General features: G+C 38.7%; 6 protein-coding genes, 2 long non-coding RNA genes and 1 pseudogene across 10 annotated transcripts; 8 read left to right on the forward strand and 1 right to left on the reverse strand.

The window, feature by feature from the left end:
* Positions 1–11,991: 11,991 nt before the first annotated feature.
* LOC129438029 (ephrin type-A receptor 4-A) lies at positions 11,992–23,563 on the forward strand. The gene is made up of 15 exons (XM_055196540.2): positions 11,992–12,698; positions 12,788–12,849; positions 13,148–13,760; positions 13,927–14,082; positions 14,527–14,859; positions 16,218–16,359; positions 16,695–16,813; positions 18,764–18,871; positions 18,980–19,060; positions 19,572–19,664; positions 20,304–20,425; positions 20,793–20,902; positions 21,058–21,217; positions 22,319–22,452; positions 22,754–23,563. The coding sequence occupies exons 1-15, from the start codon at positions 12,599–12,601 to the stop codon at positions 23,073–23,075; spliced, it is 2,655 nt and encodes an 884-aa protein (XP_055052515.2). The 5' UTR covers positions 11,992–12,598; the 3' UTR covers positions 23,076–23,563.
* Positions 23,564–23,755: 192 nt separating this feature from the next.
* rab1ba (zRAB1B, member RAS oncogene family a) lies at positions 23,756–33,943 on the forward strand. Its single transcript, XM_055197005.2, has 6 exons — positions 23,756–24,076; positions 27,729–27,801; positions 27,952–28,047; positions 30,348–30,443; positions 30,778–30,909; positions 31,446–33,943. Exons 1-6 carry the CDS (start codon positions 24,063–24,065, stop codon positions 31,638–31,640), a joined length of 606 nt encoding a protein of 201 aa, XP_055052980.1. The 5' UTR covers positions 23,756–24,062; the 3' UTR covers positions 31,641–33,943.
* A 3,042-nt stretch (positions 33,944–36,985) lies between these two features.
* Positions 36,986–51,903, reverse strand: peli3 (pellino E3 ubiquitin protein ligase family member 3). 2 transcript variants are annotated; one of them, XM_055196772.2, is made up of 7 exons: positions 51,774–51,903; positions 44,942–45,135; positions 42,973–43,102; positions 42,141–42,242; positions 40,824–41,039; positions 39,079–39,267; positions 36,986–37,754 (listed from the first exon to the last, which is right to left on the reverse strand). In XM_055196772.2, the coding sequence occupies exons 2-7, from the start codon at positions 45,112–45,114 to the stop codon at positions 37,137–37,139; spliced, it is 1,428 nt and encodes a 475-aa protein (XP_055052747.2). In that variant the 5' UTR covers positions 45,115–45,135; positions 51,774–51,903; the 3' UTR covers positions 36,986–37,136. The 2 variants fall into 2 exon arrangements, with proteins under 2 accessions (XP_055052747.2, XP_055052739.2); XM_055196764.2 differs by lacking the exon at positions 51,774–51,903 and adding an exon at positions 50,304–50,615.
* On the forward strand, positions 49,667–62,080 carry rce1a (Ras converting CAAX endopeptidase 1a). Of its 2 annotated transcripts, none has more exons than XM_055196890.2 (8): positions 49,667–50,008; positions 54,177–54,279; positions 54,499–54,582; positions 54,764–54,842; positions 55,049–55,216; positions 56,629–56,700; positions 56,793–56,855; positions 58,464–62,080. In XM_055196890.2, exons 1-8 carry the CDS (start codon positions 49,998–50,000, stop codon positions 58,688–58,690), a joined length of 807 nt encoding a protein of 268 aa, XP_055052865.2. In that variant the 5' UTR covers positions 49,667–49,997; the 3' UTR covers positions 58,691–62,080. The 2 variants fall into 2 exon arrangements, with proteins under 2 accessions (XP_055052865.2, XP_055052857.2); XM_055196882.2 differs by lacking the exon at positions 49,667–50,008 and adding an exon at positions 51,005–51,867.
* A 9,321-nt stretch (positions 62,081–71,401) lies between these two features.
* Positions 71,402–72,466, forward strand: LOC129453563 (uncharacterized). The gene is made up of 3 exons (XR_012360371.1): positions 71,402–71,669; positions 71,739–71,804; positions 71,872–72,466. It is a non-coding gene; the product is annotated as an uncharacterized lncRNA (long non-coding RNA).
* A 61-nt stretch (positions 72,467–72,527) lies between these two features.
* LOC141353322 (uncharacterized) lies at positions 72,528–74,911 on the forward strand. Its single transcript, XR_012360370.1, has 3 exons — positions 72,528–74,003; positions 74,073–74,138; positions 74,205–74,911. It is a non-coding gene; the product is annotated as an uncharacterized lncRNA (long non-coding RNA).
* A 41,004-nt stretch (positions 74,912–115,915) lies between these two features.
* LOC141352817 (uncharacterized) lies at positions 115,916–122,349 on the forward strand (annotated as a pseudogene).
* Positions 122,350–122,352: 3 nt separating this feature from the next.
* LOC141353324 (uncharacterized) lies at positions 122,353–125,890 on the forward strand. Its single transcript, XM_073859829.1, has one exon. It carries the CDS (start codon positions 122,586–122,588, stop codon positions 125,880–125,882), a length of 3,297 nt encoding a protein of 1,098 aa, XP_073715930.1. The 5' UTR covers positions 122,353–122,585; the 3' UTR covers positions 125,883–125,890.
* A 265-nt stretch (positions 125,891–126,155) lies between these two features.
* Positions 126,156–129,623, forward strand: LOC141353323 (uncharacterized). Its single transcript, XM_073859828.1, has one exon. The coding sequence runs from the start codon at positions 126,156–126,158 to the stop codon at positions 129,519–129,521; it is 3,366 nt and encodes a 1,121-aa protein (XP_073715929.1). The 3' UTR covers positions 129,522–129,623.
* The last annotated feature ends 14,556 nt before the right edge of the window (positions 129,624–144,179 follow it).

Below are 144,179 nucleotides of genomic sequence, written 5' to 3' on the forward strand. Positions count from 1 at the left end.
TGCAGAACTCCAGGGTCCATCCTCTTAATTTTATGTCTGTCTGTTTGGGCTGTGCACATATGGGTAAGTGGTTATTTTCAGAATCATCATCTAATTTAAAGAGCTATTATATGACACACTGATGTTTTAAAACTTTTCTATTGCTCAGAAGTTCACAATGCATTTGGCAACATTTAAATGATGGTGTGATTACTCAACACCTTATGTATTGTTGGTTTATATACTGAGACTATTTCTGGTGCACTTATGTATTGTTGTTCTTGTGTTGCTCTTAATGCTACCTCATTTGTAAGTCGCTTTGGACAAAAGCATCTGCAAAATTATTAAATGTATAAACAATTACTTATTTCCCACCATCAATCTTCAAGTAAAAAAAGCTTTGTATAGAGTTGTCTATCAACATTAAAAATTGAGGTGCTCTAAACCACATCATTTCCATTGCTTGATAGATAAAATGTGTAGGTAAAATATGTGATCAATTAGAATGGATGATTGATTTGTTTTTAACAACACAAGACAGGCAGAACAAAATATCTTGTTTCTAGAAACTAAACAGTTTTCCTATAAATAATACAAGGATCAGCAGCTATGGATGTTTTTTATTCTCTGAGCAAATACATTTTATGTTGTCTTGAATGTTCACCAAGTAGACTTTTTAATAAATAGTGTGTGTGTGAAAATAAAGAAACCAATGAATTCCTCAATGTTTATTGAAAAAATTAAAGTAAATAGACTCACTGTACTTAACATCATTACATCACAGTAGGATATAACATCAATTAAAACAGTTAAATTGACAATAATTTGGTTGCAAAACAGTTTTAACAGTATTCAGTATTAATATCCAAAAAAGAGCAAAAAAGCAAGTGAAAGGAGGAGCAATAAAAGGGTCCAGGAAACAATGGTTTGTTTAAAACACAAAAGAAAAACAAGTTACACAGAGAAAATAATAGTGCTTCTTATTGTATCAGGTCCCCAAGAAGATGCCGAAGCACTAACAAGTGTCCCCATCCGCCACCCACTCCAATGGCCACTTCTTTTATCTGTAACACAAAAAGAAAAAATGCAATTACATGTTTGGTTGGGCAAATAAACTGTAGACACATTAAAGGAGAACACCACAGTTTTTCAATATTTACTATGTTCTTACCTCAACTTAGATGAATACATACATATCTTTTTTCAACGCGTGCACTTAATCTTTGTACAACGCTTCTTGAATGTGTTAGCATTTAGCCTCGCCCCATTCATTCCTTAGGATCCAAACAGGGTTCAATTTAGGAGCCACCAAACACTTCCATGGTTTCCACACTCTCCATGTTTTGTTTTGTGCCACCATACTTACTCGTGTAACTACTCATGTAAGAGTCTTTAAATATGGAAAACATGGAAGTGTTTGGTGGCTTCTAAATTCATCCCTGTTTGGATCCTAAGGAATGAATGGCGCTAGGCTAAATGCTAAAGCATTCAAGAAGCACTGTACAAAGGTTAAGTGCACGCATTGAAAAAAGATATGTATTCATTTATCTAAGTTACATAGTAAATATTGAAAATGGTGGTGTTTTCCTTTAAGACACACATTAAAACTTCAGCTGTTTTCCTAAAGCTGTGTTTTGGTGGGGTTTTATTAAATCACAGTAGGATATGCAAGTCAACAATGCAAAAGAAAGCCTTCATTGTTCTTTTACATCAATTTTGTGTTAAAGCATTACTTGACTTGCATTTTGTTCTGGTAACTCCAAAGAGAGGAATGTGAAGTTCACATTTAACTTTAAGACAACATATGTGATAAATGAATCACAATGTTAACATTGTTTATGTCTCAATTTGGTGTTTTTAACAATTAAAGACAAGCCATGTGCAAATTCATTATTCAACAACTTTGTCTTTAATTATATGGAGAAAATATTCCGCGGTCTAATTCCCCGTAGTTTAAAATCACCTGCGTTTCCAACGTCACAAACATAATATAACCAATCACATCAACACAGTTGAACGTGTGCATCAGTAGTATGTATGCATGTATGTATGCGTGTATGTATGCGTGTGTGTGTGTGTGTATGCGTGTGTGTGCGTGTGTGTGCGTGTCTGTGTGTGTGTGTGTATGTATGTGTATATATAGTCTAAGCTCAGCAGTTATGCGTCTAGACAGTGGTCACCAATCCTGGTCCTTCAGGTGTGTTTGATTAGGGTTGGAGCTAAAATCTGCAGAGACACCGTCCCTTCAGGACCAGGATTGGTGACCACTGGTCTTAGACCATATACATGTGTAGGACAGGTGGACAAGTTTTGGTTTTGGAGCTGGACCATAAAACAATAAAAACCACATTCTGTGTCTATTTTTGAGAGACCTGTTGTCTCTCTCCACAGGGGTCACGGATACACAGGAACTGATCTGTATTTCACCCCCTCTCTCTTCTCCTTTAAGGGTTTGGTTACTGGAAATATACTAAACACATGTAACATTGAGTATATCATATGTTGTGATGCTACAAAGGTTTCATCTTCATGTTTGGTGTTGTTTTAAAGATCATGGTGCGATGGTTAAAAAGGTCTAATTTCTATAATGTTAAGAGAAAGTATATCAAAGTTTAAAACTTAAGACATAATCTGTACTCCTGTGATGGGTGTCAACTCATGAGGAGATCTAGATTACAGATGGTAAACAGTCCCATTTGGTGCTCCTCTTCAGGTCACGAGAACCGACCAACCAAATCCTGATTTGAGATGTACTATTCTTTGTCTCATTCTGTGTATATAAGGTGGCTTGGCAAGAGACTCTGGGAAGTATTCTTTAGCAAGAATCTTCCCCACACTTTGGGTGTGTGTATTCAGACATTATGGAAGTATTCTATAGTAAGAAACTTCCCCACACTTTGTGTGTGTGTATTCAAACATTATGGGAGAAATCTTTAACAGAATCTTCTTACACCATTTTGGGTATATTATATTCATGATGGAAGTACTCTGTAGCCAGAGTGTCTATTGCCAGGTATGACTTTGTAACTTTTGCAACTGTTGATCATTTTAATTAATTGGAATTGAATCAAATTCTGTATGATATTGTTTAATTTATGTTTGAAGCTGAAACCTGCCTGGTATAATAAATTGTTACATTTGATTCATCTGAATTCTTCAGGAATTGTATTGATTTATTTTAATTCTTTCAGAAATTATTATTTCCAGTAGATTAGAAGGAGTCTGATATTACCGCAAAATAAGTATGTCATGATATGTACACACTGGTGTTTTGATGTTGGATGGAGCAGGTAGCACATTCACCAGGACTCTCAGATTTATGTCTATCACCTGCCTTAGCAAGTTGCATGATCGTGACTAAAGTAACTATTTTTATGATCGGAGCAAGCATGGGGCGGCCAGACATAAAAATATTAGTTTACCCGGCAACCTCTGACTAAGATCAGAACTGGCAATTTTGTGTCCGTGAGATGTACGCAAACGGCCGGCGTATATCCTGTGCGATATCGGGTCCCTAATGAACGAATAATTAAGACTATGGGAATATATAAATAATCAAACATCTAAATTATGGTCAACAGATAATTGGAATAATGCACTAAATTCTTAGTATATTAAATTGGAGTCAGATTATAATTTAAACACAGAGATCAAAGAAATTAATTTAATCATGATATGGAATTATTCTTCTAGAAGCGCTGAGGAAGGAACGAACACGAGTCCCCTTCACCCACTCCACTTGCATCCGTCGTTGGGCTTGTGGGTGGCACCTTACACATGTAAGTAGATGCTACATACAGATGTTTTAGCTGTGCAACTGAGTAGATTAGCATATTCATAGATCTGCGCATACAATGTGACAAGCAAAACTTTTTTATATTATTATATTATATTATTTTTTTTTATTATGATGTTCAAAGATGCATTTTAACTGATACAATTCTTGACTAGAATGAGACTTTAAAGAAAAGCACATGAGCAAGGTAACAGGGAAATCTATATAAATACCTAGAGACAAGGAAAGCTCATTTTGCAATGATGCCAAAATCTTAAATTTTGTCTCGACCTTATCTTCTACAAGGAGTTTAATGGGTTGACAAATCCTCAGAACTATGACTTCACGCAGGCCATTTAGTTTGGGCATACTACCTTAATTTCATTATTTGCCTAAATTGTTTTGCATGTTAATTGTGGACAGTAGGTGTTAGTGGCAATTAGATATACTGACAACAGATTAAAATTAACAGTGAACATGCCACTTCTCATTGGCATGACTGAGACGTTGTACATACCAAAGTTTGCACGGCTCCCACTCCACCTGCTTCCATTTCTGGCCCTAAAAAACAGTGGGACTTTTTTAGTTTCAAATATTTACTGTGTTTACCAATAAGTTTAAGACCATTACATCAATAACAAAACTATATCATCCCTTTTCAACTGGAACATTATATAACCCGTGTATTGTTTGAGTTGTATTACATTTAACCTTAATAACTCTGGATTTGGCAACCCTCTTCACAGGGTAAAAATCCCTGTCACTCCCTGTCACATTGTGTGGGCATTCAGAATTTCTGAATAATACATTTTAGAAAATGGAATGGGAGTAATAGTCTGCATTTTTTTTTATATACACTCCTTAAATCAAATCCGTACTTTCCCATAGAGTGCAAGAACCACCATGTACAACAGTTTCCACACTGCAGATAAGTACTGTTCATTAATTCACAACAGACTGTAATAAACTACATACTAGTGCTGCACAATTAATCGCATGTGATTGTAATGTGCATCTCGTCAGTAAATCTCGTCCTTGTTTAGTAGTAAATGGCCATCAGCTGCTTTCAGATGGAGCGCATTTACTACACAGAGCCGTAGTTCACTGACAAGAGGGGAAATATTGCATTAATAATCGCACGCGATTCATCCTACTACATAAATATCCCCTCCTGAATTTAAAGGCCATTGCTGATTCATCTAGTTAGATTGTGATCTTTTTCCCCATCAACCAATTCAAATTTAGCTTAAAAGTCATTTAACTGTCCGTTGTCAACACACCTTTCCTTTGATCTGGCCGCACTGTAGTCAGAGCTGGAAAGCCTTCTTTCACACCATCTGTTGACAACAGAGAAACATTTAAAATGTAGAAATTATTATGTAAATTAGTCCAGTTTATAATAAAAACGTATTTTCATAAAGGCTGCACACGGTGAGCACTGGACGCAAAAGGTCTTGTACAGTCAGTAAGAAATAACGCCATCACAGTAAAGTAATCACAACAAAAAATAGCCTATTATTCCACAGCTTTATAATCTCAAATAGACAGTTTATACTTGCATGGACACATGCACGTGACTGGGCAACTGGCCAATGAAACATGATCATTAGCAGTTCCAAGTGGGCTCTAAGTCTAACGCAACTAAGCCACACAGTCAACAGAAAGTATGCAGTTTTTCTTTATGATATTATGCAATGAAATATTGTGATAAAGGTACAGAGTCAATATATATTGCACCCCTAATTGGAGCCCACCAAAACGATGTCTTAGATATAGGCAAACACAGGCATGATTTAAGTTATGACAACAGCATTTCATGGAATTTGCCAAACACACACAAAACTGTTATTTGATTGATGGTACCTCTCGTCAAAATTCATGAAATGCTGTTTTCATTACTTAAAGTGGTGGCCAAAATGATTAGAACACCTGACAGATTATTAAACCCACATGGGCTATGAGATAACATTACCGATAAAGTTCTGAGTAAATATATTGACACTATGCCAGAGAGATGTGCTGCTGTAATTGCTGCAAAAGGTGAACATACCAAATAATAAAGTTAAAAGTGGATAAAAACAGTACGACTCACCTCATCTGATATTTGTTGTGCTCAAAGCAACCATTGTTATGAAAAGTAATCATGTTTTGGAAAAAAAAAAAAAATCAATATTTCAGATCTGTCAGGTGTTCGAATAATTTTGACCACCACTGTATATAAATATCAATTTCTGCAACTCCTATTCCAAATGCTTTGAATGCAGGGATCCCAGGACTCTTAATTTGATTACAGTTTCACATGACACAAAGTAAGAGTATGTTTTTTTTATAAAGCTTAGAATTTATTTTCAATGCACTTCATAAAGCTCCTTTTTTGCTTACCTTTTCCAAGAGAAACTGGGGAGGCTCTTGGGGGTCCATCTGGGTAATGGGTTTCTTTTCCCAGATTGCTGCAGTGGGGTTGCATGGTGTCCTGAGGGTCCTAAAAGGGATACTGGCTGTCAAATTGGGGACTTTGGTGGTGCAATAAGGGCTGCTGGTGGTCCAGTTGGAGCTGCTCTGGTATGAGGCAGGGCCACTGGTACCTGGAGATCAGGTTGGGCCATTTGTGGTCCAGTTGGGGATTCAACTCGGGCTGATGAGGTTTTATTGACTTGTTCTGCAACACCTTGTGAGGTCCCGCCTACATTTTCGAAATACAGAATTATTTAGAAAACACTGATCAACCGTTTTAACAATTTTATAGACCAAACACCTAAACAATTATTTTAAGAGAAAAACGACAATTAAAATAATCATAATAAATTGCAGCCACAGTAGTAACATGTAGACCTTACAAATGTAAAAAGTGCTTATTGTTCTACCAAACAGTAATAATTTAAAATAGAAATGTGATGGATGTTTGATAGTCTGGATGTTGACCAATTGTGCCACTTGTTCTACTGGTATACTGAAATTGTATAACAACAATATTTACTATTTACAGTGTCTACCAATTCAATGTGATAGTTAATGTTATAAACAAATGATAAAATATATGCAATTGTAAAATTACTCTGATAGGACCAGTGTTATCACCTTTAGGGGTGGTTTCCTGGTCAGAGTTGATACTAGTCCCAAAGTAAAATGCATGTTTGAGCGTTTTAATTAGAAAAACACCTTGTGCTGACATATCTTAACATACATCAGTGCAATGTTTGGTCTCTAGATGCAGACACTGGTTCCTTGATTAGTAGTAAATCACCATCACCTGCTTTCAGATGGAGCAACATTTACCACACAAAGCGAAGTACACTGACAAGCTACGCAATATTGCATTTATCATCGTTGACAAATTGCCTGTGACAATGAACTGGATATTGCCTAGCTTTTCAGAGAAACACAGCTTAGTGTAGTAAATGCTGCTCCATCTGAAAACAGGTGATGGTGATTTACTGCTAATCAAAGAACTGACTTCACTGATGAGATGTGCAGGACAATTTCATGCAATTTATCCTGCAGCCCTATTTGCAAGCATTTGTAGAATAAAATGTCAACCCTTTAATCCACATTAGAGTTCAAGCTTAGTTCAAGCTTAGTTTAATATCGTCTGTCGTCCTGTGTCTGGACTGGATCATCTGGTGTGTGCATTTAATTTTATTTTAGATTAAACTGACAACCAAGCAGATGGAGTTATTAATGTTATTTTATTGATACTTAAACATGATCAGCTACATAAAGCTAGCTAGCTTTTAACCTCTCCCAACACTTGAGAGCAGTTGTAGCTGCAGTGATAGCTGCCCACTGTTCAGTGTGTGTGTGTTTACTACTCACTAAGATGGGTTAAAAGAATAGTTCACACTGTCATCATTTACTCACTCATTATTTTAAACCTATATGAGTATCTTTAGTCCTTTGAATGCTAAAGATGATAATTTGATGAGCAAGGATGGCAAGGATGCAGTTGACAGTACTCAGTGACTTTCATAGTATTTGTTTTAACTACTATGGAAGTCAATGAGCAACATCATCATACATTATCAAAATATCTTTTGTATTCAATAGACAAAGGGAATTCATGCTGGTTTAGAACAATGTCAGAATGAGAAAATAATGACAATGTTAATTATTTGGGTGAACTATCCCTTTAAATTGCATGGGTCACTTTCGAGCATGCATTCAACACGTGGTGTGTGTGTGTGTGACACATTTGTCAAAAGTCAGTTGTAAACTAAAAGCATCAATCACAAGCTGAGTACTACATTAGTTGAGAGAAGGCGCCACATTTTTACCTGTAATTTTTAATACATAAAAAAATAATCTTACCTTGAATAGGTTCTTTAATCTTTCCAAGCATGTAATGGATGTCTCAGTCAAGTGCAAACGGGGTGTCAGAACCTCAGACCCCCAAGCATTTGGTTTTCTTCCAGGCCTTGACAAATACAAAACATAACAAACACGCAAAATAACATATATATGTTGTATGTATGTATGTATGTATATAAAACAATAATCGCAATTTCATACCAGCATATCTTCATCATGCACCCAGCTCTCCCGCTTCTGATCAAATTTCTTCAGTTCTTTTTTACCCGAAGCTTATGTGGCTGCTCTACCTTGCATGTGTTGCAGGTTTTGCAAGCTACATTTAGTTGTGTATGGCAGACCACACACTTTCTAGTTGTTGACCCCTGGCCTGGCATTTCTAATAAAGATAAGAGTAAACGGGAGAGAGTGAAAGAGACTTTGAGAAGTACAAAGCAGGGCAAGATTAAAAAAATTAAAAAGCAATACTTACTTGAGGAGAGTGAGTGAGTGAGTTGATTATTGAAGTGGCTCTTAAAAGAGCCGTTGGTTTTCTAAGAAAAAGTATAAACTGTGGGTGATGTTAAGAGGGAAGGGTGGTGGGTACTGACCGGACCTGAGAAAAGAAAACAAAAACATGATTAATTCTCTTACAGCAAAGTCTCCTATAGGTTTGTCATATTATATATGCAGAACTGTAAACAAAAAGGTAACAGTTATGCTACCTATAAATAAAGCATAAACTGCATAAATGAACAGTTGATCTGATGAGAAATAAATGAAATAATTATCTTGGTACTTGAAGCTTGGTTAGATATGGTTACTGTAGTCAAACTTTTACACACTTTCTTCTGACAGATTTATTAACAACAATTACAGAACATAACACAATCAATTTTAATCCATTCTAACGATCAATTGACATAAATGTAACTGCACAAACTAGCCTTATTATATAAATAATATTAAATAATTAAATAAATCTATTCTGCTCACCAAGGCTGCATTTATTTGATATAAAAACACTTATAATGTGAAATATTATTGTAATCTGAATGTAATAATGTGAAATATTATTGTAATCTGAATGTAAGTGCTGCTGACGGTGTCAGCAGCGATCGCTCTCTGTGATCGATTGGTTCCGTCTTGTATGTTTAGATGAGCAGATTTACAATGAACACAATTATTCACTTAAATCGGTTATTTTTTCATTTAGAGCTTATTTCACGAACTGCATTCCGCGCGAAATTAATAAAACTACTGGTTTAAAAACGCTAGAACAACTGTTTAGCAACATAATATAATGCAGTCACTGCAGCATTCTGTGATTAATACATTAGCTGATTATCAAACAGTCATCCAATAATGTTTCTGACCTTAGTAACGTAAAAACCACTATAGATAACTCCATAGTCCACACACGCAAATTAAATGTTATGCTGCACCAACTTTAGGATTTCTTAAATGACCGCACCTGAACAAACAACTATGTCCTAAATATGAGCCAATTGGATTCTGACCAAACGCGTGCACTGACTTGTCTGTTGCCTTTGCGGTGATATTATATTGCTGAGGTTGCAACAAAGACTTAACATAAACACAGGATTTACTCAATTTTAGTAACATTAATCACCAAATTTCCAAGAAAGCCTTACCCATGGAACTCCAGAGAACGCAATATCACTGCGTCGCTTCTCTTGTTGAAGTTGTTGGCAATAAGAAATTATCGCCCCCTATTGGTTATCATCCTCATAAATGCGTGTCATTTTCACGCCTGGAGGAGGCAAAGCGTGACATTGACACGCATCCTCTAGTGGACCAGCGTGTCTATTACACGCTTTAGCGTGATACTGGGTTGGATTTTATCATGGTTGCAACATTGAGGGCAACAGTGAGTTTGAGATGTGAAAGTTAATTTTAGGATGCACAGTATTTTTTCTTCTGCTGTTTTAAGTTTAGATGACTGCACATTTAAACTTCCATTTATTTTATCTCTAGGTTTTGATAAAAAATTAAGATAAACTATATATGCTAAAATAAGTGTGGCTGTATGAGATTTTATCATGGCTGCAACATTGAGGGCAACACTGTGTTTATGGTGTTTCAATTGCCACCAAAATTGCCCTCAAAAAGGGCATTTCAAGTAGTCTATGACTAATGGAAAAAAGTGTGCTTGACAGCAATGCTTGCCTTATAAAAACAAAAAGTTCTATTTAAATTTATAAAGGTACACAATGCAAAACAAAAACACTTTATTGATTGTAAAGAAAAAAACTTGGAACCTTTTCACAAGAGGTTCTTTGCGGTGGAAAGTGTTCTAAAAAGGTGAAATGGTTCTTTAAAGAACCTTTGACTGAATGATTCTTTAGGAAAACAAAATGGTTCTTCTATGGCATCACTAAATAACCTTTGTAGCACCTTTATTTTTAACAGTGTACTGATCATTTTATTTAAGTGTTGATGAACCTGGGCTTTTACCATTTTTATGGTATTAAGCCAGGGGTGGGCATTCCTGGAGGGCCACTGTGCTGCAAAGTTTAGCTCCAACCCTAATCAAACACACCTGAATGTCATTTCCAAGTCATATGCTGCGTCCGAAACCGCCTACTTCATACTATATAGTACGCGAAAAGCAGTAGGCGAGACAAGTAGTATGTCTGAATACATAGTATTCGAAAAACAGTATGCGAAAACTACCCGGATGACCTACTACTTCCGGTTACATTTTGTAGTGTGCATACGATGGATGCTTCACTATCCCATGATGCCCCGGGAGAGGAGTTATCCAACGAAGAAGAAGAGGCATGCGGCTGTTTTCGCGCTGAAATGACATGACGTGATGACGACGTATGTCACGTGATGCAGCAACATGGCGGATGTATAGTACGTCCGAATCTCATACTACCAGGATTCATACTATACAGTACGTACTGTTTTAACGGCAAGTAAGTAGGTACATCTAATTCAGTACCTACTATACAGTATGGGGTTTCGGACGCAGCCATACTGAAGCATTTGATTGGGATTTTCGGGTGTGTTTGATTGGGGTTGGAGCTAAATTTTGCAGGACAGTGGCCCTCCAGGGCCAGTAATGGTCACCCCTGTATTAAGCAATAGCCATTGATAAATGATGACAGTATGTCAAACATTATGACAAAAATACTTATTTTGCATTCGCAGAAGTTGCCCTTTATCATCTGTACTTTTTGTGTGTAATAATGACTCAAGATTCTTTAGCCGTGGGATTTAAATACACTTTCCACTGAATGTGAATTGTCAGCATAAATCTATTTCTCTAAAGCTATATATATAAATCCACCCCATCTACAAAATATCTAAGCAAAACAGTTATCGAGAAGCTTAATCAGCAACCTTGTGATTGAAGAAGCAAAAGCAGAACAGAACCAGCGTCTTTCCTTGTTGTTGCACAGCAGTAGCAGCCACAGTGAATTCTTCGCTTTTAGAAATAATTATCACATTATTTGCTACTAAAAATATAATAAAAGCATAATTAATTTTCCTCAGAACATATCAAATCTAAACAAAAGTTTTAAAATAGTATTTAAAGCCTTTAAAGGACACTCAAATTAGCTAATAAGAGCAAATGATGTGGTGAAGACCTTGATAAGAACAGGATTCATTTAATATATTTCCTGTAGACTTTGGAGCGATTGGGAAATATTACAGTAATGTTTGCTTGCTGTTCTTTTTTTAAGAAAAAGCACACGGTCATTAAATGCATAACTTGACATTTCTTGGAGGCGGAGAGACAAGACTGGTAATTGTCAATAGTTAGTATTTTGTTCAGAAGTCCTTCTATTGTTCAGAAGTGGGATTCGTTTTAGTTTAGATTTGATAATACCTACTTATCATTTGGGCTAATTTTCACATAAACCGAAACTCTTGTCATTTAGCCTATTTAGTGAGGGCAATATAACATTTGAGTGATCTACAAACTATTTAATGGTAAATCGACTCAGTTAAGGTCCGGTTTAAAAGACCGTGTCAAGGACTTGGAAAGGGGAGGACTCAGAGTGTCACAAAATGAGACGGAACAAAGATAATGCCTCCTCAGAATGGCAGCCAGGGAACAGGAAAATAAACTAGGGTAGCCTATCTCAGGGGAAACAGAAGGCACCAGACAGGGCGTTAGTACAGTAACTGCATGGAGGAGGTCTAGGAACGCGGAGCTGACACAACTTGGGGCCAGTAAGACAGCTCAGGAAAATTACGATAAACATCCAGAGGCAGGGGAAGAGGGAGAACTGGTGGAGCAAAAACAAACACAAAGAGGGAAAAAACAACTTAAATGGTGGGAGCCCAAAAACCCCACTGCAAAAAGAAATAAATCTACTGACTGAAAATCTGCAGAACCAAAAGGGGAAAAATTAGGGAAGTAAAAATCTAACACTTAAAAAAAAAACGGAACCCTGACAGAACAAGTCCTTCGTAACTCATCAACAAGCTGGGTTTGATCTGAATCTGAAATTTGATCGTCTATTTGAAGGCTATGACAACAAATTCCATTATTTTTAATGTGAATAATTGAAGAAGACTGAAATGAGGAAAATACTTCTTTTAAACTTTTTGATTAATATAAATTATTGTTTACTTTGGAGTTTTTCAGCTTTTTTATCCGCAGAATTAACCCCAATCAGAGGTAATGCAGAGATTTTATATCAACATGTGTCATAAAGGAATGTGATAAAAATAATGTGGGACAATAAAATATTTTGGGGGTTTTTTCAGAGGTGATCTTTGATTCAACAAAACAGACCAGTTTAAAGTGGACATCCTCGCCATCAAAAGCTGTAAGTTATTTTGGGTGTGAGTTACTTGCAAAATAATATGAAAAATGTAGTTCTAAATATAATTCTGCATGTAACATAAGCTGTAAAAAATTTGCTGTAATTATGCAGCTGGTTTCATGTTCATTTAACTTTGAACAAACTGTTGCAGTAAATAACATAAATGTAAAATCTACAGTAAGTTACTGGCAGCTAGTTGCCAGTAATACCCAGTACTGTAATTTCTACAGAAATCTTTTACAGTGATATATTGTTACAGTTTCATACAACAATGATTGCTATCTTTTTTATTCAATGTAAGTGGCGAGAAACAAACATGAGGCTTGGAAAGGAGAATCCACACTTAGTTTACCAGGCTTGTAACCCCACATCCAGTAAGAGTCCCCAAACATTATGGACCAATTGGATCTCCAAACAATATGCTCATGAGCTTCTACTGGATGTTGTTTTTACACAAGAAGACCAGAAACCTCTTTCTATTTACATGAAAGAATCGAACCAAGATCAGAATCAACACTTTAGAGGAACACAAGAAGCTGTTCACAAGATCACAGCCCAGCATCCATTTCCTATTGGAGATATTCCTAAGGATGAGAATTTGCATCATGCACAAAGTCTTCCTTTGGGAAAAATCTCTCAAGATGGCTTTTATCTTGGGTTTTCTTACAGTGGTGATTGCATCTTCATTGCTTCTATCGAGGTGTTCTTCATGAAATGTTCAGGATTTGTGTGGAACCAAATGGAATTTAAGGAAACACCAGCAGGATCAGGTTTGAAAAGTGGAACATGCATAAAAAATACTGTAAAACTTTCTACCCCAATGATAGAATGTCAATCAAATGGAACATGGGGTCCACCACGGGGATTATGTACCTGTGATGCAGGATATCAGGCAGAAGGAAACAGCTGTAAAGGTAATGTTCAGGAATTTACTGTATGTTCAATCTTACTATAACAACTGTATATTATTTTTGGTGTGCCACTGGCAACTAAGCAACCTCACATGAAGTGTCATAAAGTATTTCAAATTGCAGCTGTCCATCTGTTTGCTTACAATTACAATAATTGATTGTTGTTTAGCTTGTAGGATGGGAACCTATAAGCCGGTAAACCACAGTGGTGGATGTGAGGCTTGTCCCCGCAGAAGTCAAACAGACAGAGAGGGTGCATTTCAGTGTGACTGTGAGCAGGGATATGCACGTCTACAGACCGACCCTCCCCAGCTGGGATGCACAAGTGTGTAGAAGTAACTCTATAATTTCTGCATTTGTTATCTAACGTACCTCTCTGACATCATAAACTGACAATGTTGACTTAAAGTACCAGCAATTCAAATAATGAGTTGTATTTTTACTGACATACTGCCAAATTATGCAAGCACTGACCCAAAAGTATATTTAGAAAAATCCGTGTCACAGCATCACTGTAACTGGTCTTGCTCTAACCCGCCCCAAATGGGACTCAAACCGGCAATTGGTTCACTATGGGAATTGGGGCTCTAACAGGGAGGCTAATGGCCATGGTCCTAGTGTCTGTCGCTAGAGGACTATAATATGTATGCCGCTATATACTGTAAATGATTTCTTTAATTTCTAACACTAGTCTTGTGTCTTACATTGTAGGCTTCAGAGAATTGTATTTCAATCCTCTGTATGTCCTGTACATATACACTTTCTCTAGAATCTCCTTCATCGCCGGTCAACCTAACCTCACAGCATTTGGGCGACACTGTTGTGATTCTACATTGGGGCCAGCCTGTAGATCTGGGTGGAAGAACAGAGGTGGAATATGACGTGCTCTGTAAACAGAGCCGAAATTCATCAATGGGTCAGTGGGATCCATGTGAGAACACTACACTGTTTCTCCCTTCATCCTCCAGACTGAAAATAAAGACTGTTAATATAACTGGACTTCATCCAGAGCTGGATTATCATTTTTCTGTCAGAGCACACAATGCTATATCGGCCGAACTTGCGTCTGATGATTCCATACAGTCGATTTCCATCTCCAGAAGTGAGTGTTATGCTTCTGCTTACCAACAGAGTTACATAAAGTTTGTGTGTTCAAATGCATGGTAAAATAAAGAATGCATGATGCGTTTTTTTTTGTACAAAACACTTAGGGGCTGTTTTCCGGACAGGGATTAGACTAGACTTAAACACTTTTAAGAGCTCTCCAAACTGAAAACAACTTGCACTGACATATCTTAAAATACATCAGTGCCCTTTGTTTTACCTCAAAATGCACACAGGTAATGTTTTTAATAAGGCATGTTTGTTAAATCTAGTTATATTTCCTAATTAAACTAAGGCCTAGTCTTGGATTAAGCTAATCCTGGTCCGGGAAACCGCCCCTTAAAGGTGCAGTGTGTAAATTTTTGCTGCATCTAGTTGTGAGGTTGCGAATTGTAACCAATATCTCAGTCCACTGCTATTTTGAAATGCATAGAGAAGCTACAGTAGCTGCTACTGGACAAACATGTCATCTTCGGAGACAACTTAGTAAAAATGGTTGTCCGTTAAGGGCTTCTGTAGAAAAATGGTGGCACAAAATGGCGACTTCCATGTAAGGGGACCCTCAGTATGAAAATAAAATGTCTCATTCTAAGATAATACAAACATAACAGTTTATTATGAAAGGTGTTTATACAGCTCTGATAATATAGTTTTGTATATTATTTTGTATTTCTGTCAAGAGATCCTTCTAAAAATGACACACTGCACCTTTAAAGGAATATATAATTTCCACTGACATGAAAGTAAGTAAATTATTATAGAGTTTTTTTTTTTTTGGGTCAATTGTCCTTTTACCCACACTGTCAGAAAAAAGTACACAAGCTGTACTTTTTTTTCTTGTTGGAGTAGTACCCGGAAATTTTGTTTTGTACCTTTACAGGTATAGGCTACTAAATAATACCATGTTGTACATTTTGGGAACGGTACTGTACGGATGTGTTGTGTACCTTTAAAATACAGTTAACTGTTTTGTACACCTAAAATCTAACTGGTAAAATATGTTTACATTAAGGTACACAATTTGTCCTTAGGGGTCAATATTTCACCCCAAAAGTAAAAATATTTCAGTGTGTTGCATACCCATAAAGGTACAATCTTTGAGGGTACCATCAAGTGATAGAAAATTTACATTTTTCTGACAGCGCAGGTTGCTCCAGGGTTATAGTCTCTGTAATAAACGTATAGTGGTAGTTCATGTGGAATTGTATTAGGTAAATGATCATTACAAAAACATTATGGTGGTCAATCTGGAACAGCTAGGTTTAAATAGACCAATACAAACAGCAATACCAAATGCAACAATCATATATTATTCACATACATGGCTGCGTGCGTTTGCGTGCGTGTGTGTTACAGGGAGATCTCCTGATCCTGAAATCCATCCCAAACAGATTCTCTCTACTGGTCTAATTGCTCTTGTGGTGTGTGGTGTTCTGTTTCTGCTCATTATCATAACTGCTGTATTCATCACTGTAAGGTGCCGACACAGTAAACACAGGTAAACATTAGAAACCTCTAATGTTTAAACAGTCATGCTTCTTACCTGGAAATGGTTTTTCATTCTAGTCCCTTTAATATTAAATATTTATAAAAGCAGTGGGTGATCCAGGTCTTTACTTTGCATGAAAGTACAGGAAAGCATTGTATCTTATTTTAATTGGATCAAAAAAGTTCTTTAAAATTGTAAGACTATTTTGAAAGGTTTTGATTCACATTATGTTGATTAGTGTACAATAAAAATGTAATTAATTTATTAAAAATGATAAATGATGGAAAGAAAAATGTCATAAAATAATATAACATTTTCTGTGCTCTGTTTAATTATGTGTTCAGAAACATGTCGAGTGACTATCAGGAGATGGAGCTCATGTCCCACACTAGTGCGATTACATATCGTCGTGAAGACCACATAGATCATAGAGAACACATAGATCTGTTTGATCAAGTCAATAGTAAGTCTGTCTCAATCTATAATGTCCAAAGTCTAAACTTTGAGCATTAACTGCTTAAAATAAGTAATATTGTATAATATTAAGATTAGACAGACTCAGGGGCGCTGCTAAGGATTTTGGGCCCCATGAAAAGAATCTTGACAGGGCCCCCAACACAGCTGAAACTTTTTTCATATTAATTTACATAAAATCATGCGCTTTTATGGCATTTTGACTGCCAATGGGAGGAGAAAAAATTTACTTGAATTAAGTGTTTAAGAAAAAAGAAATCTTATTTCACAATTTTTTTCTCAGCCCATTGGCAGATCATTTTGCTCGTTTTAAGGACAATTTCACTTAAATTGTATATTAATTTGTCTTAACTAGACTCATTTACTTAGATCATTTTGCTCATCAAGAAAAAGCATCTTAATTTAAGAATTTTTAGATATTTCTACTGAAAACAAGACAAAAATACTAAGTAAGAAAGTCATTTTTTGCAGTGTTGAATGTTTAACTAAAACTGTGTATTGTTATTTTTTCCAGCGTTTTCTTGACCTTACATGGTGAGAAAATTGAGTTTCCTTATCATGCACTTTTAACACTAGAGCGGCCACCAGTAGTCATTTTAACCGCAACATTTAAACGTATGCATTGCAAAAAATGATTTTCAAGAAAAAAATTCTTAGTATTTTTTTCTTGTTTTCAGTAAAAATATCTAAAAATTCTTAAATTAAGATGCTTTTTCTTGATGAGCAAAACGACCCAAGAAAATAAGTCTAGTTTTTAGACCAAAAATATTACATTTAAGGGATTTTGTGCATAAAACAAGCAAAAAAGTCTGCCAATGGGATAAGCAAATTTTTCTTGAATTTAGTGTTTAAGAAAAATTTTCAAGATTTTTTGCTTACTCCATTGGCAGATTTTTTGCTTGTTTTATGCACAAAATCCCTTAAATGTTATATTTTTGGTCTAAAAACTAGAGTTATTTTCTTGGGTCGTTTTGCTCATCATGAAAAAGCATCTTTATTTAAGAAATTTTAGATATTTTTACTGAAAACAAGACAAAAATACTAAGAATTTTTTCTTGAAAATTATTTTTTGCAGTGTGGTAATTATCTTTAACACTAGAACAAACAAGGCGTCATTTTGACCGTTTGAAATTTGCATAGTCAATAACTTTGCCTAAATAAATCACGTGCATAAATAAACGTGCTTACTTGTCGAAAAATGCTACCGTAGAGACCTGGGGCCTCGTGTACAAAGCATGCACGTTAGCACAGAAAAGTGCCGTAGGCTACGATCATTGTCACGGACGGGCGGTCCACTAAGAATTTAGGCCAAATTACAAACCCACCTTGGTAACATAATGTCGACCCTTTGCCTCTTTCACTTCTTATTTTTTTCTCTTTCCGTTTTTGACTTCCAGATTTTTTAGGCATTTTCACTTCCTGGTCAATCAAGTTGATATTCTGCCGGCACTATAAGTGAAGTCAAGCTGTGTTGCCTGGATTATACAATTTGGGCGGACTGAACCATTTTATGACAATTGAGAGGGGGGAAAGGGGCCCACAGACGTTTGTGTTTCCTAAACAAATACATTTTTTGATCCCAGGAAACAGCAAATAGAATAATTTAAAGTTAATAATTTTTACTATTAAATATTTTTTAGCACCACAATTTTGGGGGCTTCTCTGGGCTCTTACTCGTGGGCACCGAGAATCGTCATTGTTTACCCCCCCCCCCCTTTACAGCACCCCTGGACAGACTAAACTAAATTAAACAATTAACAGACTTCTGACAAACAACAAATCTTCACTTATACAAAACTAACTCTAGACAAGACTTAAAATAGCAAATCATCTTCTTGACAGAGGCCTTGCAACAGGGCCATTTTTAAAATTTTTGACAGATTTTATTTTATAACTAAAATGTTTTGTACCATAATTTTATTGTTTCTATTTCTAACAGGCTCAATTCAGATGTTGGAGGGAGTGCTGAGTGCTGAACTACTGTGCAGGATTAAGGATGTGCTTGTGGATTGTACAAAATTAACAATGGGCAAAGAACTGGGGAAAGGTACAAATATTCAGACAAATGCAAATAATGCTGTTCACTATGTTAGACTGTAAAGTTATGTCAAGTAAATATAAAAAACAGTAATTGTTTATAATTTTTTATTTGCAGGAGAATTTGGGGCCGTCTATGAGGGCATTTTTTCACCTCAAACTGGACAAGCTATCAAAGTGGCAGTGAAAACCATGAAAGGTGCGTGTGTGTGTGTGTGTGTGTGTGTGTGTGTGTGTGTGTGTGTGTGTGTGTGTACCTGGTAATTATCACGTTGTGGGGACCAGTTGTCCCCACAAAGATAGGAATACCAGTATTTTGAGGTCCCCATGAGGAAACAAGCTTATAAATCAAACAGAATGATGTTTCTTGAAAATCTGAATTAGCAAAACATTTTCTGTGATGGTTGGGTTTAGGGTTTGGGTGAGGGGAAGGGAATAGAATATACAGTTTTTACAGTATAAAAATCATTACGTATATGGAGTGTCCCCACAAAACATGGACACCAGAATGTGTCTGCGTGCGTGTGTGTTTGTCTAAAGAGAAAATATCAAGTGAAAGTGAGCCACAAGTTGGTAATAATAAACTGTAAAGTATGATCTTAGAATTACTGACTCTGAATTAGGAACTGCTTATTGCACAGTAACTAAAACAATAAATAGTCAAGGACCTTATAAAATACAGTATGTTTTTTTTTCTTGTTCTGTTGTAGTTGGAATCCACAATCAAGAGGATCTGGAGTCATTTCTCAAGGAGGCAGAAATAATGCAACATTTTGATCACGACAATGTAGTTAAATTGCATGGTATGACTATTTCGAATGTAATAATTAAAATCTAAGCTAAAATATCACATTTATATTTAGTTAGTGGGGACAATTTTAAAATCAATTTAAACATTCAAGTGGCATTTGCCCCATCAAATAGGAATCTGTGTCAGAGGACAAAGTGTGAGGTTCCCTTGATGCTTCTTTAAAATTTTAGTACAATTTTTACAAATTTTTTATAGTAAAAAAAATGGCCCCAAGCAGTCACTGGGGCAATACCATTTGAAAAGGTCCTAATATACAATGTCCTCCATATGTATTGGGACGATAAAGGCAAAATAGCTCTTTTTTTCTGTGGAGTCAAGAAATGTCTAAACACTAAGATGTCAATATGAGACAAAAGTACAGAATGTCAAATTTTATTTTTTACTTTTTTACATATGCAATTTAACAACTCAACATAACAACACATTTGGATTTGATCTAATGGAAAAAAAATGGAGGACACTGTATATTATTTAAGTACAGATATATACCAGAATGTACTTCTAAGGTAATAATATGACATTAAAAATAACCCAGTTTTGGGGTGATACAGCCCTGCATAGGTTAAATTACAATCCGACGGGTTGGCTTTGTCCCTTTTTGACCCAGTGTGGTGTCTTGTGTTTAAACCAGGGGTCGCATTGGAGCGAGATCCAGAGTCCTCCGTACCTGTACCACTTGTTATTCTGCCATTCATGAAACACGGAGACCTACGTCACTTTCTTATAGCCACCCGCTATGGTGATGTTCCAATGGTCAGTCCAAGCCCGCAGTTGCAGAATCAAATCACTTGAGAGTGCTCAGTAATATTAAAATGGCTTCAACTCTTTCTTTGAAGAAGTGAAAATAGTACTACAAGACAAAATAACAAAGTAACAACCTTTCCAAGTGCTGAAAAGGGGAACTTTACAATGCCAGAATATTAGACTTAACATGTATTTAGCATGATTTTGTCAACTGTAGTCCACACAATAATCAATATTCATATAGTACCCTAAAATCACCAAAAAGTGCCTTTATCCTAATAGTCAAACAATACAGCAATAATGTAAAGCATAAAGGAAAAAATACATTAATTACATTAATACACTATGTGCTATTCCAAATGACTCTTTTTTTCAGTTTGTACCTTATCAGAGTCTTCTACGTTTCATGATTGACATTGCTGCAGGAATGGAGTATCTCAGCTCTAAGGGCTTCCTACACAGAGATCTGGCTGCTCGCAATTGCATGTGAGTCCACAGGAGGGCAACAGAGAGCACATTTTCCATCAATGTCATGTTAATACCTCTATTGTCTTGGAAGTTGCCACACCTAATGAGCAAAATTGACTTCTGCCCACGCTTACCCATTTTTAAATCACATATGCATGTTCATTCAATTTCAGGTTGGGTGATGACCTGCGTGTATGTGTAGCAGACTTTGGTCTGTCAAAGAAGATCTGTTCTGGAAACTACTATAGGCAAAAAGTAGCTATACGAATGCCTGTAAAGTGGATGGCCATAGAGAGCCTATCCGAGTCCATCTACACCACCAAGAGTGACGTGGTTAGTCCTACAGTATTTCATAATTCTGTTCAACATTAACACTTGTACATTGTACATTCCTATATTGATAATTCAATATTAAAATGCAATACACAAGTGTTCATTTATTTATTTCATTTTGGTGAAATGCTGTCACATAGAAGTTTTACAACTGATTGTACACTACTTTGTCACATTTCAAAGCGTTAGTTTTTCAGGTCCCATTTTAATCCTACCAAACATGTCAGTCATATTTTAATAAATTAAAAGAAATATGAAATAATTTTGTTGCTTTAAAGGTGCAGTGTGTAGATTTTAGCGGCATCTAGTGGTGAGGTTGTGAATTGCACCCCCCCCTTTCGAAACACATAAAGAAGCTACGGTAGCCATCACAGGACAAACATGTCATCTTCTGAGACAACGTAGTGACAAACGCGCTCTGTAGAGCAATTTGCCTTTTTAGGGCAAAACAAGTTCATTAAGGTCTTCATATACCACTGAAAATATATTTATCTATATTATATTGCATTGCTGTCAAAAGATTCTTCTAAAATGTACACACTGCACCTTTAACAAAATTTGTAAACAACACTTCCCTCAGTCTTATTACCAAACTGCATTAAATATATATTATTTATCCTTTGATATTAAATTAATACAAAGTTTGCAAATGTTTGCAAATAAGTTTGAATATGTTTACAAATTTGTTTGCAAATTTGTATGTGTTTTGGTACTATGCTACACTGCCTACTATCCCTTTTTTGTTACTCACTTATATTGCATGTTATATCTAGTAATTTTCTGTATGGCAGCATCTGATAAGAATAAAAAGTCCTCAAAACAAATAATATAAAACATATAAGGCCAGTTTCCCGGACAGGGTTTAGATTAATCCAGGATATAGGCCTTATTTATATTAAGACATTTTAGTAGTTTTTACAAAAAACATTACTGGTGTGCATCTTTAGATAAAACATTGGTACTGGTATATGTGAAGATATGTCAGTGCAAGTAGTTTTTTAAATGAGGTCAGCTTAAACATGCATTTTAGTTTGGGACTAAGCCCTATCCCGGAAACTGCACCTTAATCATCCTGTTTGTGTGGTTCTGTATATCTTGCAGTGGTCTTTTGGAATAACCATGTGGGAGATTACATCCAGGGGCAGGACCCCATATCCAGGTGTCCCTAATCATGAGCTTCCTGACTTGCTGGAAAATGGACACCGTCTCAAACAAGGAGACAATGACCACAAATTGTAAGCACTTTGACAAAAAAGTGGCACAGCCTGAATTTTAAATTACAGATATGAAAATGACACAGTTTCATTTATTGTCTTTCATTTATTGGCAATAAATTCAGGCTTTCTGGCAAGTATAGTTTAATGTGTAAACAACAATAGCAGATGTCCTTATACAAGATACTGGACTTGACAGTAAATTAGAGCATATTATATTAAAGTACAGTTGCATAAAAGGTAAGAATATTATTAACATAAAATTATTTAAGCTCATGCAGCTTATCATGTTTTCTTTTTCCTTATTCTGCGCTGACGTCAGATATGAGATTATGCAGAGCTGTTGGCACAGAGAACCTTCACAGAGACCATGCTTTGGAGAGCTGAGACAAAAACTCCAAGCTTTTCTGTCTGAGCTTCCTCCCCTGGAAGCCAGCAAGGAAGCCCACTACATTAACCAGGGTCTAGAAGCAGCAAGTGAGTACATGAGTGGAGCGGAGGGTCTAGACCCTGAGGTGGAGGGGGCTGTAGGCAACATATATCTACCTGAACCTGGTAGCGGCTTGGCATCCCATTCCAGACCAGTGGGAGATGAGAATGAAAGTGGGGATGATGGATACCTGATGTGTAATAAAATTCAATGAGAATGTGTTTCACATTAGGCATGTTTTTATCATTTTTGTATCCCTACTGAGGAATCCAGCAAAGACCAGCATAAGCTGGTAGCTGGTTTAAGGTGGCAGTAGCTGGTCTAAGCTGGTCCTCCCAGCCTGGCAAAGCTGGTCAAGCTGGTGGGTCAGCTGGTCTTCCAGCATGACCAGCTAAGTCCAGCTAGACCAGCTTAAAAAGTGACCAAAACACAGCTAGACCAGTTTGCTACATCAGCAATACCAGCTAAAACCAAGCTGGGAGACCTGCTAAAACCAGCTCACCAGCTTGTGCTGGTCTTGGCTGGATTTTTCAGTAGGGTATGTTATCTGTTCCACAAATACTTTAATATAAAAAATATTTTATGTAGGCTGTTTGAATGTAGCCTACTTTATAAAAGGAGATAAGGGTAAATCATTTTAGATTGTCCTTCATCCATATAATATCTACCATTAAATATTTTTCTACCACTAAATTACTGAGTCGTCTGGTTTTGTATTTTTGTAGTGTTTTTAATACTATAATATTAACCAACCAAGACCATTAATTAAAACGTCATCAATTTAAAATATCATGCAAAACAAAAACCATCAATAAATGACGAGCTATTTATCTGTATGACTTGAGTCTTTGGGGTAGTAGGGGCTGATCTTTGAAATCATCCCGTAATGCCACGTCATCTGATGTCACTGCCGCACCTGCGCAGCCATCTTGTACTTCGAGCGAAGGGGCAGATCGGAAGGAAGGGAAAAGACAGGACAAAATAATCGGGTTTTGCGCTACATGGCCAGTAATGTCCGTCAAGTGACCGAATCTATAAACAAGACAGTTTCGAGGTGTGATCGGAGAAGGTTATAAGTGAAAGTTGCCAAAGTGCCTCGGATTTCCAGACATACAAGTCATCATCACCATCTGATCTGCTCGCAGAGAAAAAAGAACCGTACGATCTCCAGCTGAACCAAACAAAATAACACCAACACATCATGAATCCAGAATATGATTATTTTTTCGTCTAGATTTTTGTTGCGGTTGCCAATTCTTGTATAATCACGCACCGTCAGTGTGTGTAGCTTTGTCTAGCTTGTACGGCTAACAAGATCCGGAACAAACAGCGAGTTAAACGGATATTTGCCCATTGAAATCATTACTTTGGAAGTTTCATACGATATTTCAATGCCACAAATCATTGGAAAACGTTTAAGTGTTAAAGAAAAGAACATCTTTTTTAGTATTTATTGAAATTTCACTACCGCCGTACAGCGTGACGTAATTGTTGTGTGTTGCGTTGCCACTGCGTGACGTCATTCGTTTACTGACGCGAGACGGAATCCAGCTGTCAAGATGAATATGAGCTCAGATCGTTCTGTTTTGCATGCTCCCACTTTATGGATGTTAAACTCGCTTGTCATTGCATGTGCCATAATGATTTTCATTCTGGCTACGAATATGAGAGCTACCAGATGTAATTCACCACCACAGAAATTAATCCTTATTCGCGGAAAAATTGTGCAAGAAGTTCTTGTTTACTGTTGTTTTTAATAGTCCACATGACTTGGCTATTAGCTTTTGTATGTTAGAAAAATACAGATTACCATAGTAAAAAAAGTGGTTGTAGAAAGCACATTTAACAACAAATTAATATTTTGTTTTACGCAGTTTTGAATAAAAACAGCTAAATATAAAAATGGCTATGGGTTGAGTTGTTCTTCGCCTGGCTGACATATCAGTTACTGTGAAACAACACTCTATACAACAGCATGCACACAGATGACTGTTGTGATGCAACATTTCTCAGCTTGTCTAATATTAGTTCTTGAATTCAGAAACTATGATAGGTCGTCCAATGCAAGAGTCTCATCGTTTGAGTGGAATCAGATTCACTTAGCTTTATTTTGATCTGGTGGCATGGTATATTTTGTTTATTTTGTTTTGAACTCATTTTGATGTAGTCGGTTTTATTGTAAATTGTGTTTTTGTAATTAGTTTAATGTGTTTAGACAATTAGCTTTCCAGTTGTATGTTTATAGTATACCATGCATTTAAAAAAGCAAAACTCGTCAAACCTAATCATTGTAAATATTCTTTATTATCATGAAAATACTTGAAAAGGTTTGATGAACAGCAATATAAATATGCTTATAGGCATTTCGTGGAGCTGCAAATGATACAGCGCATATTGACTTTGCACCGTAATTCACTGGCTATGTTTACATGCACAAAACATTGCAATCTGATTAAAATGTTCATTTACATGTACATTCTATAAAATCCGAACCGAACGTCTGTGCAAGCGCACAGACAGGGTTGCCAGATTTGCGTATCAGAACCATTCCAACAGGACATTCAAAACTAGCCCAAAAGCATCCTAATGACTATTCACAGCCAAAATACCAATAACGAAGGATCTTTAACCCGCAGAAAAAAAAAAAAACTGGTGGAAACAGTTTAAACAGTAGCTCAAATATAAACTCGAAAAAAAGCAGAGGACTTGGCAACGCCTCGCTGCGGACAGCATCTCTCGTCGAGTTCAGGCTTTATTTCTGGATTAAAGCGAAAGAGGAGTTGGAGAAAGTTGTTCTTAAGAAGTTTTCAGATATAGGTGATGAAAACACACTTTTCAAAAGTCACAACGCTATTTTATTGCTTTAAGTAGCCTAATCTTTTAAAAGTACACATAAACGCGGCAGAATGTACATCGCGTGACCCCAGTAACCTTACCTTAAAGGCGCTCTAAGCGAATCTGTGTGACGTCCCTTTCTGTTGACGTTCGAGGTGTTGCCAAAACAAAACGGATCGTACCTAACTCCTCCCCTCCCTTCCGTGCTTTCTGAAAGTCATGAACGCGCCCAACCCCCACTCCTTCTTGTCCTTTAGGGCGCACTCACACTATCCAAACCATGCTCGGGCGCGTTTGACACCCAAAGCCTGGTTTGTTTGACTAGTGTGATCGCTCTGTTCCGCGCCGGGCGCGGATTGGTTAATCGCGCCGAGGCCGGGTTGCAGAGGTGGGCCGGAGCGCGGTTCACTTGGGCTCAGGCACGGAAGGCTGTAGTGTGAGCACAATCCCGCCTGAGCGCGATTCAAAAGGTGAAGACGTCAGTTGCGCGACCACTCACCTTCATCTGCCCCCGTAAAAACCTTTCGATGCGAGCAGCGGGGTTACGTGAATGTCCAAGCTGCACACAGATCAACTAAGCAATATGATGACATGTGAGAGGACTGTCTGTAATCGCACACCAAACGACTCCGAATAAAACACACATTACGGTGGGTTCCAGTGTTAAGAGAGCACTTTACTTCCTGCTTTTTTCAAAACAATCGCATCTTAATGACGAAAGCGCGCCCGGACTCGGATCGATAAAATTTACAGTGTGAGTGCTGGGGGAGTAGGGAGGGGTGACAATCGCGCTGGGGCATGATTTGGTTTGGTTTGGATAATGTGAGTGCGCCCTTATTGGCTGGGACACGTTGTTATGTTTCGTGGTGGTAGGTTTGACCACTCTGTTTTTGTTGCAGTTTGCCAAGCCTGGGCTGTCTGCAGAGACTGCGTTTTTTACAGTGTGTTCAAAGGACAGGCAGCTAGCAGATAGTGAGGAAATGTTTACTGTATGAAACAAAAAATGTTTTTTATGGCCTAAAACGCGTGAATTTGCTTAGAGTACCTTTAATAATATGTGATGCCACTGCCTTGCTATTGCCTGTTTCTGTAAGAAGCAGCATGTGATATAAGAGTTTATTATAAGACGTGAACTTGAGCACAAATGTTTTGCGCATGTGCACAAGGTATTTTTGCATCCGATTGAGAAAATACTACGATTCACACGTTTACAGGAGTACTTTTCTCCTGATGATCAGATAACAGATCGGACTACACCACTCCTTTTAATACGATCCAAATTTGCATCCGATCGACCTCCATTGTATTGATCAAGGTGTTTACATGAAGGCTTTTCAATATGATTGAGCCATAAATACGATTACAAACGGATTATTTGGTTGCATGTAAACGTACCTACTGAGAGGCATATAAGCAGAATCATGCAATTTATCTTCCCAGCTCTACTGCAAACTATAATCACAACAAACACACGGACAGTCGCACATAAACGTGTACAATCGCACAACGTACGTGAACTCCAAGTTGCCTTAAATTTGGCTAGATTCTGTTTTAAAGTTCTTAAGCCTTAGAATTAAGTGTTGCTAAAGTGCAAAGACCAAAACACAACAAAACTAACACCATTCCTTAAAGCTTCACACAGTTCACACAAAAAATTATGTTCACATGACCTGATCAATTTTAATTGTTCCAGCTATAATGTGATATGTTTGTCATTGTTAAGGTTCCCACTGCAATGAAACAATATACAAATATTGAGCTTTTATTATGTTAGATTTTGTTGTAGCTCACATTTAAGTAAGTTTTTTTTTTTACTTAAATTGATTATTTCTCTATTGATTTAATAGCGTTGTTGTTTCATTTCTGTGAAGTATTTTGTCTTAAATTCTGTGGTGTTGATGCTCTGTAGTGGTTCTGTTTCCAGTGATTCTGTAGTGCTATATATCTTTAATAATTTTGAGATGTTAATTCTTGTTAGTGATTCTGTGGTGTTAAAACTTCTAAGTGAATCGGTGATGTTATTTCTCTTTAGTGATTATTTGTTCAAGCTGCTCCTCATCGGTGACTCTGGTGTGGGGAAGTCATGTCTTCTGTTGAGATTTGCTGTAAGTAGAGTCACAGTGCCAGACATCAATTAAAGATCAACTAAAGTCATGCAGTCTGTAAATATACAGCTGTAGACCCGTCTGATAGCCTTACATGTTAGAATGCAAGTCGGTTTTCATACTTGTTTGTCTTTTTTCCCTGTCTTGCAGGATGACACGTACACAGAAAGTTACATCAGCACCATAGGCGTGGATTTCAAGATCCGCACTATTGAACTAGATGGCAAGACCATTAAGCTACAAATTGTAAGTTTCAATACATGGGTTCTTTCTTCCTCTCCTAGCTCTCATGTTTTAGATTTTTTTTGACCGAAAAACATTTAAAATTCCCCTGTGTTGATAATCATGTTTTTATAATGTTGCTTATATCTCTGTGTAGTGTTAATATGCTTTAACTCTTTCCCCGCCAGCGTTTTATAAAAAAGTTGGCAGGCAGAGGTAGCATTTTTTTTTACAATAAATCAAATGAAAAAAAAACTTTTTAAACTGCTTTTATCCTACCTTTATTTGTTTTCTTTTAATCACCTCTCAAATATGGGTAGGGTTCTTCAAAAATAAAAAATTTACCAGATAATACAAGATAATTGCATTTTAATAGAGATCAGATTCAGAACATACACGTAGTTCTTACTGTTTGCGCTAAAAGGTTGCTTCCGGGTTAGCGGTAGATAATAGCGGAAATAAGGATTGCCGGAAAAACTCGTCATTGACAGGAAAGCGTTTTCTCTTAATTGACGAGTTAACACGTTAATGGCAGGGAAAGAGTTAAGACACACAATGTGTAAATTCATCTGTCAACCCCATTGCTAAGTATTTTCTCCTTACATAAAGCAGTCTCAAAAATGCTGTTCAAAACCGCTGTTTTCTATGTCATAAACATGCTGTAACCATCAGCTATTCACTGTGTAAATGAAGTAGTCAATAATTGCTTAGTTTGTAATTAAGTGGAGGTAGGGAGTAATTTGCATATCCATGGTTTTATATTAAATTCAAATTTAAAGGCGGAGTCCACGATGTTTGAAAGCCAATGTTGATATTTGAAATCACCCAAACAAACACGCCCCTACCCCAATAGAATCTGGACCTTCGGTTGATAGACCCGCCCCACACATACGCAACCCGGCATTTGATTTGATTTGATTGGCTGTAAGTGTGTTTTGGTAGTCGGCCCGTCTCCTTTTCCAACGCGTTTTTCGAACATCGTGGACTCCGCCTTTAACTATAGCTCTGTTTTACAATGTTGCATTATTTCAAAGCAACATGATAGAAAAGGTAGAATAGAAAACACAGGTAAATTATTAAAAATAGTATATAGAATATATGCTATATTGCAACATTTATTGTCCTGATAAATATAAATATATAACATTTTATTAGATTCTAATTAGGGATGCACCAAATCCAGGATTCGGATTCGGCTGAATACTGGGCTTTTTGACAGGGTTCGGGTTCGGCCAAGTCTTAGATTTTTTTTCCACCGAACCGAAACCTAGGCTTGCGCTATGCTGGTCGACGTCACGCGGCCGTTGATTACACACATCGGGTGCTGATCTGGAGATGAGCTTTTTTTTCGGTGAGCCTTAGGGGCGATTCACATTTCGCGGACGCACCTGGAAAAAACGAGCGTGTCGCACCACAACGCTTTCATTATGCATAGGCTTATGGTAATTGTCAAAAAAAATTCCCACTTGTCATCCTGGCATAATGTTGCCTATCCTTTTTTTACAGTTAAAATCGAATAAAATGAAAAATACACTGCTGTGGACATTGTTTACTTCATTAATGTGTTTTACTCTGTTAATGGAATAAGGATGCGAGTAGGATTCGGTATTCGGATTTGAACCCAAAAAATCTGGATTTGGTGCATCCCTAATTCTAATAAAAAAAAATTTAATGTCTGCGACATTTAGTCAATTAATATGATATACAACAGACATCATATTAAACTAGACACGACCATCCATCTTACATGTTTCCACATATACAAAATAAAGCAAGAATACATTCAAACTATTTTAAGGCATGAAGTAATTATTTTTACAGAAAAAAATGGTCATTTTGATGATCAAAGATTTTAAGACATCAAAGTTTTAAGGGACAAAATTATTGACTACAGGGGCACTTTAAATTGAATTTTTTACTGTGTTAAATGCAGTATATTTTTCTTTGTTCTTTTGGCATGAATAGTATATTCACAAACTAGGTGTGCACATGTATTTGTGCACAAAAAACAATGTGACGAACAATATTTTCGAATAATCAGGATTCATCAACAGCAGAACAGAGATAAGAAGAAATGTATATGGAAAGTTTGTAATAAAATCTTTTCTGCCCTCATAACTATGTAATTATTAGTGAATGAGACTCATAATGGCTTACATTGATGGAAGAAATCTGAGCCCATTACATTGAAAGCACTTTCAATGAGATTATACATGTGTTATACCACTTTAAGGCTTCTTGTTTTTATACTGATGGACATTTTTGTTATCAATAATGGTAACATTTTTATACATCTGTCTTATCTCTTCTCAACCCTTTTCCAGTGGGATACTGCCGGGCAGGAACGGTTTCGTACCATCACCTCCAGTTACTACAGAGGAGCACATGGCATAATTGTGGTCTATGATGTAACAGATCAGGTGAGACATCATCAGATTCTCACTTCCCTTGTTTGGGGAAATGTCAAGCCTGTTATCTAAATTTAATCCAGTTTTGATGTTTTGTAAAGACTTTCAGAAAAAAATCTGTTTATCCTTTTTATCTTTTCTGTTCTTAATAAAAAAACACACTTGACTCTGTATACTGTGTTAGGCTTAATGAGTTTTAGTGCACTTACATATTGCTGTTCTTCTGTTTTTCTAATTGTTTACCTCATTTGTAAGTCACTTTGGATAAAAGCATCTGCTGATAATGTGATCCTGCCTCATCTAAACAGTTTCTCTTTCTTTTATCTCCTTACTGTTCTTCTTAAAGGAGTCGTATAATAACGTGAAACAGTGGTTGCAGGAAATAGACCGCTATGCAAGTGAAAATGTCAACAAGCTCCTGGTGGGGAACAAGTGTGATCTCACCACCAAAAAAGTAGTGGACTACACAACAGCCAAGGTATTAATGCATGAAAGTAAGGCTAGATGAAAGTTTGGAACGGTTGAGCAACAGTATGCTATGCTGTTTGCAAACATTTGAGCACTGAAATTAACTAGAAAAGATAGTTGTGTAGAAAAGTAGATAGTGCCCCAGTTTAAAGTTTAACAGTCTGTACAATTAACCACTGAAACGAGTAAGAATGCTTTAGTGTTGTCCTGACATAAAGTTACAACTGTTCATTTTTGAATTTTGATTTTGCTTATTGGGGCCTGTGTACAGCTGGATGAGCTTTTATTAGGCAAAAGCTAGTTTTCTTTCATTTTGATTGCAGATTTTACAAACTAAGTTGCTTTCACTTTTTTACACTTAGAAATATAGGACTCAGGAAAGGATCATTGTTATAAGTACTAAACAGGCCTTACATACAAGCCTTGTAGCAACCACAGAGCAACAGCTTGGCAGCTACCCATAAGACCCTAGCATTTTTTAAGAAAACGTACACGTATTAAAAAACAGTTGTGTTTTATTCTGATGTGTTTCCTCTTGCTTCACAGGAATTTGCTGATTCTTTAGCTATCCCCTTTCTTGAGACGAGCGCCAAGAATGCAACGAATGTGGAACAAGCCTTCATGACTATGGCTGCCGAGATCAAGAAACGGATGGGCCCTGGAGCAACAACCGGAGGTGACAAACCCAACCTGAAGATTGAGAGCACCCCTGTGCGGCAGTCTGGCGGCGGCTGCTGTTGAAGAGCTTATACTCGCACACCCACAACCATCCCTCCCCCCACCCCCAAATACAATAAGCATTCTCACAAGAGGAACCACTGCATTAAGAGCCAACGGTCTGATAGCCTCATGGCTTGTCTTTGAAATTGAATCTTCCTTTATAACATCACAGGACCTGTCTTGTTTTTATTTCCCTAACCTTGCCTTTCATAAAACACCTATCAATTTCCTGTTCATCAGTTCCCCCCACATCACTTGCCCCACCCCTGTGTATTTGGTGACTGGAGCTTTGGTACATGCAGTCATATGAACGTGTAAAAAAATGCAGTTTTGGGGTGATGCTATTAAAATGTCCTTTTAAACTCCACTGGAGAGTTGGCATTTAAATTGAAGTTAACTTATCTTTCTTGTATTTCTAATCATACAAACACCCACAAGTAGTGATAAATAATCAATCAATCAATCAATCGATTGAGGTTATGTGGGTGAGGGCATGGGCTTGTTCGACAGGAAGTCAAAAGAGCATACACAGTTGGCAATATTCTATACTTGTTCTCATCCTACTAGTATATTATTGTTACTATGGTGATTTTTAAGACTGATTGTTTTTTTCTGTAGTCTTTAGTTTTTCAAATGAAGGCTTGTACAAAGGCTTACTGCTGTCAAACGACTTGTCTGATTAGGGAGAGGGAATTTTTTGTTTCAAGTCAGGGGTGTACTGTAGGTTGGTCAATGAAAGCTACTGTTCCCTCTGTGACTTCTGAGCCTATCGCGTGTCCAGGCACCTGCAACTAGAGCTGAACACTTGAGTATCTTGAACCTGGCATGTGTTGATGAGGTTGCTATCCCTTATCTTGGTACTGTTTTACCATCCTGTTGAGTTAGAAGTCAGTTTAGATCAGTCTTCGAAGTCCTCGCTGCTGCCAAAAACGATCCATCATGCATTATAGGCATGTGTGCTCACAATATATTTGTAATTATTTACATATAAGGCAGGAAAATTAGAATACTGTATTTGTGGAGGGCTTTTATTTTGCCACCATTTAAATGTGTTATAGTGGAACCGGTTTGTTGTGCTGTGTGTTTGCGTGGGAATATTGTGTATTGCATCTGGAAGGAATATTGGGACTGACTGGTTTTACAGAGGAGACCGGATATGACCTCCCATATTCCTTGATAAAAATATCCATGTAGATTCAAGCCATTAGACTGAACCATAATTCACGTCTGTAGCTACAGTACTTACCGTGGGTTCTTAAGTGAGGGTTGCAGAAGCTCATTTAGATGTTGCCTTTGGTGACTGGAGAGGGTCATATGAGTCCCCTATGCTCAGCTTCATGTATTCAGAAAATTCCTACAGTAGATTCATCTTCATGCGAATCCAAGTTCTGCAAAGATTTGTTGGCCTGACGACAGTGTTTTTGACCTGGCTGATTTATTATGTATAATATCGATCTTGATAAAGTAGTTTGTAAACTTCACTAGTATTAGTGTGTCACGCTGTCTTGATTAGGATAGTTTCACTAACATCTGTCATATTGTGACGTTTGATCACACTCACTCTCACTCAGCCAGTGTAATAGAGTTTTTTACCACTAACACCTGCCAGTGCTAACTTCATTGCACATTTTCATCTAATTTTCGACTAATAATCTGTGGTGGATTTCGATGCAAGGATATTTTTTGTAACTTAAATGGTTGCGTTGGGTTGGAGGGAGCAGTAGCAGGGTTAACGGTGTGTGTGCAATGGCTGGAACGAGGGCCTGGGGAAGAGGCAACTGTGTTTGGGAACATTCCTTTGTTTTTTAACTGGTCCATCATGGATCTCTCGTCGCGTCTGTGTGAAATTAAACAGTATATGAAAGTCTCATTTAAAACTCATGCTCATTCACACACTTTAAACAAGTGCTTTTTTGGGGAGGGTCTGAACAGTCATTGTTTTGGTTTGCTGTTATACCGATTTTTGATCTATGAATTTCTAAGTTTTGCTGTAATACTTTGTGTCGGTTTTCAGAAGGATGGGTACAGGATGGGGGCGACTACAAATGGGTGTGCGGGGGTTGGTTGCTTATGAATGTTATGAAATATTCTTATGCTTTGTCTTTTTCATTTTTACTCATGTCATTTGCACATCTCATTTATGAATTTAGACAAGGCGATTGGTAAAATGACAAGCACCTCTTTAGGAGTTTCCCCATGTTTTTTCTCTGTGCTCTTTTGCTCGCTCACCCCAGTGCCATTTCATAGCTGGGTTTGATCTTGTTTTTCTTCTCTGTACATATTATAAATATATATAATAAAATGATCGACATGAGACTTAAAAATGACTTCCTGGTTGTTTTCCTGTTGTGTTGAGTGAAATATTACGTGGGTGGTGTTCACTTGTGCTACTCTAAAATGTGAGTTCATCAGATGTTGGGGAGAAAATGTTAAATGTCTGGCTCGAATTTAACCCTTTTTTGTTTTTAGATTACTGTAATTGTTAAAGATTATTACAATATGTCTGTCATATTTGACTTCTTGACAGATTTATTACATCTTGTATGCTTCTGTTTCTGTCTCCACACCAACCCACCCATATTCAGCGGGAAGGGTATACAGTTGGGCTGGGCCAATGACCTTGAGTTAATATAGCCAGTTAGAGAAGCTGCATTCAGTATGCAGGCCTCCTAAGAAAGAGTGCAGGGAGGAGATGAGTAGATTTACAAATTACAAGTTTGCCAGATCATCAGAATCTGTGAAAATGAGATGTTAACATACCTATGTGCTGCACAAAGTCAAGCTAAATTTAAACCATTGTGTATTGTTTTAGAACCAGATGATACTTGGTTCAAAAGACGCTCTTTTTATAATTCCATTACTTTAGCTCTAGCAGGAAATTTTTCATAAAAATGTCAAGAAGCCTGGGTCATATTACACCCTCATATCAAAAGAAAAAAATCATATTTTGCTTACGGATAAATAAATTATATTTTAAGAGAAATGCAGTTTTGCCTTGTGATCTTATTTTTTTTTATTAAACCCTTATCTACATACACAAAATTCTAATAATTAAAAGGTAAAAAAATCATGGTAATATTTGCGGTACTGCCTTTAATTTATGCAAATTTAATTTAAAATCGAAATACAAATCCCTGTATTACAGAAAACAACATAATAAGAATTACCATAGAGAATAATAATTACAAAAATCAAAAAAAAATTGTTCTCTCTGATATCTACATATAAGGTATATGACTTTATTAGGTGCAAAAATGATTCAAAGACCATTTTACACGTCCGTTTACAACCCTAGGATTTGTCCCCAGAATGAAATGGTCTATTATTACCTTATTTGAGCACTGCTTTTATTGGCTGTTGTCAGGGCGGCTCATTTCATGTGCAAACAGACCTTATGTTTAAGCCTGTATCAGACAAAGATACAGATTTTGAGGAATAATAAGTTATTCTGACATTTCTAGTGGTAACTTTCTGTATTTCAGTATGGACCTGCAAAACGTAACTGTAACGTCAATAGTAGAACTTCAGCCTAAACGCTAGCATCACGGTAACTCAGCAATCAAACCGTTCAAGACTGTACCGTCATAGTCGGTGGTATGTCTTTTGCATGCACAAAGTTTACATAAGGAGGAAACAATGGTGTTTGAGGCTCACAATATGTCATTTTAAAGGTTAATATGGTCGCTCTGTCTAGGGAACAGCCATAGACTGTAAAAAAAGATGGACGTAGTGATGAGGGTTGCCTCATCAAACACATCTGAAAAATCTAATTGAAGTCTTCAGGATTGCTTGGAAATAAGGTGTGTTTGATTAGGGTTGGAGCTAAACTCTGCAGGACTGTGGCCCTCCAGGACCAGGAATGCCCAGCCCTGGTCTATGGGGATTGACTCCCTTTTGGAGCCAGCCTCTAGCGGCCAGTCGATGAATTGCAGTTTCAATCACTTCCATATTGGCTTTATCAGAGATCGGAAGGTTGCCCCTGGGGAACAACAAACTTCCAGTACACAATGCCAATCATCATCATCTAAGGCAGATGTTCTGTACAGAATGTCGTAAAATAATTGCCAACCTCAACAAATGCAGTAGCTGGACCAACCTGGAAAAAGTATTTTTGGTGCAATTATTTGGAGCTATGGAGATTAAAGTTTCAATGAAATCAAAACTGACAATTCTTATTTTTTTATGCAATGTTGCAGCGTTTATTATAAACAATTTATATGTGTGAGTCATTACTTTTTTTTAAATGCATGTGGTCTTTAAACTTCAATCAAAATCTGAAAATGTACTTTTGCCCTCTTATGTCGATAATTCTCACACTCTAAAAAAACAAACGGTGCTATATAGCACCAAAACTGTTGATTTGAATCGTAACCATAGAAGAACCGTTTTTAGTGCCATATAGCACCGGTGAAGCACCTGTGTAGAACCATATAGGTGCCATATAGAACCACTATAGCACCAAATATGGTTCTACATAGCACTATTTGGTTCTACACAGGTGCTTCACTGGTGCTTCACCGGTGCTATAACTAAAAACGGTTCTTCTATGATTACGAGCAAAGAACCACTTTTGGTGCTATATAGCACCGTTTGTTTTTAGAGTGCAGGTGACGTCAGTTACACGGCTTATGTTGCATTTACATGGGATGAAAGTGTTGACGTCATGCGGTGCCAAACTGAATTGTGGATTGAACATTTCTCAACTTTTTAAGCGCCAACGTGTGCGTCAGCCAATCAGATCGCCTTATGTAAATTTTACCTAGCCAATTACGCTTATGCAAGACTGGAGCATGTGTTGCGGCCACTGTGATTGGCGGTTGGCCATGCTTCAGACAAGCCTTCCGTCAAGCGTTAATGCTTATGCCCCGTGTGAATGTATCGTTAGGCAGGAGCATCCATTAACTCCACCCCCTCCAACCTCAGTCTGCCGCCAGTTACATTTCTAAATAATAAACGCCTACTTTTCTATATCCAATCAAAGCAAAGTGGAACACAAAAGCCACGCCCACTATTTTCCTATTTTGATATTAGGCTTATTTGATATGTGGCTTACCTTGTCTGAAATTTAGACAAGAATAGGCACCTGCAGTGAGGGCAGGAGTGAAAACAGGGCTTTTAAGTCGAACACTTAACCAATCTTGCAATCCAGTCGACCACAAACGTCAGCAGAGGCAGAGATCGCGTTCACGTATTTTATCACGAATGAAATAGATGCAACTGAAATGCCAATTAATGCATTTACATGAATATGTTAAATTACTTGATAATGTGCATTGTGCTCTTGCATGAAAGATGTTGCATATGCACAATGTCCATTCACATCTCCCTCTCCGGTGTAAAGCTATGCTTACACAAACCAATCACAATTCATGTTTTCAGCTTTTATTTTATTTTTTTATATTTACATTATGCTGCATCACATAACAAACTATGTTTCCTTTTTCCCCACCTTGGTCACTAGCTCTGACTTTATGTTCATTCTCTTTATGTTCATTCTCCATCTTTCAGCTATTCCACTCAGTCGACCGGCCCTTGGAAGATAAGTTTGACATGGCCTTGTTCTCCCGTTAGCCACGTTCCACAGAAAGGACAAGCTGCATGGAAAGCATGCGTTCCGTGTGGCAGTGGAATTTGACTCCAACCTTGCACTGTCTTTTCTGAGCACACATGACCACAAGGGCAGAACGCATGTGTCGGGGGGCCTGCATCCAGGTATAGACCCCCTTCGCACCCAAGCCAGAGGGGTACGTAGGGGCCCACTCCTCTGCACATGGGACACTCTCGTTCTCCAGAAGTAGCTGGAGCCGTTCCACCACCCCCACTTAGCGGCAAGGCAGAAGATCCTGCTTTGTCTTTCCGAAAACCCCAATTGTGGTAGCCGTGCACGTGGCCGCAGTTCATATAGACCCAGGGCTGTTTCTTGTCTATAGTGGCGCGTTGGGCCAGGCTTGGGAAGGCAAGCGTGTTGAAGCCCACAGGGCATTGGGGGCGGGCGGCATTTAGTTCTTGGCGAAGAGACTCGAGCTGTTTTAGATTTGGGGTGTGACGAAGACCGCTCGGGGTCCGCCAAAGTAGAGTTGCCCCACAAAGGTCGATAAGTGAACCATCTTGAAGCATGTTTGATTCGTTCTCTACCTGTGGAGCACAAAACACAAACATTAAGGATTGTCAACATTTAGGGCAAATTTGTGCACAAAACTGTTTCAGGCAAAATGATGATTGCAATGAAACAAAGCTGAGCAGCGTCAAGGTCAAGTCAGTTGACAGCCACATTGACAATGCCCCTGGCCAGCTATTTTAACTAGAGCAAGACCAAACTCTGTAAACATGGTACATTCCAAAAACATTTCAAATCAGCAAAAACAAATCTGTAATAATAAACACTCTTTTGTTTCAGGCCATTTTGGCTGGTCACTAGGATACCTGGTCTGATTGGAATCTTATAGACCCTTTAATATTTTTTCCTCAGTAATGTTAATGTACATTTCAATTGCATTTTATGGTATAATTGCAATTTCTTCATGTACATTTTAATTTTCCTGTTTTATACAGTTTCCTCATTTCTTTTGGCCCATTTCAGTATAAGCTGGAATGATATGTCAGATTTAATAGGATAGTAGGCTGTCTAGATACAATGTCTGCCCATTAAGAGTAAACGTAAGTGCGAAAGCTGCTTTGCAACAATGCAATGTAAAAAGTGCTATAATAATAAATTCAAATGAATTAATGTGCATGCATGTGTTAGGCCTTTAAGGCTTTATAAGGCGAGACTTGCAGTACTGTGCAAAAGTCTTAGGCCACCATGCTACCATTAGATTTGTTGTTTTTGCAATTGTATAGTGATCATATGTAATTATTTTTCAGTCTCTTTATTAGAATACAAACAGAAAATACAGGAAATGTGTATGTAGTATTAAAAACAGTATAAAAGTATAAGCTGAAGTGTCAAGTATTTAGGGTAAACTCCCCTTTCACTTATAACAGGCAATAACAGCAGCTGCAGGATCTCTTAAACCTAAATTAAATTAAAACCTAATTTCTAATTCTAATCGAATGACTTCAGTCTCAAAAAGCTCAAAATGTGTTTCGTGCCAAGAGAGGTCAAACTAAATATTTACTGATGCCTGAAGAAGACATTTAGTTCTGAAAATTGTATGAGTTTTTTTATTTTGTGTATATATTTTCTGTATTTTCTGTTTCTTAAAAAAAGAGTGAAAAATAAATATGGATGGCCGTTAAAACTTTGCTAAAACAACAAAAGTACTGTACATTTCTATAGCTTCCTACATCCTATAACGTCTCTGGCAGAGTTCAACATTATGATCAGCGATATTATGTGGCAACTACTACTGGATATGCAGACATTGATTCGGCTCCTGATACTGTCAGATGAAGCAGCTGTTGCTTACTTTCAACCGCCAACACAAAGCTTAACCCTATGTGTAAAGTGATTTCTCACCAGCTTTCCTCTCTGCTGGGCAGACCTCGTCTCTCGAAGAGCAAAAACATTCCCACATACTGAGATCTCCCTCCATACCCCTGGAGCGGGTTCGGATACAAATTCTCCCGCTGGATGCATTACCAGCACCCCATTGGTTGTTAGTCCATCCATCAAACCATCAGAGGTCCTCCATTTAGCAGCACGCTCCTAGAAAATCAAGCATATTGAGGAGGATTAATCTTCTTTTAAGATATTAGTCACTATCAAGAACCTACTACGCGATCAGTAAGTGTGATGAACTAGTCTCAAATTAACAGTTGTTCATAATGTAAGCCTTGCATTCTATATGAACTGACTCAAAAATTTGTGACAGCGAGTAGCGATCACGATATAGACACCATCAGGGGTGCAAACTCATCAGGGGTGAAAAAGGTGACAAGACACAAGCGCTCTTATATAAGCGGATACGCGGCTTGCACGCTCCTCTTAAACAGGAACAGGTATATAGCGCATATAGCACTGTTGTCAACGGCTTAAAATCACTTAACTTAAAACTGCGGTGCGTGAACAAATGTTAAGCTTTATGACCACGCGCACAGCAACGTGACGCGGGCGCGTAACCTCAAATGAGAAAATACTACGAGTTAAGTATGTGCACTCAATCTGCAGACTGCTTAAACTTCGGCAGCAAATGAGGTGGCTATAAATTGTAAAACATACCACGCCAAACTGGCTAGTAATTTGACATCGTTACCACAATAGCTGGACATGATTTTCATAATTTCATTTACTGCTACCATGTCGCAGACCCCCCTTCACCCCTCATTTTCAAAAACTCATCGGATCTAGACGAATCACAAGAATGACCTATTTTGTATCAAAAAACGGCGAATTTCGCTGAAAGGTGACAAGTTTGCACCCCTGCACCATTGTCTTTTACACAACACACCTACTACTTGGAGCAGCATTATGCTGTGGGAGTCTGCAATACTGCATTCATACCCAACTTGAATACAGTATCAGTATCTTTCTCTCTCTTTCCACCCTCACACACCAAAAGTGGGCAGAGAGGTTGTCAAGAACATTTGTATGAGGCTGTAGCTGTGCATTGGTATGTCATGCATCACCGCACAGTTCTGTTCTTAAGGTGTTTATGTATTTTTAACAGTTAATGTGAAGTATTAATCTGGAACCATTGAGGTAGTAACCATCATTTGATCACTGCCAAGTCAACATCATGTCTGGTCCTATCCTTGTAAATCAAGATCCCAAAACATGTTCAAGACACAACACCTCCAGTAAACTGGCATTTTAAAGGGATAGTTCACCCAAAAATGAAAATTCTGTCATCCTTTACTAATCTCATGTTGTTACAAACCGGTATAAAATGTCTTTGTTCTGATGAACACAAAGAAATATATTTTGAGGAATATTTTAACCAATCAGAGGCTCCATTGACCTCCACCAAGTCAATGGGGCCTCTGATCGGTTTGGTTACAAACATTCCTCAAAATATCTTACTTTATGTTCATCAAAGCAAATAAATTTATACAGGTTTGTAACAACACGAGAGTGAGTAAATGACGACAGAACTTTCATTTTTGGGTGATCTTCCCTTTAACAGGCAAAACCATAGAGAAATGATTCGCCTGCTTCCTTTGTTACTTCCACTGCTCATTTCCAAAGTAACTTACCCACAGAGCCTGTATGATGATCCTTTCTGTTACAAAGATCTTTTATAAGTAAACGCGGTTGTGACTCACCCCAAGAAAGATGTTTTTGGAAGAATCAAAGCCTGCGGCATATATCCGCGCAGTGTACGGAGCGGTACGTTCGCACATGATGCGGCAAGCGTAGCGGGAGATCGTGCTTTGTGCCGACTGTCCTCCTTCTCCATTTACGCCTCCCTGCCCTCCACCGCCACTGCTAGTAGTGTCTGTCACCACAAAGTCTATCATGCTCTCTGTGGAACGACCAATCTTGAAAAAAGACAAACGTACATTAATATAAGACATCAGATATGAATTTCCAGTAAAAAGTGTTTTCTGCACAGATTTCTACGATAAGGAAGAGAAAAAGTGTACCATAAGCTTAATATGATTTACCCAAGTAGGGCATGTTCCTGGATCAACATCCTAGTTGGTCCTGGAACAACATGCCTATTAATCAGATTTTAGAGTTAGTATTAAGGGTAGACATGGCATCAGGCTAAGGGCTTGGATTAGGGGCTCAAAAATCATTAATATTAACCCATAATTTTAGGGGTAAATTAGGATTAAACCTAGGTTGGAAAAATTCTGGGAATTTTAAAAGTTTGAAAATTAACGGCAATAAATGAATTAACATAGGAATTCATCTTAATAAACCAGAAATTTGCCAAATTGCAGGTTGGCCTATAAAAGAACTTAAATGTAAAAACACACTGCAGCAAAAACTTTGTTAAAATAAGCAGATTTAATGCAAATTCATTTGAATTTCTAGACTGCCAGTTCTTTCGCATGCACATAGCACAACACTGCAGGGCTTTAGATGCCACAGACCCTGCATGCAATGTGCATTCCTCCATGGCATACACAGATCATTTGCATAGAACAGTAGTGAGCAGTTGCACAACTGAATTGGCCACGATGTAATATTGTAAATATATCATTGATTTTCTACAAAAGTTCAATATACAAAAAGTTAAAATTGAGTAAGTTACATTTGAGACACAGTTTGGCCAATAAATTACATGGCCAGCTGTTTAGTTTTGCTCCACTATTGAAAATAACAGTCGAAGCAGGATCAACATATGCATTTTATCGTTTCAGGTGCATCCAAATGAACTTACAGTACCAATTTAGCATACAAGTTAACAATACTCAGAGTAAACTAAGTTTTAAGAATAAGCTACACTTGGGTCTTCTTGGGTCTACTTGGGTACTCTTGTAGTGCATACAGCTAGTTACTGTTCTTGAAGGCAGAAACATAGAAAGCTTAAAGACATTCATGACTAAAAAATGATTTGTAAACTGTAATGAAAAATGTACACAGGTGGTTATATGGATTTTTTTCATTTCCTGGTACAACATTTTGCCTACCTGAAACATGTCTGTGTTGGGATCATGTGTATATTCCACAATAACAGAATGACTTCGGGACAGTGTGTACGAGATGCTGTGCTGGCTTTTGTTGCTTAGGGCCTGCAAACACACACACACAGACACGCACGCACACGCACGCACGCACACACACACTCAGTAACTAATGGGCTCTGTTGCATCGTTTAATTCCTATTGGGATGCTTTATTCCTATGAGCTTTCATTTGTTTATTAGGGTGCTTAAAAGTAATTCTTATCACTTACAGCATAGTGGGTTGGTCAAAAAGACAGTTATGTTAAACAGAAATCTTTTGGAACAACCCGTTAGAGACAAAAGTCTTTATATCCTCTTATATGTAGGTATTAAGACATTACCTTTAAACACATAGTAAAAATCTGATTCTACTTAATTCCAATTTTTTATGATTTTGTAAAACAATATTTTAGTACTTTTGAGTAACTTTAAAAAACATAGCTACATTTAAAAAAAAAACAATGACTTGTGTTGTGTACCTCTATCTGTATTTAAGGTGCATTGACAGTATTTTAGTTCATTTTACTTGACGGTTAAACCTAATGACATTTTGAGACGTTAAATCATATTTGTTGAACACAGAATAAACATTTTGAAAAAGTATGAAACCATCATTAATACAAAGACTACATTTATAAGTACTTTCTAAGGCGTCAGAGGACATCATTTGTCATTTAATGTCTGTTTTCATTCATCTTTATTAAATCAGTGGTTAAATTTAATACAGAAAAGTCCTTATTGTTAATCCATAATGATACATTTCAGGAAAACCATCTCTGTGATGTTAAAGTTGTCACCTTTGATACCATAGGTGTGGACACATTGTGGATAACATCAGGTTTGACGCCATTGGCTTTGGGTCGTTTGTAAAGTGCCAGTCGACTCCTCCTGCGGCCCTTGTCCCCACTAGCTAGCGAACCATTATGCCTGCATGTAACAAGACCACAAGAGTTTGATTTCAGCTAAGCTTAGCAATGCTTTGTATTGAACGAAAAAGACAACATATCTAAAGCTTAAAGAACACCAATTGTGCCCTTTTTTGATATTGTTTTATGATAGTGATTATGTTTTAAAAATAGGTTTAAAAAAATCATATATTTTAAATTATTGTTGCAGTTCTCTTCCCAGTTTGTTCAAAATGCACAATTACTTCAAGACTCTATAAAACAACTTCTTCCGAAATGCACTGATTGTTCAGGCTGTCCCAGTCGTTGTGATTGGCCCAGCCAATTGTCATTCAGAGTGTGTGTGGGAAATGTCCCGCCCTCTACCAGGAGGTGCATGCTGTACATTCTTAGCTGTAAACAATGGCGGCACTCCAACAGCACAAACGGATAACACAAGCACGACTTGTTGCAGAGGCATGTTTTCATTTTGTAATTGTTTTGTACATCTTATTCATTTAAAAAAATATGTGAGCAATAAACAGAGACTTGTGAAATAAGTCTGCAGCTAAATACCATATCAACATTTAGCCAGTGGATGGGCATCATGCAAATGTGTTATAACTGAACTAACTGAAGGACTACAACTGTAGTTCACGGCTGTTTACTGTAGTCCAAGAAAAGCGATTTCTGAACTTGCTTTAGTGTGGGCTTTGTAACTTTGCAGATCATTTACATGTACCAACACATACTTACTAAAAGAAAGAAAAAAAAATCAGGAAAAGTATAATATATGCACTTTAATATGCACATGCATCTCAAAAGCTGACCAAAAAGTAAGACCCTTGGCAGGTACTTAAAACAAATAAATGAAATTAATCTATGTCTGTGTCAATACTCAATACTATGAATGGAGTCATGAGTTGTCCTCAAAATGCCTGATGTAGGTCTTCCAGCATGTGTAAATAAGGTAGCAAATCTTATAATTCATCCAGACAAAAATCAATAGTGCAAATGGGCTCTCTCGTTCCTTTGCTCTGTCATTTTTGGTAGCGGTACAAAATCTACTCTGTCCTTTCTAATTTTTTCCAATTTTTTTTAGGTTTAAATTCTCTTCCTCTCACCCCTCCTGGTACTGGAAACATTCATTTTCCTTCTCAGCTCCATGGCTGTGTGATTTGAATGACATCTTTGTTGGCAATCAAATGAAGTGTTTTGCATCCGCAGCTGAAATCTAAAGATAAATAAGGAAAACCAGCCTCAGGTACACCAGAGCAGCCAATTGGCTCTAGTGTCACGGAGCTTATTTTTTTTGAAGAGTACTAATGTTAATTAAACTCATATTTAAGTCATTTTGCCCTTGAACTCACACTGAACTTCTAGCTAATTGCTAGGGGTGTGCAAAAGCTGTTATTCAGATTATTTTATCTAACAGCACAGCTTTAATAGATACAGGTACAGTTAAAGGGGGTGATGAATTGAGAAATTAAAATGTCCTTGATCTTTTCACAAGAGGTCACTGCACTATAAAAACATCCTGTAAGTTACAGAACTCAAAACATTCTCACTAATCAAAAAAATAGCTTTGATTAAAACCAAACGGTCAAAATGTGTCAGATTCTGTCTCAGTAGGACATCATCCAAACCGCCTTCCCAGTAGATCAACACCTACTTCTACATCATCTGAACAGTTGAACGCAGACTTTTTATAAGAAACTGAACATAGGAGATGATGCAGTGCTTACTCTACTGGATCCGACAGTAATAACGCAACATCCCTTAGTTTTTTAACTTTTTTGTTGGAACGTGGCGGCTTTATTTAATCCTTCCCTTAACAATTTCCTTACAACTTTCCTTTCAGTCTGCTGCGATGTTCACCTACCCCAATACAATCAGCTCCCCATACTTGACGGGCTCCTTGTCCTCAGGACAGAGAGCGTCATGGGACTGGGATCCTGAACCCAGAGGAGGTGATGGCTGGTTTTTGTTGCAAGATGGCCGTAGCTCAAGGGCTGGTGGAGGGCAAAGAGCTTCAGAGCTCCCCTCTAAAACCATCTCCAAAGGAACAGTTCAAAGCTGCAAGAGAGAGGAGAAAAGATGTTGTTTATCATCCTCATGACCAAATTTGCTTGTTTTCCTCAAAGTTAAAGTGCTCATCAATTTTATTTAATAAGCACAGCAGGGACAGGAAATGGAAAAATATTTTTATTAGCATCATATCACACTTACCCAATAGGTTACCTGTGGCAAAACAATAACAGACGTGCCATGCATCAGCAGTTACGAATTTATTTTATCAGGTGATCCTATGAGAACAGCCTAAGAGATTGTGTCTGTTTCTGCTGTGTTGTGAAGTCAACAAGCAGCCCACCAATTGACAAACAGTCGGGAAAAGATTTAACTTATCCCATGAGAGTAACACACACACTCCACAAACACACAAACAAGTGCTTGAGCACAAAGGAGTTCTTTGTTTTTTTTATCTCACAGACTTAATAGAAAAACAGCTACAGCAGTCAAAAGTTCAATACTAAGAGTAAAGACCACACCATCTTATCTGACATTAAGTATTCAGGCGTATCCATATTTTCTCTCTGTTTGTACTGTCTTATTCAACTGGGAAACAACAAACAAGTAAGTAATAATGATCCAATAACAATCTGATATAAAATATGACATAATATTTGGCTACTATCACCACCACTTTTTGAACCAAACAAAACAACATCCATACAAAATGAAAAACACAATTGCACACAACATATAAAATTATGCAAAAACTCTGAAATGAAAAAGCACATTAAAACACAAAAATACAATACAAATCAGCTGGTTCTAAGGAATATAGCCGTTCCATTCTTCCAAAGGCCAATGCATCAAATTATTCAGAATCAAGTGTAAATCCTTGTCTTCACTGGAAGATGGACAGCTCATATGAGCCAATCACTGAGCTATTATGGCACTGCATGACTGTAAGTGTGCAGTGGTGAGATGAGAACTGGAGGTAGGTAGGTGGGTGGGTGGGTGAGTAAGGAGAGGGAGAGAGGACAAAAATAGAAATAGCACGGTTTTGCAGGTGATGGAGAGGAGCAATGAGGAACAGTCAGATAAAGAAATGCAGAGGAAAGAAAGAAGAGATGCATTTCATATATAGTGCAGTAGTTTACAGTATGTAAAACAGCAAATTAAAGATAACAGAAGATTACTAGGAATGCGGAAGCAATTTTACATGCAGAAAAAAGAGATAGTATGTATGTGCTAAGATTTGGCAAGGTGATGGATTGTCTGCTCTGTGCCATGCACTTTCTAATCAGCCCACAACCTGGGGGAGGAAGGAGGGAATGAGAGAGATATGAGATGGCGATCAAGCGCAATGGAAGCATATAGCAGGTTGCTTATGAGATGACATATTTCAAAGCACAACAACTTATACGACTTCTGCCAAAGGGACTAGTGGCTATAATAAATTGACAAGCAGTGTCTCTGACTGCTGTTCTTAACACATTATTGGGTGCCGTATCAATAATTCATCGGGTTCTGCTTTATTAAAAGACTCACAAAAGCCCCACAGTGCAGGCACCTCTAATATCTTTTTCCTATATCTCTCCTTCTCAGACAACCATGTCTTTCCTCTGGTTTGCTTTTATCTCCGTTTATACCGTATCATCTTTTGCCTCCTCTTTTCAACTCTCCTTTTTCCCCACAACCATCTTTGCTGTGTCTGCAATGGGGTGAGAGAGTCCAGAGTGTGCGTGTAAGTGTGAGTAGAGTAGACTGAAAATAAAAAGAGAGAGAGAGAGAGAGAGAGAGAGAGAGAGAGTCTGCCTCATCCATCTCTATCAAGACACAGATGAAGAGGGTTCTAAATATACACACACAAGAAAATGATCTCACAAATAACTTATAAGGCTTACACTAGTCTTGGCTTGCCAAGCTTAATTCTTTATAATCCACATCTGCATTTCAGCAGATCATTTGTTATTTTAAAGTTTTGTCTGTGCTGCATTTTTTGTGCTTTAGATATCTTAACTATTGGCACAGTTGTCTATATCTGGCCATTGTGTTCTGTTTGCAAAGTACTGTTTTTGGAAAGCTATTCTGAATTTAGTTTATGTGGCAGAATGTATAGTACCAGTTTTAATGCTAACATTAGGATAATAGTTTGCAACATTGACTCATTGACAAAAATAGCACATTAGTGGCATCAATGATTAATGTGACATTATCATAACAACAATTGCCTTTTGTTTGTAATAACTGTGATAATTAGATGTTTACAATGTGTGTCTGCAGACTTTGCTAACGCTGTTTGCAATGTGTAAATACTGTGAGATGCCAGGAATGCGTTGACCTGTCATTTATACCTTTGTAGATATATTACTGCTGTGTCAGTAGACCACAGGCGTAGCTTGACATTTGAGCTTGGGGGGCCAGATTGGTCTATCATAGCATCTATACTGGAACAAGTGCAATGATTTTTACAGCAAACAAAATATATTTTTTGATGTGACTGCATTAAAATATCAGAAGCTGAATGTTAGATAAAAGTAAAACATGATAATGGATTTAATTTTTTCTAACTGTCACTGTCAGACAAAAAGTGTAACATGTACCCTTCTCTCTTCCTCTTTGTGCTGTCAATCTAAGGCAATCATATAACGGATAATTTTTTACCTAACAGTCAGGTAATACCTTTCACCTTGCCATCTCGTTTTTTAAAATCTTTGGGTATACTGAGGGTTTGTTCGAAAACTTTAATTCATTGTTCATTAAATGTTCTTAAAATATACCAAGGACAGTGTCCAAACAGGCTGGATGAGAAAGAGAGAGAGCTAAAATTAGCCTTTAGCTAATAAGCTCTGCATCAGATGACGCTCTTTAACAGTATTCACATTACATAACTAAATAGGCATTTTCACAGTACAAAGCGACTGCAAAAGGCCCAGAGCTTTCTATCAGAAGATTTAGGGTTTTGCAGATATTTCAATTTCCCTTATTGGTGTAGTACCTGCCTTCCCAATCACGTACCCCCTCCCAGAATATTTGAGATGTCTCCTTATTAAACATCTGATTCAACTCATCAGCCTTGGAAGGAGGATGATGTGCTGACTTATGTTTTATACAAAACGAAAAAAAGAATGGGGTGCATCTAAACAAATCAAGATGAAGAAGATCTAATTAAGATGTGTTGTTAGGCACAAGTAAAGCAGAGTTTGTTATGGATTTTGAGCAACGACAGAACTTTAATTATATCAGAATTATTCAATTTAGTATACAATTTTAGTTTTTAAAAAAATTGTCAACCTTAAGCTATTTTGCACTGATGCCACACCTCATCTGTTATAAATAATCACATATTTTAGTTTAAAGCTGTTAAATATAAAAAAAGAGAGAAACAATGAAGAGAGTTGTACTATTCATGTGTGTATATATATATATTATTTTATGTAAATGTAACTTTGAAGACAAACATGCATTTTGTAATTCCATGTGTCTGTATTTTTGTATAAATCCCTGTTCACAAATGTGTGAATTGTTTTCTTCATGATCAGCAGTCTACAAAAGTACAGTCAATCACGTGTAAATCTGTTGTCTGCAGCGTGTTAATGTCATGCTCTCTATTGCTTTGGATTTTAACAAAATAATAACAATTTATCTCTGGTGTGAGGGGAAAGCCTTAGTCTGCATAGACTGCAGTCTGCATCAGTGTAATGGTGATGCATATTGCATAATTAATGTATAAACACAATCAACAACACTGTTGTCCACTGTACTGTAATGGCATTATCTTTTTAGTATAAAACTTAAAACTATAGGAGCATCTATGTCATTCGCAATGTGCTGTAAAATTGTGGTTTGCAGCACACGTGTTGTGTAAGGTTGATAATGGAGTGTGTGTCTCCCAGTGCTGTCTGACCCCAGTGCTCCTGTCTGGCTGAAAAGAAGAAAGTGCTGCAGCAACCAAATGAAGGAAATGAGAGAATGTACAAAAAGATCTGCCCTTTAGAGGTATTGTGATTCTGACACATGATAGTGACCTTCAGGGGAAGAGAACTCCATCATCAAGAGCTCTATCATTTACACGCTTCCTGTTTTTACGATACATCAGCATTTACAAGTGCACGTTAGCCAACTTGTATGCATGTCACCACTGTATCATAGAATTGCAGTTTTATTTACAGATTCAATAACGAATGACTTTGATTATTTTATTCTCTATATTTCTGTGTGCTGATGATCAACTGTAGAATAAAACTTACCTCACTTTATAACACTGCATTAGAGAACTACCATGCAGTAGATAACATTAAAAAATTATTTATTTATTTACATGAATGTTTATTTAATGTGTTAGTCAGATAACATTAAAAGGGGAAAGAGGGTAAAAAAAAACTAAAGATCAAAAATAACTTATATGTATAAGGCAAACATATTTTGTCTTTTCTGGATGTGCCTACATCTCACTAATGTTTCCGTGGTTTTAGTAATTTTTTAGTAAAACGGGTTGTAAACAAGGACAGTAACAAAATAAATTATATATTTGATTATTAAGTTATCCTGTAAGTTAAGCATCAGAAATAGAGAAAAAAATTATGTAACAGTGTTGCTCTTATTTGGCTCTTTTTTCCCTCGATATGGGATGACCTGTAGACCAACCCGTGCACAAATCAGTGATTGCAGCGGATTGCATATAAGTCACACTAGCTGACTCGAATTCTACGAGTTTCATTAAAATTCGAATTCTGAGACGTAATCACACAATACTTATAACTTAAAGACAACGCGTTACTATAAGTAAAGTGTGTAATATGAAGTCAGGCCGCATTTTATTAATGACATTTATTTAGTGTCAGTAATTGCAAACGTCACACACGCTTGTTTTATTCGCATTTCTTTTTCTTTTAATACGTCATACGGACAGTTCAAAAACGCTGTTTATGATATACAGGTATGTTAAATAACATTGATGTTCAAAATGTCCTATTTGGTATCCATCCCTGCTGTTGCGTGCCATAATTCTATAAATTAACTTATATTATTTTACCGAGCCATTTGACCAGCAGCCTATTAGGCCGAATAAGTACTCGGGGGATTCCACTGCACGCAAAATAAATGAAGATACCACGCATCCAAATATAGCACTAATATTATGGATAAAACAAAATACTACATTTCGGCGCCAGACCCATATGGCTAAACGTCCTGGCAAACCATTAAGCCAAATTAACTATTCAAACACATACCTGATGATGTTATAGACCCCTGCCTTAAATATCCTTGGCTTGTCAATCCCCGTGTGGCCTTAAAATAGGGCGTCGTGTTGTTAATTCATCACACGTTGTGCTAAACTGGCTGGCACGCTCATCACGCCTTGTGGTTTGCATTGCCACAGTCCGGTCTCATCGGTTACACGGTAGACAGCGCGGATCTTAATTCAGGAGAAGAATATTTTCTGTCTTCTTGCATAGGCGCTCCCTTGTCACGCCCATCTCTCCCTCGTAGTCAGATCTCCCGTAAAAAAAATCTCCGTAAAGGTTTTGCCCTCGCCCACATCATTGCGTCTCTGCGGTTGGTTAGAATGCCACGACTCGCGTAGGCCCGCCTCCGGTTGCGATTTTACGAAATCTACTATGCTACGGGATTTGTTAATTTCTCATAAGCTAAGACATATTCACAAACAAGCGCTCGCCATTGCTCGGATCAGAAAGTAGTCGATTTAATATTCATGAGGCAAGTCTTGACAGTAGTAGGATTTCCAATCGGATTTAACCACCTTACTGCTGTGATCTACACGTACAATGACGCTCAAGGGGTATTTGACAGCCCGCCGTGGAATCCTCCGCAGTTTTTACTTTTAGGGAAATACCTACCTGTGGAACAGCATCAGTTCTAGGTTAATACATGCTACGGTCCTCCTCATTGATGCCTTAAAATTAGGTTGACCTTATCCTTTGTATTATACACCGTATTACATACAGATTGTGACTGTAGCCTGTCTAATAAATATCAACATCACATGCTCAGGTAAAAAATGAGAGGGATTAGAAACATATACTTTTCCTTATTAAACAAGTACAATTTTCTAACGAGTTGTCGAAAGCATGTTTAAAAACAAAACAGTAATGGACCTTTAAATGTATGCAAGACATTATTGTAATACATGTAGAGTAAATCGTTTCAGAAATTGGCAGCCGTTTTGCTGTTTTCTATTAAATGAGCAGTTTCCAGGGCGAACTGAGCATCCTTTACGACGGAGAAGCAAAGCATGTGGGACAACTGGAGAAAGCAATTGTATTCAAATTGGACCGTTAAAACACAAATGGCGAATAGATTTTATTTTCTCTTTATATAGCACAACCATTTATGTGGCAGCACCCTTCAATCGGCCACAACGCGGTTTTTAATTTCCCCATATCATTGACAAGAATCGAAGGGCCAAGCATACACCGAACTGTCGTCGCGTTTTGATGACGCCATTCGATGGCACCAAAAACAGTCTCCTCTCAGCATATCTTTGAAGAACCTCCATTGTGGACACTGTATTATTGAGAATTGAAACTAAAACTCGCACGTCGTATTTAATGTGTCGCCCACGCCAGCCGTTTTTCAGTTCACCGAGTCGTTTTTAGCCCCTGTCGGTCTCGCCATGAACCACGATGATTTGACTGCAAGTTTAAATTTAGATGAACTCCAACATAATGTGGCGTCTGTACCTGATGGACTTTGCTGGGTGTCAGTCCTGTCCTGTTTGCTGCTTGCGTGCTCATATGTCGGAAGTTTATACGTTTGGAAAAGCGATTTACCAAGGTACGTTTAATAGTCTTATGCTACGTTGTGAACTGCCAAGGCAGCATTTTTTGCAAATCGACCATTAGGTTCCCGTCTGAGCTTCTGAGAAAGCTGACTAAAATTATACTTCATTGCTTGTGTGTACATGAATGGGGTTAGATTCTGAATTTATTTGTATGTAAAGTTTCATTACAGAACAAGTGCAATGAGATTTGATTCATCACATCATGTTTGTTTGAAGTACTGCTAGTTAGATCTAGTCTAATGAAGACAGCAATAAATGTGGGAAAATAAGAAATTTGTCCATTATTATTCTGTCCATTGTTTCTTTATTTGGTAACACTTTACAGTAAGGTTGTATTTGTTAACATTAGATAATCCATCAGCTAACATGAACAAGGAGCAATACGTAATAATGATTACAGTTTTTTTTACAGACGCTAGGACACATTTCTCAATACTTAGGTCACTTTTGCAAAACTCTTTGTACGTACAGGCCAATTTGCACATGCTTACATACTGTTTTCAAAACTGTTAAACTTATGTTCAAAACAATAACATAATACAAAACTGAATAAGACAGCAGTTTGCTACATTTCAACAGTAATATTTTAATGAAATATGTTTTAAATCTTAACATTAAATGCTATAAAACTATTGGACAATTGGACCAGCCACAGTTGTCCACAGCCGAGTAGATTAGTATTACTATTGTATCTGTATCAGTGGATGGTGTGTATACAAATTATGGTATTTTGGAATTAGGCAATGCAAAAAAGTAAAAATAAATAAACGACATAAAATATTGAGGAATTCTGCATGAAGTCTGATTCATTCCAGTAACATATATTGCAGTGAATTATAAACGGAGATGTGTCCTTGTTTTACACAAGAAAACATTGTATAATGCTATATGTTGTTAGGGTTTTTTTAGGTCATTGTTTTGTGGGTGACAAAGTGTGTTTGTCGGTTGTCAACCTTTGCTAGTGTTCTGGAAGAATGAGTTGATTTGAGACCTGAATAAAGTGTTTTGTTAGTTTTAGTGCATTTTGAATGTGACATGAACTGCTTTGCCAAGCTGAAAGTTGGTTAGGAGAACTGTGTGAAGAGTTTTGCAAAAGTGACTTGCAAAAGTATTAAGAAATGTGTCCTGGCGTCTGTAAAAAACTGTAATAAATTGATTAGTAATTGCAAGATTAATAAATGCTGACAATCTATATAGCTTATTGTTTGTTTGTGTTAGCTAATGCACTTACTTATATTAATAAATACAAGCTTATTGTTAAGTGTTACAACAAAATTCATAAGTGTAAAAAAACACAACGAGAATACATGTTTTATGTGCTAAGTACATCCATTGCATCTATTCAGTGGTTTACGGAGACTTTTTTTAATGCTTAGATCAGATGTTTAAAATACAGCGCACAAAATGAATACTTTGGTCTTTAAAGAGCACCAATGGCCCGATTCACAATGTAACATTTCCTTTGTTGTGTAGGTGTGTATTAGTACATGTTAACAATATGCAAAAGGTACAAACCCCAAAGTAAACGATGACGCAAGTTATCGTCTCCAGCGTAAATCTCTTTTCTTTGACTACAACAAACACACGGATTGTAGGCAACATTTACTTCCTGGGATTGGTGACATAGAGAAGACCGACATTATTATAATTCCTCCCGCTTTGGACTCGCAGCCTGTAAGTTAACTCCTGTTAGCATTGCATTGTGCGTAAATCTTTCAAACATGGTAAGGAGCGTCACATTTCCGGCTGACGTCAGAGGTATTCAGATCAATCAATGTACAGATTAGCAGACCAATCAATGTACAGATTAGCTGGCCAATCAGGGACACAAAGCTTTTCAAATCGTTGCCTTTCAGGAAAAGGGTGATATCTGGAGCTACAAAAATGTACAGTATGTGGAAAATGTTTTTTTTTACCATAAACCACGAGAACACACAAAATAATGTTGGTTTTTAGCAATGAAATAGGTACTCCCCTGATAATATAGTTATGTTTATTATATTGTATTTCTGTCAAGAGATCCTTCTAAAAGTTACACAGTGCACCTTTAAATATCTTTATATATGCATTTGTTCTTTACATAAAGCTGTTGAGCGTATTAAATATATAATGCATGAAAACATTTGATGTTTTTGTAATGATTGGTCCTTTTAATAGATTGACAGTAACAACGGTAGGTAACGCACTGTTTTGGATTTGAATTATGGATTTGTCTGATTTTCGATCCAGTAAAAAGGTCTGGATCACCGCATCCCTAATTAAAACTGAGTTTGTTCATTTGTGTGGTTGTTTGCACTAATAGGGATCATCCTGCAGTGATAAAGAGGCGCTTTACCAGTGTGCTGATCGTGTCTGCTCTATCTCCAGTCTTTGTGTGGGCATGGAAAGAGTTTACAGGCATCCAGGTTAGTGTACTATTAATAGATGCATTTTGTGTATACATTGTGTTGTCTGTGTTAATTAAACTAAAACAGTATGATTTGTTTTCCATATTGGACTGTATGTTGTCAAAACCAAAGTATTTGGGATTTTGGCTCCATCAAACCTTAATAGTATATTGAAACCATAAAAAAGACACGGATAAATACATATAAATAAAGTGGCTTCTTTGGTTTTCCATGTAGCCTGGTCCTTCATTACTAGCCCTTATGGGAATCCGGTTGGAGGGACTAATGCCTGCTGTCAGTCTACCTCTGCTGCTGACTATGGTGAGAAAATGACTGATTATTATATCCACCCTTGAAGTCCACACACATGCTCCACTTTCTAAAGAGTAGAATAAAAAAAATCTTACTAACTACAAAATTGTTGTCTTTAACAATCAAAAACATTCAAAACATTTTTTTAATATAACATCATGGACTCCTGACATAGTTTGGCTCCTTTCAGGTGCTTTTTCTGGGTCCCCTGATCCAGCTAGCCATGGATTGCCCCTGGGGCTTTATCGATGGCATAAAAGTCATCGTTGGTAAGCAACCTGATTCATGTCCAGTGTTCTACCATTGTTGTAGTAACATCTCATAAATATATGTTGTTTTCTGCCAAACCTTTTTTGGATGTGATTTTTTTTGTAATACAATTTAGCATGCATGAAATCATTAATCATAATGGAAACAAAAGTAGTTAGTTTCTGTTCACTTTTAGTGTTGTAAATGCTGTGTTGTTTTCCTAAAGACCCATGCTTCTGGGCACTCTGTCTGAGTGACATGCGTTGGCTGAGGAACCAGGTGGTGGCGCCATTGACAGAAGAATTGGTTTTTCGGGCATGCATGCTTCCCATGCTAGTACCTTGTGCTGGCCCCCTCACCTCAATCTTTACATGCCCACTCTTCTTTGGTGTTGGTGAGTGATAATTTGCTTTGCTACTATATATGTGTGTGTGTGTGTATATGTGTATATATATAGATATGTGTGTGTGTGTGTGTGTGTGTGTGTGTGTGTGTGTGTTCAAATATTTTTCATCTTAGTCTGAAAAATACAATATTGTTTCTAAATGCTGACTTGTAAATGTGTTAAAGGGTACACGGATGCCTGATTGGTCTGATTCTTTAGGGTCTTTAGAAAATGTTACATACTTTGGTTAAAATTCCTTAATGGCCATGTAAAACAGCACCATTTTTAAAGTGAAGTAAAAGTTGACGTGTCAAGAATGTTAACTCATATTCGAAATGTGACCTCTGCATTACTTATTCCTATAAGTACTGAACACAAACACCAGGAGCAGTGGGCAGCTGTCACTGCAGCACTTGGGGAGCAACTGAGGAAAATGTTCCTTGCTCAAGTGCACCTCAGTTGCTTGGTGCTGGCTGTACGAATCGAACTTGTAACCTTCAGATTGCAAGCTCAACTCTCTTATTATTCGGCCACTACATTACCTTGTCAATGCTGATATGGGGTTAAAAATCAAATTAATTAATAAATATACCTTGTCAAAAACAGCTTTGTTCCCAGCAACCCATTTCGTTGCATGTCTATTCAAATGATAATGAGCTATTGCTTACTGATGACAAGATTCCACATTAGTGGCAACCAGTGTTTGAATTTTTTGCTCACCAGCCAAAGTGGCTAGTCGTTTTCCAAAGTTACTAGACACTCAGTGTTTTCGCTGGCCACAATTTTATTGTTGGGAAAATACATTTAATATGAGTAAAGTTGACTTTGGCAAGATTTAAAACCCTTGCAAATGCAGATTGACTACCACCACCCAAACGAAGACATACATATATCACCTTGTGTATTACTAAAGGTCCTATCGTATATTTAGCTCCAAGAGAACCATGCAGTTTAGTAAGGCATTAATAGAGACGCTTCTAATGAATGTAATAAAAGTGGGGCAGTGGTCTCAAGTAAATCCATGTTACTCACCATAAAAGATGCTCAACAGTCACGACGACTTGAAACGAGGCAATATTCAAAGCTTATACAGACCATGCATGTTAAGAGAGTGTGCACAAACATCTTCAATGCAATCGGAAATCTTTGCCCTTGCCTGAAATGTGCATTAGATAATCTCATTTTAAATCACATTTCAAAACAGACTGAAACACTACCACCTATAAGAAGTTATTTGTGGCTTAATTATGATAAACATTTACCACACCTCATAGTATCAATTACTGTACTAATCCCAGTGTTTATGTATTTGTATGGCTTTGGTAGTTAGCATCTGCAACTACTTGGGTATTTTATAACAAAATATATATTTGAGACTTATTCTCACTGTTGTCTCTCATTCTGTTTGTGTGTGATTGCAGCTCATTTTCATCATGTTATTGAGCTCCTGAGGTTTAGACAGGGCACTGTCTCAGGGATTTTCCTCTCTGCAGGTAACCAAGTCATTGGTTTAAATTCATTAGCATGTAGTGCTGCTGGTGAGATTTACTTACTCATGCCTGTGTTTGTTTGTGTGTCATTATAGTGTTCCAGTTCTCTTACACAGCAGTATTTGGAGCATATACTGCCTTTATATTCATCAGGACAGGTATGTCTGTGATTTATTTTTAGTTAAATAAGAATATTATGATAATGATGATAATAAACTTTATTAATCCCAGAGGGAAATTCTAGTAGATCACAGCAGCAAGTCTCAGCAAATAGTATAAAAAGTAATAATAACTAAAAACAAATGAAGAGTTTGGTTCCAAAACCCGTTAAATGCCATTTAAAAAAAGTTACTGCCAAAATCAATATTGCATCTGGTCAGTATTTAAAAGTAAATTCTTAAAGGATAAGTTCAGTAATTTACACTTAAAGCCCTGTTTTCAGATTGTTTATGATGAAATAGAACGGTTTTGACAGAAATTGCGACATATGCGGCTCCCCTGAGAATTTTCGGGTGTTTGTTGTTTCACCTCCCACCTCTACAATGGCTGAATAGGTGCACTGGAACAATCCTTCCCAAAATGCATTAAACTTTTATTTACAAAGATGTGAAACTCACCGAGTGGTCAGGGGTGTTCACTGATATGCTCACACAAAAATCGTTGCAAAAGATGCTTTCCAACAGGTGTTTTACCATTCGTTGTAAACTTGTGGACCTATTTTTCTAAACGCCTCACACCCGTACATTCTTCCGTTGAGAGCTTGAATAATAAACACTCAAGCCCAGTTGGTGGCGATAATCCGCCTTTGCCAATTGCAAGAATACAAACAACGTTCCCGGCGCGGAGTAATACCGTACTTTACAGCACATCTAATACAAGTCAATGGAGTTGGACAAAAACTTAGATAAAACCTGTTGGAATGCGTCTTTTGCAGCGATTTTTGTGTGAGCATATCAGTTTTGGAACCAAACCCTTCAATCCAATTTATGTACAAAATCAATTTGCAAAGCATTATAATTACATCTACATGATTCCATAAAATTCATCATCTTATATGACGCTGGTTATACAATCTAATAGAAGTTGGTAAAAAAGACTTCCTAAATCTCTCTTTAACACAACAGTGATGAATTAATATTATGCTGTAGAAACTCACTTTAACTATTTCATGAAGGCCGTGGTCCTTTTGGCTCATTATGGAACCCAATTTGTCACGTATTCTACTCTGAGATATCTCCTCTAACGTGGGTAACACACACCCCACAACCGAACCCGCCTTCTTTATAAGCTTATTTCATTTATTATTTTCCAACAGTCCCTCTCCCCAACAGATGATGGCATACATAATAACAGATGATACAAAAGAGTCATAAAAAGTCTTAAGTAACACATGATCTACCTCAACATTCTCAGTCGCCTTAACAAATGAATACGACTTTGGCCTTTCTTGTATACCCGAGTTGCATTATTAGACAAAATAATTGTATTATTCAGATATAGCCCCAGGTATGTATAGTATGTTACAATTTCTATTAACTGTATTGTTGAGTCTCAGGGAGATACGGCAAGGACAATTCTTAAAGGGATAGTTCATCCAAAAATTATAATTTATTCTCCCAAAGAAATTTATGCAGGTTTGTAACATGAGAGTATGTAAATGATTTCTTTATTTTTTGGGTGAATTATCCCTTTAAGAAAAAGAACAAGGTTAAGGATTTTATGTTCTTAAACAAACCTCTAATATATGCGTGTCTGTGTTTCTCTAGGTCATCTGGTGGGTCCTGTGCTGTGCCACTCTTTCTGTAACTACATGGGCTTTCCGGCTCTCAGCACGGCCCTAGATCACCCACAACGCTTCACGATTCTCTTCTTCTATGTGCTGGGGGTCGTTCTCTTCCTCTTCCTCCTATTCCCCATAACTGACCCACTCTTTTATGGTTTGCCTACACCCGTCTGCACTCTGACCTCCACACCTGGCTCGGTGTGCTCTTGATTCATCTCTCCACCCACACTGCATCCTGCATGTCATCTATTCCTTCTGTTCGGTTGTGTCCAGGGCCTACAGCCATCTGGAAAGGACTGGCTATTTTTTCACCAGGATCTACAATTGGTAGCACTAGGTGAGCGAGGAATTGGTAGGGAACAGGTATGAAAATTCACAGCCTCCGTGAGGTTAGAACTCAGTGGATGCAAGACATCTTCAGGTGGAACCGGCCATTCGTTTTACAGTAATGCTTGATGAATCTGTGCAGCAGATGTTGTGTGTTATCAAATTACATCATCTTCGAGCCAGGCCGAAGTTTATTGAAGACAAGATTTATAATATATGTTTATATGACAATATATCAGTGTGTATATCATGAAATTGGTGCTGGAGAAAATGATCAGGAGTTATTACGGGTTTGCTAAGAAGGTGTAAGTGGAAATTTGCATTAACGAAAAATGCACTTCCCATTTATCAGTTTATTAGTAAGATCTTACTCGCGTACAACTGTTTTGACCGGTGCCCTTACTTGAAAACTTTCATGTTGACCATGTTTTAAAAACTATGGATATTTTTGGTTTTACCCTTGGTCTTATTTAGAAAACCGTCTAAATGTAGAAATGTGTCCATTTATTAGGTATGTTTCTGCAGCAATAGACATTACAACAACACAATTTAAAATTGTGTCAGAAAATACAAAATTACCCCTGGCTCAAGACTTCATGTTAAAGCCTAGGTATAATAATAGCCATTTGTGTTACATTGCAAATTATGGGGCCTTTATTGAAACATTGGTCAGCCCTGTCAGCAAAAACAGCAAATACCAGTTATTTTAGAGATTGCAGTAATTTGTACAATGATGGGGGGATGGTTCGACCAAAGATGAAAATTCTTTCATCATTTACTCCTTTTCATGTTGTTTCAAACCTGTATTAAATTCCTTTTTGAGAAATGTTTGTAACCGAACCATTCATAAGCCCCATTCACTAGTATTGGTTTTCTTACTATGGATGTTAATGGGGCTCAGGATTGGTTTGGTTACAAACATTACTCAAAATATTTTCCTTCATGTTCATCAGAACAAAGAAAAGGTTTGTAACAGCATGAAGGTGGGAGAGTGATGACAGAGTTTTCATTTTTGGGTGAACTATCCCTTTATTAAGTAATGAAATGTAACTTGTAGTGTTTTTTTGTTTTTTGTTTTGCTTTCACGATTTCTGTAGCTCAGCTATTAAAGTAAAAATCCAAGGTCATGGGTCACTTACTAAAAACTGATATGTACCTTGTATGCACGGAAGTTGGTTTAGAAGGAAAAACAGATGAGGTTTTATTGATTCATAATTTGGGTAGCAGTGGAGTATGTCGTCATAAAAAAGACACATTTATTTAAAAACGCAGGAAATTCGTTTTGTAAATACATTGCCACATATGATATTGCAGACATTTTGTCAATATTCATTTATTTTAATGAACACGATTGGTTGTATCACATTGCCTGCATCAACATTGGATCATCTTATGTACTTGAACTACCTTTAGAAGAGAATTACAAATCTGAATACTAAGCTTTTATAAACCTTGTATATTACAGATGATAGACTGAGGCTCTCATTGATAGTATTTTCTCAAGAGCTTTAGTTAAAACTGTTCTGCATGCTGCTACACTTGTTAATGTTTGGATGTTGATCAGCATAGAAACACACCAAATACCACTCATATACACACACTTAAAATGCTGGGTATAATGCTAAAAAGTTTATATGAACACACGTGGCTACCCTAGAGTAGAAGTTGCTTGGTACAGAACATTTAATGTGATGTTAATTTTTTTTAAGGTTCACCCCTTACCAAATGTGAAAGAAGAGTGTATGTAATATGTTTATGTATATTTATATGAGGAGCTCAAATGCAAAGCCGCTAAATGCCATTTCTGTCAAACATAAGATAATGATATTGACCGAATGATCTTTCTACATATACGTTTAAGTACTTTCGTGTTAATTCCACTTAATCCAAAGAACAGGTCTTTCAGAAATACCCTTTTTTTTTGCAGAATTTATTAAGATTCTGATAACAATGCATATTTACAAAAAACATGGCAGATGCACTTAGAGGGCTTTGCATCGGAGCACTTATACACATATATATATATACATGTCACATTCTTAATGTGTGGATAATGTGTCAATCATAGTTTTTTCCCTATGTTGTAAGAGACCAAGCAAAGTAAACCTTATAAGCAATAATCTCACATACATGATCCAATCAGGGATTTCCATCCAGTGCCACACAGGTTCATTTTTGTTAATTTAGTCTTTATTTTCAAAAATAATTCATTATTTGACTGTGTACAAAGAAATGTATTACATTTACCAACATTTTAACTCTCAAGTTCTGAAAGGAAACTGCAGGAATTTATTTTCAAGCTCTTTAAAAAGTAAAACGATGTTCTGATGTACCAGTGGCAAGCACTGAGAAAAGTGTGTTTAGAGTGTGCCATATGAATATGACTAGTCTGCCATGTTTACACACGGATAATGCTGCATGTAATCCCTGATGAAAAATCAGTTTACTGGCTACAGTGAATGCTGCTTTAGTTTAGTTCCTTGTGCTTGTTGTAATTGAAGTCAACAGGGGGCGCCAGAGGACCATTTTTTTGTATATGTGTCTGTTTTAAGTAGTTTATTAGAATGTCATGAGTTGTGTTTTTTCGGAGACGCTTAAAACCAGTGGTTGCTGTGGTTGATTATCAGTGTAACTAAAATGACATCATCTACCGGGGAATTTTGTTTTGAATATGTTTCAGGAGCTTGTCAGATGTCAGTCCAATGTATCGTATCCTTATTTACTTTCCCTGTTATTTTCTGTGGTCATGTGCAATCATTTGTGTTTGCAGGGCAATTATTTAACTCTTTACTACAAGTGACACTCATTTCCTTTTTAAAATTTAGAATATTCATTCGCACTGGTCTGTAGTTTTTTTATTTTCAATCCAAACATGTGCACCTGGATTGGGTTTATTTCTAGATGCTCTGAACATCATATTTATAGTAGGACAGATTTTCCAATATATTTTTACAAATGTGAACAGTAGCTAATTGCTATTTTAGCTCATTGAAATGTCACCAAAAAAAGTATTTTAAAAATGCAGCACATATGTTTATTGAATGGACTGGTTGGTGTTAATTACACACAGTTCAGCTGTTTATACTGAGAGCTATATTTTATAATCAAATCTATTTTGGTGACTAAAGTGCACGCAAGTTGTTTTTGACCAACATGCAATGCAATTTTCTGTACTTCATTAATGGGCAAATGTTTTATGACAATCTTTTTTGGGGACCTTTCAGTTGACTCTGCAAAACTGTTTGTTAATAAAGATTTTTTTTAAACGTACAATTTGGAGTTGTGGTTTATTTACATCTTAATACTTTGAGGAATTCTGCAATGACAACTATCAGCAGCAGAAGGAATTGTTAAAATCTCATGTCTTTTCTTCTCCCTACAGGTAGACAGGTGACCACTGGTTGACCTGCAGTTGACCCGTCCAAGTCCCACCACTCAAACAAACATAGATATGTTTTGAAATAGCCACAGAGGGAATTTAAACATTTTAAACCATGAAAAGCAAAGGTATATTGTCTTATTTTATATTTAGAGGTATTTAAAAATTTTACAACAAATCTTTAATAATAAACAGCTGTATTTACGGTTTCTTTGTTGTATATTGTGTACCGATAACGGAGACTGCACTTAGAAGACATTTCATGATTCTATCACAACATTCTAATGCTGCCATGTTCAAATAAAACTGGCAATAGATTTCTCATTTTATTGACTTTTATTGTATAATTTCACAGAAAAATCACTAAGTGTTTTGACAAAACTAGGCCATGAACATTTGGATACTGGCAGTGCTGTTTTGCTACCACGAGATGCTGTTCTTGGTCCTCTTTTAGATTTGTTTGTGGAAGTAGTGTCCTGCAAATCTCGTGCATCTCATTTTTTTTTCCTATTCTGTCTTTAAACATATCCTTTGCTCATCTTTGCACATCACTATTTGAGTTGTGAAAACTGAAATAAAGGACAATTAAAGGTGCCATAGAATAGAAACTGCATTTACCCAGGCATAGATTAATAATAAGAGTTGTGAGCCTCATATTGTTTCTTCCTTAAATAAACCTTGTGCATGCAAAAGACCACTAAAAAAGGTCAACACAGAATGTGACGTTACAGTCGGGATGGGATGTACACCCCCAACAACAAATTACACATTAAATTAATTACAATATTGTTAAAATGCTAAAAACTAAGTTGTGACTGCTGAGTTAGCGCTATATGCTAGCGTTTATGCTGAAGTTCTATTGACTTTACAGTTACGTTTTTCAGGTCCATACTGAAAAAACACAAAGTTACTTAACAATTGGTTGTTCCTCAAAATCTGTATTTTCGTCCGATACAGGCTCAAACATATAATGTCTGTTTGCTTTGAGAGCTACTGACTGACAAAGCTGTGAAACAGCCAATCAAAGCCGAGCTCAATATTATTATTCATGACCCTTCCGAATAAAGTAATAACAGACCATTTCATCAAAGAGTATAGACGGATTCATCGGACGCACGTTAATGGTCTGACTAGTTGCTAAACTGATCTCTTGAACAAATGCCTCGTCGAAAATAACAAAGTTTTTGGTTTCCTAGGTAATCTATGTGTTGTTTTTTGCTTGTTATATAAATAAACTACGTTTAAAGAACTTTGTTGTTATTTATTCTTAGCAGAGTTTACCGGAAGTTACGTGCGGACCACGGGCACGTGCGGATCCATTGTTTATGTTGCTGCAGACGGTTTCATCGGACGCACGTGATACACCTCTGGATCCGAACTTTACTTCCGTTTTCGTTTTTTTTTAATGGTCTGACTAGTTGCTAAACTGATCTCTTGAACAAATGCCTCGTCGAAAATAACACGTTTTGGTGTCCTAGGTAATCTATGTGTTGTTTTTTTTGCTTGTTATATAAATAAACTACGTTTAAAGTACTTTGTTGTTATTTATTATTAGCGGAGTTTACCGGAAGTTACGTGCAGACCGCGAGCCGCTTGTTTATGTTGTTACTGCTGAAACCGTCTATAGAAGTAACAAGAGGCGAAACTTGCAACAAACGCACCCTTGCGCAAATAATTCCCATGCTAGTCCATGATGGTTTGGTGCTCTTTTAGCTGGTGGTCACAACCATATCTTGCTGGTATGACCAGCGTGGGATGCTGGTGCTGATGCTAGTACGCTAATGACCACCAGCTAAACCAGCACCAAGCCAGCATGGACCAGCATAGGAATTATTATTCATTGCTAGTTCATGTTAGCTAATTTACTTTTGTTTACAAATGCAACATTATTGTAAAGTGTTACCAAAAATCAACCAATTTCCCAAAAATTAAGTAAATAAAATACAAAAGTTCTTTCTTGCACTGTCTACCCTGCTGAAAAAAACAGCATACCAGCAAGACCAGCATATGTTGTGTTTTGTTGCTTGTTTGCTAGTGAGCACCAGCTAAACCAGCATCAACACCAGCATTAGCACCAGCTAAACCAGCACCAAACCAGCATTAGCACCAGCTAAACCAGCATTAGCACCAGCATAATTCCCATGCTGGTCCATGCTGGTTTGATGCTGTTTTTTTCAGCAGGGTATTGCTGATGTAATAGACCCCTTCAAGGTTTGTAAACATTGAATGACTATCGGGTGCGCGCGCAGCATGGGGTCAAACTGTCCATACCATCCAGGCTTTATAATTGAATCTAATACGGCTGAAAAATGATGACTTACCTTAAATGAAGTGAGCACTACAAACACAAGCCTCTTTGATATTAGCATTGTCCCAGTCTGCACGTTAATTGCTTGCAGCCGCAGATGTTATAGTTTTTTGTTTTTGAGATTCTGCATGAATTGCGAAAACTTAACGAAAGACCTGGTGCAATTTTCACAGCCCACCACGTAATTAGGCATTTTTGACGATACCGAATAATACGCAAATCAATCTGCTGTAATGACTTTTCTGACCCCGACATGCGCAGTGGAAACTGCCTGTGACGTGAACCGTGAAGGGGTCTATTGAAAAAGTTGATATGTTAATCTACTTTTGTGATATCTATCTTCCATACGTAAATATCTTTTATGACATTATAAAAACATATGGGGCGTATGGTTGAGTTATTTGTCACATTCCTTTACCTCATATTTCTGTACTCTCACTGCATTTGACATTTAAGAAGATATGGACATTGATTTTCCAGAACTGAAGAAGAACCTTACGTGCACTCTCACAGAGACTTCTTGATCACTTTAACAGTAACAATTTTCCAAGAGTAAAGCAGCCTTAAAGTCCATCACCATGGGGTTTTTACATGTGGAGGAGAGTATGTGCCAACTGATCATTTTGTATACTGCTTTAATTCTCTCTCAATTCCATGTTTATAAGTTATGAACGTGTGTATATATAATATGCCTCTGGCTGACACTGTTTATTCACTGCTTATTTACAAGGTTTTATCCAAACTGATATTGAATCTTCCCAAAACAAATTGTAAACTACTCAAACAAACGTTACATTATTCTTCTGTTAGTTTCTGTATGTTTTGATGGTACATTTCAGTTACCTTTTTTCAAACCTTTTTGAAGGAAGGGCCTTTTTGATTATATGGTTTAAGCAGCAGTTGTACAAGGAGACAGTGAAGACACTAGCCTAGTGTGGCCTTTTTTTGTTGTGAATATGTTTCAGGAGCTTGTCAGATGTCACTTACTGCAGTCATGTATCATTATTTACTTTCCTTGTTATTTTCTGTAGTCATGTTCTGTACCCTGCACCATGACACTTTGTCAGTTTGTAAAATCTCTGATATAATATCTGATCTCTGATATAATATCATTGTGAAAAAGTTTATCACAAGGTACCGAAGGACTGGAATAGGCAGCTGTGTGATGATGACAGAGAAATCGGGGACACAACGAAGACTCTCCAGTCTTTGATGTTATATGCTTTGCGGTGACACAATGACACATATGACATCTCTGGGCAGTGTTATTTCCCACAGATAGAGATAATGAGAGCATCACTGTGTGGCTCATTGCTCACAGTTTTGTGTTTGCCACATGTTAGATCTCATCTGCTGTGGTGCTGCAGTATAAAGCCATGCTTGTATTTTTTTTTTACATAACTCTGTATTCACTGTATATGATTATTGAACTATTGAAAACCCACAGAGAATTTCTTTGTTGAACTAGAATGCTTTTCTACAAAATTCATATCCCTCTTGGCATGTTTTCAAATAAATATTTTGACTTTGTGCAGCTCTCATTCAGTGTGTGGAGATTAATTAAGTTTAGGGGTAGTCTTTGTGAAGGTTAGTTCAAGTTTCTCTATCAGGGTCAATAATCAGTGGCGGCCGGTGACTTATTTTTTCGAGGTTCGTCACAACATGTATGTAGCCCGTCATGTGTGTGGTTCCCTTTTTCAAAATATGTGCTCTGTGCATCGAGAGATCCTGTGTGCATCACGTGTCTCGTCAAAACAAGTGTCCGCTGCAGATGTGTCCAAAGGGTTTATGATAAAAGAGACACTCACGTTTGCCAGATACTCGCATAATCTCATGCGTAATCAGAGTTTACTGTTAAGGGAGTGTCTTGCGTGTATTTTGTGAACGTGAGCGTCTCTTTTGTCATAAACGGTTTTGGCGCGTGTGCAGCAGGCACTTATTTTGACAAAACACGTCATGCACATGGTTTACACGACGTAACAAACACACATTTTGAAAATGCAAGCAACACACATGACACTCCGAACACTTTAATTGAATTAGTGCCCCTCGGATGAGCAGTCACGAGCCGCCACTGTCAATAATTACATGGCTTGTTGGAATTCTTAATTCTGATTGCCAGTCGCAACATTCTCAGGTTGGTTAATCCCAGATAACAACCATTCAAAACGAATAACACAGGTAACCGGATGCTCCAAATCATTTTGACAGGTACAGTTGAATATTACACAAAAATTAACACATATCACATTATATTTACAAATGATTAAACCAAAGCGTGTTTGTGACATTTGTGAGTTTTCCTCACATTTGTTAAAAATAGCTAACAAAATATTTTAAATTAATATTTAATGTTCCTTACCTTACGTATGAGGTGAATAGCCATAAGCGGAATAATATACAGGTAGCCAGTTGTTATTGTGAAACAAGCCCCTTTATGTGATACAAGACCCTCTGCTTCGTGTTGGGTCCTGATCAGACTTATTATTTTACGGGGCTTATTTCTGCGATCACAACCAGCTGCCTACACATTATCCCTTACTTATGGGCCACATATTTTACAAAGCGATGGCTGCTGATATAATAAAGGACATAGTTGTCACTATAGGCAGTAAGATTTTGATGTTTCCTTATTTGTATGTCACCTTTGGATATAAGCATTATAATAAACAAATGTGATGTATTATAAATTTGCCTTCACTGAAATGATAAATGCACTTTTAAATCACTTTTAAACGTAAAAATCATTTGTAATACAATAATATAATAATTGTACAATACTTTTAGCCATATACAGCCTGTACACTATTAATTTTCCACATCATCCATTTTTATTGTATTTGCATTTACCTGATCTTGGTCACATTGTGCCTCATTATCTTCATTTCATTTATGTTATTATTTTAATACTATATTGCTATTTGCACTTTTGGTCAGATGTGAACTGTATTAAATTGACTTTGCTGGTGTTCAATTTTTACTAAAGATACCAGTAAGAATGTACAGTAGTACCCTTTGTAAATCGATATAGTCATGACTCATGGGCATGAGTCTTTAAGCTGGCGCTAGAAGAAATGTTTTCCAGGCACATACCTGGCTTAACTGTGATAAAACTGACAGCTAGTCAACAAAATTGTGACAATTTTGTATGTGGAATGTCTCCTACCAAAACACTTACAAAAGAATTTGGAAGGAAAGTGGAAAAAGAGCACTTAAAGAAAGATGTGCACTGTATTCAGGCTATTCACTTGAATTTGTGTTACTCATATCTAAGCCCCTATCATCCTAGTGTTTCAGAGTGAACTGAATGGATATGCTAAAAACAGACAGCATAAACAATGAGCCAAGTGATGCGTTAAAAAGTGTTCCCTTACGTGAACCCTTGCTGTAATTTAATTTGAAACCACGGACTGCACCGTCTCATGTCACTAGGAACCAGTTTTGTCTGTTTCCTGTCTTTATGGCTGTCTGGGGCTGTGGACACTGGGGTGAAGGGTAAAATTGGCTGAGCTGAATTTGGAAGGTCTAATTCCAGCGTCCTCTAGAGACATTGAGCATACAAACGCAGAGGCCATAACTGAGAAACTTCATGCAAGACCAGTAACACTATACCCCCAGTCTAAGAACTCACAGCACGCTGCAAAATGCAATGAACATTAAAGGGATAGTTCACCCAAAAATTCAGTCATGATTTAAGGATGATATTTTGAGCGATGTTTGTAACCTTTGAGCACTATTGACTTCAATGGTATTTTTTTCCTACTTTGGAAGGTGCTTCTGCTTCCTGCTCGATTACGAAAATATTCCCTTGTGTTCAGCAGAACAAAGACATTTATACAGGTTTAAAATTTCTAGTTGTAAAATATGAGATAAATTTGTTGGTATTTTAGGTTATGTGCATTATGCACTCTGCTTTTTTGTTCAAAATCATTTACATTTGTAGATGTGAAGGAACTTAATTTTGTATGTGTTCTGTGACTTTACCCATCTCTATGGCAAACTGAGCAGCAAAAGAAATCACAGTTTGTTTAACTGATTTTCAATTTGTTGTACAAAAAAGTGCTTTGTGCCTATTGTAGTTGATCAGTAAACATGTGGACCTCTGCTGTGTTATTCTGGGCCCTGATATACAAACACAAATAAAGCACTTATACACGTTCCAGGGCATAAAGTGTCCAATACACAAAGAGCAAGTGTTATCAACATAATTACCATGGCCACTCATCTTGCCCTGCCTGATTGTACATCTAACAGTCATCACACACTCTTATGTGCATGCGTGCGTGGGTTATGTTGTTTTCAAACTGTGATTAGAGAAAAGGTGACATGTACCTTCGACAATGAAATAGTGATAACCAAACAGAATGACAAAAAGGCAAAGATGCATTTAAAATAATGGTTCAGATGCTCCTGAGAATGGATTGCACATTGGAACTGCCTCTCGTCCAATCAGCAATCAGGTGAGAACGGGGGATGTAAATAAAGCAGGACCAGTGAGACAGAAAGTACTCATGAATGAGTCACTATGCACTAGTGCTATTTCAGCAAGCGGTTCCCTAAAAAATATCCAGGTAACGCCCCCTCCTCCAGGCTTGTGCACAATTCAGAATTTCAGAATTGGCCTCCATTCAATTAATGAATTGGAATTTGAATTGAATTGACTCCGCCCTACAGGAAGTTGAATTTGAATTGGAATGACAGGAAGTGGAATTAAATTCATGGGAATTCAAAGAAATTCCACAAACAAAACAGAAAGAATCTCACATACATTCAGTGTTAGGAAAGTTACTTTGGAAAATTGTTTGGAAACCATTTTAAATACTTGGTTATAGTAAAACTTTCTGAGAAATTAAGTCATGTTCCACCGTGTTCCACAAAATTACAATTACAAAAAATCAAACTTAATTATTTGTTATGTGACTAGAGTTTTAAACATTAATTGCTGGGGGAAAATGTTTTCTGTTAATGTAATCTGTACAAGTAGTTCAAACTAATATAATTAATAGATTATGTAATGCAATCATATCTGACATATACTGAAAGCTTAATTTTTAACACTTTACTTACTGTATAATATGTATATGAATTTCTTTGAATTTCTATTGAATTGCAATTCTGCTTCCTTTAATTCAAATTCGAATTGTAATTCTAGATCCTGTTTTTGACATCAATTCACATTCAATTCAAATTCAAGAATTGAATTGGAATTTAGGAGTCATTCTCAATTCAATTCTGAATTGTGCACAAGCCTGCCCTCCACAAGAAACCTGAATGGCTTTACTAACAATCTACTGCTACATTTGGTTAAAATACCACTAAAATATTCAAGCTATCTATTTTAAAATGCTTTCTTTGGTTTCAGCTTAATGTGCAGAGAGGACTATAAGTGAACCATTCATAGGCTGATCTGTCTCAACAATGGTATGAGATTAAGACAGCATCATCTATTTAATCATTGGCAGATGGGGTACAGCAGAAGGGGCAGTGGTGTTTGGAGACTCTTTATTTGTACTACAGACACTTTAAAGTCTTAAATACAATTCAATGTCTTTCCAGTAGTTTTTAATTGTTGACATTAATGTAATATATACAACAATAACTTCATAACTATGCAAGACTCTGTCTTCAGCCTCTATGCACCAGACAAATACTTTCACTTCAAAAGTGGATGTTTTAGGAGGTCATTCTCAACAACTGAACAAATGACAGATTTTCAGGTTCCGCACCAACACCTGATCAAGTCTATTTTTTACAATACAATGAATTGCGTTTAGATTACAACAAGTCCAGTCCAACATTTTTAATGTAGATTATCCCCTTTCACATAGAAATAGGTCATGTTAGAGAAGGAAAATGGGTGGTGAATGTCATGTAATGATAATTAAATAAAGAACACTGCCATTCCTTTGGCATCTGTATATTGTGTAGGTTATATAGTGTTAGCAATATGTGAGACAATCCTTTATCATGTGCGGAATGATAATAAACAAAATGGTCATTGTGTATTTCAGCATGTTATGAATTGGATTTGTCTTGAAACTGTAAGGCACAAGGTAATACACAGATTATTTACACATGATTGGTTATTAAAGATGTAATGCAGGTCATGAGTGTGGTCACAAGCTAAAGACATTACCAATGTCATGATGGCATTAGTATTATCGTATGCTTGGTGGAAAATGTTCATTTGTGCACACATACTAGTGACTGTCCAATGTTTTTTACCATTATTAATTGAATTATTGTCAAAATCATGTGACAGACCAAGAACAATGTCTTTACACTGTATGTGAGTATTGTAAGGAAGATGTTTACTGACACTTACTTTGGCAAGTTACCCAGATTACCAGCTTCTGCCACCTTGCAAAATAACATAAAATTACCATGGCACAGCATAATATTCTTTAAATTACAGTAAAGTACCATGGTATATCATAGAGTTGGTGTCTGATACCATAACAGTTCATTTTTTGTTGAAGGTCTCCACTGACTACGTAAACTGGTTGTCATAGAGATGAAAATTTTTAACAGCAGCTTATTGATGTGTCTTTAAAGATCAATCCTTATGGTGAACATGTATTTTTAGAATCCACTGTGGACTGAGTTTTATAACTCACACTATTATACTACCAAGGTTTACAGAAACAACTGAGTGCTAAAGTAGATAGGATTAAATGAACTGAAGCCACACTTTACATCAGTTTTATTGTACAACTTGTTATATAGTACAGAAAGTACCAAAAAATACTAATTAAAGAAAAACATTTTTTTCAATATTTTACTATGTTCTTATCTCAGCTTAGATGAATTAATACATATATATCTTTATTCAATGAGTGCACTTAATCTTTGTACAGCATGCAGTGAATGTGTTAGCATTTAGCCTAGCCCTATTCCTTAGTGTAGTGAAGTGGCGTATAGCCCAGGTGCTCATTGGTTGGTTTCTTTTAAACGTGTGAACCAATCAGGGCATGTTTCCCAAGGGGTAGGAGTTGTTGATTTCTCATTGGCTGGTTTCATGTTAATCTGAACCAATCAGAGCCTGTTTTACAAGGCATAAAAGGCCTAGTAATGTAGCGCTTGAAGCGTCATTTATCACCCTCTCCATTAAGCGCTCTTTTCAAATGAGCGGCTTATCTGATGGCTTTTGATGGCAGTTGCTATGTTTGTGGCAGGTGGGTTTTGTTTACTGTGATGTCTGAAACTTTTGATTTTACTAGAGACTGATTGTTTGTTACGTTTAGTGTCGTGTGTGTTTGTAACCATTTTTGGATGAGTGATACGCCGTGAAGACTTCATTATCTTTCTTGGTATGTATGGTTTTTACTTGTTAAATGTAGTATTTTTTTTTGTACTAAATTATGTCTTGTTTGGCAGATATCCAAACATGGCCGTGTCTAAGGGTCTTGGTAATCCCATGTTACGTGGAATGTAAACCCATTTGGATGTGACTACATTGCTGCTTTGCCTGAGTTTGTTTTATTCCATTTGTGTATTTGTGTCCGTAAAGTGGCGACAGTATTGACTCTTTGTCGGACTGCATTCATTTGGTGGTTTGGGCTGGGAAGTACCTACAACAACTACATTGTCATCTGAGTTCAGCCCTGCCTGTGACGTATACCCAAATGCAGGAATTGTGGTCGCCTGTATGATGGATCACCAATGTTATTTTCTTTTGTTATTTTTGTATGTGGTCTTATGTTTAATTGTGTATTGAAGTTGTTCACATCTACAAAGTGGAGATTGCCTGAGTTTGTTTACACAATTTGCCGTGTGGAAATTTTGTGGTGTTTTCACGAGTGTATTATATATTAAGTGTGTGGTGACTCTCCAACCCCTGCAGGCGATCTCCCCTTGTAGATGTGATTTTGTTTTTTTGTGTAAACTTCAACAATATCATATTTTTCTACCTGTTGTCTATGAAAATAAATTATATTTTGGTAAATTATTGTTTGTCTTTCTCACCCCATCTTTGACCATTGGACCTGTGTGTCTTTAAGATTTCCCGGGTATCCCGGGTGGCGTAGTTGGGACATTAGTATTTCAAAATTCGTAGATCACTGCTCGTACTTCATTATGCCACATTTGGCGTAGTCGGCAGGGTGGTCATTGTTTGGGGTGAGTTGGATGTGTTTTTTTGTTTAAAGTGTGTTTTTATGTATGAAGCAAGGTGTGTGTTTTGTTGTTTTCCCAAAGGCAAAGCAGCAGTGTGGTCCGGTTGGATGAGGCCCAGTGATTTGGTTGTTACCACTTCAGGTGGTGAGTGGTTGCAGAAATGGAGAGGGAGTTTAAACGGTAAGGTTATGACGTTTGTGGGTATGTTTGTTTCAGCTGGGGTCCCCCAGTGTTGGGGTGGAGCCAGCTGGGTAAGTTAAAGTCCAGGAGAAGCTCCTGAGGCAGAGGTATGACTGATTATTTCAATGTGTTTTAGTGATTGAGTGGTGAGGATAAGCTGAAGCTAGGGTATTACTGAAGTGGTATTTGCCTGGAGTTTCAGCTTATGGTGGGGTAAAATGCATTAGGTCGCACTCACCATGTCATTGTTCTGTCCGATGGGGTCCCGCAGAATGTGCGGTGGAACCATTTGGCAGATTTTAGAACAGTGTTTACCTGTGATCTCAATTTACAGCGGGGGATGGCCACACTCCCTGCGTCATCCTTTGGCCGATGGGGTCCCGCAGAGTGTGCGGTGGAACCATTTGGCAGATTTTAGAGTAGTGTTTTTAGTGACTTCTACTCACAGCGGGGGAGGGTCACACTCCCCGCGTCATCCTTTGGCTGATGGGGTCCCGCAGAATGTGCGGTGGAACCATTTGGCAGATTTTAGAGTAGTGTTTTTAGTGACTTCCACTCACAGCGGGGGAGGGTCACACTCCCAGCATCATACTTTGGCCGATGGGGTCCCGCAGAGTGTGCGGTGGAACCATTTGGCAGATTTTAAAGCGCAGACTTTTTTTTGCTTTAGCTTACTTGTCATTGTAGTGAGTGCTGTAGGTTGACACTCTAGCTTCTATAACCTTTTAGGTAAGTACGGGTTTTTGTATAGACCTGGACATTGAGGTTAAGGTGGCCAACAGTTTGTTAATGTTTCTCACTCGCTAAGGGTAGCTGTTGGAGTTTATATGAGTGCAGTTTTTTAAGATGTCATGTCCAACCCCAGGAAGCTGCCCTTGAATTAATGCCCAAGTTTTGAAGATTTAATCGTCGGGGCGACGATTTATAAGGTGGGGGTGAATGTAGTGAAGTGGCGTATAGCCCAGGTGCTCATTGGTTGGTTTCTTTTAATCGTGTGAACCAATCAGGGCATGTTTCCCAAGGTGTAGGAGTTGGTGAATTCTCATTGGCTGGTTTCATGTTAATCTGAACCAATCAGAGCCTGTTTTACAAGGCATAAAAGGCCTAGTAATGTAGCGCTTGAAGCGTCATTTATCACCCTCTCCATTAAGCGCTCTTTTCAAATGAGCGGCTTATCTGATGGCTTTTGATGGCAGTTGCTATGTTTGTGGCAGGTGGGTTTTGTTTACTGTGATGTCTGAAACTTTTGATTTTACTAGAGACTGATTGTTTGTTACGTTTAGTGTCGTGTGTGTTTGTAACCATTTTTGGATGAGTGATACGCCGTGAAGACTTCATTATCTTTCTTGGTATGTATGGTTTTTACTTGTTAAATGTAGTATTTTTTTTGTACTAAATTATGTCTTGTTTGGCAGATATCCAAACATGGCCGTGTCTAAGGGTCTTGGTAATCCCATGTTACGTGGAATGTAAACCCATTTGGATGTGACTACATTGCTGCTTTGCCTGAGTTTGTTTTATTCCATTTGTGTATTTGTGTCCGTAAAGTGGCGACAGTATTGACTCTTTGTCGGACTGCATTCATTTGGTGGTTTGGGCTGGGAAGTACCTACAACAACTACATTGTCATCTGAGTTCAGCCCTGCCTGTGACGTATACCCAAATGCAGGAATTGTGGTCGCCTGTATGATGGATCACCAATGTTATTTTCTTTTGTTATTTTTGTATGTGGTCTTATGTTTAATTGTGTATTGAAGTTGTTCACATCTACAAAGTGGAGATTGCCTGAGTTTGTTTACACAATTTGCCGTGTGGAAATTTTGTGGTGTTTTCACGAGTGTATTATATATTAAGTGTGTGGTGACTCTCCAACCCCTGCAGGCGATCTCCCCTTGTAGATGTGATTTTGTTTTTTTGTGTAAACTTCAACAATATCATATTTTTCTACCTGTTGTCTATGAAAATAAATTATATTTTGGTAAATTATTGTTTGTCTTTCTCACCCCATCTTTGACCATTGGACCTGTGTGTCTTTAAGATTTCCCGGGTATCCCGGGTGGCGTAGTTGGGACATTAGTATTTCAAAATTCGTAGATCACTGCTCGTACTTCATTATGCCACATTAGGATCCAAATGGGGTGAATTTTAGGCGCCACCAAACACTTCCATGTTTTCCCTATAGGGCTTATTCGCAAACACCGGAAGTCGCTAGCCGCGGCCATCTTGTTGACATAACATCTGTCCTGCCCCTAGCCGCACGTAGATTTGAGTCGAGGGGAGCAGTAGCCTAATGGCTTAATCTCGTCTGTATTAAGAGAAGATGAGCTTGATTATTGTGGAACAATATCAAATAGACCCAATAGCCTTAAGTAAAGATCCGTCTTTATTGCCATCCGTAACTTATCCGGATATTTATAACTATATCGTTCATACAGTATCCGCATTCATCATACAAGCACTGAAGGGCCGTTCACATTATAACGATAACTATAACGATAACTATATCATCGTCCACATCACCAAAATACGTTTATGCTAATTCGCTCACGGCACTCGCGCAAATCACTTGCCTTTAATATTGCTTGTAATAAAAACTTTTGCAGTCCTCAACACGCTGCGTTTCGCGTAACTCTAAACAGTGAATCTAATAGTTTGTGTACCTTTTGGCATAACAGTTAGTTAATGTAATAGATTAAAAAGCATTACGTAGTCAATTTTCACAGCAACTGGAGGTAATCTAATGTTATAGAGCTCAGCAATGAGCTTCACTGTCATTTTAAGTGGCCGTGCACTTGAAGTTCAAATAGATTTTAATGCTATCAATGGTTTATCCTTAATCAGGTGGGAAAAATCGCTCAGAAAGTGATCCCAATGAAGTCGTTCATTGTATCTGTATCGTTATAGTTTTGGTGTGAGCTCCGCTATTCTGTTTAATATAAAACGATTTTCAAAACTATGTGAACGGCCCTTAATTCCCTATCAATGCCAGACCTATTATTATGTTCATATAGTTATTAATACGAATTTCAATTTATGGCAGCTTATTTGAAAGAGCAGTTTCAGCCACTGCTTACAGCTAACCATATGTGATCATCAAATTATGGGGACAGACTTTGCTGTGAGCATATATCCCTAACGTTACCTGGGGTAAAATGATGGGGACAGACTTTGCTGTTGGGAGTCTCTCCTTCGCTGGTTCAACTCCTCTGTCTCCTTCCTTTCATGTTTTCTGACAGTCGGTATCGCATAAAAATTAATTCCGGGGTTCTTTTTGCTGTTGTTAGAACATCCGTGTATTACACCACACACCCTCGCGCGGTTTTTAAAAAATTACACCGATAATACCATGCATAATACCAACGCTGCCTCGCTTGTCAATTGACAGACTGATAGTTTTATGTCAACAATATGGCCGCCGCGAACATTGATGACGTAGATCGAATAAGCCCTATTAAAAGACTGCTACATGAGTGGTTACACAAGTAAGTATGGTGGCACAAAATAACACGTGGCAATTTTTAAGCGGGTAAAAAATGATTTTGGTGGCTTCTAAATTCATCCCTGTTTAGATCCTAAGGAATGAGGGGGAGGGGGGGGGGTAAGCTAAACACAATATACACGGAATACCTATGAATCATAGTCCACTACGAGTGGATACCTAAAAATACAACAACAATAAGTCCATACCATATATAAGAATAATTATTTACGCAAATTACATGTGTACAACACTGTATATTTATAAAAATCATGACATGTTAACTATGGGAGCCAGAGATGGTTTTAAAAGTGAATTTCCTCCTTTGTGTCCTACAGCATGGACAACAAAGCCGTCGACCTGAGGGAAGCCACTCAAAAACAGGGAACATAACATGTGAACTGTCACTTAAAATCCTTCCAGCCAACTTCAGCGTTTGCTGTTCACTTAGAGTAACAAGAGCCCTAATGGGTAGTCCAATAATTTTTGAGAAAACTTTAACTGTACGCTCAAGACAGTTTCTATTTTGGAGGCTAATTGATTGAAACCAGCAGACAATGAAAAATGTACCCTACTGAAAAATCCAGCTAAGACCAGCATAAGCTGGTGAGCTGGTTTTAGCTGGTCCCCAGCTTGGTTTTAGCTGGTTTTGCTGGTGTAGGAAGCTGGTTTTGCTGGTCTAGCAAGCTGGTCTAGCTGTGTTTTGGTCACATTTTAAGCTGGTATAGCTGGACTTAGCTGGCCATGCTGGAATACCAGCTGGCCCACCAGCATGACCAGCTTTGTCAGGCTGGGAGGACCAGCATAAACCACCTTAAACCAGCTACAACCAGCTAAAACCAGCTACCAGCTTATGCTGGTTTTAGCTGGATTTTTCAGTAGGGTAATGACAGTTTCAATGTAGGAGTAGTAGAACATATTAAGAATGTTCCTACTAACTCCAAAGGAATTAAGTTTCCTTAAAAGATACTGCTGCTGCCGACATTTCCTCAGTATCATCTCTGTATTGGAAGTAAATTTAAGCAGATTGTCAAAAATTGTCCCAAGGTACTTATACTCTTTGACAATCTCTATAGGCTTTCCATGTAGACCTCCATTGCCATCTTTATAGGAAAATGTTACTATAATCTCTTTAGTCTTTTTCATGTTAAGTTCCAAACAGGAGGTATCACACCATTCAATAAATTGCTGAAGGGTTGGGCCATGATGCTGTGAAGGGCCTGAAAGCAGGGACAGTAAAACAGTGTCAACAGCAATAGTGCAACTTGTTATAGTGCAACTTGTCATGATGTTTTTTTAAACCTGTAAATCTGTATTTTATGTGTGAAATATTTTTATGTCTTTTATGTTGGTTCTTATTATATTGGTCTTATGTGTGTGGATGACTAATCTAACCAATGAACGTATGCAGTATAAATATACTAAAACACAGCAGGAACAAACTGACAGCATATGTTAACCATCAAGCTTTTCTTTCTCTTTCTTTCCCATTTTCTTATCTCCCATTCTTTTCATCGTGATAATCTTGTCAAATCTTTTTCTTGCCTCTTTCAATATCCTTTCTCTAGAAGACATGTCTATTTCTGTACAATATAGCACTTGTTGGCATTTCCCAGTGAGGTTGCCTGCAGTGATCTTTTTTTGTGCTGGCAGAAATGCCTGTAGCATTCAGAGGCAATTCTAGGATTTCATTCTCAGGCGAGGCTGAGCCCCTCGTGAGGATGTGAAGCGAGCATTGTGATGCCTTTTGTAACCAGTATTATTATAATAAAAAATGTATATAGTACATATTTTACTCTCAAATACATTTCAAAATCCTTATGACTTTTGGTTTGTCTTCAGTCAAAACATAAAACAAAAACACAATAGTAATGGTGGCCGAAACTCCAAAAACATGATATAAAAGTTAATTATGTGACAAAGTTTACTGTAGGAATACTAACAATTTGTTTGAAAACAGGTTGTACTTTTCATTACAAATTATAGAAGTCATAACATAGCATGCATATACTATCACCAACCTGCACTGATTCTAAACATGACTGACATATATCATACATGACTCCTTTACTTTCTGATCTGAAAATAAAAGTTATATTTTGGAACATAAGTGTGAGTATAATAGCATGATTTTTATTTTGGGGTAAGTCGATTACCAGTCTATGACCCCTTCAGTCTCTCTAACTCTTTCTTCACCTGTTTGTTTCGTAAGGGTAGCGTGTCTGTGTTCTCCTACCTGCACACACAACTTAGAGAGTGTGGTTGTAGCTACTAAAAGGCTAATCAGGTTGCAGCAGCAGTCATTTCTTCCAGTTAAAAGTTGTAAAATTATTTTAGAGACATAAAAAAACTACAAAGTAACAATTTTTCTTATGTTTTGCAGACATGAATGCACAAAATACCTTCTATGATGCACTGCACTGGATATTTCATGAAATGGGATATTTTCCCCTCCGAAGGGCTCCAGGAAGGGGACGCCATATGAACAGTCGCTCAGGATAAAAAGAAGGTTTTCATTGCTCTGTATTTTTATCAACCACAATATAAAACCCAACTGTGCAGCTCCCTATAGAGTTTACACATAGGGCCCTATTTTAACGATCTGAAACGCAAGTGCGGAGCGCAAAGCGCAAGTGACTTTGTGGGCGGATCTTGGGCGGAAATAACACTTGCGCCCGACGCAAATCAATAAGGGGTTGGTCTGAAGTAGGTTCATTATTCATATGTGTGGTGTGGGCGTAACGTCAAATAAACCAATCAGAACGCTATCCAACATTCCCTTTAAACGCAAGGGCGCAAGTTCCATGGCGGGTTGCTATTATTATGACGGATTTACCAGGCGCACGCCAGGAGCGGTTCACAGCCAAAGAGACAGACGTTCTTGTAAGAGCAGTCAAAGACAGAGAAGTTGTTTTGTATGGGGATAGGAGAAACCCGGCCAAATCAGCCTCGGTTAAACAGGCGTGAGAGGAAATATAGCCACAATTGTCTCATCAGCTGGCTTCCCCATCGTTGCGCCAAGCGCTACAATGATGTCAGGAGACGGGGGAATCCCAAGCTTGCCAGCATAAATCGGGCATGCCGGGCACACAGGAGGACATCGCTGCGTCCACCCTCACCGCTGAAAGGGTTTGAAATCGGACCCAAGAAACGCAAGCAAGGTCCAACCCCAAAGTACACTTGCAAATCAAGTTCATATACATTAAGGTTTCTTATGAAAACATTTTAATTTTTATTTAGATAAAATAAACGTAATACAGCCACACAACAAACTTATGAATATATTTTAATCGTTACTTGCATGATAATTGTTTAACGCAGCCACACAAAATAAATAAAAACTATCACCACAATGCTCACCACAATGATTTCCCTTATCTCATGTATTAATATTTTTTTACTGTAACAATTTATGATTTGCAAAAATAACTGTTGCATCTGTGTAGATTAGATAAGCAATGCACGTTATACATTATGGTCAAGCATGCGCCCTCAAAATAGCATAATGAACTACGCACAACGCGCCACTGACTTTAGACTAGTTTTTTTTGGTTAGTAGCGCAATTGTTTTTTGAAACTGCAAAATAGCATAAGAGATGGTTTGCGCCGGAGCACGCCTCCTTTTTTGCGCTGAACCGCCCAGGGAGCGCAAGTTCATTCCCTAGTTTGCCGACGTGCTTCTGTGGAGGGAAAAACCCGCTGTGCGCCGGTGCAAAATACGAAATGATACATGCGTCACTAACAAAGTCAATTGCGCTGGGTGCAAGATAGGGCCCATAGAGTTGGTTGTTTAAAGCTGCTAAGATGACAGACAAGGGGTCTGAAGCTCCCCTAAAAAGGGGCTAGAACGCCCCTGCAGCACTTTTGTTATCTTACTTTCTCATTTGTTGTGTTCATTAACACTTGTGCATGCACACTTTAGAGTTTGAGGTAAAAATGAATTTAGGTTAGCATTCCTTTATTTGTGCTTATTATAGCAGTTTTGAATAAATATTCCCACTGATAAACAAGAAATATAGCATTTAAACACCACAGCTTCCTAACACATCCCAGGTCCCATTAGTTGCAACTGACAGATTTATCACTGAAATGAGGTTTAGGGTTTAGAAGATGTGGACTGGCAAGAAAGTGCAAATGTTTCAACATATAGCAGCATTTCATTCTGCTCAAAAACACTCAAGATGTGTTTAGTGCCAAGAGAAGTCACACTAAACACTGACGATGCCTAAAGAAGACATTTAGTCCTGAAAATTTACATTTTTTTGTGCATATTTCCTGTATTTTCTGTTTGGATCTTAATAAAATAGATTGAAAAATACATAAAGATTGACATTAAAACTTCTAAAACAATAAGTCTGGTGGTGGTGGCCTAACACTTTTGCACTGTATATTTGCCCCTGGATATTTAGCTAGAACAAGAGTGTTGGTGTGTTGCGCATTTGTCCTTATACCTGATTTATAAAGTTTGGGAGGAGCCTGATTATTTCTGACTCCACGTCTCGTAAATAATTGTATGTGTTGTTATTGTATGTGTTTATAAGTGTTTATAAGCCACTGACCACAGCTTCTTAGTTTACCTTATTTGGTACAATTCTGTAGTGGGAGACTGGAGTAACTCAGAGCTCAAGCCGGGACTTGTTTTAATCAGAAAGAAAACATCTCTTAATAATCTTTCATTATAGTACACATAACAGATGTTAAACTGCAAGGATATGATTGTTTCTGTATGATCACACTCAACACTGTTGAGTCCTCTGCATCACAATTGACCAAATATAACAGAAATCAACTTTTCTATTAATTAGCTAAATTAATTTCCTGGAATTAATTTCCAAGGGCAGTTTTATTGTATTTTTTAAGTGCAATTTTCATAATTAACTTAATTTTTTGGTATTATTGCCCTTGATATTGTAATCAAATTGTTAATGTTAGTTAAGTAGTAGGGATGCACCGATGCATCTGCCTATAATTGGTATTCCCACTATCGGAATGTTTTAAAAACATTCGATGATCAGGGAGGATCAATCCTGGCAATCAAAAGGGCTGGAAAAACACATCAGTACTCATACTGTGTCATTATTTCGAATTGGGCAACAAAAATGGCAAGAATTGTCATTGAACTAAATTGCAGTCTGTACGCTCTGCACTTCCAGGATTTCAAAACATAATAATTTGAAACAAGAAGTTAAAAGCAAAGCTATTAGTATCTATCAGTGCATCCCCAGTTAACAAAATACATCAATTGTTTGCATGCCATATTATTCCATGCTACACACAGACAAAACCAGCTGAAAATCATTTTTTAATTCTTTTATTGCTGTTTTATGAATTAATGATTAATTAAAGGCCTTTTTTTACAGTAAGGGGGATTTTTGTTCATCTTGTTGACATTTTGGTCCAAAGCTCAATTTTTTGACCTTGTTGCTCAGTCAGAAAAACCCCTGGTGAGTGAAAATGTGTTGGTGGACTATGACACTCCTTTGTTGTGCTGGACATCAGCTCAATGTGCCTGCAGCGGAGTCTCCAGAGGTCAACATCTGGAGCAGATTATCTTCACAGTACCTCTGAATAGAGCTACACTGGAGAGTGTTGCTGGGAAGTGTGAAGCTGTCTCCCATCAATCATCACTCTTACACGACAGCTCTTTATCTCGTTCATATACCTTCTTTATCACAAAATTCCTCTCTCTCTTACACACACTCTTTTTCTGCCGTTCTCTCCCTCTCTCAGTTACACTTACACCACACCACACAGAGCACACTGTACTTTGAAACTTAATGTACACAGGGCTCCTTGAACCGCCATATTTTACTATGGTTGGGTTGAATTACTCTCTGTGGGTAAACACAACTTGACACTCATGTTTTTCTACATGTAAAAAGGCAATTTGCTGGTTACAAATGACACATTTATTATGTTTGCAGAAAAATGTTTTGATTTAGAGTACACTTAGAGTAATGCTGTATTTATAATTCCAAAGAGAAGCATTTTCCAATAAAATGTATTTGTACTGCAGCAACTTTGACACTAAATTGTGTTTCATATTAGCTTTACAAGGAATCCTGCTTTACAAACCCAATGGTGTAAGGGGACTGTAACAGGCAAAACACACTAGTAAGATACAAAGCAAATATTAAGGATTCTGTAATGTACAGTGGCGGTATGGGTTGGGAGTTAACAATGATTCTAAAGGCCCACACACTTTACTAACAGTAATAGTATTTGTAATAGAAATGATACTTAAGCAATATCGCTCGAGTAGGAGTGTGATATAGCTCTATATCATCACGGCTGTGATTAGGCCAGAGGCACGAGGCCGCAGGCCGAGTGCCGGAGGCAATCACAGCCGTGATGATATAGAGCTATATCACACGACTCCGAGAGCGATATTGCTTTTATACAACAGTTCGACGGCACACGCTTGAAAAACGAAAACTAGAAAACAACAACGGAGTTATTTTAAAAGCCTCTTTGTTTGAGAACTACTTCTTCCGCCACGGATTTGAGGGCGGCCAGAATGACAGGTAAAACTTTCGGCTGCTTTGAAGCTCATACATACAACTCAATGGACGGAAAAGCCGTTACTTTATATTACCGTTTCTTGGTCACAAAGTGTAGTTTTAAGATTAGTTCAGTCGAGAATGTATCTGTATTATATTTAAATCTGCAGTCGATTAGTAAAGATAGCGCCTGTTTGAACGTTTGCTTAGTGAGATTCGGTACGAATGAGAACCAAAGCATGAGCGGACGTCAGTGTTCACTCGCCCCGCTGACCACCGTCCTCTCTGGGCTACATCTCTGAAAGGGATTCCCTGGCTCTCATGTTGGCCTTGTTTGTTTATGATCGTCAAAATGAGATCAAATCAGTAGTATTTGGTGTCATGATCAAACTAGTACTTGTTTTTTTATTCATATTTAGTGTCTTTTGTGTTGTTATTGTTTTGGCGCGAGGTAAAAGTTAATAAAACTATGCTTGTGTAACGTTACTATTGCTTTCTCATTTATTCTTAACGCGATACGAGCACTCGATTATTATTATTAAACTTTGTTCTTGTCAGTACTATACAAAACGTTTTTTTATAAGTGTCAGAGAGATGTTTTTGCATGCTGCTTATAAATATATCAGTGGCGATATCTCATAACATGTTTTAATAGTCACGTCACGATAAAGTAAATGATCAATGTCCACATTTAAAAGCTGCAGTGCTTACCTGCAGTTCCACGGTGTTTTCGCGTTCTGATAAGAAATATAGCTCCAGAAAAAAACAAGTGTCTATATTCCTCTTTCCAAGTGTTAATCGTCCACACGATGTGACAAGACATTTCTCCCATCAACTTTATTAATAACTTCTGATTGGGGATTCACAGACTGATTTATGAGCTAGTAAACTAATGAGATACACGGAGAGTGATTCAAACAGCGCGTCTGTGTTTTTCCATTCAGAGATGAGCCTGCTTAGGACCTCCATTCACTAGGTGGCGGAATAATACGAAAGGTGAAGCGGTTACAGTGCCGTTATCAGCACAATATCGTATAGCTCTTAGCCAATCAGATTCGAGAACCAGAAAGAACTGTTGTATAAATGTATCTACCAGAGTTATCAAAAAACAAAGTTATGGCTTGTTTATGCATTTCTGGCAAAATTATTCCCCCTTATTCAGTGCATGCTTTTGTGCAGTCACTGAGTGAGTGATCAGATGGTAAACTGCCAAATTAGAGATGTCTTTGATGAGGAAGTTTAAGTCTGTACATAGGAAAACAAAAGAGAAGCTACAGAGATCAGAGAGAGAGAGAAAATGGCCTGACTACACCTAGTATTTTTTAAAAAGAAAGATATATATAATTTATGCTTCCATTTGCCATAATGTTAGCATCAGTTATACCCAACCGCTCTTCCCCGGGTGAAAACCAGACTTAAAGTCTCAAATCTAATTATGAGATAAAGAGCATCACAGTTTGATTTTAAGCATTAATTTCATTATCATTTCAATCGCGGAATTGAACTTTGTCAATAATAAAGATATCAAGTTTATATTTTCACAGAATGTTCTTTACATTATGTAGGATGATTTTATGTAAATAGTAAACCACAAATAAATACTTCAGCTGAGTTTTCACAGGCAAGGTCACAAAAATATATTTGAATATTTGATTACTGTACTGCAGGGTTATTCAAATCGTACCCTGAAGGGCCGCAGAGTTATCTCCAACCCTGATCAAACACACCTGAGCAAGCTAATCAAGGTCTTCATGATCACTAGACAATCACAGGTGGTTAAGTTTGATTAGGGTTGGAGCTAAACTATGCAGTGCTCGGCCCTCCAGGGTAAGATTTGCATAGCCCTGCTGTACTGTATTTTTCTATTAAATTTACATTTGCACAATAAATCATCTTATAGCTACAGACATGTTAGGACTCTGACTAAATACTGATAATAGTGGTCAAAAGCACTAGCAAAAGTAATAGGTCTGTATTATTACATTGCAGACAACGATTTTGGTTAACTAGGTTGGCTTGAGCGAAATGGGTGTGGTAGGGGGCCCAATCTCATGTTCTTTTACAAAATTGCTAGGGGTGCCCCTGCCCCTGGGTAAGACTGAAGGCTACCTGATTACTAGATAGATTTTGGCACTGTCAAGAGCTCACATACTTTTTGTTTTGCACTATAACTGTTTACACATGGTTTCAATAATCACATGAAAACGTCTAGTTTTTTTTGTCTATTACCCTACAAATGTTTATTAATCTTTCTCAATTCCAAGAATGCAAAGAACAGACTTGTATTTTCATGGAAACTGGTCTTGCCAGGCAACCTTGGAAGAACGAGGACAAAAGACTGAGATGTTTTGTGATCTTCCTGTGGGATACCTCACATTCTTAACATATTTTAACTGAATTCAAAATCGAAAAAATATGATAAACATAAAATTATTTACATTATTATCAACATTATCTGATTGCCTGTTATTGTTGCATTTTGTCATTTTTAAGTGCATAATGAAAATAAAAATATGTACGTAATGTTGCAAGTGCCTTATGATTATTTATGCCAATTAAACACACGTTTGAATGTTAATTTCAGCAATACACAGTATTATCACATGTTAATTCTTAGCTGGCGTATCCAATGCTCCACCTAAACAGGATCTTAGTCTGTTACTAACAGAACATATTTTTTTGCGGTAACATGGACTTAACATATTCTACTAGAGCCAATAATTTCAGTATAATGCAGAATAAATTTAAACATAAAAATGTATTTGCCAGGTAAATGTATTATGCTACACAAATAACCAATTCAGAGATTATAAACAAAGATACGTCGAGGGGCCCTATTTTAACGATCTGAAACGCAAGTGCAAAGCGCAAAGCGCATGTGACTTTGTGGGCGGATCTTGGGTGCTGTTGCTATTTTCCCGGCGGGAGAAAGAAGTATTGCGCCGGGCGCAAATCAATAAGGGGTTGGTCTGAAGTAGGTTCATTATTCATAGGTGTGGTTTGGGCGTAACATCAAATAAACCAATCAGAACGCTATCCAACATTCCCTTTAAATGCAAGGGCGCAAGTTCCATTGCGGGTTGCTATTATTATGACGGATTTACCAGGCGCACGCCAGGAGCGGTTCACAGCCGAGGAGACCGACGTTCTTGTAAGAGCAGTCAAAGACATAGAAGTTGTTTTGTATGGGGATGGGAGAAACCCGCCCAAATCAGCGTCGGTTAAACAGGCGTGAGAGGAAATAGACGCAATTGTCTCATCAGCTGCGCCAAGCACTACAATGATGTCAGGAGACGGGGGGATCCCAAGCTTGCCAGCATAAATCGGGCACGCCGGGCACACAGGAGGACATCGCTGCGTCCACCCTCACCACTGAAAGGGTTTGGGGTCTTTGAAATCGGACACAAGAAACGCAAGCAAGGTCCAACCCCAAAGTACACTTACAAATCAAGTTCATATACATTAAGGTTTCTTATGAATACATTTTAATTATTATTTAATAAAATAAACGTAATACAGCCACACAACAAACTTATGAAAATATTTTAATCGTTATTTGCATGATAATTGTTTAACGCTGCCACACAAAATAAATAAAAACTATTACCACAATGCTCACCACAATGATTTCCCTTATCTCATGTGTTAATATTTTTATTGTAACAATTTATGATTTAATGATTTCCCTTATCTTATATTTTTTATTATAACAATTTATGATTTGCAAAAATAACTGTTGCATCTGTGTAGATTAGATAAGCAATGCGCGTTGTGCACGCTATACATTATGGTCAAGCATGCGCCCTTAAAATAGCATAATGAACCACGCGCAACGCGCCACTGACTTTAGACTAGTTTTTTTTGGTTAGTAGCGCAATTGTTTTTTGAAACTGCAAAATAGCATAAGAGATGGTTTGCGCCGGAGCACGCCTCCTTTTTTGCGCTGAACCGCCCAGGGAGCGCAAGTTCATTCCCTAGTTTGCCGACGTGCGTCTGTGGAGGGAAAAACCCGCTGTGCGCCGGTGCAAAATACGAAATGATACATGCGTCACTGACAAAGTCAATTGCGCTGGGTGCAAGATAGGGCCCAAAGTGTCTAAAGCCACTGAACACACTGCAGGATTTTTGCACTCATCACCTTATCACACTGTGCGACATGGATCATTTAGACTTGGGTACAACAAGCATGTAGACTGTTTGATGATAACAGGGATGCTTTGACGGTTGCGTCACACGTTAGCTAGTCTCGCGTAGCCAGACCTTCAATACTGAAGGTCTGGTGTTTTTCGCTGCTTTTTCTGGACAAAGCCCGCCCACAAGCTGTTTGACCAACATGTCATACAACCAATCACAGTTTGTTTCGTCTAGCTTCATGTTTCGGACTCCTCACAATAACGAGCCGGCTGGCAACAAGTCAGTTATTGAAATAACCAGCCGCAATCGAATAGCATCTAAATAAACAATATAACTCACCATAGAACAACATTGTGCACTTCATTAACAGCCACACCAATGAGACGCTCCCGTTAAAAGTCTGTTAGAAGCATATATCTCCACTTTTTAACACATACAAGCAATTCAGGAGAACCGAACTTTTTGACTCCACTAACTGCCTCAAGCAAAACTCTTGGACATCTTTTAGAGAGTCTATGCTGCGAACTTTGCATATTTTGAGAATCCAATGTTTAGCTCATCATGATAACTGGTCATATTATCCACGTGAACACGACTGATTCTCTTCCTCAATGGAACATCAGAGCTTGGTTTTCCAGGGACCGAAACTAATCGCGACACTCTCGTCTCCTGGAAATCCGGTTTATTTCAACCAATCAAAAGACGACTTTAGACATTCTCACAGGATTTCCAGAAAAGTGTACGAAAAACATCAGACGTTCAGCCAACAGTTTGTGGGCGTGACGTCTGAGGCTGAGACTACACGTTAGCAGGCTATCGTAGGCTATCATTGGACGCAAGACCGGGAAAATGGCTTTCTTTGAACCTCTCTCTCACTGTACGACATAGAACCACCGATAAAGAGCCATGATCACAGAAATCGTGACGATTGTTTCACAATGGCAATCTTTGTCTGGGACAGCTAAAAATTGTCCAATGTATCCCGGGCTTAAGATGCATACCTGATAGAGATATAAAAAATAAATACATAGCAGCACACAACACTACGGTGTTCATCCGTCTACTAGTGATGTAGTACTTGAGTTCGGTCTCTGACCGGTCTCGAGACTTGTTCCTTTAAAGACTCTGTCTTGACTCGGCCTCGGACCACAGTGGGAGGAGAAGGACTCGTAATATCAGACCGAGTCCTCGAGAGCAACACATTTTTTTATGTTCATATAAAAAACAACACAACACAACACATAACAACAACAATAATAAAATGCAATGTTGACGGGCATATTTGAAAATGACACCCCATGGTGCAATGCAAAGATACTGCCATCAGTGCCGTTTATTTATTTCTAGTGGTAGGGATTTTTTTAATGATAGTAAAAGCGTAGTTTATATTAAGACATTAAGACTGATCCTAAACAATTCCCAATCTAGCTTGTTAACTGTTGATTATTAACTGGGGTGATATTAAATCATGAATATGAAAACTGACATGTTTTTATGGTCTTGGTCTCGACTCGGTCTCGACTCCTAAAGGAATAGGTCTTGACTCAGACTTGCTTCCTTTAAGACTTGGTCTTGACTCTGTCTCGGCATAGGCGGTCTCATCCCCATCACTACCGGTTACAGAATTCCCCTAGACCTTTTGCCAACTTACCTTAAATGCCCAGAGAGATCAAAGCATTGTGATAATGCTGTTTTATGATAGGAAATTGGTAGTGATTGGGTCTTGTGGACCCAGGCTAATCTGCATACAGTGGGTGATGGTGTAAATGCCTAGGGTGGAAGATATGTCCCAACATTAAGTGAAGTTTGCCTAATTTATGTTACACTTTATCATTGTATTCTGTTGTTATGGGAGTGAGACAGTTGTACCAGCTGCACTGAGACCTTTTAAATGATATCAAACACAATGTGTTTTCGTGCATATGTAATTATTTCTTGTATATAGTTACTGAGTGAGTCTTTAGGGTTCACCGAGTTCAGTGAGAAGGCAGAAAGAAGGATGGATTTAGAGAGCACAGTAGGTGCAATGATGAGATGTGAATCTGTGGATCACTGGTGTGTATCTGTTATATACGAAGTTAAGTCCATGGGGGTTTGCTTTATTAGAGGAGGGTTCGTTGTTTTTTTAAGAGAAGGTTGTCCTTTTTGTCCACGTCCCCCACAGCATCAGGACATGTTCTTTGTTAATCTTCTCGGAGAAGGGGGTCCTTTTGGTCAGGAAACACTAGCTCATTTGCTCTGGCCTTACACCTATAATGGAAGCCTTGGGTGCTGTGTGTTTGAAGGTGTACAGGCAATACAAAGGTAATCCCCGGTTCCTGACAAATAGTTTTTAATCATTTACTGGTAAAGGACATTTTTAATTTACTTATAGTTTCTCTGTACCCACAGCAAATTAGCCTGTGGAAATGTCAGAGTATGTTGAGACCACAACACATTAACTTGAAACCACAAGATTATTTTGTTGAGGGTACGACATCTTTGTGTCTTAGCCTTAAGCTCATTTGTTGCGGAGCAAAATCTCTTTTCTGTGGCCATGAGTTCTCATGTTGATGGGACAAAACATCTTTTACTTGTGGCCATGAGTAAATGGACCTGTATGACCACAGCTGTCTATAGATAAAATGGAGATGATTTGTTGATATAATGTTTTATTTTTGAATTAAGAACAACTAATAAAACCAGTGCAGTCTGAAAGACACAATTTTTGCTATGTTTTTCATCTCAATGTTTTGTTCTTACAAATCCAAAATGATTCATATCAGGTTATTAATAAAGCATTCGGAACTAAAATGATGTTCCAGTCATTTGTGAATACCAAAAAGCATACAAACAATAAACTTAATGTTAAAATATTAATACAAAAATTATGATCTAGTAGTAAAATCAGAAGCCTATTCAGAAAGAATTGACAAAATGTATTTAGAGAGTTGCATTTCTTTAAAATAAAATGTCTGTGCATGAGAAAAAGAGGTGATTCTCAACATAGGATCTCATGGACACAACATAAAGGGGTTGTACCCATGAGAAAATGTATCTCTTGCTATCATCATGCTATGATGCCACAAAAATAAATGAATATGAAGCAGGTACAACAAAACTAAGTGTGCGTGGGGCAAAAAACTAATGCGGGTTAGTTGTTACATGGACTGTTTACATTGTTGCACAAGGTTGAGCGTTTTGATTTTCCGGTATTTCTAAATTTGTTGCAATGTTATAACTAACCCCCTGCCTGTTACAATTAACCCCACCTATGGGGTAAGTTGTAACGTTTGCACTTCTGTCACGTTTGGTGTAATTGTCTAAGAATGGTAAGTACTAGAAAAAAATGTAAATGTTCATTTGTAGAAGAGATGTGTGTTGCTTGTGTAAAAATATAATTTATCAAACGCAAATATTTTTTGAATGATTGAGCCAAAACCACAAAGGCTTAGGTTGTGCCCTGCTCTCACCTTAACCAAACCCTTGTAGAATAGAATATTCTATTTCCCAAGTAAATGTTCAGAATTATAACACATCCTAATTTGATTATGGATGTTTTAATGTAGATCTCTGAAGCTTCCAAGTTTGATTGTGACCTCTGTCTCTTATAAGCTAAGAAGAAAAATGCCATTGTTATTTTAGAAACCCTAGATCAGATCTGTATAAGGCCGCAGCTTTGTATATTTTTGAAAGATCCGATAACTCAACAGATACGGCTTCTTACCGTTTTTTTTTTTTTTTTAGAAAACTCATTATACTGCTGTTTGTGTACACTGCTTTTTCATTTCATTCCCACATATGCAGTAGAGTAACCCCATTACCCACCTGCCCATCTGCTATCACAGTCCAATGCAGAGGTCACATGGGGATTCTGGAATGTGTTGAGTGATGTTGGTCCGACGCTTTATCCCTTTACTCCCTGCACTTAAATATTCTGTCATCGTTTACTTACATGTGTTTCAGGATACATGAGTAAGCTTTTTGTGCTGAACTATGCCTTCGAGTTACCTAATTCACCTAATTATTTTTGTGGAGTTCATTGACATTCACAGATTGCCTTGCTTGCCTAGTTGTCTTAAAGTAAAATTGTTCTACATATTTTAATGGCTCATCTTTTTTCCGGGGAAGACCTGACCTGCTAAAGAGAGATGGCCTCCATCCTTCTCCGGAAGGAAGTGCTATACTCTCTAGAAATCTGACCAATAGTCTTACTTTTGATATTGTCTGATTATCCAGGGCCCAGGTCAGGAAACAGACAGATCGGGTTACCCATCAGTCTGTTAGCTGCCTTGACATGTCAAGATCACATATATCCCAGCACATAGAGCTTTTTTTACCAGAGTACCAACACATCTCGACTGTGTCTGTTCCTCGAACAAATAAATACAGAGCACCGTTTACTTCGTCTCGTACAAATCTTATTAACATAAAATTAGAACACAATACATTAACAGATGAAACTCAAATGTTAAAATTCTGCCTTCTTAACATTAGATCGCTTACCAATTAAGAACCTATAATCAATGAAATAATTACTGACCAAAACTTAGATGCACTCTGTTTAACAGAGACCTGGCTTAAAGCAGACGATTACATCAGTTTAAACGAATCCACCCCACAAGACTATTGTTATAAACCCGTTCCTCGTCTAAAAGGGAGAGGGGGTGGTTTAGCTACAATATACAACAAAATATTCAAAGTAAACCATAAACCTGATCTAAAATTTAATTTGTTTGAAATAATACTGTTAAATATGGAAATAACTGATCGTAACAACAAACAGCTTTCGTTCATTTTAGCTACCATATATAGGCCTCCGGGCCACCACGAAGATTTTCTTAAAGAAATAGCAGACTTCCTATCTGAGCTTACAGTCACTGTAGATAAAGCTCTTATCGTTGGTGATTTTAATATCCATGTGGATAACCCAAAAGATGCATTAGGACGTGCGTTTATGGATGTTCTAAATTCTCTCGGCATTAAACAAAACGTGTCAGGGCCCACGCATACTCGTAATCACAGATTAGACTTAATTCTGTCACTCGGACTCAATATCAATGACATCGAAATATCACCCCAGAGTGATGCCGTTTCAGACCACTGCCTCGTGTCATACACAATACTTCTAGATAGGACCGCTCAGTCTACAACATGCCACAGATTAGCCAGAACAATAATTTCCACCACTAAAGATAGCTTTATCAGCACTCTTCCAGACCTGTCTCAAATGAAACATGTAGCAGATAACCGTGAAGATCTGGATATTATAATAGAAAACCTGAACAACGTTTGCTCCAGCGCATTGGATTCCGTTGCTCCCATTTGAAAAAAGAGAATTAAAGAAAAAAAACCAGCTCCATGGTTTGACCATCATTCTGCAGCCCTTAAAAAAGTAGCTAGAAAAATGGAACGAAACTACCGAAGCACAAAGTTAGAGGTATGGCGTTCAGTATGGAAAGAGAGTGTTCAACACTACAGATAGGCTATTAAAACTGCCAGATCTACCTATCTCAGTACGCTTATTAAAGAAAATCATAACAACCCTCGTTTCCTATTTATGCACAGTTGCGAAACTGACTAGAAACAAAGAACAAACAGAAACCAATAGTAAACTCCAACACAGTAGTAACGACTTCATGAACTTCTTTACTAACAAAATTATGTTTATTAGGGAAAACAAAGAAACTACGCAAGCACCCACCACTCTACCTAATAGTACATTTTCCACTAGATTACCATACGAACATCTTGAGTCATTTAAACCTACTACAATAGAAGAGCTCTCTAAATTAGTAACGTCATCCAAATCATCGTCCTGTATACTAGACCCCGTTCCCACAAAATTACTAAAAGAGGTATTTCATGTAGTGTTAGACACGGTACTAAATATCTTTAACTCATCTCTAGAATTAGGATACGTTCCAACAGCTTTCAAACTAGCAGTTATTAGACCGCTCATTAAAAAACCAAACCTTGACCAGGGAGATCTTAATAACTTTACACCAATCTCAAATCTACCTTTTCTTTCTAAAATAGAAAAAAGTAGTGGCAAGCCAGCTACGCACATTCATAGCGAATAATAATACATATGAAAAGTTCCAATCAGGATTCAGGCCCCACCATAGCACAGAGACAGCGCTACTTAAAGTTACAAATGACCTCCTATTAACATCCGATCGTGGTGAAATTTCAATCCTTATATTACTAGACCTTAGTGCAGCCTTTGACACAATAGATCACACAATCTTACTCAAAAGACTAGAAAACTATGTTGGCATCAGTGGTCAGGCTTTAGCCTGGTTTGGATTGTATCTAACCAATCAATATCACTTTGTTTATGTAAATGAGGAAGAGTCATATCACCCGTTAAATACAGCGTACCTCAGGGATCAGTTCTAGGCCCTATCCTATTCTTGTTATATATGTTACCTCTAGGAGACATTATCAGGAATCATAACATAAGTTTTCACTGCTATGCGGATGATACCCAGCTTTACATCTCGTCACATCCTAGCAAAACCCACCAGTTTGCTAAGTTAACAGACTGCATTAGTGATATTAGGGAATGGATGGCACATAACTTTCGTATGCTAAACTCCAATAAGACTGAGATACTTATTATTGAACCAAATCGCTCCAAACATAATATGTCAGATTACAAGTTGCCCATAGATGGCTGCACGGTGGTGCCATCTTCCACAGTTAAGAATTTAGGCGTAATGTTCGACAGCAATCTATCTTTTGATAGTCATATCTCCAACGTCTGCCGCACAGCATTCTTCCATCTTAGAAATATCTCAAAAATACGCCATATGCTGTCTGCATCAGATGCAGAAAAGTTTATCCATGCTTTTATGACCTCTAGAATAGACTATTGTAACTCGTTACTCGGGGGATGCCATGCAAATCAGGTAAACAAGCTACAGCTGGTTCAAAACGCCGCCGCAAGAGTGCTTCCTCGATCTAAAAAGTATGACCACATTAGTCCAATTCTGGCATCTTTACACTGGCTACCAGTTAAATATCGCATACAATTTAAAATATTACTAATCACTTACAAAGCCCTAAATGGCCTAGCGCCCTCGTATATTAAAGAACTACTATCAGAATACAATCCACCACGTAAACTGCGATCACAAAATTCTGGTCACTTAATAATCCCTAGAATATCAAAAGTGTCTAAAGGTGGTAGATCCTTTTCCTACTTGGCCCCTAAGCTCTGGAATGATTTACCAAATAATGTTCGAGTATCAGACACAGTCGATCAATTTAAATCTAAACTTAAGACATTCTTCTTTAACAAAGCATTCACATAAAATGTAGTTATTTTGTCTAGAACAAAGCACTCACACACCTCATATGGGTAATATGCTATTGCCACAATAGTTAGCCTGTTTGGAACCGAGCTGACTTAAACCACTATAATGTATGACACTTGCATTACATGCGAACGGCCCCTAGGCTAATAGAACTCTGTTTTTGCCTCCCTGCCTCGTCCTCGACCCTGAGGACAATGAGACAAACAGACCCAGTTCCTGTTGCTGTGAAGGTCATCGCACCACTGATCTACTGGCTGTCCTTCAACGTGATGCCCAGCTGATGCCCGACCAACGACCACCGGCTGAACCAGTTTAATCCGCTTACCCGCCTCCTATCCCTATCGTATCTATATATATATAAATATATATTAATTTCTCCCAAGGGTTTTTGTCCTTCTAGGAGTTTTTCCCATTGGGTTTTCTCCTAGGGGTTTTTTTCGTCCCAGGGAGAGTCAGCCAACTTTGGCTTAACTTAGCACTTTACTGTATACGTTACATTATTAATACGCTCGCTTGTACGGTTTAACCTTAGCCGCTATATTCCACTTCTTATATTAGGGCTGGGTATTGTTAGCAATTTCACAATTCGATTCGATTTCGATTCTTGAGGCTTCGATTCAATTCAATTCGATTCAATTCAATATTGATTTACTTCCTTCGATATCGATTCAAGTAAATACACAAGCAATTAAGTACCTGAGTATATTTTTAAATAATGTTTGTAGTATTACTAATGTTCAGAGGTGGAAAAAGTACTAAACTATTTTACTTAAGTAAAAGCAAAGTTACTGGTCTAAAAATCTACTCAAGTAAAAAGTAAATCATTTTAACTTTACTCAGAGTAAAAGTTACTTTTTTTTACAGCGGGGAGAGGTGGAGGATTCTAGTATAGTTCAAAAACGACAAGGGAATATAAATCTCAAACTAGTTATTTTTAATTGTAGGAACATCTTTACAATTAAAGTGCAATAACAAAAAATTAATAAAATAAAAAGCTTTTTTAAACTAAGAAACATTTATGGAATTATTTAATGATTTTACTAATGATTTAACATGCGAGTTATGCACTTTTGAAGGTGGTCAGCAACTTGTAAATACAATCACTATAGTAAGGTTGTAATTGATGTATTGCTGGTAACATACATTATTTTATTAAACTATATATCTAGTTTAAATGAGCATATAATGAAATGAGTGCCATGTCATACTTTTGACACGTTTCTTGTCTTCTAGCTTCGCTGACCTGGGTACCTGATGTCAGATCTCTCTCTCTCTCTCTCTCGCTCTCCCTCTCTCTCTCTGCAATGTCTAATGACCTGCGCATTCTCGATGACGTTCTGAAGTTGTGTTTGACTTGACGCGAAGCTGCGATGGATAATGCGCATTGTATTAAAAACGCGTCGTGCAAATGAGCGTTAAAACCCGGTCTGCAATTTCGTACTCGAGAGCCTGAATCTTACCTTTCATAGGAATGAAACACTCGCTTCGCGCCAGTGGAAAGTGGTCGCTTAAATATGGCCAGGGGTTACTTTCATAAGATTTGAACTGAGGCGGGTCTGCATTAGCGCGCGCCTGTCTCGTCCGTCTCCATGGTTCTTTTTGCGCGTTCCCCCGCCCATCAATCATCCGTTGCGCGTCTTTATCACCTTGCTTTTTTAAAAAAAAATACTTTGTAACGGATATGATTTAAAATGTAGCGAAGTACAATACTTCAAACAAAACATACTTAAGTAAAAGTAAATGATTCATATCTGAATCGATTCATAGGATTTGATGAATCGATATTGAATTGAGAAACAAATAATTGCAATGCATTGATGAATCGATATTTTTACCCAGCCCTATCTTATATTATCTATTGATTTTCTGTGTTCTCCTCTACATCTACTCATGTAAAGCTGCTTTGCAACAATTAACAATTGTGAAAAGCGCTATATAAATAAAATTGAATTGAATTGAATTTAATCTTGGGATACTCATCTCCCAGTGTTTTCTCTGAAAATAATAGCAATATTTTACAACATGGAAATTAACACATAATGGTCTCAAAAGTATGTGTGACAGATCAATTAATTAAATATGTATGTACTGTATATGATGTATAAATAATCCCAAATGTTTCCTTTAAAACAAAGAAAGTTTGCATTCCATTGGTCGGTTACTTTTGATGCTGTTATGCATTAAACAAAAACATCTTGTAATGTTTTGATCCTTGTTCCCTTGTTGAACCCACTTTTCGTTTCGTCCTTGAGATCTTTACTTTTCAAGCAGACTGACACACACATTAATTATTCATGCAGGCATTCCACCTATAAATAATCAATTCTGTCTAGGCCATCAATGTATAATCCATGAGAAACATGAAGGTGCCCTTTTGTACACCATTAAACAGAGAGAGGTCAGTTTTGGCTGATGCAGCTGTGTGTTGCATCATGGCATCATGAACCATTAATTTCACATCAACAGACACATCTGCAAATATTATAAGATTTCACATATTGTCCTCTATAGCCTCTTTCACTGCAACATAATTATTCAAGTGAAGATTTTCACATCTTTACAAGCAGGCAATCATAGTGGATTGCCATTACAGACTTGTTTATGCATCAGCTGTTCACAACTCTTATCACAGTTTTAAAAATAAGGATGAATGATATCTATAGCTCGAAACAATGTAGAAGATGCTTTTCAAATGTAAACATGTAAGAACAGCAAGTTATCTTAAAAGCAAAAACTTAATTAACCTTTGACTGCCATTTGATTGAATAAAGAAGTGCACTCACTATCTTAATATTTCATGAGACATATACCAAAAGTTGGAGTGCAATCTTTAGGCATTATCAGCTTTGATTAGTGATAAACTGGATCATCTGGTTTCTGTTACCACCACATTATATTTATCATCTGCGATTGGACGGGTAATGAAAATATCTGAGGGTTTTAGTTACATGTGATGAATCATGCCTAATAGACAAATTAAATCTTCTGACTATCAGTTCTGTGTTTCTCTGGCCTCAGGCAGTTTAGTCCAACATTTATTAACCCATACAAGGCACCAGGATTCTAAATTAACACCTGCCAACCCGCCAAATGCAGGTTAAAATTAATTTTGGCGGGTGTTAATTAAAACTTACCCACCAGTTTGGCCGGTAATGCATGAAGCATTGCATGAAAGATACCTAAAGCTCTGTTCTCTGACATTTATCTTTCTGGCAGTACTTCCTACATTTCCCATCAACACTGTGCCGTAATGCTACGTGATAATGTTTCATACACCCATTGGCTGCGCGCAGTTTGAGTGAAACCAGTGCGAAAAAACATGAAAACGAGTGGAGCGAGTCCACCAAAACAAGGAAGGCGGAACGTGCCCCAGTGTAAATCTCAAGTTTAAATTTTAGCAGTTAACCAGTGTATTAATGGCCGCAAAACGGATCTATATTAAATTTAGTTACCCAACTTACGCTTGTAAAAAAACAGTAAAAGCAGTAAAAGGAAAGCAGAAAGGAGAGATGATGAGTTTAAGGGAGGTAAGACAAATTACATCCTTATTCAGTCAGGTCTCAAACATTAGAGGAAAAATCTCAGGGAAACCTCTTGTCAAGTCTATAGGATTGCATTGTTGCTGAGAAAATTAACACATTTATGTCTTACACTGTTCTGTATTTTCAGATATGAAACTAATATTTAGTTTACTAATATTTAACTCTAGGACACTATAAACACTTAGCAGTAACTATGACTAAGATTATTTTAGGATAGCAGTTATAAAATGACTGGTTTCTTAAAATATTGTAAAATATTATTGTAAAAATAAGTTATTAATCATTACTATCATTGTATAATGTTGAAAATATTTCTCTGCTGTCATTATTTCTAAATATTTTATGCCATTTATGCCTCCAAACATGTTAATAATGTTAGGTATGATGAAGATGAGGGAGACTTTGGGAGCGAGAGGAGGCAAGGATATAGACAGGGAAACAAAGAAAGCTTTTTTTTGTTATTACAAAAATGTTGTCATGTTTTGATTGTTGCATGTACGCGAAAGAAACAATTTAGTAGTGGGAACTAATAATTTTGAAGTTGAGGCAGTAAAGGACCATGAGAGTCATCACAGAGCCTAACGTTAATTAAAACTGCCAAGACAGGTCGTATTGAAGAGAGCCTTGTTGGGAGAAGCCTCACTTTATGTGTGTTTTCATGCCAACAATGTTAATAAAATTATCAAATGCATTCAGTGGCACTCATAATTTCTCTTATTTTCACCGGAAAAAAATTGGCGAGTGGAACTGCTGATTGGCTGGTAACTTTAGAAAGTTACCAGCCACATTGGCTGGTGATCAAAAAAGTTAATTTAGAACCCTGCAAGGCACCATATAATTTTCAATCTTTACTGAGTCATGACTGCGGCAGATTTTTTTTGGTCAACAGATTAAATGTTAAGTGAAACATTAAAGGTTAAAAACTTTATATCAACCCAAAGGATAATTGTCGGAAGTCTTTAGTTGATTTGCCTGAAGATGTAGAGATAATGCTGTAAAGCTAAAATTGCTCATACACAAGCCTTTTTGTTGGGTTCCATATTAATACATTTTGGTGCCACTGGAGTTGCTACACGTATAACTCACATAATGTTTGAGTGGCATGGTGTTACATGCCATGCAACTCTGTAATATGGCTGCTTAGTTTCCTGTTATTGGTGTTTACAATGTGCTGTAGTTTCCTGGGAAACTCAAAATGAGATCTTTAAATTCGAAATAAGATCTTGAAGTCCATATATTACATATTTTTAGAGACATATAGTCTTTAAAGTTTCTTCTCACACAGTTGGTTGCAGATCTGTTGCAGATATTTAACCACTCACTGACCACAAATTACAAGAGGAGCTTTCACACCAGCGGAACTATTTCCTTCCAGAGGTACCTACTTTTTCCATGTTAGGACAGCAAGAACTGAGAATGATTTTAGTTCAGGAACTTTGGCACTTCTAAATTAGCTTCTTATTCGGAGTAGGGTCTATCCAGCACAACATGAACTATTCGTAACGTAAGTCTATGTTTCTTGGACAAAATCATGTCATACAGAACACTAACATGCACATTTAGTACAGCTTATATTTACTCTACCAGCATGCTATACGACACAAACATACATAAACATGGTATTTTCTTAGCCTCGGTTATATGTATAACACTGCAAGTTGTCGTAGCAGATTTAGGGTCAGATTTACTAAACAGGGCAAATTAACCCGAAAGCGCAATTCCAGAGTTGTAATATCTGCAGGTTATTTACTAAAAAGGCGTACCTTAAATAACACAGGCGCAACAACTGATTTCCATAATGACCAACGCAATCTACTAAGAGCACTTGAGTTCAGCACCATGGACATTCAGGGTGAAATCCCAGCTAACGAAGCCATAGTACTCTGAAAAGAACTAGAGGACAAAAAAATTATTTTTCGAAATTTTGAAACACCTGCTATTGCGTGACTTCTCCTAGTAACAACTCTTTTATTCCTTCAGTAAATTAAAAATAACCTTTTCGTGGACCATTTTCTTTAATTTCCACCACAGATTTTCAATTGGATTGAGGTCCGGACTATTTGCAGGACATGCCATTGACATTATGGGGCCCTATTTTAACGATCTGAAACGCAAGTGCGAAGCCCAAGTGACTTTGTGGGCGGATCTTGGGCGCTGTTGCTATTTTCCTGGTGGGAGAAATAACTCTTGCGCCAGGCGCAAATCAATAAGGGGTTGGTCTGAAGTAGGTTCATTATTCATAGGTGTGGTTTGGGCATAACGTCAAATAAACCAATTAGAACATCATCCAACATTCCCTTTAAACGCAAGTGCGCAAGTTCCATGGCGGGTTGCTATTATTATGACGGATTTACCAGGCGCACGCCAGGAGCGGTTCACAGCCGAGGAGACCGACGTTCTTGTAAGAGCAGTCAAAGACAGAGAAGAATGTTTTGTATGGGGATGGGAGAAACCCGCCCAAATCAGCGTCGGTTATTAAACAGGCATGGGAGGAAATAGCCACAATTGTCTCATCAGCTGACATCCCCAGGACGTTGTGCCGCAAGCGCTACAATGATGTCAGGAGACGTGGGAATTCCAAGCTTGCCAGCATAAATCGGGCATGCCGTGTAACGGGAGATGGATCTGCCTCTACACAGGACCTGAAGCCAGCAGAGGACATTGCTGCGTCCACCCTCACTGCTGAAAGCCAAGAAACGCAAGCAGTCCAACCCCAAAGTACACTTACAAATCAAGTTCACATACATTAAGATTTCTTATGAAAACATTTTTATAATTATTTACATAAAATAAATGTAATACAGCCACACAACAAACTTATGAAAATATTTTAATTGTTATTTGCATGATAATTTTTTAACGCAGTCACACAAAATAAAAACTATCACCACAATGCTCACCACAATGATTTCCCTTATCTCATGTGTTAATATTTTTTATTGTAACAATTTATGATTTGCAAAAATAACTGTTGCATCTGTGTAGATTAGATAATCAAAGTGTGTGCGGGTTTCGCACGCTATACATTATGGTCAAGCATGCGCCCTTAAAATAGCATAATGAACAACTCGCAACGCGCCACTGACTTTAGACTAGTTTTTTTCTGGTCAGTGGCGCAATTGTTTTTTTAAACTGCAAAAAAGCATCAGGCATCAGGACTCCGGAACGGACCCGCGAAGAACAGACCCGTGTCGGCATCCAGTTGCGCACAGTGACGGATCCGCAATAAGGGCGGATCGCGGACCCGCCGTGGCCGCGCGTTGCATCCGCTCCGCATCCGTGGCGCAAATTGATTCATATATCCGCCGTGGACCCGCAATTGACTCATTAAAAGTCTGACTCAAGCTCCAGGACGGATCCGCAACGGATGCAGACCGGAACTACTGACTTCGGAGGGGTTCCGTTACGGATCCGCCCCGGAGCTTATTGCTATCAGGACCGGGTCCGTTTTGGACCCGTTTATCTCACTTTCAGGGGCTGTCCACACGGAGACGCGTATCACCGTATACGTATAAATTTGTTATCGTATTGGCGTTTCATCCACACGGATCCGGCGTTTTGGGAGACTGAATCCGCTATTTTTTGAAACCGGGTCCTAAAGTGGATAAATCTGAAACCGACACCCTTGCGGTTTCGTCTGTACAGCCAATCCGTATATTTTGTGAAGCGAAAACGTCATCACGTCACGTGTCGGAAGCGTCACACGTAACAGCAACAACAATAGCGGCGGACTACGTTATTGTGTTCGTGCTACAGAAGCTACTAAAGCCTACTAGCTTTATTACAGCAAAATCTATTGCTTCTATGCAATTGTGGTGACCAACAAGCGATAATGGACAACACCATACGTTGGTTATGAGCATGCTCAAAGTCTTCTTCTCTGTGTATAGTGTATATCTGTGGCAGAATTACAGCGCCACATACTGGTCCGGCATATATACTACACCGCTTTCAGTCGGTTTCAGTGGTTTCGTGTTTACGGATTATTTTTTTAGAGCAAGGAAAAAAAATTATCGGATAGGGAATGCACCGGCTTCGTGTGGACATAGCCTCAATTTCAAAATCCCTTCTGTTCTTGCTGTAGGATAAAATAGGATGCACTAAACTAAATGATAAAACCAAAACTATCACTAATCTGGGCTACTGCAGCAATATAGAACCTTAAATCTGCATTGCCTTGTATTTTTAACCTAACAATATTGTAAACAGGCTTAACAGAAAAGTTTCACTAAAATAAATCAATTTACTGTACAAAAGTAATTACTACTCAATGGAAATATAAAATTGCCATTTACATTTATGGACAGTTATAGGTTATAGTGTATTATGTTTTTGTTAAAAAATATTCTTTTTGTGGTCAAAACCTAATTTAGTGCTTTATAGGCACAGGTGAGTGCAAACATAAAATACTTGATCTATTAGGCTACAACTTCAATGAAATGCTGCACTATGCACAGCTAAAACTCCGAAAATGAATAACTGGAGAAAGACAAGAAGTTCAAGAAAAATGTTTATTATTAATTTATCTCATTACACGTCTCCTCGTTGCCCCGATCTGTTGCCAGGTTGAACACAACACCTGTAATCAAACAGACAGATGTTTATGTTTATGGTATGCATCCAAAGTCAAGTATGCTTATGGTAGTAACGCCACCAAATGAAGTAAAAGTACAGTTTTTTCACTAGAAATGTAGTTGAGTAAATGTATCCACTAAAAATCACACAAAGTACTAGTTACCCAAAACTGTAAATGGAATTCGTTACACACCTTTGGTTAAATCACCCTGTTAACAGAGTACACTCAAAATAACAGACGAGAAGATTGTCTTTACCAACCAAACAGTCGCTCTGACTGACACCTGCATTCATTCAAAAAACTCTGTTTTTGTCTCCCTGTCGTCCTCGACCCCGAGGACAATGAGACAAACAGACCCAGTTCCTGTGAAGGTCATCGCACCACAGATCTACAGCCTGTCCTTCAACGTGATGCCCAGCCGATGTCCGACCAACGACCACCGCCTAAACCAGTTTAATCCGCTTACCCGCCTCCTATCCCTACCGTATCTATATATATATATAAATATATATTAATTCCTCCCAAGGGTTTTTGTCCTTCTAGGAATTTTTCCCATTGGGTTTTTTCCTAGGGGGTTTTTCGTCCCAGGGAGAGTCAGCCAACTTTGGTTTAACTTAGCACTTTACTGTATACGTTACATTATTAATATGCTCGCTTGTTTGATTTAACCTTAGCCGCTATCTCTACTTCTTATATTATCTATTGATTTTCTGTGTTCTCCTCTACATCATCTCATGTAAAGCTGCTTTGCAACAATTAATACTTGTGAAAAGCGCTATATAAATAAAATTGAATTGAATTGAATAAACTTGTGCATTTATAGAAGATGTAATGACTGTCATCTCTCCCATGCCTTTACCTGACATACAACCCCATATCATTAATGATGGTAAAATTTTCATGTTTTCTTTAGGCAGTTGTCTTGATAAATTTCATTGGAACGGCACCAAACAAAAGTTCCAGCATCATCACCCTGCCCAATGCAGGTTCGTGATTCATCACTGAATATAACTCTCATCCAGTCATTCACAGTCCAAGATTGTCTTTCTTTAGCCCACTGAAACCTTGTTTTTTTCTGTTTAGATGTTAACAATGGTTTTCGTTTGGCTTTTCTGTATGTAAATCTTATTTCTTTTAGGCGATTTCTTACAGTCCGGTCACAGATATTGACTCCGCTTTCTGCCCATTTGTTCCTCTTTTGTTTTGTTGTGCATTTTCTGTTTTTAAGGCATATTGCTTTAAGTTTTCTGTCTTGGCACTTTGATGTCTTTCTTGGTCTACCAGTATGCTTCCCTTTTACAACCATTCCATTTGATTTGTACTTGGTCCAGATTTTAGACACAGCTGACTGGGAACAACCAACATCTTTTGCAACATTCCGTGAAGATTTACCTTCTTTGAGAAGTTTGATAATCCTCCTCTTTGTTACAACTGACATCTCTCATGTTGGAGTCATGAGTTATGTCATTCATCTTGGTTCAAGCACTCTTTTTTAACTGCAGACTAATTAGCAGTTGTAATCAGATACAGGTGTTTGGTTTAGAAATGCAAAGTGCATGGTGATTCCATATAATTTTCCTCAGATTTGTGTGATTCCATATTTTTGATGTGTAAAAACAGTTGTAATTGCATATAGTTAAGTTTTAAGGGTTTTATACAGTCAGAAGTTTGGTTTGTTGAGTGAAAATTGTTTTGTGGCATATTTGTGCTTGTTATTTTTTTCTACACAATTAAACATTTGAATGAACATCACCTGAGAGGGGTGATTTCATACTTTTTGCCAGGGGTTGTAGTTGGAAAGTATGCGCTTTCGAATGCAGCCAGAATGTTGATGCACCTGCATGCTATTGTTTGTCCGCTTCCCCTATCTGGTGTGGAGATCTTTTTAGTTTCAGCTAGTTTAGGATAGTGTAAAAAGCAAGCCTGCAAACCCTAAAAATGTCACACAATCACAAGGGATAAAGTAAGGACGGTATGAACCGAAAATAACATATTTCTGTATAGAGAATTTTTGCCATATCTTTTTTCTTGTTACTCCCCAGCTCCACCACATCAGCTCCACCTAAACATAAACATTTCCCCAAATTCCATTATAAGTGACAGAGCATCTCAATGTCCCTAGAATGTGTGACCCAAAGTCATTTTAGAGGGGTCAACTGTAGCTTTCCCTTAAAAGGATACATTGGACATTGCAGATATAACCTCCAGACCAAGCATAAAACTCATGCTTGATTCTTTTCCCTTCGGCTTTGTTTAGTGTTTCATGACTGCATCAGTAGATTTATTTCATAGTAAATGATTATATTGCACAAGGTCAGCATGTCCAAATATAGAAGTGAAACATTGTGTACTCAGGCTCTTGTTTCGAAAATGTGCCAAACAAATATCTTCTGTAAACTGTCAAAGGGGTTACAATACAAACTCTATATTATATCCCCTTCACCTGCTTTTTGAACTCCATTGACTTATTATATGAATCACAGAGCACTGCGGTTTCTAATATCTTCTTTATTGTTCTACTGAAGACATATCAGATGGCCTGAGGGTAAGTGAATAAACAGCTCGTTTAAATTTTGGGTGAAATATCCATTTAAAGATTTTGGATATAACACACTTGTGTAAATCACTTGACCAAATCACAACTGTGTAGATATGTAAGTAATAGCTTACAACGTGCTGTTAAATTAATAGAAAATAAAGCACACCCAAGGTGTAAATGAGTTACACCCAAGGGGCAACCTTCCAGTCTCTGTTCTAAAGCCAACACGGAAGTGACTTAAACTGCAATTCATCGACTGGCTGCTAGAGGCTGGCTCTAAATGGGAGCCAATTCCCATACACCCCCATGTTAAAATACTATGTTTACAGCCTGGTACAAACAGTACTTTATTTCTTTACACCATTCCAGCTATATTCATGGCAAGAAACTTGTAAATGGACAAGTTTTATTCAGACAAGTTGATCCATACACAGGTTGGTGGAGGAACAATTTGGCATTTCCAGTTAGCCTAACTTGCAAATTTTTGCCAGTGGGGGAACACTCAGAGTAAACCCATGTTGAGACAGGGAGAACACACAAACACCACACAGAAAGGCCACCTGCCCTACAGCCGAGGCTCGAACCGGGGACCTTCTTGCTGTGAGGCAATAGTGCAACCCACTGAGCCAGACCTTCATGACAACTGTGAGGGGGGGGGGTAAATTTTTTTGTAAGTCATCGAGATTGAATTATATTAAGCCTTAAAGTTCTGCATAATTCAGTGCGTGACTGCTTGAGAGACAGGTAAATTGCTGCTGCTGTCACTCCCATCGAGCTAGGTAGGTGTGGTTTCATCAACCAGTCACCTTAGGTCCACCCAAGCCCCACTTCTTTGTTGATTTTCAGTTATCCAGGAGTGATTCGCTGCAAAGATGGTGAAGGCAGGCTTCACGTACTATGGGCTTCAAAAATGCTCTTCACAAACCTACTGTATGGGTGATGTCACGGACACTACACTACATCACACTGCATATTTTTTACACCGTGGGTGTTATCACAGACATTGCTAATGGTGCTTTTCCATTGCATAGCACACCACGGTTTGGTTTAGTTTGGGTCGGGTCAGCTTACTTTTGGGAGCTTTTCCACTGGGTGTAATATGTAGTACCCGATATTTTTTTTGTAGTTGGGGTTCCAAGCGACCCGAGCTGATACCAAACGTGACGCGAAAACACTGTAGATCACTGATTGGTCTGAGAGAATCATCACTACCAGCGTCATCGCAATAATGTAAAAGATTAGCTTTACCTCAGTGCTAGCTTGCGCAGTGTCGAGCAAACAGGTTGTCATATGTGCGTGAGTTCCCAAACTCCCTTTTAGCAATGAAAAACATCCACAGGCTGAGAATCAGTGACACCATAACAGTTTTTTCCAGACTTGCAGTTTGTGGTGGAACATTCGCAACGAGCACGTCAGCATGCTTAATGCAACTTCAATGAGGCTCAGCGGAGCACAGTCGACTGACGCCACGGGTGTTTGAACAGAAACTGTCATTTGAGACAGAGGTAGTGATAAACGCGATGTGCAAACATCTGTTTGTGGTGGCCAATTTTAATTTTTGTGGCAGACTGAGAAATAAATTAATGTATGAGAATGTACAATGACGCTCTCACATGTTTGATGTCATAGCAGTAGGCATATATATATGGGTGATTCTTAGACTTTTATGTACTTGGGTCATATTTTTAAAAATACATATAATTTTTGACAATTCCTCTTTCTTTGTCAAACTTACAATAAAAACACCTTTAAAAAAATGTAGGACCTTTCTATTATGATTTTTTCATACTTTTTAAACTCTTAATAGGTGTCAAATTCACCGTTTTCTCCTTGTCCCACACCCAGACTTTTACATTTCAACAATTAAAGTACAGTTTAAAAATATGACTTATCTGGTAACTATTAATGTACCTGAATTAAGCACTAGTAAAATATTTAAAATTCATTATAATATTTAATGTGAGATCACTATTAATTTAACTTTTTATACAAAATATAGCTGTCGCACAGTATTGTTGTCATTTCCACCACAACACTGTAATGTGCCTTTAAAAAGTTTGTGTGAAAGATTGTTTAGTGGGTTTCCATGGAAATGTTCAGTGACATTAGAGAACATGCTGGACATGGAGGAAATTTAAATTTTCATCAACAACAAATAAAGAAAAAGTCAGAGTAAATATTGCTTGATCAGTAAAAACATTTATTATACGTCATTTCCAAACATGCTGTAACTTTAAGGGTGTTTTTACAAAGCTAAAAATTTAAAATGAAATAAGAGTATTTTGCATACATGAAATTATAAGTATTATTTCAAAGCTAATCAGTGAAGCTATCTTTGATTTTTTTCACAAAAAAACTACAGAAATGTCATTTCCACCACACTGCCCTTTGTGGTGGAAAAGACAGCATGTGGTGGAAATGACATTGAATGCGTTTACATGCAGTGTTGCCAACTATTTTCAATGGAAAGTAGCTAAAGCTTGCTTGGAAAGTTGCTAAATGTCGCTAGATTACGTCATTGCGTCATTAGCATAATAGTGACGTCATCACGTCGTATTTGCATTCTTACTACATTGGCTTTTTCACGTTTCTCTTTCTCTATGAACGATCACAAATGTAATTTTAATACACATGAATGCATAAAAATGTTTTCTCGTTCTTTACTGTTCTTTTCTGTTCTAATGAAATGAAATATGTTCATGTTTAAAATATGTCCAAATAGTACTGTTTTAAAACATATGAGGATAAACTGATAAATGATGGGAAACGTTGTTTTGCAGGTAACTTGAATAGCTAATTAAAGTGTCAACTCCGTTCACTTTGTCTGTTCTTTGAGCTTACTCAAATACATTTATTTTTGTACAGGGATTTATTTTATTAAAAGACCATTTATTTACATCCCGCCATGTAAGCCATCGCGGGATCAGGCAGCTCCAGCTTCCCGCATGCACGATTATGCCGTCTGGACGCGGAAATATGTACAACATCATCTGCCCTGACTGCAGCTGGGAGAGATCTGCTCTCCTGCGCGAGGACTAGGCCACCTGTGAGTGCTTTGGGATGAGGGTGGAGCCCACGGAAGCAGCGGTAGCTGCTCGTTGAGAAGAGTAAATGATACGTGCTTTCAAGTCACAAAGTCTCCAAAAACGCCAGAAAAAGTAGCTAGATTTGTCGCTAGTCGCTTTTTAAAAAATAAGTCGCTGAAGGGGTCTGAAAAATCGCTAAATCTAGCGACAAAGTCGCCAAGTTGGCAACACTGTTTACATGCACAAAATAAGTGGATAACTATCAAAAATCGGCTTTTTATAGAAAACTGTTTTCATGCGTTTACATGCAAATCAATTAACTAGCTACGCAGAACATATTGCTGAACATAATGTTCTGGATGGGGTATAGGAATGTAGGTAGGTATGTTGGTGCAGTAAAAGTTCTGTAAGTAAGCAGTAGTGACTTGAAGAGCGGCGTTACATGAGCCCTTTTGGGCTTCTGGAAGATAAGCCAAGCTGCTGCTTTCTGAACTAACTGGAGTGGTATGATTGACCGTCCAGGAAGGCCAGCAAAAAAGCTGGCATTGCAGTAGTCCTGCCTAGAGATTACCAGGGCCTGGATCAGAAGTTGTGCCGCATGCCCTGTAAGGAGTGGCCGCATCTTCCTAAAATTTGTATAACGCAAATCAGCACGACTGCGCTTGTCTTTGCAATGTAATCAGTGAATGACAGTTTGTCATCAAAGATGACACTGAGGTTTCTGGAAGTTTCGGAAGGATTAATGGTTGTGTTGCCAAGATGAATGGATATGTCGTGCTATATCTTAAGTTGTGCCGAAAATAGAAGCAGCTCAGTCTTAGCTAGGTTCAGCTGGAGGTGGTGTTTCTTTATCCAAGTCGATATGTGTTCTAAGCAGGCTGTAATGCGTGCGGGATCATCTGGGTAAAATGAAAAGAAGATCTGGGTGTCATCATAGCAGTCGTAGGAGAAGCCATGTGCCTGTATGATAGGTCCTAAGGATGTTGTGTAGATGGAGAAAAGGAGTGGACCAAACACTGATCCCTGAGGGACCTCAGTGACCATTTGGTAAGCTGTGGACAGCATGTCCCTCCATGGCACCCTGAAGGATCTTTCAGAGAGACACGATTTGAAACATTGGAGAGGAGTACCTGTGGTCCCTAGCGACTAGGGTGGCTAGTAGTATCTGATGATTGAATGTGTCAAAAGCTGCCGACAGGTCTAGCAGAATCAGAACCAAGGATTTGGATTCTGCCTTAGCGAGCCGTAATGTGAGACAGGAGCCATAATGTGAGACAGGTCTATAACTGTCCGTGAGTGAGGGGTTCAGTGTGGCTTTTCTAAGCAATGGAGTGACTAACGCCTGCTTAAACGTGGATGGAAATGTGCCGGTGAGCAGTGAGGTGTTGATGATATGTGCGAGTCAAACGAACCAGGCTTTGAGGGTCAAACGCACATCAGGTGCACCCTTAAGGGCTCGTTATAGTCGTGCGTAGGTCCAACGTCGGTTTTCGTATATACTTTTGCGTCGTCCTCCGTGTCGATGTGCAAACACATGCGCAAACACATGCGCAAACCGCTGGTAGGCAGTATCCACGCTTGTAACCACAGTAGCAGCGCGACCGTCAGAGAAGAAGAAGCTTGGCAAGTTAACCCACAAACGAAGAAGAAACAGCAACTTATTGTGTATAGCCGTTTCTCAATAGCAAGTACTCGGACTTGTGTCCTTCGTAGTTCGAACTTGCAAGTTCAGACTCGGAAGAACAAACTCCTGACGTGAATGCATTCTGGGAAACTTCGCTGTCATAAGTCCACACAAGTCTCTCCTGATGCATCCTCGATAAAATGGGCGGATCAAGAACACATCCCGGGATTTTATGTGAACTTGGGCTTGATGCGAACTTTGAATTGGAACAGTACTTGGGCACAAGTCCACAAGAACACAAGTACAGACAAGAACGCATATTGAGAAATGGCTTATGATTTGAGAAGATCAGCAATGATGGAAGTAAATAAACAGTGATTTTTGTTGCAGTTTGAGGTAAATCACTCCCCAACTTGGCTCATCTTTGTTTTCACCGTCGCAAACGGAAATACCTATGACGTAGTTTTTTTACCTGACGGGAGGGGTTCTGGTGGACCAATCACAGCGCTTGCGTTCCGCGTAGAACTGACGAGCTGTTAAAAATTTTGCGAGGTGCACGTCAGGCTACGCAGAGCTACGCACAGGCTACAGATAGCCTACACCGTAGCTACGGCGTAGAACTTACGCACGACTATAAATCGGGCTTTTGTAACTTCAGTGTCAGTCAGTGGAGAAAAAGGGAAAAATGGATGTGGGATATGAGTGTAGTGTGTCCTGAGGTTTGTGGTGTAGAAAATTGGTTGCTGATGGATTATGTTATGTTGATGAAAAAGTTAGCAAATGTCATCAGCTGACAATTAGGAAGTGGGTAAAGCGAGAGGGGGACAGAGGAGACTCAAACTCTAAACTAAAAAACAGGTGTGGTTATGTTTAATGACTTTGTGAATTGAGTTTAATGAGTGTGATGAGTTTAATAATTTTTCTAAGGAATATCTATACTGTTTCTCTACGTTCACATTAATTCATTGTCATTTCCTCAAAACTTAACCCACAATTTATGAGATCATGCTCTACTTAATTTTACATTTCAAGTTGTTTATTTTCTAATAAGCTCTTGCCCAAACCAATATTAAATTTAAGAGTGTGACAGGTGAACAGTTCAGCATTTGGTCCTCATGGCAGTTCATTTATCTCGTTGACAAATGTGTAATTATTGTACATTGTGACAAAATGGTAAAACTACTCACAAAAATGATCTTAGACAATTCTGGAGTGGCATAAGTAATTCTATTTTTAAATAACAACTGTATATTGAGATGTGGTGGAAATGACATTTGTTCATAGCAGGTCTGAAAAAATGTAAAATATTAACAATTTCTCTGGAAATCTAAGTTTGCCCTCTTACAGACCTTAAAACTAGACAAACTGTTTAAACTTATCAGACTGTGTTACGTGACTTTTGAGCAAGTTTTTAAATTTCAAATTCACAAGGCTAAAAGTGCCCCTAGTTGAAGAATCACCCATATATATATATATATATATATATATATATATATATATATATATATATATATATATATATATATATATATATATATATATATATATATATATATATATATATATGTATTTGCAGTTTAAGTACCAAAAACAATCTCTATATATTTTTTACAGCTCCTCGTTCAACCAGATACTGGTTGTTTTGGCCTGTAATGATATTTTTGAGCCTTCTGATACAGTAGGCCTGTTGTTTTATGAGTGAAATACATGGTTGAAATAACCTTACCCATGGAAGTACACTAAATATTAGTTTCGGTACACCAAATATTAGGTTAGCAAACAAAGAGACACAGAGACTAAAAGATTTCAACCTCACCATTTAACTTAATAAAAACACACCACCCTGCTGAAAAAATAATAAAACCATTACAGAAAATTCTAATGGTTTCCATTAAAATACCATTAGCTTTTTCCATTAAAACCACTATACTGTAGTGTGTTTTGGGCCATATTCCATTAGAACCAATACATAGAACCAATAGACCAATTTCGTGTTTGTAAACAGAGATGACGTTTTTTGCGGGCGGAGCCAAACTGGTTGCAGAAAGTGACTGCTCCACAGTAGGGTTGTGAAGTGTTTTAGCATTAAACCGTGATTTTTATGGATCCGGTGTTCTGTCAAAGTCTGATTCCCCTATGTTTCCCTTTAGTGCAATGTTTCTTATAGCGTTTTAATCACGTTACGTTTATTTTTTAGATAGATAAAAAGTTTAAATGGCTTGGCTACTGATATGCATGTATTTAATGTATATGTATTGTTCTTTTTTGCTAAATCAATTATTTTTACAGTCTGAATCGCTAAAGTACATATAAAAGCAATACTATCATGTATTATATATAATAGCGTTTATTAAATATTTCATAATTTTCCTGTTTTCTATTATTTCTTCCTTATATTTATCTTACGTGTTTGTTCTAAAACTATTATAAAAGAATTATGTTTAAACATACATTAAAAAGGCCTGTTTATATATTAATAACACTTTACATCATGTGTGTGTGTGTGTGTGTGTGTGTGTGTGTGTGTGTGTGTGCTATATTTATATATTTATTAAGTATGTCAACATAATAATTTTAGAACAAACAGGAAGAAGACATAAGCTAAGATATAAGGAAATAAAAAGAAATAATAGAAAATGAAAAATTATGAAATATTTAAACAAAATGTGATATTATTGCTTTTTCAGTATAAAAAACATTTATTCTGAATAAATTATAATTGTAACGTGATAAATACGCTATAAGAAACACATGAAGGGAACAGACTTCGACAGGACACCGGACATCTTCTCTACTTATTTTCTATTCTAATTATTAAAAGATTTCCATATGGTTTTCTCGCTCCATTCTGTCCGTTTAAGGGCTTATTGTAAACATCTACGTTTATCTTCAAATGATGTCTTCGACGATGGTATTCTATAAAATGAAAGCCATCTTTTTTGGCATTCTTATTCTGACACTTAACAGCACAACAGGACATTTTTTAGTGAGTTATCTTGCTCTTTTCACTCGTGTCTAATTCATTTCCACTGTTTTTCTGCAACCGCAGTGCGCGCGCAGCTTGCAGTGACGTAACTGTGACGTCTACTCTAAATTGGTCTATAGAATCAATAAATACCATTAGAGACCAACAAAGACCAATACACTGTAGCGTGTTTTGGGCCATATTCCAATAAAATTCCCAATAAAACCAATAGAATTTCTGGTTAATGATGACGTAGAGCAAGGACACAAGGACGCAAGATCGCTGAAGAACGCATATTGAGAAACAGCCAACGTGTTTCTGAGTCACAATTTTTAAAATTCACAGCTACTTCAAGCAAGCTGTGTGAATTTGACTGTGAAATGATACATACATCGCCCCTAGACATCAGTTATCATGATAAAAGCCATGAAATTTCAGATTTGACATTATGGGACCTTAAAATATACATATATATAAACATATTATAAACATACAGAAACCAGGTGGGCTGTAAATTCTTTAAATGACATAAGAGAAAAAGTTTGTGTTAACATGATGTTTCAGAATAATGCTTTTTGGAAAAATCTTGGAATGTTCTAAGCCATAAATACTGTAAGTGCATGTAAATGGGGTCAGTGGATGCTGGGCCTCTTCAGAACAGGAAACTATAATTCAAACTTTAATGGTCTTTCCACCATCAAGGTTATCTCATGCTGTAGACTATATTCCTTCCATATATGACTATACACTCAGAGCTTCTTATGTGCTTGTGTAATGCATTACACTATGAATAACACTGATATTACATTTATGTAAACAGTGCATGGCTTTTTATCTGGAGTTGATTGATATACTGTACCGAAGCTCTGTGTTTTCTTAAACCAGGGATGAGATGCTATAGCGTTTTTTTTCTTTTTGTTAGTGAATGTGATTGAAATCATGTTTATGTGTTGAATTTTTTTTTAAGTGTCAGTGCGTAAAAGTATAGTATTATTGTTTTGATTCTCAGCCTGCAAGCGGAAGAACTAAAAATAATACACATTGAAGTCCTTTCACACACACGCACACACATTTGCAATCATGCACAGTGTTGCCCTTCTCGGCTGACCCCCTTCAGTGTGAACCCCCCTTCTTCCTGTTGTATTTTTGGGAGACTGAGGGAGAGCGTGAGAAGAGAATGAGGTGGTCACTCTTACCAGTTTTTTTTTTTCTAAATACTCAGGCAAATTTATGCATGTTTGTTTTGTCATTCTTCTAGTATATAAAAAACATACTCTCCAGCTGTTAGGTTTTCAAAAAGTACACCTAAAGAGTTCATATTAGTACATTAACGGTACATATTGTTACCAAATGTATATACAGTACATCTGTACCATTTTGACAAATTTTTCTACATTTTTATTAAAGTATTATATGTGGAAATTGTTACATCACATCTCCATCAGAAACTTTTAAATGACTTAGTCAGGAGTTCAGAGGACAGATTAATTTTCACATTATCCTTCTTTTGATTAATTACTAATGTTTGGTAAACCATTATCATGACTGTTGCATAATGTTATATTAACACAAACCCCTAACCATTTACTCATTCCACATCACTTGTGTAAAACCAGTATTTGCATGGGCAAGTATTGCTAATATTTTTCACATAAAAATGTCTATAATGATCCACATCCATGCTGAACTTGAACCTCACCAAAAGCAAAATAATTTGACAATGCAAAAGTTTATTTTTTTAGAGGTGTGGTAAAGCATACAAGAGAAATTCTTATTCTTACTTGTTACTTTATCTTGTGGTTTTTAGTTGATGGTTTCCATATGTATATGTTTGACATGACGATATCAGTGCACAGACCTCAAACAATTAGTTAGTAACCACAAACCAGTCCAGCACAGAAAATCACTCCCACAGAAAAAAGCTAAGAAATCAAACAATTCTTAAATGGTGGCTGTTCAAACTGGACACATTAAACAAAGCAGAATGGCCAGAGGCCTGAGAAGAACCATTTAACCAGTTCCCTCATGGGGACTGCACAGTAAACAATCTCAATCTGTATACCAAAATGAAAGCTGTTTTTTCTCGCAAAAGTCATGTAGTGTAGCCCATTCATGAGTTACCCCACCAGAACATAGAAAAGCAATGACTTCTTTAAATATCACGAGATGTTAATGTCACAGGTCGGAGCGGACCACAGATGTTGTGAGTCTCGCCCCTCGCTAGTTTCTACCTCGAGGAGGTCCCAAGAACACCCCAATGACCAGACACACGAGAGAAGGTAAGTATAATTAAAACAAACTTTAAATTAGTTAAAAAGGTAAGTCGGGGAGGGGAAAGGGGATCTAAAAACAAACTCTCAGACCAGAGAGTATGAGCCGGGGATATTCGAACTTCGTCACGGAGAGCGCTCGGTTGAGTCTTCCCAGAAGATGCGCCTTTCTCACACGTGACTTTATCCACTGTTCCCAACTGATACTGATTTCTGTCTTACAGGTGGACGTCCCGTGGCGCCTTTCCTTTTTCCTGAGGCAAAGAGTGAGACACGGTAAGTAACACGTTGACTGGAGTGAGTACCTTGTGCCGCGGCGTCTGCTTCGGGGGCAGATGGAGTCGGACTTCTTTTAGGACGCAAAGAGGGTTAATATTCAGCTCTCAATGTACGCACAGAAAGGTAAGTATTTCGTTGCTGTAGATATGCAGCCAAGTAGGTGTCCCAGGTAAGTAGCTTGAATGTGCAGGAGTGGATGCGCAGGTATGACTGGACCTTCACAGGCACGTGTTCAGGAAGGACAACTGGATCTTCACTCTAGACATACAAGAATGTATTCACAGGTAAGTGGTTCTTAGCATTAGGCATACTTTCAGGTAAGTGGCTTTTAGCTCAGGCATACAGAGGCGTACTCTCAGGTAAGTGGTTTGTAGCTGTGGGCATACAGGTACGTGTTCAGAGGTAAGTAACTCTAGGTCTAGGCATACAGGTACGTGTGCAGAATCGATAACTGGGTCTTCTCTCTGGACATACAGGGGCGTATTCACAGGTAAGTGGCTCTTAGCTTTGGGGCATACAGGTACGTGTTCAGAGGTAAGTGACTCTTAGTCTGGCTCTACAGTGAATACACAAGAACACAGAAAGCATTCAACTCACAGACCCTCAAAGAGATGGACGACAGGCCTTGGCCTTGTTGGAGCTTGGGAAACTGGATGTGTTTCACCCAGCACTTGTGACTTCTTCACCGGGGCGGACTTCCCGGACCACGTTCAACGCGGTCACCTTTAATCGTAAGCAATACTCCCACAACGACTCAAAACCTTTGGCTCAAATCTGCAAAGCTAGTAGGAGACAGACTCACAGCATTACTTCACAATATATATAGCTTCAGTGAATGCAGGGAGAAAAGATACACCACCTCTTGACTTCGAACAAGGGTAAATGGGGGGGTATGGATCGGACACTGCTGCTTGTTGGACCTACCACGGCCACGGCCGCCACCACTGCACTGGGTGGGTTCAGGTCAGTTGTTTATACCAGGCCCGTGTGTAGACAAGTACCGGAGTCGAACGCTTCCCTCTCCTTTCTTCCAACCTACGGGACAAGAGATCTAGACAGGGGCGAACTTCTAGAAGGACTCCACAGTAGGAAAACATACACAGAGGTCACACAGTTGTTACTTCATACAGCAGGTAATACTTCCCAACGTTAGCGTCCTTTCCCACACTATTCACACTGTTCCTTACTTGTTGACGTTGCCTCACAACCTCCGGGTGGGGGAAAAGAGGGTCAGGAATTATAAGCGGGCGTACATAGAAAAGGTGGCCACTGCTAGCACAGGGTATACGTTCTCCTTAACAGAATTTCCTTCTTGGCCTAAAGAGTGAATGCAGACAACAGGGACACGGCACAGCACTGCAATCTTCAGGTGTACACACGTCAAAAACAGACTCACCCACTGCACTTCACACACTCTAGTGAATTAAGGTCGGCACTCTACGTTTGGGCCGAGCGTTCATCCAGGGAAGAATTGAACTCACTGACACAGCGAGTGGCCCAGAGTAAACGTCGCAGCCGCAGCAAGATAACGTCCTCCCAATCCAACTGGTATTCGGCTCGCCCACAAATCCCCGCAGCTTACACAACTCAAAGAAAATGTTGGTATTCCATATTCAAAGTAAGACACATAGATGTGATGGTAATTCAGTGTACTCACAACTCCGTTGATGTTATTTTCCTCTCCTTTCCTTCAGCTACTCACACAAACACAGCCGGAAGTGCGATATCCGCTTGACACCAGATCCTCTAGCAGCTCTTCAGGGTAAGCGATCTTTCCACAAAGGTAACACAGATCAACGAAGCTCTTTATACAACAAAGTTTCCCGTTCTCAAACCTGTATATTCCTGTCTGCCCAATCCTTCCGTTCGCTTTGCGAGTCTCCAAGTCCACAATACATCCGTCTCCTTTTCCTCTCCAAACGCCCCAATTGCTCCGTTCCACCCGCAGTATCTGCTGGAAATCAACTTCTTCTTCCTGTGTTTCTAATGCCCTCTTTATACGCCTCCTTCCTGTTGATTCGCCAATCGATGATCGGCACGCTCAGTGGCACACCTGTTGCCGATAATGCCCAAATTTAAGTCTCCCGGAGTTCCCGGAAGTGACTGGTGTTCGGGGAATAGCGTCCGGGCAGAACAAATTTTCCACCACTTTCGGTTCCGCCCCTTCAAAAAGTCACTTCGTGACATTAAGATAATGAATGTTTAATCAAGCAGCCATTGTCTTTGCATTTTGTAAAGAAATTGTGTGTTTGATGGCAAGTATGTGTGCACCTGGGCGTTACATTTGTTAGTGTTTTCAACTTAACAGCTCCTTACAAAAATAAGGATCATTGTTTATTTTCTCAGTGACTGCTGTGGTGTGTGTGGTGTAGAGATGCGCGGATGGGCTTTTATTTCATCCGCAACCGCATCACAAAACTCATCATCCGTCCGCCATCCATCCGCACCAACGTTTCTGACCAGTTTTCAAAACCGCACCCGCCCGCCATCCGCTGACTGGGCGATGCAAGGCGCTGCTGATGACAGCCGCTGCTGATGACAGCCGCGAGACTAGAAAGCCCTAGGATATAAGCAGTAAACTCAGGCTATGTTTACATTAATGCGTTTATCCTTTAAAATGCGTTACTTTTGCTACGTTTACGCCTTTCATCTACATCACCGTTTTCGACCCTCATAAACGGATTCGTTCGTCAACGCTGCAGACCCTGTTTTAGTTTAAGAAATCAGACGTTGCGCTGAGTGTAAATGTAGATGGAGTCTTATGTAAACAAACAGCTGGTGTTAACGTGACAGCGCATCATTTTCAAAGTAAAAATTATTTTATTCAGGTAAATGGAGGTTTGCAACGGAGGTTTTGACAAAAATAGTAAACATCTACCAACCAGCTATTATAAATGCTATATCGGATTGTTTTAACATGTATCATAATGTCTATTTTATATTTATGTTTGAGTATTGTTGGGTTTGAATATTGTTGTAATGTGTTTATGTTTTGTTTAATTTTAGTTAGCTTATTACGAAAGATAGACTGTAATTTTAAAAGCCATATAGGGCGTTGTAAAGGCCAATATGAAGGGAGAATTGTAATGGGTCAGACATTATTTTCGAGTTTAATTTAAGTTTTGTTTTCTACTTTAAAATGAATTTCGTTTCAGATAATTTGTCTCTTAATTTTAATCGATGTTTTGTTGATAAGTTTTGTGAATATAAATTAATAAAAACAATAAACTCAACGTCATTAATATTTAATGCTCGTTTAGCTAGCGAAGGACGTGCACGGACCTCGCACACATTTAAAAATTAATGCAATAAGAATTTCTGTAGGCTAAAGCTATACTTCACCTCTTACTATGTTTGATTGAAGTTTGCATTTGCTGAAATTTATTTTTGCTTCAAGTTCGTTTAGTACTGTTCACTTGAATGCTTTCTTTTTAAATCATAAAGACCAGTCTCCGATCGGCGCACATGACATGAGACAAAAATAAATAAATAGCCTAAATTAAACGCACAAATTACATAGTCTGCACTAGTGTCATCCTCCTGATTTACCACTTTGTAAAACTTATTCCAGGCAACCCTTTTCTGACCTTTTATTTCCTTTGTTTTTAATTCTCATTTTTTTGAGTTTGCCACGTACCTCCTTCGCCGGCGTTGATAAGAGCTGTGTCAAAATGCGTCCTCATTTCTCTGCGCTGTTAATGATAGAACGAATGGATCCTTAACATGCCGAGGCTATCCCAAACAATTAAAACCTTTATTAAATAAAAGTGTATTTAGAAAACTTTTTCTTGTCACTGTTTTAGTATTATAAGTTATGTTTTGTGTTAATATTATTCGGTTTATGTTGCGTATATTTCTAAGGTTGATTATTTGATATACTGTTGTTGAATAGTTTAATCTACATCAATGTGTCATGTTTTCTAAAATAAATTCATATTTTTCTGATTACATATTTATTTTAATAAGTCAGAAATGTCTCCGCTGTTTATTGCTGACAGGCGCGATGGGCGCTACTGGGGGCGCGTGCAAAAGGTGACCCAAATTATGGGTCCTCTGAAGGCTAGACCGTCTCATTTCAGTTCTCTTCGCGAACTTTTGAGCCTGCCACCTTGATAGACATAATGCTCACCTTTAAGGTCGTATGCTTTGAAGAACAAAGCTAATAACAAGCAGTCGATCCGCCACCCGCCCGAATTTAATTAAAATATTATTTTTCGTCATGTCATCCGCCCGATCCGCGGTTTATCCGCGGAGTCCGCGGCTGTAACCGCCAACCGCGCATCTCTAGTGTGGTGCAATTACATCATGCAATCTACTTGTTATAAACATTTGCTTCTTCTGTTTAAAACACATCTGTCTTAATAAACTCAGACCCCTTACTGCATGATTCTGTGTTTCATGACAAGTACGTTGCAGTAGAGAATATAATGTATATATGTACACAGCAGTATGTATGTATGTACAATTTATGGCTATGGAGCATAAAATGTGGATGCATTGTTAGTATAGCCTATATACAAGAAGATTCAAAAGTTATCAGGGGATGTAGCTTTTTATAACGAACACAAAAGTGGTACCTCAAAGGCACATATCTGACAACTTTTGTACCTTTTATCTGAGAATTTTTGAATGCATATATTGTCAATTGTACAGTGTGTATTTACTGTTTTTGGCATCATGCTGTGGCAATCACTGCTTTTATTTTTTTTAAGTTGCACTTTTCTTTGTATGTGTTTGAGAGTGTTAATAAGCACCTCAGTGCCACCTACAGTGACAGCGCAAGAGACAAAGATCTCGGGCCATGTAAGAAGCTGATAACTCCACCAGAACCCACCTCGACATTTAACACCAGGGAACCAACTTTGAAGGAAGTTGTAGAAATCGTCAAGGCTGCTAGAACCGGCTCGGCACCAGGCCCGAGTGGAGTGCCGTACGTCGTCTATAAGAGGTGTCCCAGACTCTTGAAGAGGTTATGGAAACTGATTAAGGTCATCTGGAGGAGAGGGAAGGTGGCGCAGCAGTGGCGACATGCAGAGGGTGTCTGGATCCCGAAGGAGGAGAGCTCGAGCACCATCGAGCAGTTCAGAGTCATCTCGCTCCTTAGTGTTGAGTGCAAGATCTTCTTCAGCATTCTTGCCCGACGCCTGACAGACTTTCTCCTGTGGAATGCATATATTGATACCTCTGTGCAGAAGGGGGGAGTCCCAAAGATTCCAGGATGCATTGAGCATACAGGAGTTGTCACCCAGCTGTTACGTGAAGCACGTGAAGGCAAAGGGGATCTTGCAATCCTCTGGCTTGATCTTGCCAATGCCTACGGGTCAATCCCGCATAGACTGGTAGAAACCTCACTCGACCGACATTACGTTCCAGACAAAATCAAGAACCTCATACTGGACTATTACAACTCCTTCAGTTTGAGAGTCACCTCAGGAGCGGAAAAATCTGCATTTCATCGGCTGGAGAAGGGCATTATCACTGGATGTACAATTTCTGTGATATTGTTTGCCTTGGCAATGAATATGCTGGTGAAGTCAGCAGAGGTGGAGTGCAGAGGCCCAATTACCAAGTCAGGCATACGGCAGCCCCCCATCAGAGCATTCATGGATGATCTGACGGTGACCACAACATCAGTCCCGGGGTGCAGATGGATCCTCCAAGGGCTCGAGCACCTCATCAAATGGGCTCGGATGGACTTTAAGCCAGCCAAGTCCAGGTCCCTGGTAGTGAGGAAAGGTAAGGTTACAGACCAGTTCCGTTTCACACTAGGAGGGATCCAGATAACATCTGTTCGAGAAAAGCAGGTCAAGAGCCTAGGCAAGATCTATGACTGTTCCCTGAAGGACACCGCAGCAATTCAGACGACCACTAACCAGTTGGGAAGCTGGCTGATGGCTGTGGACAAGTCAGGTCTGCCAGGTAAATATAAAGCCTGGATTTACCAGCATGGCATCCTGCCCCGACTGCTCTGGCCATTGCTGGTCTATGATGTTCCAATCACCACCGTTGAAGGCTTTGAGAGGAAAGTCAGCAGTTTCCTGCGGAAGTGGCTAGGGCTACCAAGGAGTCTCAGTGACATTGCCTTGTACGGTAGGAAGAACAAGCTAAAACTGCCTTTCAGTAGTTTGAAGGAAGAGTTCATGGTAACCAGAGCAAGAGAGGTGCTACTTTACAGAGACTCCAGTGACATCAAAGTCTCTTCAGCAGGCATAGAGGTTAGAACTGGCAGGAAGTGGAAGGCCCATGAGGCAGTAGAGCAGGCTGAGTCACGGCTGTGACATGGCGAGCTGGTAGGAGTGGTGGCATCTGGACGGGCAGGACTCGGGAGCAACCCAACACCTCGCTTTAACAAGGCCCAGGGAAAAGAAAAGCGGCAGCTGATTCAAGATGAGGTCCGAGCAGGGGAGGAGGAATCCCGCGGCAGCAGAGCAGTAGGGATGCGGCAGCAGGGGGCATGGACCCGATGGGAGCAGGCGGCGGAGCGAATTATATCATGGGCAGAATTGTGGAAGTCGGAGCCACACCGAATCAAATTTTTGGTTGAGTCTGTCTATGATGTCCTCCCTAGCCCATCCAATCTATTTCGCTGGGGCTTGTCAGATACACCTTTGTGCTCACTCTGCAAGAGAGGAGGATCATTGGAGCACATCTTGAGCTGCTGTCCCAAAGCACTGGGGGATGGGCGGTACCGTTGGCGCCACGACCAAGTGCTGAAGGCCATAGCAGAGGTTATCAGCACTGGGATCATAGACAGCAGACACCAGCGACCAATAAGGCAGAACATCACCTTTGTTAAAGCCGGGGAGAAGCCACATCAGCGCATGAAACAAACAGGGGGGCTGCTCGCAACAGCACAGGACTGGCAGCTGAATGTCGACCTAGGGAGACAGCTCAAATTCCCAGAGAACATTGCAGTGACCACGCTCAGGCCAGACATAGTCCTGGTGTCGGAAAAAACACGGCAAGTGGTCCTGCTGGAGTTGACGGTCCCCTGGGAAGACCGGATGGAGGAGGCGTTTGAGAGGAAGAGGGCAAAATATGAGGAACTGGCAGCCGAATGCCGAAGCAGGGGGTGGAGGACAAGATGCAATCCCATCGAGGTTGGGTGTAGAGGATTTGTCGGCCAGTCACTCATCAGGGCCCTCAAGATGCTTGGAGTGAAGGGACTGCACAGTAGGAAAGCCATTAAGAACATCACGGACGTCGCTGAAAAGGCGTCAAGATGGCTGTGGATCAAGCGGGGTGATGCGTGGATCATACAAGCTACTCAGACACAAGCCAGGGTCTGATCAACCTTGGCTGGGTCGCCTGGGCGAGGGTGTATGATGTTGTGAGACCCGAAACACCCAATGAACCCAGGATACATCACTGATGATGTGTCTGAGTTGCACCAGAGGTGTATTGCAAAACTATTTCAACTGGTGAAGCCAGTGACCTCCGGGAACAGTCCGGATGACAACCATGAAAAGTATGGAGACTGCTGGAGAGACAGCTGGCAACTGGGAAGACAGTAAAAACCGGGGCAGCGAGGGTCAGCAACCCAGACTGCAGCTTCCGTGAGGATGCACCCATTAAAAGCTACGAAAACCCCTAATGAATTATACACCCAGGGGTGCCCGAGAGGGGGGGAGAATGAGCACCCCAACAGGACGGATATACAGGTAATGACCAATGCTTATGGAGAAACGACAATGAGTGCAGCCTGCATATGTGGCAAAGTCTGCAAGAACCGGCATGGCCTGAAGATCCACCAGGCCAAAATGAAATGCTTGAGGGAGAAGCAAGTGGTGCAACGCACAGGTCTAGCACCTGGTGAGACGCAGGAGGAGCCCGGCCCGGAGTCACCCCACAGTGCCCAGAACCTCCACGCCCCACAAGCCTCAACCCAAATCAGACATTCCGAACACCGCCGGGTCAAGTGGCCTGCTGCAAACAAGGAGGGAGAGTGGCTCAAGTTTGATGAGGACCTGAACCAAGTCCTTGAAGCTACTGTGAGGGGGAATGCAGACCAGAAGTTGAGAGCTATGTCAACAATGATCATTAGCATCGGAGCTGAAAGGTTTGGCGTTAAGAAACATCAACTGGCCAGAAGTGTGGCAGAGCCAAACCGACGGGAAGTCAAGATCAGCCAGCTAAGGAGTGAGCTCAGACTGCTTAGGCGGCAATTTAAGGCGGCAAAGGATGAGGAAAAGGCTGGTTTGGCAGAACTCCGCCACACCCTAAGGAAAAGGCTAACCACCCTCCGGCGAGCGGAGTGGCATAGGAGGCGGGGTAAGGAGAGAGCCAGGAAACGCGTCGCCTTTATCTCTAACCCGTTTGGTTTTACAAAGAAGATCCTCGGGCAGAAAAGAAGTGGCCAGCTCGAGTGCACTGAAGAAGAGGTTAATAAGCACCTCAGTGCCACCTACAGTGACAGCGCAAGAGACAAAGATCTCGGGCCATGTAAGAAGCTGATAACTCCGCCAGAACCCACCTCGACATTTAACACCAGGGAACCAACTTTGAAGGAAGTTGTAGAAATCGTCAAGGCTGCTAGAACCGGCTCGGCACCAGGCCCGAGTGGAGTGCCGTACGTCGTCTATAAGAGGTGTCCCAGACTCTTGAAGAGGTTATGGAAACTGATTAAGGTCATCTGGAGGAGAGGGAAGGTGGCGCAGCAGTGGCGACATGCAGAGGGTGTCTGGATCCCGAAGGAGGAGAGCTCGAGCACCATCGAGCAGTTCAGAGTCATCTCGCTCCTTAGTGTTGAGTGCAAGATCTTCTTCAGCATTCTTGCCCGACGCCTGACAGACTTCCTCCTGAGGAATGCATATATTGATACCTCTGTGCAGAAGGGGGGAGTCCCAAAGATTCCAGGATGCATTGAGCTTGATCTTGCCAATGTCTACGGGTCAATCCCGCATAGACTGGTAGAAACCTCACTCGACCGACATTACGTTCCAGACAAAATCAAGAACCTCATACTGGACTATTACAACTCCTTCAGTTTGAGAGTCACCTCAGGAGCGGAAAAATCTGCATTTCATCGGCTGGAGAAGGGCATTATCACTGGATGTACAATTTCTGTGATATTGTTTGCCTTGGCAATGAATATGCTGGTGAAGTCAGCAGAGGTGGACTGCAGAGGCCCAATTACCAAGTCAGGCATACGGCAGCCCCCCATCAGAGCATTCATGGATGATCTGACGGTGACCACAACATCAGTCCCGGGGTGCAGATGGATCCTCCAAGGGCTCGAGCACCTCATCAAATGGGCTCGGATGGACTTTAAGCCAGCCAAGTCCAGGTCCCTGGTAGTGAGGAAAGGTAAGGTTACAGACCAGTTCCGTTTCACACTAGGAGGGATCCAGATAACATCTGTTCGAGAAAAGCCAGTCAAGAGCCTAGGCAAGATCTATGACTGTTCCCTGAAGGACACCGCAGCAATTCAGACGACCACTAACCAGTTGGGAAGCTGGCTGATGGCTGTGGACAAGTCAGGTCTGCCAGGTAAATATAAAGCCTGGATTTACCAGCATGGCATCCTGCCCCGACTGCTCTGGCCATTGCTGGTCTATGATGTTCCAATCACCACCGTTGAAGGCTTTGAGAGGAAAGTCAGCAGTTTCCTGCGGAAGTGGCTAGGGCTACCAAGGAGTCTCAGTGACATTGCCTTGTACGGTAGGAAGAACAAGCTAAAACTGCCTTTCAGTAGTTTGAAGGAAGAGTTCATGGTAACCAGAGCAAGAGAGGTGCTACTTTACAGAGACTCCAGTGACATCAAAGTCTCTTCAGCAGGCATAGAGGTTAGAACTGGCAGGAAGTGGAAGGCCCATGAGGCAGTAGAGCAGGCTGAGTCACGGCTGCGACATGGCGAGCTGGTAGGAGTGGTGGCATCTGGACGGGCAGGACTCGGGAGCAACCCAACACCTCGCTTTAACAAGGCCCAGGGAAAAGAAAAGCGGCAGCTGATTCAAGATGAGGTCCGAGCAGGGGAGGAGGAATCCCGCGGCAGCAGAGCAGTAGGGATGCGGCAGCAGGGGGCATGGACCCGATGGGAGCAGGCGGCGGAGCGAAGGATATCATGGGCAGAATTGTGGAAGTCGGAGCCACACCGAATCAAATTTTTGGTTGAGTCTGTCTATGATGTCCTCCCTAGCCCATCCAATCTATTTCGCTGGGGCTTGTCAGATACACCTTTGTGCTCACTCTGCAAGAGAGGAGGATCATTGGAGCACATCTTGAGCTGCTGTCCCAAAGCACTGGGGGATGGGCGGTACCGTTGGCGCCACGACCAAGTGCTGAAGGCCATAGCAGAGGTTATCAGCACTGGGATCATAGACAGCAGACACCAGCGACCAATAAGGCAGAACATCACCTTTGTTAAAGCCGGGGAGAAGCCACATCAGCGCATGGAACAAACAGGGGGGCTGCTCGCAACAGCACAGGACTGGCAGCTGAATGTCGACCTAGGGAGACAGCTCAAATTCCCAGAGAACATTGCAGTGACCACGCTCAGGCCAGACATAGTCCTGGTGTCGGAAAAAACACGGCAAGTGGTCCTGCTGGAGTTGACGGTCCCCTGGGAAGACCGGATGGAGGAGGCGTTTGAGAGGAAGAGGGCAAAATATGAGGAACTGGCAGCCGAATGCCGAAGCAGGGGGTGGAGGACAAGATGCAATCCCATCGAGGTTGGGTGTAGAGGATTTGTCGGCCAGTCACTCATCAGGGCCCTCAAGATGCTTGGAGTGAAGGGACTGCACAGTAGGAAAGCCATTAAGAACATCACGGACGTCGCTGAAAAGGCGTCAAGATGGCTGTGGATCAAGCGGGGTGATGCGTGGATCATACAAGCTACTCAGACACAAGCCAGGGTCTGATCAACCCTGGCTGGGTCGCCTGGGCGAGGGTGTATGATGTTGTGAGACCCGAAACACCCAATGAACCCAGGATACATCACTGATGATGTGTCTGAGTTGCACCAGAGGTGTATTGCAAAACTATTTCAACTGGTGAAGCCAGTGACCTCCGGGAACAGTCCGGATGACAACCATGAAAAGTATGGAGACTGCTGGAGAGACAGCTGGCAACTGGGAAGACAGTAAAAACCGGGGCAGCGAGGGTCAGCAACCCAGACTGCAGCTTCCGTGAGGATGCACCCATTAAAAGCTACGAAAACCCCTAATGAATTATACACCCAGGGGTGCCCGAGAGGGGGGGAGAATGAGCACCCCAACAGGACGGATATACAGGTAATGACCAATGCTTATGGAGAAACGACAATGAGTGCAGCCTGCATATGTGGCAAAGTCTGCAAGAACCGGCATGGCCTGAAGATCCACCAGGCCAAAATGAAATGCTTGAGGGAGAAGCAAGTGGTGCAACGCACAGGTCTAGCACCTGGTGAGACGCAGGAGGAGCCCGGCCCGGAGTCACCCCACAGTGCCCAGAACCTCCACGCCCCACAAGCCTCAACCCAAATCAGACATTCCGAACACCGCCGGGTCAAGTGGCCTGCTGCAAACAAGGAGGGAGAGTGGCTCAAGTTTGATGAGGACCTGAACCAAGTCCTTGAAGCTACTGCGAGGGGGAATGCAGACCAGAAGTTGAGAGCTATGTCAACAATGATCATTAGCATCGGAGCTGAAAGGTTTGGCGTTAAGAAACATCAACTGGCCAGAAGTGTGGCAGAGCCAAACCGACGGGAAGTGAAGATCAGCCAGCTAAGGAGTGAGCTCAGACTGCTTAGGCGGCAGTTTAAGGCGGCAAGGGATGAGGAAAAGGCTGGTTTGGCAGAACTCCGCCACACCCTAAGGAAAAGGCTAACCACCCTCCGGCGAGCGGAGTGGCATAGGAGGCGGGGTAAGGAGAGAGCCAGGAAACGCGTCGCCTTTATCTCTAACCCGTTTGGTTTTACAAAGAAGATCCTCGGGCAGAAAAGAAGTGGCCAGCTCGAGTGCACTGAAGAAGAGGTTAATAAGCACCTCAGTGCCACCTACAGTGACAGCGCAAGAGACAAAGATCTCGGGCCATGTAAGAAGCTGATAACTCCGCCAGAACCCACCTCGACATTTAACACCAGGGAACCAACTTTGAAGGAAGTTGTAGAAATCGTCAAGGCTGCTAGAACCGGCTCGGCACCAGGCCCGAGTGGAGTGCCGTACGTCGTCTATAAGAGGTGTCCCAGACTCTTGAAGAGGTTATGGAAACTGATTAAGGTCATCTGGAGGAGAGGGAAGGTGGCGCAGCAGTGGCGACATGCAGAGGGTGTCTGGATCCCGAAGGAGGAGAGCTCGAGCACCATCGAGCAGTTCAGAGTCATCTCGCTCCTTAGTGTTGAGTACAAGATCTTCTTCAGCATTCTTGCCCGACGCCTGACAGACTTCCTCCTGAGGAATGCATATATTGATACCTCTGTGCAGAAGGGGGGAGTCCCAAAGATTCCAGGATGCATTGAGCATACAGGAGTTGTCACCCAGCTGTTACGTGAAGCACGTGAAGGCAAAGGGGATCTTGCAATCCTCTGGCTTGATCTTGCCAATGCCTACGGGTCAATCCCGCATAGACTGGTAGAAACCTCACTCGACCGACATTACGTTCCAGACAAAATCAAGAACCTCATACTGGACTATTACAACTCCTTCAGTTTGAGAGTCACCTCAGGAGCGGAAAAATCTGCATTTCATCGGCTGGAGAAGGGCATTATCACTGGATGTACAATTTCTGTGATATTGTTTGCCTTGGCAATGAATATGCTGGTGAAGTCAGCAGAGGTGGAGTGCAGAGGCCCAATTACCAAGTCAGGCATACGGCAGCCCCCCATCAGAGCATTCATGGATGATCTGACGGTGACCACAACATCAGTCCCGGGGTGCAGATGGATCCTCCAAGGGCTCGAGCACCTCATCAAATGGGCTCGGATGGACTTTAAGCCAGCCAAGTCCAGGTCCCTGGTAGTGAGGAAAGGTAAGGTTACAGACCAGTTCCGTTTCACACTAGGAGGGATCCAGATACCATCTGTTCGAGAAAAGCCAGTCAAGAGCCTAGGCAAGATCTATGACTGTTCCCTGAAGGACACCGCAGCAATTCAGACGACCACTAACCAGTTGGGAAGCTGGCTGATGGCTGTGGACAAGTCAGGTCTGCCAGGTAAATATAAAGCCTGGATTTACCAGCATGGCATCCTGCCCCGACTGCTCTGGCCATTGCTGGTCTATGATGTTCCAATCACCACCGTTGAAGGCTTTGAGAGGAAAGTCAGCGGTTTCCTGCGGAAGTGGCTAGGGCTACCAAGGAGTCTCAGTGACATTGCCTTGTACGGTAGGAAGAACAAGCTAAAACTGCCTTTCAGTAGTTTGAAGGAAGAGTTCATGGTAACCAGAGCAAGAGAGGTGCTACTTTACAGAGACTCCAGTGACATCAAAATCTCTTCAGCAGGCATAGAGGTTAGAACTGGCAGGAAGTGGAAGGCCCATGAGGCAGTAGAGCAGGCTGAGTCACGGCTGCGACATGGCGAGCTGGTAGGAGTGGTGGCATCTGGACGGGCAGGACTCGGGAGCAACCCAACACCTCGCTTTAACAAGGCCCAGGGAAAAGAAAAGCGGCAGCTGATTCAAGATGAGGTCCGAGCAGGGGAGGAGGAATCCCGCGGCAGCAGAGCAGTAGGGATGCGGCAGCAGGGGGCATGGACCCGATGGGAGCAGGCGGCGGAGCGAAGGATATCATGGGCAGAATTGTGGAAGTCGGAGCCACACCGAATCAAATTTTTGGTTGAGTCTGTCTATGATGTCCTCCCTAGCCCATCCAATCTATTTCGCTGGGGCTTGTCAGATACACCTTTGTGCTCACTCTGCAAGAGAGGAGGATCATTGGAGCACATCTTGAGCTGCTGTCCCAAAGCACTGGGGGATGGGCGGTACCGTTGGCGCCACGACCAAGTGCTGAAGGCCATAGCAGAGGTTATCAGCACTGGGATCATAGACAGCAGACACCAGCGACCAATAAGGCAGAACATCACCTTTGTTAAAGCCGGGGAGAAGCCACATCAGCGCATGAAACAAACAGGGGGGCTGCTCGCAACAGCACAGGACTGGCAGCTGAATGTCGACCTAGGGAGACAGCTCAAATTCCCAGAGAACATTGCAGTGACCACGCTCAGGCCAGACATAGTCCTGGTGTCGGAAAAAACACGGCAAGTGGTCCTGCTGGAGTTGACGGTCCCCTGGGAAGACCGGATGGAGGAGGCGTTTGAGAGGAAGAGGGCAAAATATGAGGAACTGGCAGCCGAATGCCGAAGCAGGGGGTGGAGGACAAGATGCAATCCCATCGAGGTTGGGTGTAGAGGATTTGTCGGCCAGTCACTCATCAGGGCCCTCAAGATGCTTGGAGTGAAGGGACTGCACAGTAGGAAAGCCATTAAGAACATCACGGACGTCGCTGAAAAGGCGTCAAGATGGCTGTGGATCAAGCGGGGTGATGCGTGGATCATACAAGCTACTCAGACAAAAGCCAGGGTCTGATCAACTCTGGCTGGGTCGCCTGGGCGAGGGTGTATGATGTTGTGAGACCCGAAACACCCAATGAACCCAGGATACATCACTGATGATGTGTCTGAGTTGCACCAGAGGTGTATTGCAAAACTATATAAATATAAGGCCATGCACAAAGTGATGTGAAACGTATTGCGTAATCTTTGTTGTTGTTTGCGTGAACAGTCATGTTTTCTTAAATAAACCTTTTATGATGTTTCTCACTTGAGGTTCTTCTTATGTTATAAATGATATGGTCTGTCTTAAAGCCCCCCCCAACCTAGAAAATGCACTTTTAAATGTGTTACTAGCAGAAAATGAGTCGTGTGTGCAGAAACATCCTGTTCTTATACAAATCCATCTATTCTTATTTGTGTAATCTCCTTTAAGTCGAGACAGTCACACAAAACAGGCTTTTGGGGATCTCCTATCAATGTGATGTCACATTGATTATGCCCCAACCATAACGGCTCACAGACTCCGCCTTATGTGCGTGCAGTTCAACCCTCTGCCAAAAACACATGTTTTGATGTAGTTCAAAGCACATGTGTGAGCGCTCTACCCCCTACTTTGCATACAAGGAGGGGAACAGAAGCTTTTTTTGCATGTAAAGAAACACACACAAAAACAGCACATTTTTCATTGCAGCCACAAATGGCCATGTTTACCAGCGTATAATCAAAGATCTTCAGTGTATTTTAAGCTGAAACTTTACAGATAGATTCTGGGGATACCAGAGACTATTATTATATTGCTGAAAAACAGGTTAATATAAGAACATTATTATTTAATAATGTTTTATTCATATTTAATATTATATAGTATTAATATTTGGATGAAGAGCATTATGCTTCCTGGATATTAATTGCTGATGAATAATACATTACTGACACTCTACTTAAATATCAAAATAGATATGAGTAATCCGTAATTGATCTGTTTAAACATGCATTTCTTTACTTTTACCTCTTGTGAAACAGCTGTGGACCACAGATTTCACAGTAGCAATGGTTTAAAGCTAAATTAACTTTAGATGTGTATCTTCAGATAAACAAAGTAAATGACTTGAACAACAGTAGCAGAGCGACAAATGAAATGTATTTTATTTGATAAGACAGAATCATAGGTTTGAGTGTAGATAAAGTTATAATTTCAGTGAGATTATACAACAGTTAGTTTATATACATCTGGGTTGATACAGTACAGGAGCAGCAGAACAGCACTAGGAAATTTAACATTGAGCAAGGGAGAAGATGGAATGGTGTTCTTGATTCTCGGCAGATGTTTTTCACTGCTAAAAGGGAGTTTGGGAACTTGTACACAACAAAGTTGACGACATAACTTGTTTTTCACAGTGGAAACCCCCCAAAAGTTATAGAGGTACTGCGCTGTACTATCCAATGGAAAAGCACCATTATATACCTTTGAGTTACTTCTTTGTTATAAATATTTACAGCTGAGGTTCTAATATCAAGTCTTTAGATCCAAAGCAGTAAATGTTAAAATGTTACAGCCCCAGTGACAGCTGGGGTACATATTTTGACCACTTTATCTGACAGTGCACCGACTTTGTCATAAGCCCTTTTCACACAGACATTCCGGAAAATACACGGAAAATGCATCCTGGATTTTTCTGGGATCGTTAGATATTTTGTTCATTCACACGCCATGATTTGCCGGCATCTGCAAGGTCCTGGAAAGACACGTGACCTATTAAAAGTCCTGCTCTATCTTCTATGCAGTGTCTAAAGTTTGCATATTATTTATTATTTCTCTCTCCAGAAACCACCCCTGTGCATTTTTGTTTATAAGACTATAAAGGAGCACACAGACACTTGTCTGGCAATTTTACGGGTATTTTCTGGGACCAAAGGTCTGTGTGAATGGGATAATAGAGAGTTCATATCTCATGGCTTGTAATTGTTTGACCTCTCACTTTGCACTGTGTAATACTGTCTACTGTACAGCACTCTAACAAGAATATTTAAATGTAGAGGTAGAGAAAGCATAAATTTTCCAACCCGTTCTCACCAAGATTATCGTCCAATAGATACGCCAAATTCCGATTTTGCATGCATATGATACGCCAGTCCTTCCCATTCTTTATTTATTGTTTTCTCATTTGTTTTCTCTTTTTTAAACCATTTTCTCTTGGGTTTAGGGTTCTCTTGCAGCGACGACGTCTGTGTCCGTACCATTCTTATCAATGAGAGCATAAGCTCGTATCTCCCTGCTCCCAAGTCATAAAGCTTGTATCTCCGATAAAATATGACTTTGGGAAAATGTTGTGTTAATGTTGGTACACAACAGTATATGATAGCAATATAAGTAAGAGATAATGTAGAGGCAGCCGGTAGTTATCGGAAATAAGCCCCGACAGTGTGATCAGGACCCGACGCGAAGCGGATGGTCTTGTATCACACTGAAGGGGCTTATTTACCCGATAACTACCGGCTGCCTCTACATTATCCCGCTTATTACACGGCTACTTGCCACATAAGAAAAAAAACTGGACATGCATATGAATTTGAAACATTTTATTGGCATATTTGTTTTAAATTAACATTTTTATCCTTCCGCGAAACTTTGCACAGATGCATAAAATGATCGTAATACCTTATTAAGATCCTCTGCTTCATACTTGTCTGTACCTGCAAATGTCTCAACTGACCAATCAGAATCAAGCATTCCAGAGAGCCGTGTAATAAGGCATAATAACAACTTTAATGATACGATGTCTAATTTCCTGAAAAATAATGGTTTTTGAGATACGAGGATTCCGCTCGACAGCGACGAAATTGTAGATGGGACATTTGTAAATTTTTTCCCCCTTTGTCTGGGGCCCATCCCGCCAATCGGGCCCTAGGCACGTGCCTAGTTTGCCTTTGCATTAATCCGGCTCTGCTGGCGTATCATATGCACGCAAAATCGGAATTTGGCGTATCTATTGCACGATAATCACACTGCGTGTCATTTGTATGCTTTTTGGTGAGAATGGGTTGTAATTTTCACTGGCTATAAATTACCTGAAAGTGCCAGCAGTTTGCAAAAATAGAAACTAGGTCATTTGTTTTTTTCTTTAATGTTTCAATACTCCTTCTTATGACTGTGTTTGTTTTGTGTTTTAATAAATCTCAACCATCGACCTATAAAATCTTTCTAAATCCCATAATATCATTATGTAAAATAAGTTGACATGGTTATCCTTTTCTTTATTTGCATCACAAACTTTGTTTTCTCTAACTACATGTTTTAATAATAGTTGGTTTAAAACTTCTTCCAATAGTGTGGGAAATGACCAGACTGTAAAATGATGTGTGAACCTGACATAAACCTGAAGCAATACTTCCGTCAGTCTATTTCCTCTCAGCTAGCTCAAGTATCTTGTTTGCTGTTCTTACTGGCTTCCTCTGAGTCCCTAGTTGACCCCTTATAGCCAGCGAGAACACAGCATTATTTAATTAATTGTTCCTCAGCTCAAATAGCACTGTCATCACAGGTTATGTTTACAAGTCGGTATCTTTGGGACCTATGGCATGCAGGGTCTTAGTTTAAACAAGGAAGGAGAGCATGAGTCATAGCACAGATCCTCAAGAGCCCCCCCCCCCCAGACTTACCTCTCCTCAAGGGCCGAGCGACATGCATATGCTTGTCTTCATTAGAATCTTATTAGATGTACAGCTGATCCTATCTTTGCAAACATTTTGCAAGCTGTGATGTGGCTGAATACTAAAATCTTGAAAAAACACAGATTAAAACTTCTTTTTATAGTAGCTGAAAAAGTATCTAAATGTCTAGCAGATACGGCAACATTTATACAGGCTGTAGCAGACTGAAGCCCTTGCTAGAATTCTGGCCATGATTTTACCATTTTACCATTATGAAAATAACTGGGGCATGTGAAAGGCGTCAACCAAACACATCAATTACTTTTCACTGCCCAGTGAAACACTTTTTGTTAAACATTATATATAAAAAATAAAAAAATAAAGAAAATAAAAAAAGGTTATTCACCATTTATTTTATACATTTTAGAATCCTTTTCACCTTAAAAAAACATATTGTGAAACAGATGAAGGTTCTTCAGATGTTAAAGGTGCTTTAAAGAACCATCTAGACAGAAAAGATTATTTTATGGCATTGTGAAGCACCTTTATTTTAAATAGTGCTCTTAATAAATAAAATAAATTTAGATTGTATTAATAGAATAACTGAAATGTGACTTTCTCTCTTTCCCTTTGTATGCAGTAGACCTCCCAAGTAGCTCAGGCTAGTTGGCTGTAGTTCAGCATTGTACTAACTTCTGATACAACTAACCATTACCTGAAGAAGAGTTGACCTAAGGATCACGTAATACTGCTTCAGGGTTTTGAGTTATGACTTTGCCTCAGGTACGAAGATAAGCTCTACTGTAGTCTTTTCAAATGTTTACATTAGAAAGAATAAAACTTTACAGTTTTTGAAAAATAAACTGTAAACAATTATTCTTTTGTTTTAACATTTTTGAAAAATTTATTTGTTTTCCCAAGCATACATAAAAGAAAACATAACAGAGCAAAGTTATTCTTAACAGTGTTCAAAGAAAAAAAATACTATACAAAGTCCAACCAATATATTGAATTTACATAATAATATATACTTTAAAGTATCCTCATGTCATCAGATACACTGTTAAGGGGGGTCGCACACCGGGAGTTGCTCAAATCCCTGTCGCGCCACAGAGCGCCACTCACATAGTTTAACATTAAATAACATAATATTTGTAGCAAATCATTAACCATTAACATTGGTTGCTAATGTATATTTTGCATTTTGAAGTAGATGCTATCTGACGAAGCTCGTGCTATTTAATGTGCACTTCCGGTTTACAATACCTCCGAGTTGTCCTAGATGCGACTTGACGCTACGCAACACTGAGCTGCATGTCCGATGTGCGACCCCCTTTAGAAAGGATTTACACATCTTTGTGCGTTAAGCTTTTAACACATTTGGTGTAATTTTAACACATTATGTGTCATTTTGTGTTGATTTTGTGTTAAAATATAACACAAGTTGTGTTAAAAGTAACATTTAGGGCCCTATTTTAACGATCTAAGCGCATTGTCTAAAGCGCACAGCGTAACGTCTAAATGGGCGTGTCCGAATCCACTTTTGCTAATTTAACGACGGGGAAAATGATTTGTGCGCCGAGCGCATGGTCGAAAAGGGTTGGTCCTATTGTAATGAGAATATTTTGGGCTTAATGTGCAATAAACCAATGAGCTCTCATCCCCTTTAAAAGCCTGTTGTGCTGGCGCTATGTCTAATCCCTATTTAGATGACGGACTTTGTAAACTGAAAAACTAAGCGGAGGAAGAAGATCCCCAGTTTAAGATTAATGTTAAATAATTGTGTTGTTTTTCACTTGTATTGAAATTGTTATTTTTATTAAAACCTTTAAAAATCGTTTTCTTTTAGTCATGGAAGTAAAAAAGTAAGCTTGTAATTGCCTTAAATGTATGGCTATCCAATATCATCAAAAAATTATTTACAAGTATGTAAGATAAGGTTTGTACTCTAAAAATACTTTATTTGTAACAACAGGAGATAAAGAATTTACAAGCGGCTCTCCGCACATTTCAGCACTTGGACAGCGTTTTTTAAGCAAAGAGTTTTTTTTAAGCATTACTTAAAAAATTTTCTCATCTCACCATATCCACAGGTACAGAGTCATCGTATACAAATAAATCCGTGAGGTAGCATTTAAAAAAAAAACATTTAAAAACAGATGCATTTGTTTAAAGCAAAGCATTTATTTACTTACCAGGCTACAGGTGAAGCAGCTCTTTGCGCCTTCTAACGTCTCATAATTAGTCCTTCTTTATGTCCAAGAGACTCAATAATAATCTTTTACATTCAATCCTTTAATCTTTCATATTTAAAAACGTTTTTGCGCATTCATGTACTATGTGATAAGCAAACCCGCGTTGTCCACCCGTTTATAGGCGCATATTACTAATGCGCTCTTTAAATAACAAAACACATATTGAGCCATTGACTTTAGGCTTTAGACCAGGTTTTTGTTGGTCAATGGCGTAGTCTATTTTAGTTGCTTCAAAATAGCAACGCGCCAACAATGCACCTGAACACACCTCGTTTTCAGACCTGAACGCCCATGGGCGCAAAAGGGGGCGCAAATGCATTTGCTATTTAAACAACGTGGCGCTAAACGTGAAAATTATAATTGCGCAGGGTGGAAACTAGCGAAATACACTTGCGTTGCGCATTGCGCTGCATTGCGCCGGTGTAAGATAGAGCCCTTAGTGTGTTGTCCCACAATCAACACTAATGTGCTGTTTTTAACACAGTGTAACAAATAGCATCAAGGTGAGTAAATTATGAGTTTTTTTATTATTTTCATTTTTCAGCTTAATATTCCTTTAACCTTATTTACAAAGCTTGGGAATCTATTTTTTTAAGTCTTGTAGTCCTAATAAAACTTTGAAAAAGCAGACCAGCCCATTGTAAACCACATTTCCAGGAAATTACACATAGCTTTTATGAGGATTGTGTTGTGCATTGCTTTGGAAACAAAGTTTTTAGAAATCTACAAAGACTTTCTTCCTGATTTTACTATCTTGTGTGACACACAATAGAGAAAAAAAAGCATTTTCTGACTTCAGCGTGTATGAATGTTGTTTTAATCTCTGTATATGTTTATTAGGATCAGTTTGAATCAGTTCATTCTGTTTTGACATTAATGTTTTATGTCTAAGTGGATGACAAAAGTGAAAAACAGCAAACGTGTGCTTGTCCTTCAAGAACCAATGATACGCTATTGTTGCAAATATTTATCAGGGAACATGTTATTCAATAAAGCCAATTTTATTTTACACACATATCACGTCACTGACTCATTCAAACACATTGTTTGTCACGACTGGTTTCGTGGAAAAGGAACCCAAATGCAGACAAACGTAAATAAACTAAAGATTTGTTTACAAAATACAACATAAATCACCCACGAGGGGGTAAAACAGGTAACATAGGATAACCAGAGTAACAAAACAAAGAAACAACACTAAATACTAAATAACACAGAAAATGCAAACTAGATACAGGCAACACGGAAGCCGTGAACTAACACACTGTATCAAACCGAACGTACGAGCACAAGACAGAGAACGAGAGGGCATAATAAAGACCATGGGTGGGGAACCCTGGTCCTGGAGGGCCACTGTCCTGCAGAGTTTTGTTCCAACCCTAATTAAACACACCTGAAAAATCTAATTAAAGTCTTTAGGATCACTTGGAAATTAAATTCAGGTGTGTTTGATTAGGGTTGGAACTAAACTATGCAGGACAGTGGCCCTCCAGGACCCAGGGTTCCCCACTCCTGATAAAGACAAACACTCAAATGAGGAACAGGTGAAAATCATTACATAATTAAGACAGGAGCACACAAGGGAGTGGGGTAAAAGTGACAAGACACTGGGAACACGTGGCCACAACACACAATGTGACTCCACATGTCCCCACACAAAACACAGTACTGCCATGATCTTGCCATATGAAATCAGACCTGCATCTAACACAGAGGTGACCATGACAGTGACAAGACACTGGGAACACGTGGAAGCCACACACAATGGCCCTCATTTATCATTCTTGCGTAGAAACGGGCGTATATGTTGGCGTAAGATTATGCTTACACTCCTCTCACCGCCTGATTTATGAAACTGTGCGTACCGTTGATATTCAGGTGTACGCAATATCTGCCCTTCATAAATGCTGCGGCTGAAAACGATCGTCATTAGAATAACAAGCCCATATAAATTCAAGTCTCCGCCTCCCCCATGCCCTCATTATACGCCATTGACACACGAAAGACGGCAAAGAAAAGAATCCGGGGAAGTGAAAAGAAACAAAATTTTTTATTTGGGAGTTTAAAGAGTGGGATTAAAGACACATTAATAATTGGATGACAATTTGTAATATTCTTATTATTATTTTTATTATTAATTGATATTTAGAAGAATAATTATTTATTATTATTATTATTATTTACTGTTGCCTACATCTAAATTCTATGTCTGCTTAATGGTTCAGTTATTTTTTTTTAAGTAATATTTTAAAATGATGTAGTAACTTTTGTAGTGTGTTGTTCTGTATTTACATACAGTTGTTTGTTAGCTGTATCTTAGATCCAGTTTGATACGGAGCCCCGGATATAATTCAAATTAACAATTTGTTTCCACGACATCCACATGTTTTACTAAGCTAATTCATAATTTGAAGTAATAATAATTGTAATAGTAATTACGAAATATTATAATAATTAATTCCAAGGAACAAACTGTTGAATATTGGGAACAAATTCTAAATTTATGGCCATACTTTAGACTAAATAAGAAAAAGAATTGTCCATAATGAGGCATAAAAAACAATTCGTGGCCATAATTTTGTCCGCATGTCATCATGGTCGGATTTACGGCTCCATTCAACACAAGCATTTTACCTTACCTCATCTGTATTTATTTATCATCGAATGGTACGTAACTATCTTACCTTTTATTGCATTACCATGTTTTCGTTGCACATCCTTGTGCTTTCTTGCAATGTGCCGCTTCAGATTCCAGGAAGAATATTTGCTAACTCTTTACAGTCTCTCCGCAGTCCCTTTCAATTTTTTCTTTCTGCTCAATCTTAACTTTGATTTTTACTTTACATTTATGTAAGGCTTAAATTCCATAACTTATTGCTAGACGTTTTTACAGATTCTCGAACGGGCAAATTATCAAAGGGCGTTCTGGGTTCAACGAGCGGTCAGTGGCGTGTTTACCATTTGGGGGGCCCTAAGCAAAGTCCAAGAACCGGGCCCCCCATGCCCCAGCATTGCCCAAGGTTTTTCATTTGAATTGCACAACAATAATATTCAGTATATAGAATTAAGTGAGATATATATAAAGCGGATTTATATTGTTTTACACTGCTTAAAATAACACTAAATTGTTACAGTTTGGTATGACAAAAATTCTTGGTTTAAAAAAATGTTTCACGCCCCTCTCAGATATATTTTTTGCTCGCAAATGTCTTACAGGATGTATTTCAAACAATGTAATTAATACTGCAACTTCAATGTCTGACATCTTACTAAAAAAACGAAATGAGGAAAAAGACGAAGCTTTAGATTATGATTCAGACTGATCTAACAAGCTGAACTAACAAACACCAGCAAACAACATTGTAAGTTGGTTATTGCTTGAATTTATGGATGGGAATCACATAACTCTCATGTTCATATTGTAAAACCAAACTTACTGTGAGATACAACAAGCATATAGACTAGACAAACAATAAAGATGAGATTTGATGACAATAATGAGATACAGAATATGATTTATCTATTTTCGACATGATTAAAACCCCTGCGTGGTGTCTTTATCATGTTTATACCTGTACGAGCGTGGAACAAAAAATGCGTGTCACCAATCACAGGTGTGAAGCCCAAAGTCTTTAAAGTAAACTTGACCATAGAGTGAATGTTGTGCAGTTACGAGAGCAGAGTGAGTCGAGGGAGCGCTCATTCCAGCACTTGTGTGGCTGCATTTGTGAGCGCTGAGCAGAGGTGCGTTTTCCCGTAGAGTTTCGCTCATGAAGTAGCCTATATGTGCCCTCACAAGGATGCGCGCATATATTATTCTGCGTACAGACTCGCACATATCTTGCTCGTGCATGCTTTATCCGTACCTTAGATTTGGGTCTGAATAAACGTAACATACTTTCGCACACCTTGTGGCCAGTAGGGGGCCCCCCAAGCCCGTGGGGCCCCATGCAATTGCGTGGTTTGCGTGGTGGGTAAACATGCCACTGCGAGCGGTGCTGAGGGAGCGGAATTTTCGGAAAGGCGCTTTGGTGGTTATATTACCGCACCGCTCAACGCTCCGCTCCCGCTAAACTCCGTTCACATGCTCGCTCTGAAACGTCAGGTAAAGCGCACAGGCTCTCAACTGAAGGAATATATGCATACAAATCAAATGCTTTGGTAAAGTCTCACAAATTAAACATTGAACATTGTTGCATAAAAATAAACACTGAAGTTTATAATTACTATGTTTTTTTACAGTGGGTCATAATATATCATATATTTTAGTTTGTCAGTGCGTTTTGTGGTGTTAGTGCAGAAATGCGCAAACACTTCCTAACTCAAAATGTGCGTACACCACCTCCTGAGCTGGCATAGGATTTGAGCGTGCCGTACGCCAACGTCCATATTGATAAATCTCAAAGTCAACGTGGTTTTGGGTGTACGCAAGGTGTACGCTGGAAATTTGGTGTACGCACTTTTGATAAATGAGGGCCAATATGACTCCACGTGTCCCCACACAGAACACAGTACTGCCATGATCTTGCCATATGAACTTAGACCTGAATCTAACACCAAGGTCTGGCAATCATGACACTGTTAAAAATTTCTGTAGAAATGACAGTTTTACTTGCAGCTGTTTGCCAGTAACTTACTGTAGATATGCTATTTAATGGCCATAATTGTTTAAAGTTTAATGAGCATTAAACATTACCAAGTCTTTATTTTTACATAACAAAACTAAAATCTAAACCTCATGCTAAGCATTCTGGGAACCAAAATCTGAAGGAAAAACAAAAAAGAGTTGATTAGGATTTCTGGTTCCCAGAGTGCTTTGCATGAGGCTGAAATTTTATAGTTTTATTCTGTAAAGACAAAGATTTATTCATGTTTAATGCTCATTTAACTTTGATCAAACTGTTGTCAGTATAAATTACATAATTTTAAATCTACAGTAAGTTACTGGCAAACGAGACAGCCCTGTGATTCAAAATGGCATATGTTTGGCTATAATAACAGCCCTATATATATTGTAGCTTTCAATAGCATTTTATCAAAACCCTTTGTGTGATGTGGGTCTTTTCAGTGATCTCTCTCTCTCTCTTCATTTATTCATTGTCTCTCTGAACCTGTGGGATTAGAGTTTTTTTATCTATTTCATCTGAAGATCCTGGATTGCCTGCACATTTTTAAAGATGTGAAACAAACTGACTGATTACAGTATATGGCTGTTGATGAAAAAGAATACAATAGAATGTGTTTATACCTTGGTCACTTATCTTTGTACACAATTTAATATCTGGCATCAACACTTCATTTGAGAGAAACTAAATTGGAGAAACTAAATACACTAGTCTATATAAGACAGAGGGGTTTTTCTTTATCATGGGGAGGATAATGTGGTCATCCACTATTGTTATTTTACATGGATGTCCAGGATTTGTTTTGTTGCTGAACTTACTTTTTTTCTCAAAATGTACCACATTGTTGATCTGGCATCTACTAATATTTCTCCTATCTCACTGATGGATTTGCTGTGTTTTTAAAACCTAAATATGGTCTGTATTACTTGCATTGAGATCCCCCCAAACTACATGATGTGGGTTCAGAACCACAGTTTCCAAATTCAAATGCCACACTTAAAATCAACTCCAGACCTTTAACATCCTTCATTTATGAGAAAATGATTTAACAAATAGAGAATACATGTCAATAAAATTGCATTTAAGTCAACTGTTCCATTACTTTTGGCCTCTTTAAAAAGGGGGAGTTACATATTAAACAGCTGTAATTCCTAAACCCTTCTTCATTCAGTTTAGATGTGAATACCCTCTAAGTAAAGCTAAGAGTTGTGCACTTTAAGCCAATATTCATTATATAACTTTAACTGGAATAAATGTTGGTAAACAGCTAATATAACACAAATGGTGTCTCTGTTCAAATATTTATGGAGCTGACTGCACGTGTCAGGGGAAGAGTCTCTGCAGCTGTTTTGTGAAGGTTGTAATGGTCTTAACAGATTGATTGAGGGCTAGAAGATCTATCCACCACTGATAGACAGTGTAAAAGTTCTAGTATGTGACTTTAGTCTTTCGATGGAAAAATTACTCACAACAGTATATCATTTTTTGATAAAAATGTTACTCTCACACACACAAGTTTATTTCCAGCTGTTTCCATGTGCCTGAATTGTTACATTTTTCAAATGTCCACAATCCTAGTTTAATAGGATAATCAAGCAACGGTGATGATGGGTATTTTTGTAGCTATTCTGTACCTTATTGTCAATGTAACTATGTTATTCCCTTTCTGTAGCATTAGATAAGACGTTGTTGGGTTAACTAGAATCTCTACTGAATTATTGGCAGTTACACAGAAAAGAACAATGGGGAACACATTTAGCACATGAATCTAGGGGAAAAATAAGCAAATTTATGTGGTGTACACACTGTAATGGTGTGGAATTATTCTATACCATTTATTTCTCTTGCCACGAGTGTATCACATTACAAACAATTAAACTTTTACGAAAGCATGTGAAGACCGACGTTCTACACCGTGTGCAGAATTATTAGGCAAGTTGTATTTTTGAGGATTACTTTTGTTATTGTACAATTACAGTGCTCTTGCTCAATTCAAAATGTTAACAAACCCTCAAACCTGAACATTTAAGTAGTAAAAGTGAAATTTTGGCTTTCTTAAGAGAATATTTCTATGTTCAATATTATTAGGCAACTATTAGTGTGCAGAATTATTAGGCAACTAAATGAAAAACAAAGATTTTACCATCTCACTTGTTTTTTTCACCTGTTAAAGTGAGAATAATAAACAAACTCTACATTTACAAATAAACATGTAATTATATATATATATATATATAAACTCGGTGACCAATAGACCCTTTTACAGCTCACGTGATCAAATAGCCTGCGCGCACATTTGGGCAACGGAAGTGGTGGTATTCCCCATTGGTTCTAACGTGGTAGCAACTAAGAAAGTTTATTAAAACGGTTTACCAACATCAAAATGTCCGGATGTTGCGTTTGGTTGCACTAATATAATATAATATAATAATATACGTATATATGTATCTGGCAACTTTATTTTTGGCCATCTGCTGACGTCTTCTATCCACTCCACTATAGTACACGGATCTGGATGTTGATAAAGTCAACTTTTTAAAATAACTTACTGTGTGTGTTGCTTCACTGTTGATTCTTACGATACTTCCGTTGCCTAAATGCGCGCGCATACGCTGCCACGTCGTCATTGTGTACAAACAGTAAAAGGGTCTATATAGCCACCCTTCTTTTCGATAACAGTCACAAGCCTTCCAATCACGGATTCAGTCAGTTTCTTGAACTGATCTGAACCAACATTTTGTGCAGACACAACCACAGCCTCCCAGACACTGTTCAGAGAGGTGTACGGTTTACCTTCACAGTAAATGTCCTGCTTAAGAAGGGCTCAAAAGTTTTCAATAGGGTTTAAGTCAGGTGAAGAAGGGGGCCATGTCATTAGTTTTTCAACTCTAAGGCCTTTACTTGCCAGCCATGCAGTGTAGTACTTTGATGCATGTGATGGAGCGTTTGTTATTTTTATTTTTTTAATTACATGTTTATTTGTAAATGTAGAGTTTGTTTATTATTCTCACTTTAACAGGTGAAAAAAACAAGTGAGATGGTAAAATCTTTGTTTTTCATTTAGTTGCCTAATAATTCTGCACCCTAATAGTTGCCTAATAATGATGAACATAGAAATATTCTTTTAAGAAAGCCAAAATTTCACTTTTACTACTTAAATGTTCAGGTTTGAGGGTTTGTTAACATTTTGAATTGAGCAAAAGCACTGTAGTTGTACAATAACAAAAGTAATCCTCAAAAATACAACTTGCCTATTCTGCACACGGTGTATTATGTTTTGCACCATCTAGCTGTCTTTGTAACAGAAAGTACAGTACACATACATAAATGCATCTGATTGAAGTATAAATGTTGTGATGGCAAATTAGCAGAATTACGCTGAAAAATATAAAAAATATGCAGATATAAACATCCTCTATATAAACATTGGTTATAGTGCCAGCAGAGTGTGAAGAACCCAAGAAACAGTGTATTGAAGTAAAAAAAAGAGTAAAACCCTGCATATTTCATAGCAAACTGGGAGGATGAGATTGAGTTTCACCTCAGCTGAAACAATAGCTTCATTCACTCGCTGTGGGAACTGAGATCATTTGCCCTCTTCATGTGAGACTGAAACGACTGACCTATCTGCTCCAGAGAACGTCAGTCGTGTGACAAGATGACATGTTTGTCTAATCTCAAGACCTTTCTGTTCCATAAAGATCAAATGTCCTGAGAGGAGCTATCTGGGGCAAGATTTAGAATCACCATGCTGCAGGTCATTCCTGGTAGAACGTGAAACCCATAGTTTGGTCAAATATATGAGGCATGTTTCAGTCTAGACATGGAGGAGAGTTTTGGAATAGGAGTGTTTCTGAGCTTGAATCTATTAATGGGCGTCGGAAGCAACAAAAATGTGGGTGGTCCAAAGCATTTATTGGAGTAGATGCCAATTTCCTGTATTCTGGTGCCTTTTAATTAAACAATAGATTTTATAGTCTGAAAGCTTCACCTTGACATTGGCTATGTTTACATGCACAAAATGTTGTCAATCCGATTGAATTTAATACGATTGAAGGTTACAAGTTACAACAATACAGTTTACATGCACCCTAAAGATTGCAATCTGATTAAAATGTTTGTTTACATGTACATTGAATTGAATTTGAACCGAACATCTGC

The sequence above is a fragment of the Misgurnus anguillicaudatus genome, chromosome 21 (assembly GCF_027580225.2).
Source record: "Misgurnus anguillicaudatus chromosome 21, ASM2758022v2, whole genome shotgun sequence".
Lineage (NCBI taxonomy): Eukaryota > Metazoa > Chordata > Actinopteri > Cypriniformes > Cobitidae > Misgurnus > Misgurnus anguillicaudatus.

What these genes read in the sequence shown, in the direction of transcription:
- LOC129438029 (XM_055196540.2), top strand. Translation starts at nt 12,599, where the DNA reads ATGAGGAAAATACTTCTTTTAAACTTTTTGATTAATATAAATTATTGT. An exon ending in GGGCAAAGAACTGGGGAAAG is followed by an intron (nt 18,872 to 18,979) that starts GTACAAATATTC and finishes TTTTATTTGCAG; the next exon opens with GAGAATTTGGGGCCGTCTAT. An exon ending in GGCAGTGAAAACCATGAAAG is followed by an intron (nt 19,061 to 19,571) that starts GTGCGTGTGTGT and finishes GTTCTGTTGTAG; the next exon opens with TTGGAATCCACAATCAAGAG.
- rab1ba (XM_055197005.2), top strand. An exon ending in TCTATGATGTAACAGATCAG is followed by an intron (nt 30,444 to 30,777) that starts GTGAGACATCAT and finishes TTCTTCTTAAAG; the next exon opens with GAGTCGTATAATAACGTGAA. An exon ending in TGGACTACACAACAGCCAAG is followed by an intron (nt 30,910 to 31,445) that starts GTATTAATGCAT and finishes CTTGCTTCACAG; the next exon opens with GAATTTGCTGATTCTTTAGC.
- peli3 (XM_055196772.2), bottom strand. Translation starts at nt 45,114, where the DNA reads ATGGTTTTAGAGGGGAGCTCTGAAGCTCTTTGCCCTCCACCAGCCCTT. An exon ending in CCAACACAGACATGTTTCAG is followed by an intron (nt 41,040 to 42,140) that starts GTAGGCAAAATG and finishes TCTTTTTTCAAG; the next exon opens with ATTGGTCGTTCCACAGAGAG. An exon ending in CCCAGCAGAGAGGAAAGCTG is followed by an intron (nt 37,755 to 39,078) that starts GTGAGAAATCAC and finishes TGTGCTCCACAG; the next exon opens with GTAGAGAACGAATCAAACAT.
- rce1a (XM_055196882.2), top strand. Translation starts at nt 51,707, where the DNA reads ATGAACCACGATGATTTGACTGCAAGTTTAAATTTAGATGAACTCCAA. An exon ending in AAGAGTTTACAGGCATCCAG is followed by an intron (nt 54,280 to 54,498) that starts GTTAGTGTACTA and finishes TTTTCCATGTAG; the next exon opens with CCTGGTCCTTCATTACTAGC. An exon ending in TACCTCTGCTGCTGACTATG is followed by an intron (nt 54,583 to 54,763) that starts GTGAGAAAATGA and finishes GGCTCCTTTCAG; the next exon opens with GTGCTTTTTCTGGGTCCCCT.
- LOC141353324 (XM_073859829.1), top strand. Translation starts at nt 122,586, where the DNA reads ATGCACCCATTAAAAGCTACGAAAACCCCTAATGAATTATACACCCAG.
- LOC141353323 (XM_073859828.1), top strand. Translation starts at nt 126,156, where the DNA reads ATGCACCCATTAAAAGCTACGAAAACCCCTAATGAATTATACACCCAG.